This window comes from Megascapheus bottae, chromosome 6, assembly GCF_031878675.1.
Source record: "Megascapheus bottae isolate mThoBot1 chromosome 6, mThoBot2.hap1, whole genome shotgun sequence".
NCBI classification, from domain to species: Eukaryota; Metazoa; Chordata; class Mammalia; order Rodentia; family Geomyidae; genus Megascapheus; species Megascapheus bottae.
The window spans coordinates 25,484,093-25,628,271 of record NC_143514.1 but is presented as its reverse complement, the minus strand read 5'-3'; the positions used below and the strand labels follow the sequence as shown (position 1 = coordinate 25,628,271).

The following is a 144,179-nucleotide window of genomic DNA, read 5'->3' as shown; positions in this document are numbered from 1 at the left end:
AGGAAGTATTTATAGAAGGGATCCTATAGTTTTGTCATGAAGTTTTAGGTCCATTAAAACAAGTGGAACCCTCGTGGGGCTCTGTTCTCCCAGGTGCCTTGGGGCTCTGAAAAGTACTGGGACAGGGGCTGCCAGGTGTTAGCTAGCCCTGCTCCCTGGCCAACTGTCATTGTTCGTTTTAAGGAATTCCCTGGTACTCCAAGCAGGCTGCAAATTAGAATCATCTGGAGAGCTATTAAATTGTACTGTTAGTCTAAGACCTCCAATTAATTGTTCTGTGACAGGTATTTTAAAAAAAAATAGAAAGTTCCAGCTTTCTACAGATGGTAACCTGGACATCCACTCATTTAGCCTGTGGTACTAATAGGTCTTATGCAAATCAGTGTGAGCCTTGGCCTTCCTCCCATCTGGAAGCCCCACAGTCCACTGATGTGTCGAGGAACTGCTATCTGTATGTGCTTGCCCCAAGTCCATGGTAGAACCCTTTCCTAAGAAGTAGAAATACCTGGAAGGAGCCCTTGGCTCAGGCTCCAGTCAAAGCCTACAGTTATTCACAAGAATCTTTTTTATGTGTTTGTTTGTCTGTTTTGTGCCAGTACTTTAACTCAGGGCGTGGGCATTATCATTGAACTTTGTGCTCAAGCCTGGTGCTCTACCACTCGAGCCACAGCTCTACTTGTAGCTTTTTTTTTTTGGTAGTTAGAAGCCCTGCCTGGGCTGGCATGGAATCATAGTCCTCAGATCTCAGTTCCTGAGTAGCTAGGCTTGAGCCATCAGCATCTGGCCAATTTTAAAGGCTGGATTTCAAAGAAGAGATAGAATGTAAATCTGCACCTGACTTAGCTCACGTGCTGCAAATATATGGCTGCTTGTGAGCCATCCAACTCTTATTTTCCCAGCTAAAATTTTGTAACAGAATTGTTTTGATGTTAAGAATAATGGCAGCCATGGGCTATCTGTGGGTCAGGCATGTAATCTTAAGCTATCCAGGAGGCTGAGATCTGAGGACCATTGCCTTTGTGTGAGACAGGTCATACAGAATTCCCCACTACTCACATTCCCGTTTCCAGTTTGTTGGAGGATGCAAGACAGTGTAGAAGTGAGTCAAATGGCCTCAAGTGGTAAGACCAGCTGGCATAGGACACACCCACAGATAGACAGCCATCTGCACTGATCTGGATGAAAACTTGAGGCAGGGAATCAAGTCATCTCCAGGGCAATTCAACTCCTAGGACCTCTGAGGATGGTAACAGCCAGTGGAACAGGGATTATACAGAACCAAGCTCAGTGAAGTTAGAGTTTGCTAAGAACCAGTCTGGTGTGTGTGTGTGTGTGTGCCAATACTGGAGCTTAAACCTAGAGACTCGAGCTCTTGCTTAGCTTCTTTTGTTCAAGGCTGGTGCTCTATCACTTAAGTCAAATCTCCACTTCAGGTTTCATGCTGGTGAATTGGAGATAAAATTTTCAGATTTGTGAACCTGAGCTGGTTTTGAACCTTGATCCTCAGATCCTGGTCTCCTGAGTAGCTAAGATTATAGGCACAAGCCACTGGCACAAGGATATAACCAAAGATCTGAACCCAAACTGTTCCTTGAAACTCCAATCCCCAGCACCACATTGGAGCTCAATGAAGCCTTGGAAATACAAGTTGCACAAAAATATCCAGGCCTGACAAGTTGTACAGGACTTGGTTTCTAGTCAGATTTAATAGTGCTTTCATGGTCTACAGTCTGCCTTGAAGGGGAGAACTTGAAGCAAACCCCAAATTCCACAACAGTGCAAAGCCTTCTGTAAGACATCACTGACATGGGAAATAGTAGTTTATTGCACCTGTCTAAAATCTGTTAGCCATGTTTACAAATAATTCTAACAAAATGATCTGAGCTTCTTAAAAGACTATAGCTTTGTTGATTTTCTGGCACAAATATCCCATGGTGCTTCGGCTTATACTTTCCTACCATGTAAAGCATGTAACTCATTGTTGCCATAAAGCTTTTTTTGGGGGGGCAATGGGAGCACTTGTACTCATCTATAATAGAATAGAGAATTTGGAATATTTTTATACCATTCCAAGAAAGACATCTGTTCGAAAAAAATGTTTATACTTAGAAAAAATCTTTATTCCACCAAATTATGGCATAAATTTACATATTCTGGAGCGTGAGAGATAGATCTAATTTTAAACTGGAAACTATTCTCAATTCTTTAAAAGTTTGAGCTGCCAGCTGGATGCAGTGGCTCACACCTGTAATCCTAGCTATGCAGTGGGCTGAGATCTGAGGATCACAGTTCAGAGCCAGCCCACGCACTAAAGACCGAGACTCTTACCTCCAATTAACCACTTAAAAAACCCAGAAGCAACACTGTATCTCAAGGGGTAGGTGGTAGCCTTGAGCTGAAATGCTCAGGGACAGTGCTCAGGCCCAGAGTTCAAGCGCCACAACGTAAAAAAAAAAGTTTGAGCTGCCATGGAAATGGGTGTCAAAATTCTGGTAAGAAAGTTGGTTCTTCAGTGTTAGGGAAGCCCAGCAGGGCTGCTTTTGTTGCCTCATTATGCTTCATTTGTAGAAATCTTTCCCTTACTACGCAATATTCTGTAGCTGGAAAAATACTGCAGTAGAAAGAGAGAGTGGAGCCAAGTGGTGGCTCATAACTGTAACCCTAGTACTTAGTAGGCTGAGATTTAAGGATCTCAGGTGGAAGCCAGCTTGGGCAGGAAAGCGTGAGATTCTTTTATTTTTATTTTATATTGTCTGGGTAATATATAGAGGAGTTACAGTTCCATTGGGCAGGTAGTAGGTGCATTACTTCTCACACATTGATACCCCTTCTCACGTTTTGTCCCCATTTCCCTTCCCCCATCCCCTCCCAATCATTTCATTTCTTCTGTTCCCATTCCTATTTCAAATAAACAAATAAACATATATATAATATACCAGGTAACATAGTCAGATACAGTAACATGAGATTAACCACAGGGCAAAAAAAGAGAAGAGAAATAACATAGTACATTAAGAACAACAATCACACAAGATAGACCTCTTGTTTCCATATCCTAGAGATACTTTCATTTAGTCCAATCCTATATGACCTTATGTATCTAGGTTTTGAGCTATTGTAATCCTCTGCTAGGAGAGTCCTAGGTGTGTACTAATGATTACAAATAAGGGAAACCATTGAGCTTATGTTCCTTTGGGTCTGGCTTACTTCACTTAATACGATTTTTTTCTAAGTCTTTCCATTTCCTTACCAATAGGGCAATGTCATTCTTTCTGATGGCAGCATACAATTTCATTGTGTATAAATACCATATCTTCTTGATCCAATCATCTACTTAGGGGTATCTGGGTTGATTCCATATCTTTGCTATGGTAAATAGTGCTGCAATGAACATTGTTGTGCTAGTGACTTTAGTATGTCCTTGTTTCTAAACATTTGGGTAACTGCCAAGTATATGAAATTGCTGGGTCATAGGGGAGCTCTATGTTTAGCCTTTTGAGGAACTGCCATACTGCTTTCCAGAGTGGCTGAACGAGTTTACACTCCCATCAACAGTGTAGTAGTGATCCCTCCTGGCCACATCCCCGCCAGCATCTGCTATTATTAGATTTCTTGATAATGGCCATTTTAACTGGAGTGAGTTGGAGCCTCAAAGCTGTTTTGGTTTGCATTCCTTTTATGGCCAGAGATGTGGAGAATTTTTTCATGAGTCTGTAAACCATTCTTAATTCCTCTTGAGAGAAGTTCTCACAATGTGGGGAGCAGGGACTGGAGAGACCTGTGCATTCTTTCTCCTTTGAAAACTCAGTGTGGGGCCGGGAGTTTGGCCTAGTGGTTAAAGTGCTTGCCTAGCATGCATGAAGACCCAGGTTCGATTCCTCGGTACCCCACATACATAGCAAAAAGCCAGAAGTGGTGCTGAGGCTCAAGTGGTAGAGCTCTGGCCTTGAGAAAGTCCAAGGACAGTGCTCAGGCCCTGAGCTCAAGCCCAGGACTGGCAAAAAAAAAAAAAAAAAAAGAAAAAAAAAAAAGAAAACTCAGTGTATGCAGTAATGTCTTCCTAATTAGCTCTGAACGAAGGCTTATGGGGGTTTTTCATTCCTGGAGGAAACCTCCCATAGTGAGATCAAACACAGCATCACCTACATAAAAAATTTGTTAACCATTACAGTTGAAGTCTTCCTTCAACTCCTTCAGAGCTTCATGCACATCTCACTTGATGTACATAACACTTTGTGTATTAAAATCTAGTTATGCCTCAAGCTTAGATCCTTTACTGACTCTAAGTTGCATTAAGTTTGTTGTGGGTCTTCCTTAGTAAAAAATATAATTTTATTGTTATCATTAAGGCACTGTCCAGAAGGGTTACCATTTTGTGAGTCAGGTTATAAAAGTTCATTACTTTTTTGGACATGTCTCCTCTTCCTATAGCTTTCCCTCAGTCTCTCTCCCCCACTCCATGCACACAAGTTACATACTTTATTCTGAATACTCAACTACATTTGCTCTCCCTTCCTTCCTCACTTGATCTTACATATTTTTGCATTCCTGTGTCTGTGTATTGCATATAGGAGGCACTTATCAATATATAACATGTATACAAGAAAGTCTTTTCTATGAAAGTTGAAAATTGTTTTATCTTAGAATGTCACTAAAGGTCTGTCGAACACTCTTATTGCTCTGTCTGCCCATCCATCCATCCATCCATCCAGCCTCCATCCAGCCTCCATCCAGCCTCCATCTACCTCCCCATCATCAATTCAGCAACCATCCCTCCAACCGTCATCTAGCTAGTCAATTTTAACTTCTTCCTAGTTTTCATCCTTCCCCTTGATACTTATAGAGTGTACGTTATTTCTATTTTAATCTTTGCAGTTACTACGATGGGTAAGACTGACCCCGTCTCTAAACCCCAGCCACAGGTGGGGTAGAAGCCAAGCTATCTATCCTGGCATGAGAAATCTTGTGAGAAGGCACAGCCTCCTACTCTCTCTTCCATCTTTGTCTGCCATGCTTCACTATGTGCTTTGGCTCTTTCTTAGACTTATGACATGCTGATCCACCAGCAAAGATTTATTAAAGTTAATATATCCTACACTTGTACTATGATAGCCATATGAAAATATCAAATTGTCATATTGCTGAATGTGCTTTTCAAATCTAAAGCAATACATTTCTACTATGGAATGGGAGCTGCAAAATGCTGTAGAGAATCAAGTATTTAAAGGTTGCGTAATCTCATTCTACTGTTTAAACTCTCCACATGCTTCCTGTGCCTAAGAATAAATGCTGCACTGACATGTGACCGCAATCCAAAGTTTTCTGGCACAGTTTCATCCCTACCTTTCACTGTGCCACAGCCACTCAGTCTCACTCTGTCTCCGATATACAGTTCCTCCATTCCTTGGGTGGGTGGTTGGGTGGCCTCAGCCTAATACTTCATCACAAAGATTTCCCTAAGCATCTTGTAATAAGGCAGTCACCTACCATTCTCCTCCACCATGAATCTGACCTTTCCCTTCCTACACCCAATCACAATGTGTGATTATTTCATTTGTACTTATTTCACCTGTTGGACTATGAGCTCCACAGACAGACTGATTAATCATCCATCTACCTCAGAGACTAACGTGGTTTGGAGAGCACAGTGGACAATACAAATATCTTTCTGAATAAATGACTGTGAGGGCATCCCTCAGAAGGAGCACGACTGGGAGAGGGCAGTCTCTCACCTGGAAATCAGACCTTGGCAGAAAAACAGCGGAACAACAGTGACACCCAGTGGTCACTTATCATTACCCAAAGCATGAAATTCTCGCCAAAAAAAAATGTCAAGACAGAGAATTCTTTCAGGCTTTTAGTGGTAGATCCTGAATGAATAAGCATTTATCTTGCTTGTTTATTCTTTATCCTTAATTAAAAATATCCTTTCAATTCTTCCCTCCAACATCTCCCCTAATAAGAACAGGACATTTGGAAGCATGTGGCAGCTTGCTAGACACACTTTAGAGTTGCTATGGTAACTCGCCTCTTTTTTTAAATTTATTTGCTAAGCATTTGGAAATCTTACATGTTCAAATCAGCATGCTTTGCAAAGGCCTGCTTGCTTCTCCTTTTTCTAGCTTTGATTTGATTTACTGTATTTAATTTGCTTCACCTTCTGATCTGTTAAATGCCATGCTAGTAACACTCTCCTAGGTAACTAGTAGGAATCTGAGCTTCTGGGAGACAGAACACACTCTGGAAGAGTGGGCCATTCACATCTGGCACCCCCACAAGGTTTAGAAACCCATTAAGGGTTGAGCAGAGTTAGCTTTGATCTGAAAGATGTACCAGACAGTTCCAGATGTCAATGGTGGAAAAAACAAAACAACACAACAAAAACAAAAATACAAAAACCCCCACCATGCCCCATCTTTCCATTCCCTGTGTTTCCATGAGCCTCATGTCTGTTGTTGCTGGTCCTCAGTGCTAGAAAAGTGGGCCTGGTGGCCCTGGTACATGGTTCTCTTCTCTCATTAGTCACCACTGCATGACAAGCAAGCAAGACTAAAGGAAAACAGAGCACTCCCTGCTCTTGCACATCCCGACACACCGGCCATCACTGCTGCAAGCAGAGCACGCCATTATGCCCCACAGCCTGGGTCTCAGGACTGGGAAAAATTAAAATGATTTAGGGATGTTGCCAGAAGCAGGACAGCATGGCTTGGGCAGACAAATAGAAACAAATATTAGTATTAAGGGAAGGAAATGAAGCAAACAATGACTACAGAAATGCTGGAGTACTAATCCAGAAGGAAGAGGGAAATGTTTCTTCACAGTGTGAAAAAAATTTATTTCAGCACTTTCTTCAACATTATTAAACCATGTAAGAGGCCATCATGTCCTTCAGCTAAGAAGAATGGCTGTTTCTCCTACAAAGACCACAGCTCTGTGCCTCTTTTCTTAGTAGTACACACTTTCTACTCCAACTCCCCATTTCATTTTATTTTAATCTATTTATCATGTATGTACACATCTATCTATCTGTCTTTCTCTCTATCTGTCATTTATCTTTGTGCCAGTATTAGGGCTTGAACAAGTCTGGAGCTATCATTTGGCTTTTTCCACTCAAGGCCAATGCTCTAACACTACAGTCACACCTCCACTTCTGGCTTTTTGCTGGTTAATTGGAGATAAGAGTCTTACAGGTTTTTTTTCTGCCTAAACTGACATCTATTTTTTTTCATATATTTTTAGACTGGCTTCTATTTTTGATCTTCAAGGTCTCAGCCTCCTGAAAAGCTAGAATTATAGGCAGGCTTCATTAAACAATTTTTTTTTACCATTCCCAGGGCTTGAACTCAGGGCCTGATCACTGTCCCTGGGCTTTCTCAAGGCTAGAACTCTACAGCACCACTTCTGCCTTTTTAAAAATGTATATGGTACCAAGGAATTGAACCTGGGTCTTGGTGCATGCTAGACAAGCACTCTTACCACTAGGCCAAACTCCTGGTCCAAGGTTCCATTTTTTTTAAATATATTTTTTATTGTAATTAATAGAAAGGTTACACGATATTTGCCAGATAAATGGTGCCTTAATTCCCACACATTGATACCCTTTCACATGTCATGGTCCCCATTTCCCTTCCCCCCTCCCCCACCCCTCATCTTGTTTTCCCCTGTTCCCTATCCAATTTCAGATAACCAAATACAAATATATCCGATATATCAGGTAACAAAGTGAGATAGTGTAACAATATGAGATAACCAAGGGACAGTAGAAGTGCTGAGAGATAACATAGTACCTTAGGAACAACAATCATTAATTGTATGGCTTATGTTTACATCATATTTTAAATGACAAGTTTAACAAACAATTGTTCAAGGAGGGAATCTCTAATTACATTCTCTGGGACTTAGTCTTTAGAACTTAATCAAAATTAGGCTAACGGTTTGTATGTCATAGAAACATATCAGTTTATGAAATAAAACATTATTATTATAGAGTCATAGGTTTTTTGTCTATATAGTTATGTTTGTATTTCTATTACCATGTCCATTGCTTTGGATATGCAGTTATTGAATCCTCACTCTTGTATACTTTGGATTTAATAACCGCATATTAAGGATACCATGCGCCTTTTGTTCCTTAGGTCTTGACTTGTCTCACTCAGCATGATTCGCTCTAGATTCATCCACTTCCCTGCGAATGCCATTATTTTATCTTGTCTGTTGGCTATGTAGAATTCCATTGTGTATATATACCACATTTTCTGTATCCATTCATCTGCAGTAGGGCATATGAGTTGTTTCCATCGCCTGGCTATTGTGAATAGTGCAGAGATGAACATAGCTGAGCAGGTGTCTTTATAATATCCTGGGTCATGCTATTCAGGATAGATGCCCAGAAGTGGTATGATGGGATCATAGGGAAGGTCTATTTTCAGTTCTTTAAGGAATCTCCACACTGCTTTCCAGAGTGGCTGAACTAGTTTACAGTCCCACCAGCAGTGCAGTAGGGTTCCTTTTTCTCCACAACCCCGCCGTCATTGTCTGAGTTCAAAATCTTGGCCATTCTTGTTGGGGTAAGGTAGTATCTTAGGGTTGTTTTTATTTGCATTTCCTTTATGACCATAGATGATGAACATTTTCTCATATGCTTTTCTGCCATTTTAATCTCTTCTTCTGATAGGTCTCTGTTTAGTTCGGTTCCATTTTTTAAAAATATTTTTTATTGTAATTAATAAAAGGGTTACATGATATTTGCCAGATAGAGGGTGCACTAATTCACATACATTGATACCCTTTCACATGTCTTGGTCCCCATTACCCTCCCCTCCCCGTCTTGGTTTTTTCCCCCCTTCCCTATCCAATTTCAAATAACCAAATGATTGTTGTCCTTAATGTACTATGTTATCTCTCATCTCTTTTGCTGTCCCTTGGGTATCTCATATTGTTACAGTATCTCACTTTTTTGTTATTTTAAATAACAAACATACTGTTATCTATCTGAATGCATGGCCCTTATGAGAGGAAAAACCTCATGCACAGAATTCATCCAAAGAGAGGAAGTTCTCTCAGCTTATATCTACCTTGCCCTGGGGTATTATTGGAGCCATTTGATATGTAGCATACACATACACACATACATGCAAGTTATGTGCATTATTTTACTTTGTGATGCAATTATCTCTTTGTGCTAGCTCCATAGTGCAGTTGTATTATCGTGTTGATTTTGGACTTAGGCACACTACTTGCTCTATTCTGCTTTGGCTTGTCCTGAGATCTATGCCACTACCTTCACCATCCCAGGCTACTGGTGTCTCTGAACCTTGAGCTTTATTTCCTTGAAGGCATGTTGGATCCATGCAGCACTGTATGCAGTCTGTGTTTGTCCATGCTTTTGTTACACTCCACTGTTCTTTAATTCCACAGCTCTGACATGTGCTCACCAGAGTTATGTTACCAAAGGTAGAGCCACCTCTTCCTTACATCACCAACCCTCAGTGCCATTGGTCCCCAGCAGTGTCTATGGTACTGTTATATCTTTAGATGCGACATAGTTTCCCCTGTCTCTAATGCCTCCCCTCTCTCCCCTACCCTTCCTTCCTCATTCTCTTTCCCTCCACTTTTTTCTCTTTATTTAACTCTGGGTGTTGGGTTTAATGCTGGCTCCTTAACTTAGATCCTGAGGAAGGAGGATCAAGGTTCAAAGCCAGTCCAGCAGAAAAGTTCATGAGACTCTTATCACCAACTAACCAGCAAAAAGCTGTCAATGCAGTTGTGGCTCAAGTAATAGAGCACCAGCCTTGAGTTTAAAAAGCTAAGGGACAAACTCAGACCCTGAATTCTATCCTCTATACTGGTACACACACACACACACACACACACACACACACACACACACACACACACACACCTCTAACAGCTATAATAACAAACCTCTGAGTCTTGTACCTGCTTGCACTCTACCACTGAGCCTCACCTCAGTCTCACTAATATATCTCCTTAGCCCCAAGCTCTATTTTCACCAAGTTTCCTGTCTCGCCGCCCTCACATCCAGGGTTGTCTATTTTAACACTAGAGTTTCCTATATTAAGGTAGATGGAGGATACATCACTCATGACTGCACAATTTTGGGGGTTGGCATTGTGTTTATTATACCCAGTTTGCTTGAGAGCAAACTGAGAAAGGAGTGTGTCACTGGAACCAGCTTGTCCATATCGCTGCACAATGAAACCACATTTCTATTTGCTTCTAAGTGGAATTGTAATGCTCAGTGGCTCCTATATCTTCCCCCTCCACCCCTAATCTTTTGACATCCTTCACTTTCACCTACCATTTCTTTTTTTAAATATTTTTTATTGTAATTAATAAAAGGGTTACATGATATTTGCCAGATAGAAGGTGCATTAATACATATACATTGATACCCTTTCACATGTCTTGGTCCCCATTATCACCTACCATTTCTTTCATATTGATGGAGAAAGTACTTCTTTTGGGCATAACCCTGTGATAGGCACAGTGAGGAATATGAAAAAGCCATGGGGCCGATTCTTTTAAAAGGATGTTAATTGGATTTTTCCCATCTAAAACCCCCCATAGCATGTTATTTCCGAGCTCTGCTTCTCACAGTCAACTTCATTTGCCCATTTAATGCAATTTGCTTCCCATGATAAGATTCTATTAAGTGATTATTAAGACATTCTGAGTTACTTCAGCCAAGTATGACTATAATCATTACCTACCTCCTGGGGTGATGCGAGGGTAATTAGTTAAAGCTCACTATTCCCTCCCATCATCCAGGGCTACAAACAGATCACTTCCCCACGGTAACTGTGAACTCCAAACAGAGTCAACAGCAGGCCCATGCAGCCTGTGCACATCTACAAATGTCTCATGGATCCAAAGGCCATGTTCTCATCAAGATTGGTTAGAATGTGTAGCACGAGCAGGCTGGAAATTGCCTATCTTTGTATCAACTTATATCCCTAAGGGCTGATTTCTTTTAGCTTCTAAACTATATTATTCGATAGTCCTAATCTTAGTGTTAATAAAAGAAACACATTTAAAAAAAACTTCCACTAAAAATTGAAATAGGCTGAAGCAAATCAACCCAATACTGCTCTGAAACATCTCTTGTTTCCAGAAATGTTTATTGAATTCCTACAGTAGGTGAAGCACCAGACTAGGATCATAAGGTTCAAAGACAAATTGGGCGGGAAAAATCCAAGGGACTCTGTTTCCTAAATACCCAGAAAAAAAAAAAACTGGCCTGGAGGCACAGTTCAAGCGGTTGAGCACAGCTGAGGGAACAAGTACAAGGCTCTGGTTCAAATAATTTACTAAAGAAAGTACTTAATGAAAATACCAAAGGCCTTGGTCCCTGGGGTCTGTCTCTTCCTGGAAAGTCCAAGGAAAATTGGAAGCATTTAATTAGAAGACAGAGGTGAACTAGTTTCATCAGCACACAGTGAGAAAGGTCATGGATGACATCCTTGTAATAAGGGATCAGGAAGAACAGCTGAAAAAGAACAAAAGGCACAAGAATTCACGGAGCCTTGTAATGCTGGACATTTAGGAGGAGGCAAAAAGCCCCCCCCAAACAAACAAAAAACTCTGCTAGCTCCTGAGAGTTTCCCTGAATTGATTTTGACACAGTGAAATAATTTATTTTCATAATCACTCTAACACACTAAGAAATGTTTATCACATTACTGACAGACTACAGAATAGGTAATAAGAGAACCATGTCTATCCAAAAAATTTCTATAATTTTATTTTTATTGGTTGGTTGGTTGTAGGGCTTGAACTGAAGGCCTGGACACTGTCCCTGAGATTTTTTTTTTTTTGCTCTACTGCTTTGAGCCACAGTTCCACTTCTGATGTTTAGGTGGCTAATTGCAGATAAGAGTCTCATGGACTTTCCTGCGTGGGCTGGCCTTGAACCATGATCCTCAGATCTTAACTTCTTGAGTAGCTGTCATTACAGGTATGAGCCACCAGAGCCTGTCCATTTCCAGAAACATAGTTAGCTCTTCAGGTAATTCTCTGAGAGAATGCTGAAATAGGCAGACTCCAGGCCATTATAGAGAAGTGTTTTCAAGCAGTTGCAGTTGCCCTTCTGTGTATTTGGTGGGTTTGTAGGTGATGACTCTCCTTGTGACTGTGACGTAGTTAAGCAAAGGCTGGCCACTTGTGCAAATGACCCAGGAACTTCAAATGACAGCTTGTGGGTTAAAGCCAGCCCAGTGAGAGTTAAAAAGGACTTTTTTCCCCTTTAAAATGTAAATTGCAGGGGCTGGGAGTTTGGCTTAGCAGTAGAGTACTTGCCTAGCATGCACAAAGACCTGGGTTTGATTCCTCAGTACCACATACATAGAAAGAAAAAAAAGCTGGAAGTGGTGCTGTGGCTCAAGTGGTAGAGCTCTAGCCTTGAGAAAGTCAAGGACAGTGCTCAGGCCCTGAGCTCAAGCCCAGGACTGGCAAAAAAATGTAAATTGCAAAAATAAAAAAGGTGCTTGGTGACAACAGTTGCTCTATTTTGCCTTGACCCACAAAATGTCCTTTGCCAACCCCCACAGTATGAAACCAGTGTGCCCAGACTCTGAGGTTCTAGGATTTGAATTTTCCTAGGAGGCTTTAATAAATATGAGTCCACTAGGCAATAGTGGCTCATTACCTCTAATCTTAGCTTCTCAGAAGACTGAGATCTGAAGATCCACTGGAAGCCAAACCTGAGTAGAAAAGTCTGTGAGACACTTACGTGCCACTTACTCAGCCCAAAGTGGAAGTAGAGGTGTGGTAGAGGGCCATTCTTGAATGAAAAAGCAAAAGGAGGACACCCTGGTTTTGAGCTCAAGCTCTAGCACCAGCACACATACACAAACAGTCTATATCAAAACAGTTTCAAGAGTGGCCAGAGTAGCTGGTTCTTGGAGGAGGTCCTGCTGACAGGATGATTTGGAGACATGCCTCCAAGTATGGCGGTGGAAGCCGTGACTACCTTCTGATCACAGATACAAGGATCATCAGTTTATTTTTTACCCTAAAACAGAAATGCCTATAAGAAAACAAAGGGGTTCCCCTTTCTCTAATTTCTTTCTTACATTTTTCTTAAACCTAGGGGAAAATCTGAGCCTGGAAAAATGTCATCTCCATTTGTTCTGCCTTTGCTGAGGGACTAGCAACATTTTGAGAAAGTCTGGTCTCTAGGTAAGCCGAGAGCCAGAGAAGCACAGCTGGTTTTGTGCCTAGCAAGTGTGAAGGGGTGGCTTCGGCAAGGTGAGTGTGGATGCTGGGTGGTTGGAAGAAGGAGAAGCGAAGAAGGGAAAAGCTGTGGCTTAATGTATCCTAGTTCCTCTTAACCTAAGATAATAGTTGACAGCTTGGAGCTTGAGCCAAGAGAACAACAGTCTTTAGAGAATTTCATGATCTCCAAGGACAAGTGCATGTTTCAAGGTTTGATTTGGTCTTGTGACTTCTATATGCTTTTATTACAAGACAACTGAGAATTCAAGGGAAAATCTTCACCAGTAAAGGCATCTAAAGTACAAATATTTGAAAAGAAGAGAGGGAATAAAAACATGGTTTATTTTTGCTGTTCCTTGGTTATCTCATATTGTTACACTATCTCACTTTGTTACCTGATATATCGGATATATTTGTATTTGGTTATCTGAAATTGGATAGGGAATGGGGGAAAACAAGATAATGGGTGGGGGGGGGGAGGGAAATGGGGACCAAGACATGTGAAAGGGTATCAATGTATGGGAATTAATGCACCATCTATCTGGCAAATATCATGTAACCCTTCTATTAATTACAATAAAAATATATATAAAAAAGCAAAAAAAACATGGTTTATTATATTGGGAGATATAATAGAAGATTTATATAATTAGGTCTGAAAAGTTTGTAAAATATAGTTTACAGTAACAGTTCAGGCGCTGTGGCCCAAGGGGTAGGATGGTAGCCTTGAGCTGAAGAGCTCAGGGACAACGCCCAGACCCAGAGTTCAAGTCCCATGACCAACAACAACAACAAAAAATAGTTCACATTAAAGTCTCTAATCAGTGTACCACAATATGGCCCTGAACATGAGTACAACCCAATCATTCTCATGCTAGAATTTAGATAATAGATATTGAATGAGCGGGCAATAGAAACCAGCAGAGAAACTTTTATAAAAATGAGAATGTGAGAGTCTTCCCTAGAGTATTTTTTAAGTACACATCACGTGTGTTTGTACATTTCCTGGCACCACCATTGTCTAGTTATACGGAACAACAATGTGCCTTCTGTGATATTAAACATCACACATTGTATGTAGTGTGTGTATGTGTGTGTGTGTGTGTGTGTGTGTGTGTGCTCGCGCACATGTGTGCCCATGCTAATACTGGGGCTTGAACCCAGGGCTTGGCCAATGTCCATTAGCTTTTGCACGCAAAGCTAGTGTTTTGCCACTTGAGTCACAGTTCCATTTCCACCTTTTTTTTCTGGTTAATTGGAGATAAGAGTCTCTCATATTGATTTGCCTGGGGTGACTTCAAACCTTAATCCTCAGATCTCAGATTCCTGAGTGGCTAGTATTACAGGATGAACCATTGGAAACTGGCTTATTATAAGTATTTTTAATTGCTGATGGAATCATATATGCACACACTTACACACATATACATACTAGTTCAGCCCTGTATCTATGTATGTGTCCTACTCTGCAGTATATTCAATTACTGAGGAGCAGAGCTGTCCTCATAAAAAGGGACAAACTAATGTCCCTGCATGGATACTCCATATCTTTCACTTCAGGAGGTGTAAGAAGAAGATTGTGGTCTTGTCACATTATTCTCAACATCCATTTTTGTAATCTAAATCACTCCAGAAAAGTTTTCCCTCCTTTTGTATGCTTTCATGGTGATTATTTTCATAAGCATCTGTGAGAGAGGCTAGAACCTGTCAAAATACCATTAGAGATAAATTGTGCTCCGGAGCCTACAAAACAGCTTCATGGCTATTCACATCTCAGTCCTCACTCTTATTTTACACACACACACACACACACACACACACACACACACACACACACACACACGGTCTTGTGCTTCTCCCAGAGAATGGACTTGGACTATGTGTGTCACAAGTGACAGTCAGGGTGGACATACTTCCTCCCCCACAAAATCAAGTTGTGTCCCAGCTCACTCCCCTCCTGGCCTCCCAGGCCTATTCCATAATTAGAGCTCAGCTGTGAGTGAAAATTCCTGCCACTCAGCAGATGGCCTGCAGGCAGGCCCTTCTCACAACCTGGACGCCCACTCCTCAGCAGAGAGAGCCATATGCCAGAACACCACCTGGCCAGCAGAAGGGAGGCTTTGTTCTTTTCATGGGTTTGTTTGCAAAGGGGAACATAAATAATAGACATGCACTACTCCTACCCCAGGATCTGGGCAGAGCTTGCTGTCAGTTCTTGTGGCGGCCTAGCATGACCCTGATTGCTCCCCAAACAAGGTTGGGTATGAGGGCTGGTCTTGGCCACCAGAGTCAGAATGCCTTCCCAGTCCTTGAGGAAAAGACTGGCAAATGAAGGAGAACCCAGGTTTGTTCTTCCAGCAGCCACCTGAGCTGCTTCCTTGTAGCCATCCCACATGGTTCTCAAAGTCACCTAACTGGAAGCCCTGGGGGTCAGGCATCACCTGGCTCAGCCCCCTCAAAAGTTCTCAGTCTTTCCTGCTGGATAAGGGATCCATGCAATGGCCAACAAATAACTGACACTTGGGTTAGGTCCATTTTTTTCCCAGTCCTGGGCTTGGGCTCAGGGCCTGAGCCCTGTCCTTGGGCTTTCTCAAGGCTGGAGCTCACTGGCGCCACAGCACCACTTCCTTCTTGTATGTGGTACTGAGGAATCAAACCCGGGTCTTCGTGCATGCTAGGCAAACACTCTACCACTAGGCCAAACTTCTAGACCCAGGGTTAGGGACATTCTTTGAAGGTTTTGTGTATTTAGGGAACACATTTTTGCGTGGGTGTGTGTGTGTGCGCGCGTGCGCAGGGGCACAGGTGTGCACAAAAGACAATCTCACATACTCTATACAGTTGATACCATCTTAAATGAACCCTAAGGTAGTCTGTGGATGTGGACTTGGAGGGATGAGGCTGTCTCAAAGCAGGTTCACTGATTGTCACACGGGTGCTCCTCTCTTGGGGCCATTGCTCATAGAGAAGTTGGGGGAATCAGGACCAGAGGATGTATAGGAACTGCACATGTTTTGCTCTCAGAGTTGCTGTAAACAGAAAACCACCCTAAAAAATAAGACAGTTATGTTAACAAAATAAAGTAAACAATCTAGCCAACATCTGAACATGAACAATGTTTAATATTATTTATTGCTGGCCTCTACTTTGTGTGTGTGTTCTGATTTTAATATTAGAAAAAATAGCTTCATTTTGAAAAGGAAGAGGAAAACACATACCATTTGTCTTGAGAGTCTTTGGGCAAATGAGTATGTGGGTAGGAAGGAAACGTAAGCCAATATAGTGGAAATTGTCATTGGGGTAGTACTTGAAGTTTAGAAAGAAACTAGAATGGGTGAATACAGCTGCCATTGCTCTGGGTATTTTTTCATTCATCAGCTCGTGCAGTTGTTCTAGCCACAGGACTAGGAACTATGATTAACCCTTTTTTTGTAAATAGGAAGAAACCCACTAATGAAATAATTTACGTTTCTAAACAGTGTGCATGGTGCAAAGATAAATAAAAATGAAGACAAAAGACACTAGTGCTCGAGTCTGGATATTTATGTTTCCAAAAGGCCAGTGTGTTAAAGCGTCAGTCCCAGATTGAAGCTTTGGGGATGTGTGAAACTTCCAGAAGGGGCTTGGTAGAAGGTCCTCAGATGCTTAGGGGCAGGTCCCAAAGGGATTTGCTCTTTGCTTCCTCTTTGCTTCCTGCTCATGATGTGAGCAATTTTGATGTGTCATACATCCTCATCAAGATCTTCTGCTTTTCCTCAGGCCCAAGACATTAAGATCTCTAAAAACCCTTTGTCTAGAAGGTCATTCAGGTATTCCATTCTCTCTGACAGAATATACAACAATTTCTCCTAAGTAGTATCTAAAAGACAATTAGGTTGTCAGAGACTAGGGATGTAGTGAAGTCCACGTGAACACAATGCCAGACTTATAGGGTTTAGGAAGAATAAATGCGGTATGAAAGTTTGAGATGTTGTCCTTCTCTAAGCTGTGACTTAATGAATCATCATTCATTCATGTCCTTCTCTACTGGTTTTCTTCCTGGAGTAAAGAGGAATATTTCAAGCCTTATCTGCAGTTTCTAGTGATTATAACCAAGTTGAGGCCTAAGTACAGGCTGCTGTATGGTAGGTATTTTGTAAAGCTGTATGTTCTAGTATTCTGGTCGTTTGACCTACTCACATTGCTGACCAAGGTGTAATCTGAATTGCTTCCACTTGCCAATATGGAGATGCCACCTAGGATTTACACATAGATGGTGAGATTGCCAAATGCATTTGAAACATCCCTAGCCCTAACATTTAAGTTCATTTCCACTGTTGTGTAACATGAATGTGTATATATGTATGTATATATGTATGTATGTGTTGTGTGTGTGTGTGTGTGTATGCCAATCCTAGGTCTTGAACTCAGGGCCTGGGCACCATCCTTGAGCTTTCCTTTTCTGTTCAAGGCCATTACTCTGCCACTGGAGGCACACCTACAGTTGTTGCTTTTTGTAGTTGAAGATAAAAATCTCATGGACTTTCCTTCCCAGACTGGCTTTGAACTACAGCCTCTGGAATAGCTAGAATTAAAGGCATGAGCCACCAGTGTCTGGGTTGTAAAATGGATTTCATTTGAAAAAAGTTTCTTCTTCCAAAATCAGTAATCTGTAGGGAGTTGTCACCTCTATTAAGTCAGCTATTTGCTGAAAGCTTACAGACCATGCAGTTAGTACATGGTGAGGCAGTCAGGAGATTTTTGTAGGCAGTACAGGCAACTCTGATTCAGGAGACAGAGTATTAATCCTAACCCTGTCCCTCACAAGCTAAGTAATGAAGGGTTTCCATTCCCCCCCCACAAAGACATGACAGATTTAAACATTTATTGTTGCTTCTAGCCAGAACATGTCACGAGTGAACCACTGGGTCAAAAGAGAAGGCAGATCCTTCCTCTAAGTCAGGGATATATTAATGAGTGCGCAGTGGGCCTCAACCCCAGGGGTTTACAGAATCTGTGTTCAGCAGGATCTGTGGTGTCACTCAGGATAGATTCTGAAAAGGATTTAGTTGGGTGGAAGACAGGAGTCTTCTTATGTTGAAATCAGAGAAAGGAGTCTGGAGACAATTCTTGACTTCGGACATATTGAGGTCTGCCCAGCCGAGGCAGAGCACCATGTAGGGAGGTGGGTCTAGTTCAAAATCCATCTGTGGGCCACTTCCTGTGTGCCAGGCATGCACTGGTTGTAAGATGACAGAAGATATAGTGCCTGCTTTCAATGACTCTGCAATCTAGTAAAGTCAAGACTGAGCCAGGTCACTGGAGGGCTTGAGGTCCGCAGATACTGGGAAAAATAAGAGAAAAGGGGGGGATTTTTATAACTCAGAGGAACCTAGAACAATCGAAATATTACCAATCCAGAAGTGAACTGAGCATGAAGCACTCCAATGTTAGAGGGAAAAAAGACAAAGGAATAACCTTTTCTTTCATAAGGAAGCATAGCATATGGCCTTTCACAGATGATTTTAGCCTGATTTTTTCTAGAATCATTCTTATGTATCCTCAAATATGCCAGGAGGCCACTTCTGTCCCCTTGCTTATGGCTCACGTTTGTGCTCATTTCCCAACAGTCTCTACTCTCTCATCTCTTTTTTCTTTTTTTCTTTTTTTTTCTTTTTCTTTTTTGTAGGTTGTGGGGCTTGAACTCTGTGCCTGGGACTGTCCTTGAGCTCTTCAGCTCAAGGGTACCACCCTTCCCCTTGAGACACCATGCTACTTCTGGTTTTCTAGTGGTTAACTGGAAATAAGAGTCTCATGGACTTCAGTGCTGGGCTGGCTTTGAACCGTGATCCTCAGATCTTAGCCTACTGAGTAGCGAGGATTACAGATATGAGCCACTGTGCCAAGCTCATCTCTTCTTCTTGAAGTACTAATTTCATTTTATTCTTTCATTTTATTCTTTCATGGAGAGATTTTCTCTGTCTTATAAATCTGTTTCACGGAACTGACGAAAACATCCATCATACCCCTTTACTCCCAGCACCTGGCACACAGTCCCAGCCATGTAGACATACCTGTAAGCTCACTCTTCAGAATATGGAGTGGATTTGTTAGTGGATGTTTCTCATTTACAGAGCAGAGTTTTATCTGTTATAAAGTCTTTTAATAGATAGAAGGCAGCTAGAGCATGCTGCACAGTAGGATTCTTATGTACCATTCTGGTCTTGCAGGCAATGATTGTGATTGATTAATGATGCCTGTTGTGGGTATAGGAAGCAAGTGACAGTGTATATGTCATTCTTTCTTTTTAAACCAACATTATATATATATTTATTATTATCACACATTAGCTATACAAGGGGGGGTTTCATTTAGACATTCTCATGAATATATATGATGTATTACAATCAGTCTTAGCCCCTCTATCCCACACCCTTAACCCTTTCTCCTGATGTTTGTCAGTATTTTGTATTTATACTTCCCAAAGATGTGGTTTTTATTGCCTTTAATAAATCCTGCTTGCTTATATTTTTTGTGGCTATAATCTACTCTTTGTTGCAATGACCCATTTTCTTTCCAACTATTGATAGAAAAATGTCCTTTGCCCTTCTAGTTGAAGTCATAAACAAAGCTCTTAAAATTTAGCTATATTGTGAAGTACTTGTGGTTCCTGCCTGTAACTACTTAGGAGTCTGAGATCACTCAGACCTGTAACTCTAGCTACTCAGGAAGCTGAGATCTGGGGATCATGGACCAAAGCCAGCCTGGACAGAAAAATAAAGCAAATTAAATAAACCAGCAAATTTTTTTAAAGCTGAAAATAGATGTGTGGCTCAAGTGGGAGTGCACAGCCCTGAGCAAAATGAGAGTGTGAGGCTCTGAGTTCAAACCCCAGTACCAGCATAAAACAACAATAAGAAAAACCCATCAATATTAAATATCCTCCATAAAGATTAAGATATTGCTATTTAGAATTTTAGTTTCAATTTTAGTTTCAATGTTCCAAGCTTTAACTCCTGTTTACTGCCCAGCTAATCTTGCCAAATGCTATCTTCTACATTCGGTTTAATACTGTTGTTCTGGGTACTTAACAATGACACACAGTGTGACTGTCACCCAGCTATTTGGAAAGCCAAATGCTCTTGCAAAAGACCAAACACACCTCTTCTCTTCCTTATTTCACTGGGTGCCCACAGTGGGGGAAATTTATGCTTGAAGTCAGGCTAGCTCCTCCATCATTACAGACAAGTCTTTTTAATGTAAAACATGAGTCTTTGCTGTGTCCTGTGATCAAAAACAAGTGACAAAACACAGAAACCTCTGGAATTGAAATTGAAAGCAGGTTTTACTCTTTCTGGGTATTAAAAAATTATTTTTGACCTTCTCCATAGGCACTGAAAGTGATTATCTTTCCAATCAGGGAACAACCATTGAAAAAGGAATGTAATTCTTGTAAAGGCCAAGGGCACACAGGTTTCTCTAACCAGAAGCATGCTCAGCCCATCTGGCGTGTCCCTGGCAGCCTGGGGAGGCAGGGGAACTGAATGGAACCAAAAAGGGGTGCAGCCCAGGCTCTGCCAGTGCTTTTGGAAAATCTCCTGCTGGGGAGAAGTGCTAGTGGATGAAATGAAGCCAGACTCCTGGGAAGCAGGAGGAAGAGCAGGCCCGTCAGCTGGGTCATTTACCTTCTAGTGAGGACGAAAGGAGCAGGACCTCGAGGCACCAGGAATCAAGGGCCTTCCAGTCAACCCTGAGCGCTATGTGTCTCCAGCACAGAGACTGGAGCGTAAGCGGGAGGCTCCTCTGTGTGTTGGGTAGTTCAGTGGTCAGCTGAGGAGAGATTGTGCCTGAGACAAGAGCGAAGGAAGTGGGAGTGTGCATGGAAGCTGTGCTGTGTTCTTATGGTGGCTGCTCCATCTGTTGTCCATGCTCCAACCTCTCACCACCTCTGTGGGCGCTCACCCGTGCATCTGCATCTACCTTAGCCTTACTGCTGTTGTAATGGGCAAACACATTGAGTGGATTGAAAGGATACGCTTTTTATTCTCTGATATTTTTTGGGGGGGGGCTTGAAAAGGCTAAAACAACTTCGTGTGTTGGGGCTTTTCAGGGTCTAGGGTCCTTTAGCTTTTCCATTCTAGGATAGGTTCACTATTTGAGCTACAGTTCCACTTCTGGCTTTTTGGTGGTTTGTTGGAGATAAGAGTCTTGCTTATTTTAAATCTGGATACCTGTAATCCTGATTACCAAGGAAGATGAAACAGGAAGGTTATAGTTCAAAGCCAGCTAGGGAAGAAAAGGCCTTATCTCCAATGAACCAACAAAAAGCCATACGTGGTTCAAGTGGTAAAGTGCTAGCTGTGAGTAAAAAAGCACAGGGCCAGCACCCGGATTCAGCCATTATGTTCAACTTACCTTTTTGCTGCTTTGCCTGCCTCACCCTCCTGCCTTGATTTCTGCTCTGTGAAATTGCTTTTGATTTCCATGTGAAATTGCTTTCTTATTTCCATGCTAGCTTCCATTTTCTTCCTGCACTGAAGAGACTGACTTACTTTCTGTGAGTCAGAAATGTTTACAGTGTTGGGACCCCTGGTGTAAGCTTGATGGAAGAGTGGGTACTTTGCTGAACTTGATAAACTCTTGTAAAGTAGATGAGGAAATTATCTGGTGGTGATGGAGTCTGAACTCAAATCAGACTCAATTAAACTTCCTTGAAGATTAATTAATACTCTACCAGTTTCAACTATGTCTATAAAAGGGTGAGCACAATGGTTCTGCAGCAGAAGCAAGTGGCTGTCAGCCCATTGTGGAATTCTAGCTTCCTTGCCTTGAGCACAGCAGACATCTGCTCCCTTGTTCTCCTTTGACAGCTGAGGACAACCGTGCAGCCCAGCTCAAGCCCATCGAGCTGGAAATCTAGACGTGGAAATCTGCTAGAGAACCTGGAATGGTTTTCTTTATAATAGGTACAGGAGATTCTTCTTTTTCTACTTTACTCTCTTTCTGTTTTGGATGTAGACATAGGCAAAAGTGATTTAGGGGGCTACTCAAACCATATCACCATGAAGATAAGGCCAAGGCTGTAGAATAGCTGTCCCAGTCTTTTTTCTGCTGTTATGACAAGATGTCACAAGCTAGGTTATCTATAAAGAAGAAAAATTTCTTGGGTTTATGGTTGTAGAAGCTGGGAAATTAAAAATCACAGAGTCACATCTGCTAAAAGGTCTTCCTTCCATATTATAAATGGCAGGAAGTTTCATGAATGCCAAAGAGCATTCATGACAGAGAGAATTAGACAAGCTACACCTCAGTAATGAACCCACTCTTGCCAGAATGGAATGAGTCCATTTGTGAGAGCAGAGTCCTGTTGCTCTAATCACATCTTAAAGATCCCTATTCTTTTTTTCCATATATTTTTTATTGCAATTGTAATTGATAGAAGGGTAAAGATTCTATTCTTAACACTGTGGCAACAGTAATGGTATTTCACCATGGGCTTTGAAGGGTACATTAAAACTATACCAGACATTGGCCTGTACCCTAGCTGCTAAATGACTCTGAAGGATCTCATCTCTTTTTTAAATAAGAAGATTAAATGGCTGAGCACTCTGAATCTTGATTTGGTACAACATAAAGCATCCCACTGCTGGGTGCGGTGGCTCATGCTTGTAATCCTAGCTGAGATCTAAGGATTGTGGTTCAAAGACAGCCTGGGCACTAAAAAGTCTATGAGACTCTTATCTCCAATTAATCACCAGAAAACTGGAAGTGGTTCTGTGGCTCAAGGAGTAGGGCCGTAGCCTTGAGCTGAAGAGCTCAGGGATAGCACCAAGGCCCAGAGTTCAAGTTCCAATAACAACAACAACAATCCTACTAAATAATCACCTTTATCAAAAGGGACATATTATAAAGATTGAGATAGTGCAAGTCAAGTGCCTAGCATAAAGGTATCATCTTAGAAAAGTGCTAATGTATAAGTATCATCATTAATACCTGGGGAAAGTGAAAATCTACTATTACTTGCTCTTTGCCTTTTTGCTTAAAAAATTGTGCCAGTCCTGGGGCTTGAACTAGGGCTTCAGTGCTGTTCCTGAGCTTTTGTGGTCAAAGCTAGTGCTCTACCACTTGAACCATAACTCTACTTTAGGCTGTGTGTGTGTGTGTGTGTGTGTGTGTGTGTGTGTGTGTGCTTGTGGATAATAGACTCTGAAGTTTGTCTGCCTAGGCTGGCTTTGAACCAAGATCCTCATATTTCAGCCTACTAAATAACTAGGGATTACAGGTGCGAGCCACCAGTACCAGATTCCTTTCCATTTTTCATAGCACTGGATATTTTATGCCCATGTTGGGAAATGAGATGAAATCTCACAGGCTCAGATGTGTTTATTAAGTAGTTTATATCCCTATTTCAGGTTCTAGAACAAGAACCCTTTTAGCAATGGTCTGTGAGTTCTGAGCTTGGAGTATGGAATCCCCATACTAGATGATCTTGGTGAGTGTATGTATGTATGGATGGATGGATGGATGGGACAGATATATAAGTGAATTAGTCACAGAGACTGCAGTGTATTTTTATACATGAAGCCTGGTAGCCTCTTATTTTGTATGACACTAAAAATGAAAAGAGTCAGACTTAGTACTTCTAACCTTAAAATGCTGACCAATGATGATTTATAGTCTACTCAGGGAGGTTTCTATTCAGACTAAGAATCCAATTCAGTGTTCTCCCAGCCCAGCATGAGCAATTTGCCTATTGGTTTGACACAATGTCTAAATATGCTGCAAGGCTTTTATATAAAGTGCCTTTTTTTTCCAAGAAGGAGAGGACTTGCACAGAGGAGTTTTAAGAAAGTTGCTTACTGCAAAGAAAAGTGATAATGTTTTTATTACACTACCAGGACATAAAAATATTGTTTCCAATAACCAATTTCTGTTGAGGTTTCTACGATATAGATAATCTGATTTCTGAGTGATTGCAGTTATTCTCAAATTTGAAGGAGAGACTGATAAATTGGGGAATGGATGTTGATTATTTACACTATACTTCAAAGCTCCTGCTCAATTAGCTTAAGCAGTATCACTGCTTAAGGTCTGTAGGGCCTGTTGTCTGCCCTCTATGCATAACGATTGTGTTTGTGTGTGTGTGTGTGTGTGTGTGTGTGTGTGTGTGTGTGTGTGTGTGTGTTTTCAGTCTATTCTTACCACCATGAATTATTTATTTGTTTGGTTGGTTTTTTTCTCTTTCTTTTTTCTCCTGGTTGTTACTCTACCACTTGAGCCACCATTCTAGTTTGGGCTTTCATATCGTTTCATTGCATGCACGCGTGCGTGTGTGTGTGTGTATTAGTACTGGGGCTTGAATTCAGGGTCTGTGTCTTAGCTTTTCCTCTGAAAGTTGGTGTTCTACCACTTGAGCCACAGCTCCACTTCTGGCTTTTTGGTGATTAAGTAGAGATGAGTCCATGGATGGAAGTGGTGCTGCTCAAGTGGTAGAACACTAGCTTTGTGCACGAAGAGGCTCAAGGATAATGCCCAGGCTACAAGTTCAAGCCCTACAATTGATGCCCCGTCTTTCCCCCTTACCCCATTGCCAAAAAGTCTCATGAACTTTCTTTTTCAGAGTGGCTTCGAACTATAGTTCTCAGATCTCAGTCTCCTGAGAAGTTGGGAATAGACACAAGCCACTGGTGCCTGTCTGTTTCCGCTGTATTCCAGAGCTTTTCCTGTTATGCTATACCTTGGAATTTTCTTGGGAAAGTGAAGCCAGGTCCAGTCTGAAATATGCTAGTGTGAGGACCTGCCCAAAACACACGAGCCACAGAGGAGTTGGTGTCCCTCTTTTCAAAGGATGCTCTTGACTCTTCACAAAGCCTCAGGGTGGAAGTAGAAAAGGTAGCTGATGGAAAATGACAGGAAGCACTCATCTCCCCCCTTGACAGCCACATCCTGAAGAAAGCTAGAACAGCTGACCGAGGCTGATCTGAACCCTCTCCTGCTAGAGGCCCACACCTTGGTCGTCCCATGGTCTTTTCTCTTGTTGTCACCTCTGCTAGGAACACTAATATCCTTTCCATTGTAGGATCCATATATCAGATTCCATGTTGCATTTAATGACGTAATAAAAACATGACTCATAATTTTAGATTCCATTGTAGAAACCTTCAAGGGCACATAGGTACCCAGGATCATACAGCCAAGGACAGATGACATACTCTTCATTTCTCCACTGGTGTATATTCCTAGTTTATTATACGTGAGTTCTTTCTTGGCAGAAAAAAGTGCAGATATGCCATCAAATGTGACTTCTGGTGTACAGAATAGGTCTGGGAATGTGGCTTCGTGGTAGAGTGTTTGCCTAGCATGCATGAAACCCTGGGTTTGATTCCTCAGTACCATATACACAGAAAAAGGCCAAAAGTGGCACTGTGGGCCAAGTGGCTAGAGTGCTAGCCTTGAGCAAAAGCAGCTCAGGGACAGCACCTAGGTCCTGAGTTCAAGCCCCAGGATGGGCAAAAAAAAAATGTTGCACACAGTAACTAACCCTCCCTCCCCAAATCAAACCCAGAACAAGCAATCATCCACCAAATATTCTTCAATGGATTTTTGTTGATGAATCAGCATTATCCTCAAACATTTCTCTGGTTACTATGAAGTCTCCGTATGGTTTGGTTGTACTATAATTCCTTTCTGAATCATAGCAGGGCGTTTACAAACATTGCAGAAATACATGAATAGACCAGTGTAACAACAAATTCACTTGCCATGGACTGTGTGTGTGTGTGTGGGGGGGTGGGTGTTGGTTCGGGAGCTTAAACTCAGGCCTGGGCATTGTTCCTCAGCTTTTTAAAATTCAAAGCTAGTACTCTACCACTTGAGCCACAGCTGTACTTCAGGCTTTTTGGTGGTTAACTGGAGATTAGAATTTCACTGACTTTTCCTACCTGGACTGACTTTCAACTATGATCCTTAGATTTAAGGCTTCTGGGTAAATGAGTTTACAGGCACCAGCACTAGCATCTGACTTTGGCCTGGGAATTTAATGGTGACATCTACCCTTATCTTTTTTTCCTCTGGTTTTAGTAAGACAAAAAAAAATGAAGCTTAAGAGACAGGAATGATTTGCATGGTGAGAAATAGAATGGAGATTGTCGTTCGCTTGCTCACCTTCACAACCTCAAGACTGAACCTTAAGTACAAAAGGTCACAGGATGGTTCTCTGTGCATTGTGGCCCAGGCCGTTGGGTTATGTGTAAGGCCTAATCCACAGAACTAGAAATTAAATTGAGCAACTTTGCTGCTTTCTGTGTTTAATTTTCTTTTCTCTTCTTTGTAAATACTTTTACGGTTATTATAAAGGTTACAGAGGGGTTACAGTTATATAAGTCATGTCAAGAGCACTTTTCTTTTTGGGCAATGTCACTCCTTCCTTTGCTCTCTCAGTTTTTCCCTCTTGTCCCCACTCACAGGGTATATAGTTCTCAGTGTTTAATTCTGCCTAAGAATCCAAGATAAATATACCTATAGAGGGGGAAACTTAGTGGCTTATCAAATAAGACTGATTCAGAAGTATAAGGAACTTGTTTTTTTAGTCTTGGCCAGAGTCGAGGTGGTTTCCATTAGATTTTTCATCTCTTTCAGCTCTACTTTCCTGGCATAAAATAACATGATGGGACTAGATAATGTCTAAGGTTCTATTCTGCTTTGAAATCCCTGGAAGCTTCAAATCGCCCTTAAGCGGGCCTTGGGCCTGCTGCGATCTCGTTGGTAGAGTTCTTGCGCCACCTAATGTTCAAAACAGAGACCTTGTTCTTTCTAAAAAAAAAAATGCCTTCTGTTCACAGGTCCTTACCTCAAAGGTAGGGAGAGAACAAAGCTATCTCAAACCTTCCTTTGCAGGAGGAGGGCAAACTGCCAGACCTGGGAGGAACACATGTTTAATTCATGCACTAGAAAGCGATGCTGAGTGAACACAATGCCACTTCCCGTGGCAAAGGCCTTGGTGCAGTGGGCATGTGCTTACAAAGCAGGCTCCCGATGTCAAGAACACCCAGCAAGGTGCCCTGATAAATGTAACCCAGAGGAGATGTGTTTGGGTTGCTCCCCATGAACTAATCTGCTACATGCCTATCCTTAATGCTTTCAGCTGCTCCCCGTTAGCACTCATTAAGCATGCATTAAGTGCTTTCATCCTGGTCCTCTGCCCTGCTGTCAGACATCTGAAGAAGAAAAGGGGAGGGAAAGACCCTCTCTGGGGCATCCCTCAGCCTGTGGGAGGTCCCTCTAGCTTGTTTTTTTTTCTTCTCATCTATCCCCATCCAAATGAAAACCCACTGGTCACGCCTTCCTGTTCCTGAGTGAAGCAACTGAGCTGTAGGGCATTCTATGCTGAAGTCCTGGTGCTGGTGGTGGACTGATGTTACTGCCATCTCCCCAGCTGGGACTGCTGTCAGCATGGATGCAGAAGCTCCATTGCTTTAGCTTTTCAGATCTGGTGAGGGAAGCACTGCCAATATTATTGGCACCCATCGTACAGGTAAGAAAACTGAGGCTTTAAAATAGATTGGGTGACTTTCCAGACATCTCAATAGGGAGTGTTGACATAATAAACAGAGCTGCTCTGCCTACCTCATTCCATCCTGCAAGTTCTTGTGGGAATTTGCTTTACCTCAATGAGGAACCACTGGTTCATTAATTTTCACCATGAACATTATTGAAATCCATTAATTGTCCGGACTCTAAATGCCACTGTGGTTGTTCCTTTTTTTGTTTTCCTTTGCCAAGCATGACAACAGAGTTAGTGATAAGGGACCACCCACTGAGGCCCCCAAAGCCTGGACTCTTTATTTAATATGGCTATTATTAAATAAGAGAGGGAGTGCATGGAAGTCACAGCCACAGAAAAAGCCTCTCTTTCTCTGTGACTTGTAGAGCAAGACTCAGGTCCGGTCCCTCCTTGAAGTCTGTATACACAAAGAAAGAAAGAGAACATTTATATTTGTAGTTGAAGGATTGACTCAGGCCTTATTCCCCCAGGTCAAACAAGACACCAGGCACACATGAACAGGCCTGACCACATGCCTGACCACAGGTAAGTTATTCTGATCTAGGCCTGGCCAAGGACACCACCCTTGGTCCCCGGAGACCATAGACCATTTTTAAATTTTCTACTTCCTTGTTAAACCTTGTTAAAACCTATATAAGCCCATCCCTAAGTCCAGTCTTTTGCATAACCTCAAAACCCTGCTGGAAGGTCTCTGGCCCTTGCGGGCAATAAACAGTCCTTGTCCATTGATGATTGAGTTCAGACTAGTCCTCTTCCATTCTTCATGTTCCTCAGAGTTCTGTGTTTCAGTCTCTCTAACCTTGGATCTATTCAAGTAAAATGATCAGGAAAGGATAGCTTAGCTTAGTAAAGAAGTAGGTTATTCTTGCAGGTTTATTGCCTTGTTGGTTTCCAGTCTGCTATCTATCTATCTATCTATCTATCTATCTATCTATCTATCTATCTATCTATCTATTATATATATGCATCTCATTTGTATTTATCTATCTCAGTATCTATATTTCTATCTATCAATCTTGTCTGCTTTTGGTGCAAACATATTTCTTTAGGCAGTGATGGCAAACAGCTATCATTTTGAATGTTCCTCAAATAGTGAGCAGTGGCTTTTGGGAGCTTCATGTTAAAGTCTATGAGACCACATTGTAAGGTGTGTGGGAGAGTGATTGATTAACCATGTCTGTCACAGGCAGAGGAAAGTGCCGGGGCCAGCCGGCAGCAAACCAGGGTTCGCGGATTGGGATTCCTGAAATAGGGGCAAGGACTAGGAAAAAATAGAAGAGAGACAAACAGATGGAGTTCGGGAGGACTACAGCCCAAGTCAGCAGTCCAAGAAGACTGTGAGCTCCAGACTGCCGCCTAAGACTGTCCCGTTTATTTTAAGTTCCGACCTTAAATACTCTTCTTAAAACTAGGGAGTTGCCAGAGGCTACATTCATACAAAATAGTAAACAAATCACATATAGGATAATTGAGAAAGGATTAACATTGCTTAAAGTCATCATGATAAGAACTGATTGACATAGCTTAAAGTCATCATGATAAGATCAGATTGACATTGCTTAAAGTCATCATGATAAGAACTGATTGACATAGCTTAAAGTCATCCTGATAAGAGTTACTTCCTTGTGTATACCGTTGTGTAGGTCCAAGGTCAGGTCCAAGGTCATTGACCCCACAGTCGGTCCCCAACATCTCCCCCGTCTTTCTTTTAAAAGATGCGACTTGCTTGTCTTAGGTTGGGTGGATCGCTGACTCTGCCTTACCCGTCATGGGGAACTTCTTCAGATCAAGCTGAAGGCCCTGTCTTAGGTTGGTCAGAGAGCGTCCCCTCTTATCCCATCCTTGACTGCGATTCCTCTCGGGGGGGGAATTCATCCATCTGGGGCTTAGATCTGCGGAGTTGTTCGATTGGTGACTGTTGCAGATGTGACCATTGGACGGCTACTGGCCATAGGTGTTGATTTGTTCCCAACCATAGCTTCAGTTGTCACTTTACTTGGAGTAGAAACAACAGCAGTTAGCTTGATATTGGCTGTTGGTGGATCTGAAGTGCTGGCAATTCCTCATTCTTCAGAAGCTGCAGTCGTTTTCAACGTGATCAGTCTCTGCTGTTCTGGGACCTTACTAGTAGGTTCTTGAGGCTCTTTTCTCTGCTCCAAGTGCCTCCCTTTATGATCTCGGAGTTCTCTCTCCAATCTACTGATTCGACCTTCTTAATGGGACTTAAGAGCTGTCATACAATCATCAAGTACATTTTTTTTGATCTAACATTCCATTCTCCCCCCTCTTTAAAACAATGCAATAATTCAAACCTAAATGATTTTCTTGATTAAACCTTGAACATGTTCACTCACTCATTCACACACATTCATACTCAAAGATTTTAAAGTGCACAAAATTAATATTGGCCATTCATTTTCCGGAAGTTTGTGTCAAGAGAGCTTTGCCAATTTTACTCTTGCAGGTGAGAACCAGGTTCAAAACAAAACTTTAGAAAAAACATAAGGATCCATATTTAAAACTGGTACCAATTTCAAAGACAAAACTGGACAAGAAAAAATATGTAACACGAACAAGACAAAGAAACAGAGACTTTTACACTTAACACAAAAACATGAATTCAGGTCTTTTCCGCATTACTGGATGCATTACTGGAGGGTTGGGGGTGAAGGTCCAGTGGGTCGCTGCTTGGATGACCACTGTCACTCTCCACAATCCGAACATAGCGTTCGGGCAGCCAGCGGGCATCATTTTCTTCCTGTGAGAAAACACATACATGCCCTCTACCCCAGGTTAGAACAGGATCTGGTCCGTGCCAAGCGCCAGTTAGGGGATCCTTCCATTTTACTAAGGCAAAAGCACGCTGCTCTCTTTTTTCCCAGAATCGCTGAGCAGCAGATAAATTATTTGAATCCAGATTCAAAAAATTTAAAACAAATAAAGCATGATTAAGTATATTCACAGGAGTAGCAGGATACGACTCTCCTTTCTGTATTTTAGCAATTTGATGTTTTAATAATCCATTAGCTCTCTCCACGATGCCTTGACCTTGAGGATTGTAAGGAATGCCTGTAATATGAGTGATATTATAAGAATGGCAGAAGGATTGAAATGCTTGGCCTGCATAGCCAGGGCCATTATCTGTTTTTATTTGCGAGGGAATCCCCATCACAGCAAAACATCGAATGCAGTGAGAAATACAATGTTTAGTAGCTTCCCCAGCAAGGGGGGTGGCTAGGATAAAATTAGAATAAGTATCTACAGTAACATGAACATATTTTAATCGGCCAAATGATGGAACATGTGTGACATCCATCTGCCAAATGTGATTAGAAAGCAGTCCTCTTGGATTTATACCTAAATGAGGAGCTGGTGAGAAGGGCACACAGTTGGAGCAAGTTTTAACTATTTGACGTGCCGCTTCTCTAGATAATTTAAACTGTCGGCGCAAGGCTCGGCTGTTTTGATGATGGATGGCATGTGACTGCTTAGCAAGTTCAACTTGAGTTAAATAAACTCTGGTGGAAGAATCAGTAACTGTGTTACCCTCACTTAAAGGGCCAGGAAGATTAGTGTGAGCTCGAATGAAGCCAAAAAAACAGGGGTGGTTGCGAGAACAAAGCAAAGTTTGTACTTGGCGAAATTGGGTCTGGATATTGGAGTTAGTAGTTCCAATAAAGGGAACAGTTTCTATGACTTGAAGAGCACGAATTACATATTGGCTGTCTGAGTATAAGTTAAAGGGCTCGTCTTGTAACAGGACAAGTGCTTGTAAAACAGCCTCTAACTCTACCTCTTGGGCGGAGGAAAAACCCGTAACCCAAGATTGAGTTTTCCCATTAATGGTCAAAGCAGCCGTTCCATTAGAGGATCCGTCTGTAAATACTAAAGCGGCAGAAGATAAAGGCGAGGCCCGTACTATGGAAGGAAATAGGAACGTATGACACGCAGCAAATTGGAGGAGTTTGTTAGATGGGTAGTGATGCAAAATTTTTCCCGTATAATTGGCCCAAGCAATGGCCCAAGAATCACAATGGGCGAATAGCCAATCTTGTTGTTGTAGATTATATGGGACACAGATAAAATGAGGTTCCTGACCTAAATATTTACGGGAATCCACTCGGCACATATGTATCAGATTAGCTACCAATTCGTAGTAGGGGGTCAGCACTTTGCCGGGTGTTGATGGCAGATAAAGCCATAAAAGTGGGCCATCCTGCCACAATACAGCAGTTGGGGAGTGAGAAGTAGCTAAAATGTAAACTCCCCATGGTTTAGAGTAGTCACAATAGTTCACTTGTTGCTGGGAAATTGCCTTTTCTACGATTTGGATGGCCCTCTCGGCGTCGGGATTTAAATTGCGCAAGGATGTAGGGTTGGTATCTCCTTTTAAGAGATCAAAGAGGGGTTTTAACTCTCCAGTGGACAGCTTTAAATAAGGCCGAAGCCAATTTATATCTCCTAAAAATTGCTGAAAATCATGAAGAGTTCTTAAGTGTGAAGTTTTTAATTGTATTTTTTGGCTTTTAAAATAGTGTGGGCCTAATATATGGCCTAAATACGTAAAAGGGGGATGTTCCTGAACCTTTTCAGCTGCTATTATAAGGCCAAAGAGGCTCAGATCTTGCTTTAGTTGTCCAAAGGCTTGTCGTACGACGGTAGGGTCAGAACAAGCCAACAAGATGTCGTCCATATAATGAACAATATAAACAGAAGAGAATTTTTCACGGGTGGAAGAAATGGCTCTAGCTACAAAACTTTGACATAAAGTTGGGCTATTTGCCATGCCCTGTGGGAGCACAAGCCAATGATATCGCTTCATGGGTTCTTTAAAATTAACAGAGGGGACGCTGAAGGCAAAGCGCTTACAGTCTTGAGGCGCCAGGGGTATAGTATAGAAACAATCCTTCAAATCTATAATAATCTTATAAGTATCCTTTGGGATTGCCATGGGGGAAGGCAAGCCGGGCTGTAAGGCTCCCATCAGTTCCATAGTTGCATTTATCTTTCTCAGATCCTGTAACAGCCTCCATTTACCTGACTTTTTCTTTATAACAAAAATTGGAGAATTCCATGGAGAGTTAGAAGGGGCCACATGTCCCAAGTCTATCTGTTCCTGTACCAGCTGCTGAACTGCAATGATCTTTTCTAGAGAAAGAGGCCACTGCTCGACCCATACCGGTTCTTCCGAGAGCCAATTTATGGGATCAGCATGAGGGGCAGGACAAACAACAGCCCCCGTTAAAGAATACCCTAATCCTTGTCTCGTAGGGTGAGACTGGGGTTGGAGTGGCTCTAGCTCCCCCTGTGCTGCTCGGCCTAGTCCCCTAAAGGGGAGGAGGCCTTGATCAAGTAACTGCTTAGTGACCGCAGCACTAGGACTAAACATATACACTCCCATTTTTTCCATGATATCACGACCCCATAAATTAATTGGCAGATGATCCAAGACAAATGGCTGAAAATGACCGGAGTGCCCTTCCTCATCTCTCCAAACAAGGATTGCACTGCTCTGCTGTGGGTCAGTTGCTTGCCCAATCCCTTGTAGGGAAGTCATAGAGGTTGTCAGGGGCCATTGGGCTGGCCAATGCTTTTTAGATATTACAGACACATCTGCTCCTGTGTCTAATATTCCTTTAAAGGGTTTTTCTTGTATAAATATAGTCATCTCAGGCCTCTCTTGTTTTATGCTTTGTACCCAATAGATATCAGAGGATCCAAATCCTCTCTGTCCGCATGGGGCAGAAGAATTAGCAGTCTCCCCATGAGATGAAGGGACAAGTATTAGTTGTGCTAATTTTTGACCGGCTGGGATTGATACTACGTGTTTCGGGGCAGAGGCCATAACTTTGATTTCTCCAGTGAAATCCTGGTCAATTTTGCCAGGTGTAATCTGTATCCCTTTAAGGGCTGAGCTACTTCGCCCTAACAGCAATCCAGCCACTCCCGGGGGAAGGGGACCGAAGACCCCCGTGGGGAGAGCTTGTGTCCCCATCTCTGGGGTCAATACTGAGCAGGTGGAGGAACAGAGGTCCAATCCTGCGCTGCCTGGGGTGGCACGGAAGAGGCTGGAGACTGATTTTGGGGGGTTGTTAGAAGATTTACTTGTGGCCGAGAAGAGGGAGGGACTGCCCCATGGTTTTGCGGGGCCAGAGGCTGGCCCCTTCTCCAGTTTCCCGAAAGCGGGCGGCCATTGCGATCTGTTCTTGACCTGCAATCTTTAGCCCAGTGCTTCCCTTTACCACAGCGTGGACATGTGCCAGGTAATTTTTCTCTCTTTAACCTGGCCTGGCGTGGGCATTGCGTCATCCAATGTCCTATTTGTCCACAAGAGAAGCAACGCCCTGGGGGTCTAGCAGCCCGGGCCTCTGGCCTCTGGCCTCTATATTTTAGAAATTCAGTAGCAGTCTTTCCTGGAGGAGCGGCGGCTAAAGTAAGGCCTTGTACATGGGAGGGTCCAATATCAGCACATAGTGAAATAAAGTCCGTGATTCCTCCCTTATTCCTATGGGGTCTGATAGCCGCCTGACAGGCGGCGTTGGCATTTTCATAGGCTATGTGTCTAACTATAATATTCCTTGCGTTCTCATCTTGTACTAGGTGGTCTGCAGTCTCCATTAATCGAGACAAAAATTCTAGATAAGGTTCATTCGGTCCCTGTTTAACTTCTACTAAATTTTTTGTACGATTGGAATTACGTAACCTTTTCCAAGCCTCTTTCGCCGCAGCATTTATTTGTAAATAGGCTTCCTTTGCATAACCCAATTGATCTTCGGTGTTTTTATAGATTCCCTCTCCTAACAACTGATCAAAAGTGTAAGGCAGGTTCTTAAACCTATTTGTTTCAATTTTAGCCCGACACTGTGCAGTGAACTCTGTCTCCCATAATAAGTACTCTCCTGCACTAAGGCATGCTCTGGCAAGCCGCTTCCAGTCATTTGGGCATACAATACCAGCACACGCGGCCTCTAATATTACTTGAGTAAAAGGGGCAGTTGGCCCATATTGGGAGCAGGCACTCTTTAAATCCTGCAATAGTTTAACAGTAACAGGTTGATGGTATACTTGTTCATCCTGATCAACTAAACTAGGGAAGCATCGAGGCTCTGAAATATCTTCCCTCTCTCTAGCAGCCTGAGCCAGGTTTAATTGCGATGCACTGTGCCTGGTTGTAGTGCCTGTTAAAAGGGACTTGTTGCTAGGGCCTTTAGGCTTGAAAGGTTGGAAAAGGGATTGAGGCCGTAAGGCTGCAGCCGGAGGCGGTGGGTGTGAGGGATAGGATTTAGAATCAGAAACCATAGTGGCCTGAGGGTCATATCTCCTTCCTACTTCTGGAGGGGCTCTCTGCTCTATCCCCATTTTAGATAGTAGATGTAGCATTTCTTCTAACCTCTTTTCTATTGTAGCTATCCGGTCCTCCATCAGCTCATCATAACTTTCCTCCCTCATATTAAAATTTGAATTCTGATACTCAATATCTACTGGTTGTTGTTCCCTTTTCAAGATCTCACTTAGACTCTCTTGGGCTGCGGCATATGGCTCAGCCTCAGGTTTTTCAGAAGGGTCCTTTAATTCATAAAGTTCCCTTAATTCAAGTTCAGCATTCTCATGTTCAGGATCTATGCCTTCACTTACTAAATTCCATACATCGATAGCCTCTACTGGGGTCTTTTCGGGGCCATATACATTATAATAATCTTTAATTCTTTTTCCTATCCCCTGCCAGGCTTTTTGGAATTCCTCCTCTATAGACCTCGGGCATGCCTCCTCGAGAAACTGTAGGAAGCTCTGAAGTGCCCCTTTTTCCACCCACATTCCGTGGGCTTCAAGTAGGCCTGTTAAGATCGGTAAATATGACATATAGCTATTAACTTGACCCATAATTTTTTCTCCTGACTATACACTCTCCTAATAGTCCTACGACGTGTTACTCACCACAGGGGGGGTCCTTCACCTTGTCCCAGATTTTCAGGTCCCCGTTCGGGCGCCAGTTGCCGGGGCCAGCCGGCAGCAAACCAGGGTTCGCGGATTGGGATTCCTGAAATAGGGGCAAGGACTAGGAAAAAATAGAAGAGAGACAAACAGATGGAGTTCGGGAGGACTACAGCCCAAGTCAGCAGTCCAAGAAGACTGTGAGCTCCAGACTGCCGCCTAAGACTGTCCCGTTTATTTTAAGTTCCGACCTTAAATACTCTTCTTAAAACTAGGGAGTTGCCAGAGGCTACATTCATACAAAATAGTAAACAAATCACATATAGGATAATTGAGAAAGGATTAACATTGCTTAAAGTCATCATGATAAGAACTGATTGACATAGCTTAAAGTCATCATGATAAGATCAGATTGACATTGCTTAAAGTCATCATGATAAGAACTGATTGACATAGCTTAAAGTCATCCTGATAAGAGTTACTTCCTTGTGTATACCGTTGTGTAGGTCCAAGGTCAGGTCCAAGGTCATTGACCCCACAGTCGGTCCCCAACATCTCCCCCGTCTGTCTTTTAAAAGATGCGGTCTTGCTTGTCTTGAGTTGGGTGGATCGCTGACTCTGCCTTACCCGTCATGGGGAACTTCTTCAGATCAAGCTGAAGGCCCTGTCTTAGGTTGGTCAGAGAGCGTCCCCTCTTATCCCATCCTTGACTGCGATTCCTCTCGGGGGGGGGGGGAATTCATCCATCTGGGGCTTAGAACTGCGGAGTTGTTCGATTGGTGACTGTTGCAGATGTGACCATTGGACGGCTACTGGCCATAGGTGTTGATTTGTTCCCAACCATAGCTTCAGTTGTCACTTTACTTGGAGTAGAAACAACAGCAGTTGGCTTGATATTGGCTGTTGGTGGATCTGAAGTGCTGGCAATTCCTCATTCTTCAGAAGCTGCAGTCGTTTTCAACGTGATCAGTCTCTGCTGTTCTGGGACCTTACTAGTAGGTTCTTGAGGCTCTTTTCTCTGCTCCAAGTGCAAAGTGGGAAAGATGCAAAGTCACAGGGAGGCCTAGAAGCAGAGCAGAGCAGGAAGCACAATGTAGCCCTACTCTCTGTAAGTTCGGTTGCCTCCCACCCTATTCAGTGTGGTGCCAACTGGGTGCTCCAAACATGCTTTCTGACAATGATGATGTGCCACAAAGCTTGTAGAGCTGACAGGTGGGAACGGGAGGAGAGGTGGAATCTGCTGCTGGTGGGAGGAGGGAGGGAGGGGAGGACAGTGGGACAATGAGACCGGCCTTCACAGAATCACAGGAGGCATTAGAAAGAACAATGATGGCTCATGGCCTCTGAAATGGCAAAGGCACGTTCTCGGGCTGTGGGGGCTCCCTGCCCAGATGGACTCGCTGTACTGTGAAGGAACATGCTGTGCTCCCTGGCTGGCACGAGGGCCCAGCTCATCAGCCTCCCCTGGCTGCACACAGAGGGCCCTGATAGCTTCCCATGGGCACCTGAAGCTTCTCCCCAAGCAGATGCCTGCACTTCATGTTCACACAGCCTTGTGGTGGAAGCCATCCTTTTTCTCTCCATTTGGGAGATGGCATGTCCACCTTGAGCATATGCTTGAGTGTTCTCTTACCAGACCTTAAAGGAAGCCACCTGGGTGGGGAAGGCCAGAAGTCTGAGTCCCTACTGTTTGTAAGGAAATAAATCTACCCTTTGTAAAAGCATCCATATTGCCTAAATCCCAGCCAAATGGAGTGTGCTGTCATGAGTCTATGCGGTGGTAAGCCTCTAGAGGGAGGGGCTGGCTGCCTCGAGATGCTGATGGATCATCCCCAGCATATTCACCTCACATATACCTGCACTGAACAGCCTGCTATGCACACACCACATGCTTGTCCCCAGGGCAGACTGCTCAGGAGTAAGCAATAATAAAAAGACTAACAGGGGGCCTGGAGTGTTGCCCTAGTGGTAGAGTGCTCACCTAGCATGCATGAAGCCTTGGGTTTGATTCCTTGAAACCACATACACACACAAAAAAAAGCCAGAAGTGGTAGAGTGGTAGCCTTGAGAAAGCCCAAGTACAGTGCTCAGGCCCAGAGTTCAAGCCTCAGTACTGGGAAAAAAAAGAATAATAAGCAAAGAAACGTGTATATAATATGCCAGGTAACAAAGTCAGATATAGTAACAATATGAGATTAACCAAAGGGCAATGAAAGAGAAGAGAAATAACATAGCATATTAAGAACAACAATCACACAAGATAAAGCTCTTGTTTGCATATCCTGAAGATCCTTTCACTTAGCCTCAGTCTATATGACCTTATGTATCTAGGTTTTGCGCTATTGGAATCCTCTGCTAGGAGAGTCCTAGGTGTGTACTAATTGTTGCAAATGAGGGAAACTATTGAGCCTATGTTCCTTTGGGTCTGGCTTACTTCACTTAATATGATTTTTTCCAAGGCCTTCCATTTCCTTACAAAGGGGCAATGTCATCCCTTCTGATGGCAGCATAGAATTCCATTGTATATAAATATATTTTCTTGATCCAATCATCTACTGAGGGGCATCTGGGTTGGTTCCATATCTTCTGCTGCAATGAACATAGTTGTGCTAGTGGCTTTAGTATGTCCTTGTTTCTGGACCATTGGGTAAATACCAAGGAGTGGAATTGCTGGGGCATAGGGGAGTTCTATGTTTAGTCTTTTGAGGAATTGCCACACTGCTTTCTATTGCGGTTGAATGAGTTTGCACTCCCACCAACAGTGTAGTAGCGATCCCCCCTGACCACATCCCCACCAGCATCTGTTATTAGATTTCTCTGCTCTCCACAGGCTTTGAAAGTTGCACAACTGCACATAACTTCTGAAAGTACTATGAATTTGCAACTCTTGCATTTGGAAGAAACTCCACACCCTTTAGGATTATCTCTAAAGCAATCTCCACTGGTGGTAGAGGTACATTAATGTACAGATCAAATCTGTCCACACTGATCAAATTCATCTGCCAAATGGGTCCTCTTGGATATGAGTCTTCAGTTGGTCTGGCCTTCACCAGGCTAGTAAAAAGGCAACCAACTGTCCACAGATCTGCGATCTCAGTCTACCAGCTGCTATGTGTGAGGCTATAACATACAAATCACAAGCTGCTGCACCTCTGTGGAAGCCAGGAAAAGCCAGGAGCCAGGAGCTTTTACTGATTGAACATCATAAGTCAACCTAGGGGCTGCTATTAAAAAATAATTTCCGAGCTTAAAAGCAGTAAGTTATCCATTGCCATGGGTTAGTTGGGAGATATCTCTTATGTCCTTGAGAAAGGTACACGGCCAAACAAAGAATCCTAGAGGGAGAGAGGGAGGCAGAGATTAGGCAGCATGACAGGGTGGGCAGCTTTCCCTTGTTGTCACTCCAGGCTATAACTTTCCTAGCAAAGAGAACCAAAGAGCCATTTTAGATCCCCTGCAGCGCAGCACGGGGACTGCTTTGTGCTTCTGGGCTGCAAAGCTCACTGAGCACAATTTTATGCCTCAGCAAGTCTTGCCTCCTCCATCCCTGTACCAGTGGCTCTGGAACCCAAGGCTTTCCCCAGTGTGATCAGCAAATAGTTTTCAGCTCACCACTGGTTGATTCTCAGGCTATACAGGAGAGATACTGCCTATTTACACAGCTTCTCACACATGCATTGTGTGAGGCATTGAGACTAGTGTCAGCACACAAGGATTGCTGTCATCTGGAGACTAGTGTTCTCCTGAAGAAGGCAGAAAATAAGCATGTGCAATACAGTTTGGCTGGGCCAGAGGCCCAGCGGCTCTAGGTACATGGCCTGGGTGGTCTCCTGAGGAGACCTATTGAGCAGAGTCTAGGCTAGACAGCAGGAAGCCATGGGAGTGTCTGGGGAAAAGCATTTCAGAGGAAGCAGCAGAGGCCTAATGGAAGGCAGAGCCTGGTGAAGAGCACAAGGGATCCTAATAAATAACTACTGTTTCTAATGCTATGCACACCATTTTGTACACCTCTGAGCCTTCCACACGTGGCCTCATTTATTTATGTCATCAGTGGGGATGTAATTAGACCCAGCTACACTTCCATTTTATAGATGAAATAGATCCTGAAATAACACCATACAGATGGAAAATGGCAGAGCTGAGGTGGAGCCTGCATCTAGTCAGAGCCCCAACTCCAGATTTCTAACCTCTAGAGCTACTGCAGGAGAGTAAAGAAGCCAGCAGGTCCACGGGCTTTGTGCAGAGGGAAGAACGCTTCAGAGACTGAGTACTCCTGAGAAAGTGGATTTGCTCATCACAACACACTTATTTTACATTTCTTTCTCGTGTGGAATCATTGCTTCTTCTTTTGCTTTTTTCTCTTCCTCCTGCCTCTTGTCTTTCTCGTCCACCTTGCCCTCCTCTTCCTCCCCCCTCCTTCTTCTTCACTTTCTCCTCCCTCCTCATCCTTCTTTTTTCTTCCTTCTTCTTTGATATTAGGACTTGCAATTAGGGCCTTGAACTCTCACTTGGCTTTTTTGTTCACGACTTGTACTTTATCACTTGAGCCATACCTCCAATTTCAGCATTTTGCTGGCTAATTGGAGATAAGAGTATGGTTTTTATCTTGTTCAGACAGCAGTTTGGGGGTTGATTGTCTATTGTTCTTGCCAGCTCAAGAGAGGCACAGAAAGGGCATAGAGAAATATACTATTGATCATCTGTAGTACTCATTTTACCATGTATATGAATATAAAAATCCCTCGGATTTGTAACTCAAACGAATACAATAAAATACACTAAATGCAAACTAAACACACGCAGACTGTAAAAATCCAAAATATACACACATATATGGGATGCTACAGATATAATTAGTGGCTAGGACAAGGGTGCTGAAATAATCCCTTTGTATTCAATCATGGCTCTTCCATTTTCTAGCTGTGTGAATCTTGATGTCTTAAGTGATACCTCTGAACCTTTATTTTACCTTCCATAAAGCTGGGATAATAATAGTCCCCACTCCAAGGGTTTTGTGAATACCAATAAGTACACGTGAACAGAACAAATAACTCCTCCACACAAGAGAGATGCTTGGAACAATTCCTGATGCATTAAGCAACATTTAAGTGCTGACTTTATTATAAGGGAAGGGCTAGGTAAATGCTAGTGCTTGATATCTGTTTACTGAAAAAGAAAAGAAAGAAAATGATTCAAGATACACCCACGGATCATCTAGCTTAACTACTTCTAGACCATGAAACATGCAGTGAGTTAATTACTCAAGGACTGCTTTTTTTTTCTAGGAAAAGCAACATGAAATGCATGTTGCAATGGCTGAATTCATTCCTAGTGGTTCTTGGCTGGGTGCAGATTAAAGTGTAGCTCCTCAAGCTCTCCTGGCACAGGGGAGCAGGAGAACATTAAATGCATGCTGCATTGTCGTTAATTAATTTCTCAAGTGCTGCAGTAATCAGAATGCTCATTAATGTGTTTTAGCCTGCCTTTCATTTCAAGCCCAAGTAGTAAATGTAAATGCAATGCACTTAGAAAGCTTAAAAAATCATTTAGTGCTGTAGTGGGAGCTGGAAACCCTGGTATGTCTGTTTCTAAAGAAAAGAAAAAGGGGGGTGGAATCCCACAAGGACTTCTTTAATCACATGAAAGAGGACTCAACAGAAGCAGAGGCTCCCTATGGCTTTACAAAATATTATCATTTGGATTTGGCTCTTTCTCTCCTCTGGCACCATGTTTGGAGATGCCATTCTCCATCCATATTGTATTTCTCCGAGCAAGAAGGGTAATCCCGAAGGGCACATCCCAGGGCTGGAGCTCCTTTGACAGGGCCCTGTGGAAAGGGCTGCCCTGAAGTCATGGAGGCCTGCACAGGGAAAGCCTGAAGCCGGAAAGGCGCCCCCTAGTGGAAGCCTGGCTGCTCTCATTTTTCCAAGCCAGCCTCAGTGTTAGTGTCTCTTGCCTGGACTACCCCTGATCTTCAGGCACAAAGCTAACACCTTCTCTCCCTGTAGCCGGCATTGTTTCCTCGCAAAGGACCTCTGCTCATCCTCATAGGCTCCGTCTGCCTTTGCTATTCCTACTTCATGAATACACAAAGTACTTGCAAGTTACCTGCTATACAGGTAACAGGTGCTATAGCACCCCTGAGTGTTTGCTATTCTTAGAATTCTTGTTAGTAACCACTAGCTAGCAGTAGACTACGGCCCACTTCCGGGGTGGGGAGGGGGAGTGTCCTTTTCTCTTTTTCCCGAGTTTCCACACTGAGCTTCTTGACAACAGTCATTGTATTGTGTATCACACAGTCACAGTAAGATTGTGTTCCCAAAGCAATATAGTCCTATTTTTTTTTTGTACCCATCCTGGGGCTTGAACTCAGGGCCTTGGCTCTGTCCCTGAGCTTCTTTTGCTCAAAGCTAGCTCTCTATCTCTTGAGCTACACTTCCAGGTTTTTGATGGTTAATTGGAAATAAGGGCTTCACAGACCTTTCTGCCTGGACTGGCTTCAAACTGTGATCCCAAATCTCAGCTTCCTGGGTAGCTGGGATTACAGGCAGGAGCCAGGTTGGCCAAACCTCCCTAGTTTTTCATTCTTATCTTCAGTCCATACAGGCCATTAGTTCCTGTTCTCATTCTCCCTTGACCCCTTTTCATAGTGGAGGAGGGAGAGATCAGGCCTGAGTCTACACCCCTACCTCCAGAGTAGGATGTGCCTCTGTAGGGCATGGAGAGGAACACAGAAAGCAGAGATTCTGGACAGAAGAGCTATGTCACACTCCTCCTGTGAGGCCACTAAATGGCAAACATCCTACCCTTCTTACCTCACGTCTTCCAGAGGACTGCATATACAAGGCCCTACTGTGTGACCCAAGCCAGCTTTTTCTCTCAACTTCAGTTGAGCAAATGTCTACTGAGCACAAGCTGTGGACTGAGCCCTGAGGCAGGTGAAGTAAATAAGATATGTCTCTGATCCTACAGAGAAGACTAGAGAGTGAATCACACCAGTAAACATGAGTCCAATAAATGCGCCCATAGAAGTGGGCCTGGAAGCTAATCTGTACTTCCTGGAGGTGGGGCTAAGAACAGCTGGGTTCTCCAGTAGGAAAGTTCGGTGGGCATGCACAACATGGCAGGTGCCTCCGTGGTGAGACAGTGCTTGGCATGTGGTGGCTGCTCAAGCATGTGCTCCAGTAAACTGATGGGAAGCCTGGCTAAGTGGTACTGAAGCCCACACTCCAAGACAGCCTTGAGTGCGGTGCCCTTATTCTGTAAGACCTATTATAAAAGAGTCTGAGGTGAAGGGGGGCAGCAGGTATTAGAAAGGAAGCTTTTGGGGAAGTCTAGGAATTGGCCTCAGATCAACTCTGTACCAATGATGTTCCAAGGGGATGTTCCTCACCCACCTTTACAACATTATTTTTTTCTTTGTGTTGGTGCTAGGGCTTGAAATCAGGGGTAGGTGCTGTCTCTCAGCTTTTTGACTCAGGGACAGTGCTCTATGTTTTGAGCCATAGCTCCACTTCATGCTTTTTGGTGGTTAATTGGAACAGTCTGATGGACTTTTCTGCCCAGGCTTTGTGATCCTCAGATTTCAGACTCCTAAGTAGCCAGAATTATAGGTATGAGCCACCCTCACCCAAATCAAAATTGTTTCTAAGTAAATCTACTAATTCAATATTTAACCTTGAGTGGAAAATTTAAGCTCTACTATAGCTCCTAATTTGTAAATAGACTTAAATGTTATCAAGATACTTTTATAATGAGCTATTCCTTTCAATAAAAGTTTCTTGCTCCAGCACATGTCCTTAACCACCCCCCTTCCAAACTGCACTACCACCATCAAAAACACAAACTTGCACCAGAGTCCACAGTTATATATGTATATTTGAAGGGTAGTGGTCACAATACTCAAGTATTGAGAGTCTAGATCAAGTTGTCAACGGTAGTGAGCATCGTGTTACAGCATAGAAGAGAGTTTTAATTCTAGGCTTGGGCACAAATGAGGCCAAGGCTGAAATTCATGATGTTTATGGTAATATCTAGTTTCAAGCCTGAATCCCTGCCTCACTCTTTAAGAGTTTCACTACATTTCAGTGATATTTCTGAAGATGAATTGCAATAATGAGGAAGATGCTTCAAGATGCTCTCCTTAAAGTGAGCCCTTGATAATGGCGCCCACATTCATCATAGGTAGCAGCTACTTCTGCAGAGGAGTAAGGTCATTTTACAATCTCAGGGGTGGACAGACGTGATTTTCAGTGACAAATGAGGTTTTTGTGTTGATTGTTGGGACTTTATTTAATACTAGTGTTTGTTCTTTGGCAGCTCTTCAGTTCTTCGTTTATTTTGGTGCCCTAATTAGCCTATACAACTTTTAAGTTAATAACAAGTTTCATAAAATATAGTGCCATTCCTTGCAGGTAATAGGTTCCCAATAAACATATTACATAGGTTGGCTAGGTGCTGGAAGGGCTCTATACAAGAGTGTTAATGTTTTCATCACAATCACCACAACCACCACAATATTCAGTGAGTGATTGTTTACTTCATATACCTTTATTTTGCAGTTACTTTCCATTTCAGGAGAATGAACTTGTGAGGATTTCATGAGATGATGATAAGCTCAAAGGACTATACATAACACTACCAGACTGGTTCGCACACCTTGACCTACCATTTAACTTATCTCAAATTCTACACTGACTCAGCAGCCCATATGGCCTTTCCTGACTCTACGCCTTGAGAGTCCCGATGCAGCCTTGGTTCTTTAGGCTCCTTGTTGTATCAAGGTATAAATAATTTCTGCAAAAGTCAAGATGAAGTTGGGTGCTAGTGACTCAGACCTATAAATCCTAGCTACACTGGAGGCTGAGGTCTGAAGACAGAGTTTCAAAGCTAAGCTGGGTCAAAAGTTCATGACTCTTATTTCCAATTAGCCAGCCAAAAGCTGGAAGGAGAGGCTTTTTGCTACTGCTTAAGTAGAAGAGCTCCAGTCTTCAGGTAAAACGTCAAGCAAGCGTGAGTTCAAGCCCACGTATTGACATTAAAATAAAACAGATCAGGAGAAGCCCTGGAGTTGCAAATCTGTTCTTATGACCTGCAACAGATTGGGGCAAACAAGGGCTGGTTCCATCTACCTTTTGAAATAATGAGCCATTCAGTCCTGGGGAGAGAAATGACTCAGAAACCCCAGGGCTATTCCCATAGCCTAGACAGCTGCCAGCTGGACGACTCATTCCAAACAATCAATTAGTATGAGCACCACAAGTCAATTGAGCAAATCCAGGCACCTCTTTCCACAAGTACTGGACAGGCATGCATGTCTGCATAGAAAACAAAGTGGTTTTGCCTTCTGTGGCATAGTTCTACTCCAAAGAGTAAGCTATAGTTCTCCCCAAACTTGGCTTCCTTTAGCTTGCCAAATTAAAATGTTGTTGTTACGGAAATCATCTGCCAAGAGAAATGAATGCATACATAGGGAAGGTCAATCTTCTTGTCCTTTCAAAATGCATCTGTCAGCCAGCCTCACACACAGTAACAAATTCTATTATCAAGACAAGACTATTTCAATTAGCAATAGTATGAGACATAGCAGGCAATGAGGAATAAAGACGCTGAATCCAGTCCCATTATTCCCTTTCTCTTTCTTCTTAGACTAAGATGGTAATAAGCACAGAGTGGATTCAGCTTTGGGTGGTGGGTACTTCTCCTTTTAAGAGGATTGAGTCTCAATCCATGCCTTACTGTCTGACAAAGAAGATCATGAGATGCCAAAATGTTCCCATCCAAGGGACCTGCTAGTGGGAAAGAGGGAGGCAATGGGTTCTCCAAAGGCATATGAGCAAGTCCAAAGCTTAAAATGGCTATTTGCAAATAGAAGAAGGGGTGAAAATTGATGAACAAAGTATCAAAAGTATTAAATGTTAGAAAGTAGAAAGAAAACAACAGAATACTCTCCTCAAAATAATGACTTTGGAAAAAATGGATACAATAGGATGATGGGCAAAAGCAAAATATGGGTTCTGAAGAGTCTGACCCCTGTCAACATTGACTCATATATTTTAATGTATATACATATATGTACTGATATACAAATTATATACTTACACATGAAGAGAGAAATAGAGACAGAGAGAAGGCAAAAAATAATATTAGGAATAAAAAATACAAGAAGATCAAACACATGATAAAAGCTGGAAATCCTAATGCCCATGTTTGAAAATGTGCATGACAACAAATTCCTAGAAAATTATAACTTGTGAAAATTGACTTAAAAGTAAATCAGAAAGCTTGGATAATAGATAGCAAAGGGATCAAAAGAAATCCTGCGTTTAGTTTTATTTGTGAGTGGTACAGACATTTCAATTACAGCCTCATTTTTATAACCAGCATGTGAAGCAGGATTCATGGACATAATTGAAAAAGTTATTATAGTTTTGTCTCCTATTACCTCTTTAAATCTTTCCATGTCATTGAATGGAAACTAGTGCAAGTGCTTTGGTGTGTATGGGTGTGTGTGTGTGTGTGTGTGTGTGTATGCGCGCACGTGTGCGCATGCACGTGTGGTACTGGAGCTTGCACTTAAAGCCCTCCTCCCTCACTTGGTCTTTTCACTCAAAATAATTAAGCTTTACCAATTGAGCCACACTTTACTTGTGACTTTTAGATGGTTAGTTGAAGGTAAAAATTCCTTCAGGTTTGTCTGTGCAGGCTGGCTTTCAATGAAGATCCTCAGATTTCAGCCTCCTGAATAGCTAGCAGTGCAGATATGAGCCATTGCTACCTAGCAAGATTAGGTTTCTTAAGATCTGAAAAGTTAGATCAGGAATCTGACATAGCTGAAACTTGGCCTCCCCAATGAAAATGATGCTTGGCTGATGTTGGGAGAAAGAGCTTAGAGGAATGTGACCCCAGGAAGCTTGGGCCCAAATTCAAAAGAGGAGGCACTAGGAAGCATGTAGAAATGTCTTAGATGAAAGGGCAGATGTGCAAATCTGTTTCTGCTCATTTCATAGAAATCTTAAACTACCATAAGGGAATCATTTCTGATGGGCAAAGACAGAGTGCTCGCAGTTCACACGACCCATGAACAGCAGAAAACCTATGGGAAGCAAACTAAGGAGGCCACATTTCTTCTGCCCTTCCTGCTTTCCATCTCCCTCTAGCTGCAGAGCCGAAGAGGGAAGATCTGGTAAAGCAAAAGTGTGGTTTGCAGAATTCTGGCCTTAGCATCCTAGAATGGTGAATTTAAGGGTGGGATTGGAGCTGAAAGACCATCACTCGGTAACTGACATATTACCTTCTCCCGCACTGCTGCTTCTGATCCTCTCCTTGTTTAGAGATAGGGAAGGAAGGAAGGTCACAAAAAGTCCTTATTAACTATTGCTGGTGTAAAGTTTTGCTTTTCCTGGCCAGCTAGGTATTTGAAGCTGCTCATCTATCTTGCACAGGCTGCTTTCATGTGGACATTGCAGAACCTATTTTCTCACCCCCTCAGTGATGATCTCTTTTTATCTAGATAAACAAACTGTATTCTAGAAGTTGCCCATTCACCACTCCCTTAGTGCCAAGGAAAACAGGACTCATCTTCAGCATCTCCTGGAATGAAAACTGTTCACCTTTTCTGACTAACCCAACTCAATTTTCAGTGACCTCAGATGACCCAGTACTGCTCTTTTGCACAGATTTGACGGTATAGGAGCCAAGAAAACACTCATAAATTGTTTTGGGAGATTTGGGAATTGGCAGCTGACACAAGCCCAGCAGCACCTTTCTTTTACTTCATCACCCAAACATTTGGCTACTCCTTTTCTTGCTTGTCTGAATGAGAATCAAACAGGTCATGGAACCCATCTGGCTACAGATGACCCATCTGGAGTTTTCAAGGGGAACTACAGAATCCCTTCAGTTGGTCATTTCCTACCAAGAATATTTTCTAAGGAAATCCTTAACAGGAGTCCCCATTGGACTTTGCCCTTTCCAGTCATTTACATGATTGATTGGGTGAGGAGGAAGTTGATGTTAAGGAATGAATTCCTGAGTGTTCTCTTTGGAAAGTCTATCATGCTTTAGTCACTGACTTTGGATAATTATACCTGTTGGATCTTGGAATCTTCCATGGACATTTAAGTTAACATCATTTTCTGCTAATCTCAATCTTTTTTGGAAATTCATCATGAAATTAGTGTAACATTGATCCTAAAATCATATTAAGTAATACAAGAAGGGAAAAATCAAACATAAGCAGTTTATATCCTACACAACGAAATCTAAGACTTCTCATTCTTCAGCTTGACCTCGGAAGGTCCACTTCCCAGCGCATGTGGCTGTTGGCAGCATTCAGTTCTTTATGGACTGTGGACTGAAGACTGAGGGCTCCATATCATCCTCCTTATTACTCAGCTGTTTGCTGCCTTTGATTCCTTGCATGTTATGTCTCCAGCCCTACCCATAGCATGCAATCTAATTCTTTCTTTAGAGCCAGCAAGAGTCTCTTAACAAGACGGGCATCACTGTCATAAGTCACATAACCTGAAAGGGATCTCGTCTCTTCTTCACCATGCTATATAAATTAATAAAGTCACAGGTCTGGTCACACTCAGGGAAGCAAGGACTCGACCGAATGGCAAACTTGGAAGTAAATAGAGATTTAAGGATCGGAAGTCACACACGAGGAAACCAATGAACAGGCTGCAGTGAGTGGAAACCAAAGTCCTAGACTAGGATATCCTTAACTCTTCACCATACTTTATTGTGTTTTCCTCTCTGGGGATAGAGTTGGTTTATCAAATTAAAGAAATGAAAAACAATTAACTGCTTGCTTAAATTTGACACTTTCAATCCCGTCTCAGGGAGGAGGCGCAGAGAGGAGGGGAAGCCAGCCTTCAGTGGAATGTGCATTATCTGCTCAGTCATTAGAAGCCTTTGGACCTGATGTTCCTCCACATGGCAAAGGACGCCCTGACTCAGAACAAAGGCATTTGTGAGCCAAGTTCCTGGCTTTCTGCTGCTCCCTCCAGACTAGCTTCACTCCACCCAAACACTGCTTCACCTCTGCAGACTGCCTCCTCTAGCCCTTGGTCCTGCCGGGTAGAATACTTAAAAAGTTTTCTGTTAATGTTGCTTCTATTAAAGTGTAAGCTTTGTGGTGCCCTTGAGAGGTTTTTTGAAGGCAGTGAAAACTATTCAGAGTTCAACAATGCTTTTAAAAATTAACACTCAATTTATTAAAGCTAATTTTCCCAAAGCTTTTAAGGTCTGCAGCAAACCTTACTGTTTCTTGTCCCTGTATTGCACATAAGAGGTCAGTTTTTTAAAAAAATGATACCAAGGACTTTTTTTTTATTGATACCAAGGACTTTTAAATGATATGTGATGCTACTATTCAGCCTAACTAGTTGAACACCTTCACATGTTTTATATTACGTTTATCAAGCAATGTGTTCTATTTCTTTTAAAAGATGACTTCATTGTCTTGATTAAACTAATGTAACCACGTCTCAAATAACATCAATGAGTCAAACTCATAAGTAGGACTAAAATTAATTCCTTTTAAATGTTTCAATACCATAGATGAACTTACTAAAACTATACCGTGAGGGACCGGGAGTTTGGCCTAGTGGTTAAAGTGCTTGCCTAGCATGCATGAAGACCCGGGTTCGATTCCTCGGTACCACATATAGAAAAAAGCCAGAAGTGGTGCTGAGGCTCAAGTGGTAGAGCTCTAGCCTTGAGAAAGTCCAAGGACAGTGCTTAGGCCCTGAGCTCAAGACCCAGGACTGGCAAAAAATAAAACAACAAAAAAAACTATGATGTGAAACCCTAAATCAGTTATTCAGACTTTATAAAATTTATTAATTCTAATATTAGCTCAAATTGGCTTAAACATTCTTGGCACACGAGATATGTGCTTCTCACGCACTACTCCAAACACATTCATACATAAAATCTAAGTTTTGTTTGGAGGAATAGCCACTCACTGACAGTTTCTTAGTGCTGTCATAACAAATGACCACAAACTCGGTGGCAAAGAAAAACAGAAATATATTACCTTATAGTTGTGAGGGCAGAAGTCAGAAATCCATTGTCCCTAGGTGAGACAAGTTTCTCCAGGGAGAAACTTTTTGGCTTCTTACAACTTATATGGATGTCAGCGTTCCTTGGTTTCCTTAGCTTATGGCTGCATCACCAGTCTCTGCCTACATTCTCACTGTGTATCTTCTCTTCTGTAACTTACAAGGCCAGTCATTGGATTTAAGTTCCATTTGAGCAATCCAAGATGAATTTTTTTTGTGGTGTTGGGCCTGGTGCTTGAACTCAAAGCCAGGGCTATCTCTGAGCTTCTTTTGTTCAAGGCTAGCACTCTACCACTTGAACCACAGCTCCCCTGGTTTTTTTTCAGTTAATTTTTTAAGTGATATACAGAGGAGTCACAGTTGCAAAAATTGTGTATTGAGTACATTTCTTTTTTTTATTCTATTTTATTGTCCGGGTAATATATAGGGGAGTTACAGTTACATTTGTCAGGTAGTAGGTACATTACTTCTTGAACATTGATACCTCTTCTCATGTTTTTGTCCCCGTTCCCACCCCTCCACCCCCTCCTAACCATCTTGTTTTCCTGCCTCCCCTTCCCTATTTCAAATAAACAAATTAACATCAGGTAACAAAGTCAGATACATATATCACATGAGATTAACCATAAGAGGAAAAAAAGAGAAAAGAAATAACTACATATAGTACTTTAAGAATAAGAATCACAAAGATAAACCTCTTGTTTTCATATCCTAGAGTTCATTTTGTTTAGTCTCATCCTATGTGACCATATGTACATAGCTTTTGAGCTATTGTGATCCTCTGCTAGGAGAATCCTAGGTGTGTACTAGTTATTATAAATGAGGGAAACCAAGGAGTCTATGTTCCTTTGGGTCTAGCTTACTTCATTTAATATGATTTTTTCCAAGTCCTCCCATTTCCTTACAGATCGGGTGATGTCATTATTTCTGATGGCAGCATAGAATTCCATTTTGTATAAGTACCACACCTCTTTGATCCAATAATCAACTGAGGGACATCTGGGTTGGTTCCATATCTTTGCTATGGTAAATAGTGCTGCAATGAACATCGTTGTGCTAGTGGCTTTACTATGTCCTTGTTTCTGGACATTTGGGTAAATGCCAAGGAGTGGGATTGCTGGGTAGTAGGATAGCTCTATGTTTAGTCTTTTGAGGAATTGTCCACTGGTTTTTTTTGTAATTTATTGGAGAAAAAGGTCTAATAAACTTTTCCTAAGGGCTGGCTTCTAGCTGTGATCATCAGATCTCAGCCTCCTGATTAACTAGGAATATAGGCATGAGCCATCAGCATCAAGCCCAAGATCTTATTCCAAGATCTTATTACATCTGCAGACATTGCTTTTACACATAAGATAACGTGTGATTTCCAGAGATTTTGGATGTGGATCTGTCTTTCTAGGAAGCACTGTTCACCCACTAGCCCTACAGGAAACCCATCACTCCAGTGGGTCATTGCAATGCCCAGAAATAGGAGCTGGATGCAGAGGGCATTCCTGGCAGCAACAGTGCTAGGATGTGCTCTGTTTACAGCAGCACTATCAGTGCTCTGCAAGTGAAGTATCTTGAAGTCCGTGACCCCTTTCTGCTTTATTGAATTTCTCTTTCTCTTTTTCCCCTCTCCATCTAGAACTGCATACATTGGTAGGTTAGAGTTTCATTTACCTAACATATATAAATATTCTCTCTGGTTAAGTCTAAAGCTATTTAAATTTGTCATCTTTCTTCATTCTTTTCCTATGCTTCCAATCTTTCACAATCACAAAGTCTTTGGGGTTGTTAAAATGGCATAGGAATGAAATGTTATCTAATTATGGCACATATTTTATGGTCTTTGTCTGACCAGGCTTCTCCATCTTTTCACTACTAGTTTCAGTTAGGCAGGCTTTCTCTCAAACTATTGGAAAGATATCTCAAGAAATAATTTCTGATAATAAGTTGTTACTTAAGAGAGGTAGAATTGTAGAGTGGTTAAGAAACTTTTCTAAATATATTAGTTGCATGGCTTGGAGAAATAACTTAGCATTTCTGAGATGGTAGATTTCTGGCATCAAAGAGATGGCTGGTACATATAGAGGGGTTCCCACAGTGCCTAGCAAATAGCCAGCACACTAAAAGTGTTAGTAATGGAGGACTTGACTTTGTGTGTTCAGTAGTTGTTCAGAAATGTCTTTCACATTCCCTTAGAAAGTTAATGAACTTCAATTTGAAAGAAACAATGCAGTCTAGTATGTTTTAAAACACACCAAGACCATACATGTTCAGTGTTCTCACCATGAAGTTAGATGAGAACACAAGGAAATATTTAAAGGTGATGGTATGTTTAGTACTTTAATTGTGATTATATTATAGGCATACCCATATGTCCATCCTCAGTAAAATGCATACATTAAAATAGTGCAAAACAATTAGAAATGTTCCTTTTAAAATTCCCTGTTGGGGGGTGGGAGGGGAGGGTAATGGGTACCAAGACATGTGAAAGGGTATCAATGTCTGTGAATTTGGCAAATATCATGTAACCCTTTTATTAATTACAATAAAAAATTTAAAAAATTCCCTGTTGCACCCAGAAACACAACAAATCAGAGAAAGGCTGGATAAATGGGACTGCATTAAATTGCAGAGATTCTATATGACAAAGGACATAGGTAGCAAAAGACTTAAAGAAAATCTTCTCTGAAGAAGAAATAAGAATGGCCTATAGACACATGAAGAAATGCTCAACATCTCTGGCCATAAAAGAAATGCAAATCAAAACAACTCTAAGATTCTACCTCACTCCAAATAGAATGGCCATGATCAAGAAATCTAATAACAACAGATGCTGGAGGGGATGTGGCCAGGAGGGATCACTACTACACTGTTGGTTGGAGTGCAAACTCGTTCAACCACTATGGAAAGCAGTATGGCAGTTCCTCAAAAGACTAAACATACAGCTCCCTTATGACCCAGCAATTCCACTACTGGGCATTTACCCAACCATCCAGAAACAAGGACATACTAAATACACTAGCACAACGATGTTCATTGCAGCACTATTTACCATAGCAAAGATATGGAACCAACCCAGACGTCCCTCAGTTGATGAGTGGATCAACAAGATATGGTATTTATACACAATGGAATTCTATGCTGCTGTCAGAAAGAATGACATTGCCCCATTTGTAAGGAAATGGAAAGACTTAGAAAAAAATCATATTAAGTGAAGTAAGCTAGGCTCAAAGGAACATAGGCTCAATGGTTTCCCTCATTTATCATAATCAGTAGCAACCTTGGGCTCTCCTAGCAGATATTTACAATAGAACAAAACCTAGATACATAAGGCTATATAGTATGACACTAAATGAAAGGACCTTCAGGATATAGCAACAAAAGTCATATAATGAGTGATTGTTGTCCTTAATGTACTGTGTTATCTCTCATCTCTTTTGCTGTCCCTTGGCTATCTCATATTGTTACAGTATTTCACCTTGTTATCTGATATATTGACTATTTGAAATTGGATAGGGAAGGGGAAAAACAAGATGAGGGACAGGGGTGGTGGGAGAGAAATGGGGACAAAGACATGAGAAAGGGTATCAACATATGTGAAGTAATGCACCCTCTATCTGATGAATATAATGTAACCCTTCTATTAATTACAATAAAAATATATGAGAAAAATTCCCTGTTGCTATTGGAAAGGTGTTATTCAAGTGTCAGACATGTATAAACTGAATTGATGTAAATAAAAGTAACCATTTTGTTTTATTTAACTCTAAAATCTTGAAGTTTAGGTTTGGGTTTGGGTTTTTAAGATTCTTTTGAGGTCAAGTCTGAAGGATAGTTACTCAAAATGTCTACAAAACTCATTAAATGGAGACTAAAATGTATGACAGCAAGCAATGAAGATATCAAAATAAATGGCTTAACTATTTTAAAAATATTCCCTGTTGCATATACATGTATTCATTCTTATTTATATCCAAACATTTATAGAACCTCTGTTCTATGTCAGGCACTGTTAGGACAGATCAGTGAACAAAGGCAACAGTCCCTGCCTCGTGGAGCTAGTATTCTAGGGTGGGGAGTGTTATGGGATGTGACAAATACTATGAAAGATGGAAGGCACAGCCAAGAGTCAGGTAGTTTGCAATTTAAACCAGGTGAAAGGGAAGGTCTCAATGGAGTTCAGACTTGAAAATAGGGTGAGGGAATTAACTATATGCCAGCGGCAAGGGAAGACAGCAGCTCAGGTAAAAGAACCAACAGTGCGAAGATTCAGAGGGAAGAACCTCGGAAAAGTTTGATAAGCGAGAAACTGAAGTAACTAGTGTTGGGATTGGAGGCAAGAGGAGAAGGAGATGAGATAGAGGTGATAGGACCAGAACGTGACTGACAGCACTTAATTAAGATGGGTAGGGGAGCAACGTTCAGATCAGAAAATTGACATGATTGAACTTGAATTTTCTAAAGGTTCACTTGGTCTTCAATGTAAAGAATAAATCAGGGAAATCGGATAGGGAAGAGGGGAAAACAAGATGAGGGGTGGGGGTGAGGGAGGGAAATGGGAACCAAAACATAAGAAAGGATATCAATGTTTGTGAAGTAATGTACCTTCTATCTGGTGAATATAATGTAACCCTTCTATTAATTACAATAAAATTATATGAAAAAAAGAATAAATCAGGGAGAGAAAGGTAAAATCCGAGAAAATAGTTAAAGAATATGTAGGAATTCAGATAAGAGGTGAAACTAGCTCATAGCAGAAAGTAGCATGGAAGGTGAGGAAAAGTAGTTAGATTTTGCTTCTGGGCCAAAAATAGAGGGAAGGAAGATTTGTTGGTATATTGGATATAGGGCATGAGAAAAGATTCAGGCAGGAAGTTTTTTGATCTCAGCCGCCTGAAGAATATTGTGGGGCTATAAGATATGTGACTAAGAGCAGGTTTAGAGTGAGAGGGAATGTTTAGCAGACATTCAAGTGGGATCTTATCTATAAGCTGAAGGTTTAAGTGGGAGATGTCTGGGCTGTAGATATAAATTTGGGAGATGTGAGCATACAGAAGATATTTAGAGCCATATAATTGGCTGAGGTGTTCAGAACAGTGAGGGAACATTGAGAGGGGACATAGGCTCTGCAGCATTTAGAAGTCAGAAAAAAGAGTAAAGCCAGTATAGGAGACTTGGAAGGAATCAAGAGAATATTCTGTGCTGGAAGCCACGGGGCACTGCTCTGCCCTCTGTGAGGTCCCTCTTTTTGATGATTGATGGTGAACTCCTCAGCCATGCCCAGACATGTTCTTAATTCTCCCAGCAGCCATCAGGTCTTCCTTGCTAGGTAATGTCTTTAAGCTTTCTGTATACACTTCTATAAGTAAGGCAAATGGATTTTAATAATTAACAATAACAAAAGAAAAAAACAAGATCATGCCTCAGGATAGCAATAATGATTGTTTAAATATGTAACTTATTTATAATATCTGCATAAAATGTGAACATCATATACAAATTCCTTTGTAGTTGTTACTATTGAACAATAATAAATTTAATAGCAATAATAAATTTAGTATAATGCAAGCAAAGTCAATCCAAATATCTTTTGATAGTCATAAATCTGGTGAAGGACTTGTGTTATCCATCAGTGAGTACATAGCTCCTTTCTTGCCCCATATTTATCTATTAGAAAAGATTTACTCAAGTGCACCTACTATTTGGTGAATATAACTGTAACCCCTCTATACATTACAATAAATTAAATAAATAAATAAAAAGGATTTATTCACCAGTGTGAGTTCAGTTTATGTTCCTCAGTATTTATGATGATGATGATGATGATGATGATGATGATGATGATGATGCCAGTCCTGGGGCTTGAACTCAGAGCCTGGGCACTGTCCTTGAGTTTTCTCAAGTCTAGTGCTCTACCACTTGAGCCACAGCACCGCTTCTGTTTTTTTCTGTGTATGTGGTACTCAGGAATCGAACCCAGAGCTTCATGCATGCTAGGCAAGCATTCTACCACTAGGCCACATTCCTGGCTCTTCCTCAATATCTTTATTGGGGCTGAGCACATTATTTGGCTCCTGGTAAGTATAAAAGTTTGCCCAATATTTATACACAATGGAATTCTATGCTGCTGTCAGAAAGAATGATATTGCCCCATTTGTAAGGAAATGGAAAGACTTAGAAAAAATCATATTAAGTGAAGTAAGCCAGACTCAAAGGAACATAGGCTCAATGGTTTCCCTCATTTGTCATAATCAGTAGAAACTGTGGGCTCTCCTAGCAGAGATTTACAATAGAGCAAACCTAGAGACATAAGGCCATATAGTATGACGCTAAATGAAAGGACCTCCATATAATGAGTGATTGCTGTTCTTATCTCTTTGCTGTCCCTTGGTTATCTCACATTGTTACAATATTCCACCTTGTTATCTGATATATTGTATATATGCTTAACTGGTTATTTAAAATAGAAGAAGGAAGGGGGGAAATCAAGATGAGTGGGAGGAGGGGGAGGGAAATGGGGACCATGGCATGAGAAAGGATATCAATATTTGTGAAGTAATGTACCTCATATCTGGTGAGTATAATGTAACCCTTCTATTAATTACAATAAAAAATAAGAAAAAAAGTTTGCCCAATAAGCAATGGTGCATGCTATATCAGTGCATGCTGCATCAGTGGTTGACTTGAACTAAAAGGGTTTTCTTGGAGCAAAACTTGAAATCTAGACAAACATAACAATTATAAGAATTCTCCTTTATGTTGCAATTTTTGCATACTTTTTGATAAGATTATTTTCACTCCTTCCTCCCCCCCATGACTCCAAAAGTGAATGCTTCTACACAAAGATATGATCTTTTCCATCTTATTTGGACAGCAGGTATTTCCCTCCAAAAGAAAAAAGGCAGAGAGAGAAGAAATAGAGCTTTGCAATCAAAAGTAGTGCTGGGAAACTTTAAGTTCCATCTACTACAACTTTTTTGGGTTTTGGTGGGCTTTCTTGGTTTTGCTACTACCTCAGGAATTATAATTTTGCATATTACAAAACAACAACAAAAACTCTATGTGAAAAGGCAACAAACTAATGTCCCTGAGCACAACACATGTCTGATCAGGGGCTGAGACTTCTGGTCAAACAAGCATAAACTAGAGAGACTCTGCAAGCGATTCAGAAGATTATTTCCAGGAACAGCATCTTATTATATGCATAATCAACAGTCTACCTGGGGCTCCCTCTGAGGAGGAAGCTGGAGAGATAAAGATTCATTTTGTTAGCCCATTCTAGTTTCATATGACTCTTAGCTGTCTTTAGGATTTTTCTCTGCACTCGGATAGACAGCTATAAAATTGATTGGCTCAAAAGTCAAATAATATAAAACACAGTAGCCTACTTTATCATTTAATATGAGCTATTTATTATGAGCAGTGCTGTGTTGGGATATCGACCCTGAGATTAAAGCTGGAGAAATATAGATTGTGAGATTCTGTGGACACATAAAGCTCCCAAGCCATGGTAACAGATGATAATGAGCTTATACACAGAGACCATCTTTTATCTCAATGGAGCCCAGAAGCTATCATTTTTTTCTTTTAAAAAAATCCAATGAATTATACAAACAATACAGAGAACATTTGCTTAGCAGTTCTTCCATGAAGCTTCCTTGAATCCCAAGCTCACTGTTTGCTGCCCAGCTGTCTGGCTATTGAAAACCCACTCTCTCTCAACCCATTTGTGGTTGGATCATTCTTCCCATTGCTTAATTCAGCTCATGTAGCCACAGGAGGCTTCCTTGTCCTTGTATATTCCTCATACTTCACATGCCTTTTTTTTTTAACACCTTCGTGTCTTTTTCCACTCATAAACTGGGAAACTCTTTGTATAGAAACTCTATTCCTCTTTTAATAGCCCAAGCTTTACATCTGCTATAAAATAGAAAGAGTAACTTGGTTCTGGCTTCAAATCCTTGCATAACTTTACTGCTAATTAGTTGTGGAGCTATGAGTCACTCTCATCACCTTTCTGAGTCTCAGTATATTCCCTCTGAAGCAAAAGACGAGACTCTTAGCTTTAAGAGTTGTTTCAAGATTAAGTATGGAAAGAAATTGTATTGACAATTCCTAACCTGAAGTAGGTAAACCTTTCAGGCTTCCCTCCCATCCTTTGGTCACCATATTCCCCAATAGCTATTAAATATATAACTCACACTAGGTAATTAAACATACAGTAAATCTTTACAAGCAAGAGTTTCTGGATCTCACAGTCTTCAGTGTATTTTCCCTGGGCATTCTTGTTTTCACCCCTGGCTACATATAACAATCAACTTGTATGTGTCCCTAGCTGGACCCAAAATTTAGAGATTCCAATTTAATTGGGAACCAGTCATTACCTATAAACCAATTCAACTCTGCCCATACTGCAGTGACACCACTAGACAGCTAGACGGGCTGCATATGAGAAGCATATGACTTTTCTGAATGGTCACACCCTAAATCTTACCCACCAACCTCAGAGTGGCCATTGGTCTGGCAGCCCTATTCTTTCCTTTTGGGTCAACACATTGCTTCACTTAACTACAATTTCAGGCTTACTCCTCCTCAAACTCCAACTCATTCTGATTTTTTTCTCCTAATAACCTAAAATACATATTGAATCATAAAATAGAAGGAAGCAACTGAACCCCCCTCCACACACACATACTACATATTCTAACTCTCATCATGCATCTCCTATGTTACTTTTACTGGGGATGCACATGTCCTGGTGTGGGATCGAAGACCAGATCCCTTGCCCTATGTCCTTGAGCTCATTCTTTCCAGCCATTGTCACTGCTGTCCTGTATTATCAGTCCATCTCCACTGGGCTATTCCCACCAAAATCTAATATGTTGTAATGATTCCCATCTGAAAAACAACTCCCACCCTGTCCTCACATGTCCCTCCAGCTGCTGCTCCCAATTGTGGACAAACAAAATGACCTGTCAAAAGTAGTCTGTTTTCCCTCTCTCAAATCTTGCCTTCCATTCTCCCCCAAACTCCTTCCAGTCTGGCTCTCCTCTGTCCTGTCTCCATTGAAGAGCTTTATCCCTGTCCCCATGACTTCTAAGGCCAAATCAACAAATCTGAGGCCTCAACTAGCATTATTTTTTCCATATTTTTATTGTAGTTAGTAAAAGGGTTACATGATATTTGCCAGATAGAAGGTGCATTAATTCACATACATTGATACCCTTTCACATGTCTTGGTACCCATTTCCCTCCCCCCCCACACCCCCCACCCGTCTTGGTTTTCCCCCCTTCCCTATCAAATTTCAAATATCCAAATACAAATAAATTCAATATATCAGATAACAAAGTGAGATACTATACCAATATGAGATAACCAAGGGACAGCAAAGGAGATGAGAGACAACATAGTACATTAAGGACAACAATCATTCATTATGTGGCTTTTGTTTCACTATCCCATCAGAAACCTTTAGATGTGAGTTCTTATGCCTGTTGTAATCTCTGTCTACACTCCCGATTCAACAGATTTTTGTCTCATCTCATGGTTTCAAATGCCACATTATCATTAATGACTCTGACGCTGAAATCTATTGTCTGGATCTATTGCCTAAACTTGAGACTCATTGATCTGGCTGCTTTCTTGACATGCTGATCTAGTTCTTTGTGACATTCATATATATACATCTAAAACTAAATTCTTAATCTCCACCCATCCAACACACATACCTCAGCTGTTCTACTATCTTGGAAAGAAGCAATTTTTGACTGAATTGTTGTAATTTAGACTTAAGCACTTGATGTCATTCTTTTTTTAATGTGTTTAATGTAGCATATTTCAGAGTAAAATATGATTATTTTGGCTAAGCACAGAAGCCAGGACCTTATACATCCTTATGATGCACCCTATTACTGATCTACATTTCACTCCAATCAGTATCCACATAGTGTCCACTGTTTTTATTTCTCAGTGATTGCTTTTATTCAGCATTGATTGGCTGGAGAATACAATTTTAACAATTGTGTGATGATATTTTATTATATATTATATATTTTTTTCTATTGTGTTTTGCAAAAGGACAGGTATTTCAGAAATTATATATTAAATTACCTTCTGTGCATTTGTAATATAAACCAGACCATGAACAATGCTTCAAAAGTGCTTCTAATTCAGGTAAATTCAATCTTTGCAAGAGATGGGAGGATTTCCCCCTCTTTCCAATCAGTTACATTGGTCTTAATGACTAGCTACCTTTAGTCACCCATGGTTAGAGTGGCCTCATTTCCCTGTGGTCACCCATAATGATAGTGACCTCATCTATCTGTGGTTGCCTGTGGTGCCAGAATCAGGTCAGGTCCAGAGTGCCTAAGAACTCCGGAAGAAGTTAATGAGAGGTGTTACATGTGCCAAACTGGTATTAATGGCAATAGCATTTATTCATAATCCATGGCAGCACTGCTCCATGGCTCTACACACAGCAAGGCCAAGCAGCATAAGCTGACTATCCCTCAGAAGACCAGATTTGGTGAGCTCATGGCCAGTGATGGACAAACACATTTCCTGAAGGTTCTTTATGCTTGAGTACACTTACCTCCTCCCCACAACTTCCCTGCAGTCCATTTTCAGAATGTCTTCCTTGTGTGATTTCTGGTAAAAGTGCTTTCCATATTCATCCCATATGTAGGATTTCCACCATGAATTTACTAGTACATGATGAGATGCAAAAGTCACACATATTGTGTGTGTGCGTGCGTGTGTGTGTGTGTGTGAGAGAGAGAGAGAGAGAGAGAGAGAGAGAGAGAGAGACAGAGAGACAGAGAGACAGAGAGAAAGAGACAGAGAGAGGCAGAGACAAAGAGAGACAGAGACAGACAGAAAAAGAGTCAGAGTATGTCATCTTGGGACATTAACGCAGGGCTTGGGCACTGTCCTCGAACATTTTTACTCAAGGCTAGTGCTCTATCATTTGAGCCATACCTCCACCTCTGGCTTTTTAGTGGATAAGTGAAGATTAGAGTCTTATAGACTTTCCTATCCACACTGGCTTTATTATAGTCATGAGCCACTGGTTGCTGGCTTGCCCATATTAATGTGTGTTCCTCACACGCACCAAGCAACTACTCTACTACTGAACCACACCTTCCTCCCTCATCTTTTGCACTCAAATGCCCACTTACTTTCACCAGTTTTTTAAGTCATTTGATTTGGGTATTTTTGTGCACATTGTTTATAGCACAGAGCTTCTACCATGAGTTTCCTCATGTACAGTGAATTGTGTCAGGACTTCTTTCTTTCTACATGTCTGTATCTCAGAGCTGTGTCACCTCAATGTGGTCTCTAAGGTGCACTGAGCTTAAGGTATGTGTGTGTGTGTGTGTGTGTGTGTGTGTGTGTGTGTGTGTGTGTGTGTGTGTGTGTCCCTGTCCTGGGGCTTGAACTCAGGACCAGGGGGCTTTCTGTGAGCTTCTGAGCTCAAGGCTAACACTCTATCACTTGAGCCACAGCTCCATTTCTGACATTCTGATAGTTAACTGAAGTCTCAAGAATTTTCTTCCCAGGATAGCTTTTAACTTTGATCTGATCTCAGCCTCCTGAGTAACTAGGATTACAGTTGTTAGTTCCTAGTACCTGGTCATATTGTGACTTTATACTTATGGTTTCAAAACTGTTTGTCTATATATTTTCTAGGAATGATTTAAAGTGTAAACTACCTTTCCATGAGACAGTATTTCCACATTCCTTACAAACAGAGTTCCTAACCGGTGTGAATTCTCTGGTATATAGTGAGAAATGACAATTTGCTGAAACTGTCCCTTTATCTTCTACATTCATAGGGCTTGCTGCCTGTTAGTCTTTTTCTGTATAGTTAAGTGTGACAACTAGCTAAATGTTTTCCCATACTGGTCACATCAGTAGGGCTTGTTACCTGTGTGAGTCTTCTGGTGTACTGTGAAGTGAGACTGACTGTAGAAGGACTTCCCACAGTGTTGACACACACAGAATTTCTTGCCTGTGTGGATTTTCTGATGTACAGTGAGGGATAAGAAATGTATGAAAATCTTCCCAGTCTTTACACACTCAGGGTTTCTCCCCTGTGTGGATTCTTCTATGTGAGGTGAGATTTGACTTGCAATAGAAGGTTTTGCCACAATTCTCAACTGTGTAAAACTGCTGGTGCACAAAGGCATGATTCTGAGATGAAAGTTTTGCTGCATTGTTTACACATGTAGGGCTTCTCCTCTGTGTTGGACCATGATACAGGCTGGTTGGTTCTGACATTCCTTACAGTCATAGTGCTTCTCGAGGTGGGAAATTTTCTGATGGATGGTGAGTGAGAATATATGGATGAAAGTTTTTCTGAATTCTTAGCATTTGTTGGGTGTGTGCCCAGTATGAGTTCTCTGGTGCATAGTGAGGTGTCCTCCTTGCTTCAGCTTCTCACACCTGAAGAGCTTTTCACTGTATGAGTTCTGTGATATATGGCAAGGCTCGACTTCAAAAAATGTTTTCCCACATTTTTTATATTCATTCTTCTCCACATTGTGACTTTTCTGATGCGCATTTTGGCATGGTTTCTGGTCAAGTTTTTCCCATATACCTAATCCATGTCTATTTTCTGAGGACCAAATCTCCTGATTTCTGCCCAAAGAGTTTCCCTCATTCCTTCCATCTGTGGGCTTTGTTTTTGCAGGTGATTCTTGTTCTGAGGAGAATGATTTCTTATGCCAAGGTTCCTCACTACCATTGGTTGCATTTACATTTCTCTATTTCAGAGATTTTTCTCAAGTTTTCTGTGTTGAGACTTTTGACAGAGAGTGATCATCATAGTCTACTGTCTTCTCAGAGTCTTCTCTTGGGCAGTGAGTAAGTACTACCTTATACAAAGATTTCCCACATTCCCTGAACTTCCTAGAGGCCCATCCCTTCCAAAACTTGTGGGCCAGTAACATGGCCTTTTTGTTGAAGGAAAGGCTTGATTCAAAATATTTCAAGTGCCTGTGTGAACTGTGAATCTTGCTTCCTGGTCTCAGAGGCACAGGTTGTCAGAAGGATTTCTCGGTGATGTCAGGACCACGGCATCCTCGCCAGTGGGCACCTCCCCAGGATCACTACAGAGAATCCCATTGTGAACTCTCCGACCAGGAGGCATGTAGATGCTGTGAGATGAATTGTGATCCTTCTGAATAAATTCATAGTCATTTCTCCAATATTCAGTGTGAGCAGCTGACACAGATGCCAGATGGACAAAAGCTCCTGGAGTTGTGCAACTCGGTGTCTTTTTCTTTTCTTTTAGCTGCAGCAAAATTACTCCTTGGGGATCTCACAGAACAAGCTGGCAATTCCAGCATCTTCCTCCAGAAGTAGTCCAAACTACATCGGGCCGCCCGAGTATCTTAGCCCAGTGGTGGTACCAGCCAAGAAGCTGCCCAGACTGTGGACGAAGGTGAACGCCCAGCCCACGCAGGTGGGCATTTTTTAGGGCAAGCCAAACTTGCCCAAGCAGACCTGCCGCCATCTTTATGACACAAGTTACATGCGCGGGGGAGAACTTCCTGTCGCCACTTTATGACGCAAGTTCCGTGCGCGGGGAAGAAATTCCCCGTCGCCATCTCTATGACGCAGATTACGTGCGCAGGGAAAGTTCCTGTCGCCATGTTTATGACGCAACAAAGGCAGCACCGCCCTTTCCATCCTCGTGTGAGGCCCGTCCCGTCTGCCGTCCTTGCCGGGTGGAGCATGACTTCAAACGGCGAGCCAGGGGCCGCTGGTCCGTGTCTTCCCAGCTATGGGGCAGGCAGAGGTCTGGAGGATTACGGTTAGAGGCCGGCTGGGGCAAAGAGCTCCTTCGAAGTCGGGCTCTGGTGGCTCACACGTGTAATTCCAGCTGCTGCAGTGGAGGCTGAGATCCCAAGGACCTGGGTTGAAGGCAGTGCTGGCGGAGAAGTCTGTTAGACTCCATCTCCAAAATAACCAACCAAAACACACCCCACCGGGTCAAGTGCCTTCCAACCAAGGAATCCCAGCATCCGTAAGGCCCTAGACTTGGGTGTTGGTGGAGAGTACTGGAGGCCCTCCCCGCCTCGGTCGTTTGATCTGCCATCAGAGTGTGGGATTGTCTCTTAAGAGATGATGACGCAGAGATGTCATCTCTACATACCACATTCACCCCATCTGCAAATTCTACATGATGCATGCCTTTTGATATTATTATTAGATAATACTTATCAATTTAAACTGCTAAGTAGTATTCCATCAATATGCACAGTGCCCAAGGCTGCTCTAAAAACTTTACATGTAATTTATTTCATCACCAAAAGAACCTCACATAAATGGGTGTATAACCACCATTTTATAAAGAAATCAAAGTAGGGAGGAATCGGATCAGTTATGTACTTAGGATGTAAAAGAGCTAAGGTGTTCCTACAGTCCATGGGCATAACCATAAAGCTTTACGTCTATTCCGTGCCAAAATTGTGGGAACCTGTAAATGGTGAGCTATGAGGTCTAATAAACAGAATTGGAATGTCATTCCCTGACTCCTGGAAAGCTGGGAGAGGCTCAAGAAAGATCAGTTGCTGTTAGCATTACAGAGACCCAACATTCTGTGCTTAATGTGGGTTAATCAACATCTAACGTCTCTAAACTCTCAGAATGCTGAGTCTTCCCAATCGGTCATTTAGTCCTGATTTGGAAAGACCTCAGATTTCTATCCTAGGTGTAGCCTAATTCCATACACAGTGTTTTGGGAAGCCAAGGAAAGACGTAAATCTGCGCTAATTGTACCTTCTTTAGATAAGTTGTCACATGAGTTATCACATGATTGTTACTGTGATTTCAAGGTTACTGTGACCTCGTTCTTTCTGCACATGCACCCCTGTATCCTTCTCAATAAATACCTTGTAATATGTAGTAAGGACATTTGAATCTGGAGGAGAACTTCAGGTCCCTGGTGTCCCAAACTTTAATTCCACTGTCTGGTGTCCATTATTGTCTTTTCCCTCGTTGCTCCAGGTTGTGACATTGAATAGATTGCCTAAATATTTATAGTTGCTATAAATTATATATTATTTTAATCACTGCTATAGGCAAACCTTTTCTTAGTTTAGAATCATTTTAGCCTATATGCTAAGAAACAATAACTTTTCAAGCATCAACCTTCTTAATTCCTAAACATTACATTACTATGTTATTAAAATTGTCTAACTTCTAATATTATTTCATTATATATTATTAAATTAGTCAACATTAGCTCTTTGTAATTCGAAGATATAATTATTAGAAAACTTTTTTAAATAAAGAAGCTCTAAAAGAACTTAAGTAGTTAAATTTGACTAGTCACTATGTCAAATATTCATTTTCCTTGTGAATAAAACAGATGCTCCCTATATTACAGCTTCTTCATTAGATGCATTAATTAGGCTGGTTATTTTTTGTAAAAGAAGAAGCTGAACTGTTTCAGTTTTCGAAATCCCAAACTTAGATCTATTTCTGCTTTATTTATTTATTTATTGTTGTTGGGCTAATGTATAGAGGGGTTACAGTTGTATTTGTCATGTAGTAGGTGCATTATTTCTCACATTCATACCCTTTCTCATGTTTTTGTGCCCGTTTCTTTCCCCCCACCCCTCCCAATCATCTTGTTTTTCCCCCCTCCTCTCTCCTATTTCAAGTAAACAAATAAACATACAATATACAATATACCAGATGGCAAAGTCAGATACAGTAACAACATGAGATTAACCATAGGGCAAAAAAAAAAGAGAAGAGAAATAACATAATACATTAAAAACAACAATCACACAAGATAAACCTCTTGTTTCCATATCCTAGAGTTCATTTCATCTAGTTTCATCCTATATGATCTTATGTGTATAGGTTTTGAGCTATTGTAAGCCTCTACTAGGAGAGTCCTAGGTTTGTACTCATTATTACAAATGAGGGAAACCATAGAGCCTATGTTCCTTTGGGTCTGGCTTACTTCACTTAATATGACTATGGCTTGGACTGGGAGTTTGGCCTACTGGTAGGGTGCTTGCCTAGCACGCATGAGGACCCGGGTTTGATTGCTTGGTACCACATACATTGAAAAAAGTCAGAAATGGTGCTGTGGCTCAAGTGGTAGAGCTCTAGGCTTGAGAAATCCAAAGGACAGTAGTCAGGCCCTGAGCTGAAGCCCAGGACTGGCAAAAAAAACCCCAAAAAACAAATATAATTATGGCTTTATTTTTTTCCAGATTTAGTTCATTGAGTGTTTTACAATCACAGGAACCATAACATTTGACTTTTAAAGACTTTGAATGTCTGAATTTTATACCCATTTTGCTCATTTGTTATGCCAAGATCTTAGTTTACTCTATCTAGGGATCCAAAAGGATTATGCCATAATATATTTGCCATAGTTGTATATCAACCATGACCCCAGTATAAACTCAATTTTTATATCCTAGATGTGGGAAAAGAATAAGTGAACCATACTCTATGTTCTGTTTTTGTCTTTACTCTTCAGACAATCCTATATAAGGCAAAATTTATATGTTTACATGCATTAATATTTCCTTTTTAGAGAATCATCATTCCATTCTATAGAACTAGCTATATTATTTTTCTTCTTTCAGTCAAAAGAAAAAAGGAAGGAAAGATAAACAAAAACCCCCAACAGTAGTGGTATCTTCAAAAAGGAAAGTTCTGGAAGCCAGAAAGTCCCCTGCCCCTTCCTTTTTTTTTTTTTTTAAACTTTCTGTCTGTGTTGGCTTGTCTTTTGACAGTAAGTTCTGTTGCTTATCCTTCTTCACATGCTCTGCTCAGTATTTCCCAGAATACAAAGCCAGTATATATCCCTTAGATTCTGCCAGCATCTGACAATTGTGAGAAGTAAAGGGGCAGAAGAAAGCAGAGACCATGTTCTTCCTCTAGCAGCAAAGTTGAAATTCAAGATATTATAGTGACATTGTCCAAATTTATGTAACTTCTTCCAGAGGAAGAAGTTTCTGGAAGTTCCCAATCTGTGCAGCAATAATCCCATAAAATTTAACTGTAAACCTGAAGCTTAATTATGGACTTCCTTTCTTTTTTGTCCTCTTTAGCTCTTCTACTTGATTTCTAAGCATTTGTTCTCCTGCTTCAATGAGTGAGAAGTGATGTACCCTCTGTCTGGCAAATGTAACTGTGACCCGTCTATGCATTATAATAAAAAATTAAAAATACATTGTTTCAAATACCTATAATGGTTTATGTTTATGTTACTGAGTACTGATTGATATGCCCTAGTTCCTGTGGCAGGCATTCACCCAAACAAAAGGAAACAGACCAAAATAAAGAAGTTAGATTGTCACCATCAAATCCCCAAACCATAAATTGCAAAATGTTTTTAACCCAAGTAAGTAACCCATTTACCATTTTTTTTCTTCCTCCAGCTCTCAGAGAATTCTGTATTAAGAATGTACTACAGCCTGGAGCCGTGGTTCACATCTGTAATTGTAGCTATTACTCAGGAGGCTGAGATTTGAGAATCATAGTTCACAGCTAGTCCAGGCAGGAAAGTCCATGAGACTCTTGTTTTCCATTAATGGGCAGAAAGCCAGAGATGTGGTTGCATGGTAGAGCACTAGCCTTGGGCAAAAAAAGGCTAAGGGATAGTACACAGATTCTGAGTCCAGGCCCCAGTAGTAGTGTGTGCTCACACACAGCCAAGCCCAAAACACCACAGCAGTATCACCAATAACATTTACACAACATGCCACAATATGCTCATATATGTCCATGTCCATCCCTAATATTTTCAGCTCCTTTTCACTTTATTCTTCTTGATTTATTTGGTTACTCAACTGATTCATGATTTTGTCAGTTCTTTTGAGGAAGGGTTCTCAGCCCCTAAGAATTATGCTGAAGACATTAGTTAAATTAAATGTGAAATAATGTGCAATTTTCTGTTTTCCTTGATGAAGTAAACAATAGCTCACATATTACCATTTACTTCACTTCTAGCAAACTTGAGCAGATCATTAATCCTGTTAAGCTCCCTGCATGGGTTAGAAAGTCAATTTTCCTTTAGAGATCCTTCCTCTCTTGTATTCATGATAGATTTACATTTCATACCTACATAAAATAAATTTTAGATTATTTTCATTTCTTTAGGTGATTTTATATGCACTAATACTTGAGAATCACTGCAGCAAATAAAACAGGTCTATTTTTCTTTGACATTCCTATGCAAATAGTGCAATCTAAAGATTTCAAAAATTTAGGGCTCTCTCTAGGAGACCCCCCACACCTGGGATGTCTATGACATGAGGCCTAGAAGCAGAATTTTGGAGTTGTTAATTTCTTACTGATTACTTAAGCCTCTCATTTAGGAGAGTAGCAGTCATGCCTAGAGTCTCATCGACAGTTGAGAACAGAACAGAAACTGGAATACAGAAATTCTGAGTCGCAATCTTGTGCTTACTTTATGAGGTTGGTCACGTAGTAATGAACTGTACAACTCTCTCTGTTTCAGTCATGCTGGGGACAGACATATGCCTTAGCATAGACAGAAGTAAAGTTTTAACAAAACAAGTATATTACATAGTTTACCATAATGTGTAAAAAGTGCCTTGAAGACACTTTTTTTCCTCTTTTAATTAGTATAATTAATTATATAAAGTAATTTCCTTATAGTATTTCAATACATACATATAATCTATTTGGATTAAACTCACCAATTATTCCACTCCCCCACTTTGTAATACTATTTTCTAATAAATATGAAGATATAATGTAGGTGTGTGGCAGAAAACCCTGTTCTCTTTTTATAATTCACATGCCCTATGTGCTGGCTCTGATATCAGTAGCAGATATACTACAGATATATTTTATGGAATTTGAGGCTGAAATTGTTGCAAAGATTTTCTGTATAAAATCGCAGATGGAAAAATGCTGCTATCAATTGTATACTGCAACACTGACTGGCCCTGTGAACTGCCAGCAGGGCTCCCGGATTGTCACACAGAGCCACTATTATATAGTAAATAGTTTGACTCACACTTTAATTGATGAGCTGTAACTTCCACATGTGAGTACATGACCCTTGTGTTACTGTTTGCACTACAGGCCTTTGGCTCAGAAAATAACCATGTTAAAATACTCTGTCCTACAACTGCAATCAGTAGTCTACATCTGTTCTTTTTGGAGACAGTACATTTTATAAGATACTGGATAAAATGATGTAAAGATAAAATATAGCAGTAAAGCAAAAAAAAAAATCTACCCACACTCATAGCATCCCATCTAATAATTGTGTTTCACTGTGAAAACTGGTTGGAATTTGAGTATTTAAAAGTATGCAATGTGTTCAGGAGAGCATCCTTCCCACAAAACATAGCTTCCTTAAAATATTTTTTCCTCCCAGTGATCCTCACCCTGGATCTTATGCTTGAAAAGTGACATGCAAAATTGAAAGGAGCCTTGGGGGTTTCCAGCCTAACACCACATTTAGTGACCAACCAAAAGGGAAAAAATGTTAAGTTTCCCAGCAGTCAGACCTGGTTTTGAGTGTATTAGTTCTTAGTACATAGGGCGAGGTGCCATCATGCAGGGTTATACTGAGGTTATTTTTACTCCAGGTCCTCACTGATACTGAGTTGGTCACTGTCACCTTCACTGGGTCTATATGGACTTACCTTCATGATGCCTGTTCAACCAATGTAAATGAGCCCCTCAACCCAAAAGAAGAATGCTAGCATGCAGATAATTGTCCTTGCTTGTAGTTTTTCCCTTAACATACAGTTCCAGGAGTGGTATTACTATGTTCAATATTATCTTTTTATTGCTCTTGATATACTGGCTTCCAAAAAGTAGTAGTTATATCAACTGGTTTTGTTGCTGTTTTTGTTTCCTTTTCCTTTTGCTTTGCTTGCTCATGTATCTGTCTTTGAGAGAGTAAGGAGAGGGCACAGAAATGGCAGGACAAAGGGTGAACAAATGCAACAGTGGCACTCACTAGACCCGTATTGAAAATGAACTGTATGACTTTCAGGTGGGAATGGGAGGGAAAAACTGAGAGAGAGTAAGGGAATGGGTGATACTGATCAAAAAGAAATTAACTCTTTATCTGATTTGCTATGTAACTATAATCCTTCATACTTCATCTTTATAATAATAAAATGGCAAAAAAGAAAACATACTACCACTAAACATTTATAAAAAGAGAGACAAGCCACCATGTTACTACTTGTGATTAGAGAATTAATGAAGTAATAGGCATAAATATATTCTACTCCAGGAAAACTAATGTACAGAGAAGAACTAACACCAAAACAGTTTGTCGTGGCCTAGAAATATATCTTCAGGCATATGGAATCACACTCCCTAAACTATACCCCCGAAATCTGATGTTCTCGCTACCAACTTGGTTGGATCCTTGGTCCCAGGGTTATCTTAGCGTGGGCTAAGCATGAATTCAGGATATTGAAATGCATACCTTTTGATTTTTAATATTTGTAAAAATCATTAAGATTCTAGCTCTGAGAGAAATCAGAACTTGACTGGAGATCAAATTTTATTCAAAATTGCACAAATTTGGGCAGCATAGTTAATAACCATATCCATGCTTAGGGTTTCTAAAAACCGCAGTGGCCTAAGTCTACTACTCAGTAGAAAAGCTAAACTGATAAGAAATTTCAGTAATTTCTAAAATGTTATTTCTGTCCAAGAAGGCATGACTTCTGTTATCAATGCAGATGGACCAGATCTCCTTGAACAATTGCTGGAAATTTTTGTTTTTCATCAGTGCTGGAGCTTGAACTCAGGGTCTGGGTGCTGTCCCTGAGCTTGTACACTCAAGGCTAGCACTCTACTACTTGGAGCCACAGTTCTACTTTCAGTTTTTAGATGGTTAGTTGGAGATAGTAGTCTCAGGGCCTTTCCTTCCTGGACTGGCTTTGAACTGTTATCCTCAGATGTCAGCCTCCTGAGTAGCTAGGATTACAGACATAAGCCACAACTGCTGGCTTGATTGCTGTATATCTAAGGTGAACTCTTGTTTGGACAGGTAGAGCAGTCCTTGCTAAGTTAGCATCAAAGGCCAGTATGATAGGGGCCAGGTGAATTGTATCACTATATCTCTCTCCCTCTCTCCCTCTCTCCCTCCCTCCCTCCCTCCCTCTCTTTTCAACCATATATATTTTGTCTTTTCGTTTTTGGTACTAGGGAGAACTCCAGGATATTGCATTTGCTAGGCAAGTACTATGCCACATCACAGCCCAAGTAACACCATTTTAATGATTTGCCGATGAGTTTGGGATCTTAGAATTTACAGAGGAATATTCTTTCTTTGCATTGTTTTCCTTCTAATGCCTGGGTTTGCTGAGTGGTCTCAGTGAGCTCTGTGATCCCTTGGGCTTTATATTTCCAAATATAAAGAGTTCTCTACTCTTGCACATTGCTGAGATATGTGTGCACATAAAAACAAAAGCTATATATTTCTACCCTGCATTTCCACACTTTGGGTCCCCTCCAGGCACCATTCTGAATATGACACTCTGTGTAGGCCACTAAAAATGGTTCTTTCCTCAAAATAAAACCTTTAAAGATCCCTTAGCAGCTATTCAGGGACTGGAATTCAATTTCAATTCTCCACCCTTTGGCCAGCTGTAGATTCAAAGTGCTTACATAAATAACCAAAGAGTATGTACTCCACAGCAAATCTGATTTTTCTTTTGCAACTGAAATATGTTCCATGGTTACCACAAACTGTATTTTTACTTAGAAGATACACAAAGCAATAAAGCACCTCAATGAGAACAGATCTTTTTAAAATTTTATTTTATAGGTATATTTGATGTAAGTTTCAGGTAGACATTTACTAACAGGGTTTGTGAACTCTACAATTTCAAATAATAGTTTAGGCTATATCTAAAAGCATGACTTCTGAAATTCTTTATTACAAGTAGTTCTTGCACATGAATGTTATATTACAATAGCAAAAATTTGTAAACTTCATTTGCAGACTAATACTATAATGCTATATTATCTGCCTTGAAGTTATTTTAAATCAGAATATATACTAAATGCCTTACATAGAAAACGTTAGTCAGTAGCCTAGGTCCATGAAATCTTATTTTTCTTTTCTTACACATTTGCCTTTCAGATGGCCTATCAAGGTCTTTGAAGGAGGAAAATTCAAATAACCTAGTTCAAAATTCAGTCCACAAGACAAATATGAACTGAGAACCTTGGGCAAAATAGGAGATGTGAAATTTTTCCACATAAGAAAGCCAGCAAGCTACCAGTGGTATGGAGATACCTGAAATTAAGGACTCGTATCTGATCTTATATAGAAAGAATTTGGCCTGCTTATCAACACAGATTTTTATTTTGCTATTAAAATTTGTTTAAAACAACATTTCTCTCTCTTTAGGTTTATTTCATTTTTCTGTAAAGTACAACAGGTTATTTCTATAACTATTGTTCTAGACTGGAGGAATCTAATCACTGTTCTTGGAGACTTGAACTACAAAGTTCAAATCCATAAGACGAGCTTATATACATACATACCTGTGTACTTAAGAGGACCATGTCAAGTATTTTTTTTCCATAAATGAGGTTTTAAATCTTCACTATTTGGATTTTTAAGTAAACACTTTTTTAGAATGCTACCTTGCTGAAAAATCAGGTTCATTCTGAAATCCTTAGTAATTTGTTACTCTCGGATTTGTATTGAACATTTAGCTACTTGCCATGGTTTTCATGTGGAAAAAATACTTAATGTTTCTTCAGTAGATGAATACTACTGCTGAAATATTTATGAATCTTTTAGATGCATGGAGAAAAAGAAACTACATAGGTTTTCCTAGCAGCTACATAAGGTGGCTCAAGTAAAATTTATTATTTATTTTGGCCTAAGACCTTTGACATCTTTTGAAACGTGCACACACACACACACACACACACACACACACACACATACACACACACAAATGGCTACAGGATGGCAGCAGAGCCTGGTATGCCCAGCCGGCTGGCATTGCTCTGGGCAGTTCACAGGAAACTAAGCAGCAATCCATTCCCTGTACTGTCTCCCTCTCTCTGCATCTTCATTAAATGCACTATTTTCTCTTTACTGCCCAAGTTTTAAAACTTGTAAAACAACAACAACAACAAAACCATAAAACCTAGCAGTGATTCATTCAGATCTCAAATAACACTGTGTATGGGCATTTGTTAGAGACAAGTAATGATTTTTAACAGCTCTTTCCCCAGGGCATGCTTGGGTAGGCTAGGGGAGAGGTATCCATAGCTTAGGAGCAGTTTGTATTGCAAATGGTGGCTTGGCTAATACTATCTTCCATATACTGGCTGCCTGTGTCACTCCTGCTGAGGACGGTGGAGGGGATGCGAGAGGGGCGTCTCTCTGTGTTGTTCTCCTGAGTGAAGCAACAGATCATCTTCTTCATGGTGCTGTACATATCCTCATCCTTGTAGGAGTAAATGATGGGGTTCATGACTGAGTTGAGCAATGCCAGCAGCAGGAACCAGCGTTTCACATGCTGCACACCACACTGCGTGCAGTTCAGGCCATCCAGGAGCAGAACTACCAGGCCTGGGGTCCAGCACACCACGAATGCTCCTGGAGGAAGACAAGAAGAAACAATGGGTGCTTATTCACAGCTTTTTTCTCCCAGCCTTGAGTCAGTGGCATCAAGGAACCAAAGGATTTGGTTTGTGGACTGCTGCAAAGTAAGCCTTTATCCTTCTTCATCAGAGTGTCTGAGACTCAGCCTTGTGAGAAGCAAACAGTTGAGCATCTCCTTGACTTTCTGCCATGTTCCACTTACTGGCTTATCTATTTAACCATTAAGAGCTTGCCTTTTATCTCCTGCTTAGGAAACATGACACAATCTCTGGCAGTTTTCCAAACCACAGTAGAAGGGTGCTACAGTCATCATCCACTTTTGACAGATGAGAAAACGAAGGCCCATTTCCAAGATAATGTATTCAGAAACTTCTCTGACTCCAGGGCTTGCCCATTCCCAGCCTACACTCTGATTCTCTATATTAGACTTTCTAAATGCTTTCTTAAAATCTAGCATGATTAACTTATACCTCAAATCACCCTGTGCAAGTATTGATTTGAGACAGGTTGTGAGATAGGTTATCTGAGACAGATAACGATTGTGTCTAAATCACTAGTTCTAAAATTTCATCCTTGGGGCCGGGAGTTTGGTCTAGTGGTAGAGTGCTTGCCTAGCATGCACGAAGACCCGGGTTCGATTCCTTGGTACCACATACATAGCAAAAAGCCAGAAGTGGTGCTGTGACTCAAGTGGTAGATCCCTAGCCTTGAGAAAATCCAGGGATAGGCCCTGAGCCCAAGCCCAGGACTGGCAAAAAAAAATTCATCCTTCATAAGTCATATGGATGCTCAGTAAGCACTGTATTCTTTTAGACATATTCACAGGCCATCTGCTTAATCATCTGCTCTAGATACAGATTTTTTTGTCATAAATCTTTTATGGTGAAATCATTAGAAATCTGCTTCCTGGATTGCAATGGAGAATGAATATTGCTGGTAGTCACTGGTTTACACATACCTTAGAAGCCCTTCTGTTTGTTTGTAAAGTATGAAATATAAGTTCAATATTCTGGTATTATTATAATCTCAGAGCAAAATGTGTCCAAGGACAGTGCCCAGGGCCTGAGTTTAAGCCCCAAGACTGGCCAAAAAAAAAAAAGTTGAATCATCAAAAAATAGGAGAAAGAACTAAAGATGTTGGAAATAAATCCAGTTACCACAATAACAAAAATCAAACAAAAACTGATCTCTATATAAATATGTATATATATATGTACATTTAAAACAAGAATATCTAAACAATTTAATACCACCTAATATTATAGCCGTATGTGGTAAAAATGATGAGGAAAATCAAGAAGAGGTTTAACACAGAATTTATGACATGGTTATCTCTTTAGGAGACAGCCACTGGGGATCATAAGGTTGTAATATTGTTCAAAGAATATGTTTAAGCATATATACTCCGTGAACACTTTATTTCTCACCCTGGCGAACCTAGGATACCAACTTGGTCATCATTCAGGGCCAGTGCATTTTGCCTTTTTGCCAGGCTCCATAATGGCAGTCCAAAAGCATCATATGATTAAAATGAAGGCTTACTTCAGGACTTTAAAATTCCCTTTGTAGTCTCTCATATCCATCTGTAGATATTGCATATTTCACAACTAAGTCTTTCTTTAGATTGTTAATCAAACAATGAAATGCAAGTCATCTTCAACAGAACACCTCAAACACACTAGATTGCTAAACAAGGAACAGGCATCTCAATGTCTTGAGCTGATAACATACCTCAGCAGTTACCTTGGGAAACACAGCCACCAAGACTACTCTGCCAAATTCTTAATCCACACATATATTAGAATGGAAGCAAAGTCAGTGTACCAGTTCATTTGTTAAGATTTTTACCCTGTAGCAGCAGCTAGTTGGGAAGCTTGAAAGCGTAGAAAAAGAGAAAATACCAAGAATGATCCTGGGTCTTGGGAATTATAATCCTGGAAATTTCAGAGAGTAGTATGTGGGAGATATCAGAAATATACAAAGGGTAATCTGTACTAATTATTATATGGGGTGTGTGTGGGTGTGTGTAAAAGTCAATCAGTTTATCTTCTACCAGTCTAGAAGGAGAAATAAAAAGGAATGTTCTTTGCATATTTTGCCTCAGACTATTACTGCTGGGACCCAGCAGGGTTCAAAGAGTCGTGGCAAGGCCAAATCACTGAGAAAAAAAATAGAGCAGTAACAAATTGGAATGGGTTCAGAGGACGTATCTGGGAAATAATACAAGAAACTGCATGTTTCTCCTGAAGAACAGGCCAAGGGAAGAAAGGATATACTATTATATGTATTTCCATACATTTATAATATACTTCAATCCATCTAACCCTGTCAGTCTCCCTTACCTATTCTCTGCTTATCGAAACAATTTCTAAGGGTTTTATTGTTCTATTCTTATAGTTCTAAGCAATCTATTTTGACTATTTTCATCCTTCTGATTAGTCCAACCCCCATTGTCCTCAGAATCTATTTCTCTTTCTCCATTATCCATTCCTCTACTGACCAACATCTTTCACTAGGATATTTCTTTCTCTTGGATCATCCTAAGGTTCACAAAGGGAAAAGATTTTTGCTAAAGGAAAGATAGATTAAGTATTTTCTGAACACCATGCCAAGTATAAAATTGCTAAGTTCTAGAAAACTATGAGTTTCAACTCACCATCAAATTTAAATAAATTTGACTTACTTCCCAGATATACATTCATAAGATGGTATGACTAAAACCTGATCAAGACATATTCTCTGTTGGTGACTCTCCAAGTTAGCTTGCCAACTGAATTGCCAAGGGACCTGTTTAATAATGCAGATTCTACTCTGGCATCAGACCTAAGATCAGCATCTCTGGAATTGTAGAGTACTAAAAGAGTCCCTAGGTGATCATAACGCACAGCCAGTAAATAGATAAACCATATTGTATGCTGACCAAGAGTGTAGTTTAATCAAGTTGACCCTAACAGTAACACTGACGCTCCACATGGACTTAGCAAAAAAAACAAAAAACAACAACAACAAAACTAACCATGGAAAAGAGAGAAGAGGCAAAACTCGTTAAACCAAGAAAACAAGCATCCCTAAGGATCAATATCTTCAACTTGCATTTGGAAAAATGTTTGGGCACACATACATAAATCAATGAACAAGCCCTAGCTGTGAAAGCAGTGTATAGGCAAAGCACATACAGTCCTCCCCAGGGCTCCATCAGCTCTTTGTTTCTCCCTGACAAAAGTACCTTCCATCTTCTAATCTAAGGCCTATTTTTCTTTCTAAGCTTGCTCATGTTCTCCCTCTTCCACTAAACCTCTTCCTTCTTTCTCATACTGGGATTATTCCCTTGTCTCAACTCCTCTGGCACTTCCCACTTGAAACATTCAAGTAGCATTGCACATATTACTTGTTTAATTTCATACTGTCTTTTCCTGAGAACCTTGGGCCAGGAGGTGTTCTCATGTTTTTGTGTGCACTTTCCATTTAAATCCCACACCTCTACAAGATTGCTTCTCTTATTATTGCCCTGGTCAGTCAATCAACTTGATGTTTAGAATGGCTTGATCATAGGCTCTAGGTCAAAAAGCCAACAAAACAGAAAAATAATTTGAACCTAGGCTCAACTCCCCCCACACCATGCAAACTCTTTTGTCTTTTGTAATACTGGATTTCTTCTTTCTTTCCCTCCTTCTTTTCTTCCTCCTCCACCTTCCTTGTTGGTGCTGGGGTTTAAACTGAGGGCCTCATGCTTGAAAATCAGGTACTTTACCAGTTGAATTTAGCCCAAGCCCAAGTAGTCGATGTTATTTTTTTTACAACATCAGGTTCTGCTAATATTAATATGTTAATATTCATAGAACTAAGTACGAAGCCCCATCAAGTATGGATCCCCATTCTCAGTAGCAAAGGAGGTGAGTCAGGTGAACATAACCAAAGGCAAACACTGGGCCAGGTCCTATATAAGTGGAAGCCTGCTAATGTAGACAATGGATAGCACTGCCCTTCAGGGTCTAGCAGTGATAAAAGTTGGTTTTGATGACTCACAACTGTCAAAGTAAAGCTTGGTTAGAGTGATCCTGAGCAGAGCTGGACACTGAAGGATCAGCAGAGCTAAGAAACAGCATGATGCATTTGGGGAATTCCAAAACATTAAATGGCTTGAACCCAGGTAGGTGATTGAGGAAGTAAGATGAAGTCTAAAAGGTGAACATGAGCCAAATCCGGAAGAACTCTCTGCTTAGTACTTAGAAGCTTAAATGTATTGTACAGATTAGACACAGTATGCCCCTTGCAAGGAATTCATACAGAGAATTAAGCCTGAATGCCTGGAACATCTACAATATGTAATAAGTTAACTTCTCTCACAAGTATCAAGAATGGTATGAAGGGTGTGCCATCCTTGAGAGAGTTAAGAAAGTATTTCTATCGTCCATGGGTTCATGAAAGAGTGTCAATGAGAAATGTTAGGTCAAAAATTTTTCAGACTTAGTTGCAACTCCGTGGGCTATAAAATCAATTTAATAGATCACAACCAGCAGTTTTATAATATAAACATGAAAACCAAAGATAGCACCAAGTATACTTATGGTATATCTCATGAACGTTGTGATTCAGAATGTACACTATTTTTATTGTGGGTCACTAGTTTTAAAAATTTGAAATCTACTTCTATTCATTGGTGGTGTTCAAATCCTTTTTAAATCTATACACCCATGGTTATTGCAGCACTATTCACAATAGCCAGCTTATGGATCCAAACCACATGCCTACCCAGGGAAAAATGGATAAAGAAAATGCAGTCACATCATGTCATGTGTGAGAAAATAGATGGAGATCATCATGTTAACTGATACAATTTAGACTAAAAAAGACAAATATCACATGTGTTCTCTCACATGCAGAATCTAGATTGCTTTAAAAAGACACAAAAGTAGATGGGGGAGGATTTTGGAAGAGAAAGAGGTCAATGGGAGGTGATGATTGAAGAAGGAAGGAGAGTATGGTAAATAAAAATGATCAAAGTACATTACATACAGGTATGAAAACATCATAGCCAAGCCATTAAACTAGATTGTACAACTATAAACATGCAAACACGTTTATATATATGTATACACAAACACATATATACATAGTTACTTTAACATCTTTGATACTGAAGTACATTTTACAATCCAGTGCATGTCTTAATATAATTGATATCATTTCTTCTTAACAATACTTAAAATAATGTTGCATTCTAAAGTCAATATTCTCTTACACTAGATGTAATAAAATAATTATACCATTTAAACCTGGGTGATTAGAACTCTTGTTATTCCTAACAAAAAGGAAATGAGTTTCCTTAATCCCTAAAATGGACTTAAATAGACAATGGCCCATAAGTAATAATAATAGTAGTAATAAAGTAGGGGAGTAACAATGTTACTCATTTTAGTAACAATAATAATGGTAACTTTTTTTTTTTTTACTAACTTTAAGTAGTTATACAAAGTGGTTTCCGTTCCTGTTCAACATACCAGTTTCTGAGTAAAGTGCATCTTGATATGTGTTATCCTTTTCATGGTTCTCCCCCATCTCTCCCCAACCTCACCAGTAATTTTTTTTTAATTTGGTGCTATTGCAGTGCTTGAACTCAGGGACTCGGTGCTGCCTCTGAGCTTTCTGTGCTGAAGGCTAACTTTCTACCTCTAAACCAGTAGCTTTTTGGTAGTTAACTGGAGATGAATCTCACAGTCTTTCCTGCCAAAGCTAGTTTTGAATCACAATCTTCAGATCTCAGCCTCGTAAGAAGCATGTGCCACCAGTACCTAGCTATAAGTAAATTCTTTTTTGTGTGTTTTTTTAAAAATTGTAATGTATAGAGGGGTTACACTCATATTTGCCAGGTAGAAGGTGCATTACTTCTTACACATTGATACTCCTTCTCATGTTTTTGCCCCCATTTACCTCCCCCCACCCCCTCCCAATCTCCTTGTTTTCCCCCTTCCCTTTCCTATTTCAAATAAACGAATAAATGTATTAATGCTGACTTTAGTTTGAAGATGTTTGGACTGTGGAGAAACAGTTGTAATGAAAAGGAAGAGCAAGCTGACAGTGAAAAGAAGACATGCTGCTTTGAGATGGATGGCATCTCAAAGTGCAAACATCTGAACAACTGGAACTTCTTCAAATACTGGCTCACTTCTTTTGGGGGGTATGGCCACGCAGAGTGGAAGTGATGAATATCTCTGGCTGCTTAAGCCACAGTTAATCAATGGCCACAGTTTTTTTGGTGCAGAGTCTCTCTCACCAGCGTCTCTGGGAGAAGGTCTCCTCCGAGACCTTGAGGACTGCTCTGTACCTGCGATGTGGGGATGATCATAGTGAAGGTGCAAGGCTGCAGTGGCTTTGTGACAAGCTTGCTCTATCAAAGTGCCTGCCCACGGAGAACCAAGGCCTGTGGTAAGTCTTCCGTTAACACCAAATATTGTACCAGAACCCACGTCTCCACCTCAGAGGTTGCCATCTTCCTGACTGCCATTTGTTTTAAAAGGGGAATACTTTTCCCAAACAAACTGCCCCATTAAATGTCAAAAGTAAGACTTTTTTGACTAAGAACTGGTTGTGTTGATAACAGGGGTGAGGGAGGAAGGGAGGAGTTGTTGATAAAGTATTGGGTAGCACAAATTTCATTCTCATCTTTGTCCTCCATAGCCCTCCTCATCAACACATATATAAGCATCCTCTTGGTCACTCCACTGACTTTAAGAAGTAGGTGGACAACTGCTGTATCATGGTAGTTCTTTGAAAACTTAGAATTTGTGGTGTGATTCAAAAGCCCACATTTGAGAGCAAAGCTGTATCCATATGTTGAAGATTGACAGGAGGCAAGTAAAACTCCAAGTCTGTTCCCACCTCCCTCACCTAGGGTGTCTGCTATCCTGCAGACTGTTGCCAAAGACAATCTGACAGAGGCGTGGTGTGGGCATCTCTACTTTTAACCAGCTCCCTGGAAATGCTCCTGAGTGAAATTTGAGAACCAATGGCCAAGGCAGGGAGATGTATCTGAGGCCTGCCTAAAATGCAGGTGAAATTGACCAGGCAATGGTTTAGATGGGGCTGAGGCCTGTAGCAAGGAGAGAGGAACTGAAAACTTGGATCTAGCATGTGAGAGGGAGGAAAATTAGAGATGACTTCAGTAGCATATGGCTGTGACTAGCAAACAGGAGACACAGAACCTGATTTACAGGCAATGAACAGCAATTCAGTTTTAAACAGTGGGTTCGTAAGAGTATTCGTGGCTTTTCCATGTCTAGAAAAGAGCCAGAAGTGAGCTCAGGACTCTAAGAAATGTTGACTTAGGAGTCATTAGTAGTAGATGGCAATCGAAGCCATATATACCTCTGGAAACAAATATTTACTAAGCAATCACCCACCTTGTGCTAATCACTAGAAATGAATGCATTCATGATGATGAAGTTGGATAAGAAGTCCATTTCCTCCTGCTGCTAAGAGTCAGGCCAGTTCTATTGATTACATCTAGGTATTTTTTTCTTTTAATGGTGTTTTATCTTCTTTCAGTACCTATTTAAGAGATGCACTAATAGTCTAATTAGGGTATAAATGAGGTTCCCTCTAGGAATCAAGTAAACTAGTTGTGCCATATACTCATAAATCAATAACATGCCCAGTGCCGGTGGTTCATGCCTGTACTCCTAGCTACTCTGGAGACTGAAATCTGAGGATTGTGTTTCAAAGCCAGGCTGGGTAGAGAAGCTCATGAGACTCTTATCTCCCATTAACTATTTTTAAAAAGCCAAAAGTAGAGTTTTGGCTCAAACAGTAAACCACAAGCCTTGAGCAAAAAAAACAACTAAGGGACAGCATCCAGGCCCTGAGTTCATTTCAAGCCTCGGTACTCTCTCCCTTGCTCTTCTCCTTCCTCTCTATCTCACACACGCTCATACACATACACATACACAATCAATAACATGAGTTCAGTGTTTACAGTAGAGTCATATTCTATAATATTCAATTATAGTCTTATAATGATGTTTTAATGATAATTTAAACTTATTAAAAATATCTAAAATAAATTGAATGTTCTGGAAGAAACAATGGCAAAGAAAATATTGGTGACCAGAGAAACAAAAAGTCTTTCAAAGTCTCTACATCAATATTATGCTTAGATAATTTATAATTCCCCCTTCCCTATGCTAATTTGGAAGCTTGTAGAACCTCTCACCTGATATCCAGTCTAATGCCTTATCATATGGCAGTAAATCAGAAGGGACGACAGCACTTCAATTGGGTAAAGTGCCCTCACTGGAATGTGCATTCCTGGGGTTTGAGTGACAAACAGAAGGTACAAAAGATTGGAGCCCCAGGCTACATGAAACATGATCTTTGGGACTCATACTTTTATATTTCATCTAGTAGCCAGTAACCATATTTTCATCTGTTTAAAAATTCACACATGCAATTACAAAATAAAAACTCTTGACATGTAAGTGCCACACAAAACATTCATAATGACAAAAACAGCCACACAAAATAGTCTCATTTTGGCACATGGACTACTAATTTTATCTAACAGGAAGATATATTTTAAATCTGTTCAATCTGTTATTCTTTCTTTTTAGTCTAGGAAAAGACAGCAATGCTAACCTAGCAAGCCACTGAGCTGTCTGATTTACTAAAATAGAAAATTATAGCTTTACATAAAAATCAAGTTGTGGTCCTCATTCTATGGATACTCTCTTCTTATGTGAAAAAGTGAAAAGTTAAAGGCAAATTGCTACTTTGGGTTAGATGCACTACATGTATAAGTCATATGTTAATAGAATATTCATATGAAATACTCTTAATGTTGAAGAACTTGTTGACTGATTCAAAACTTTGCATATGGGATGCATACAAGTCAATGCCCATTCGTCCACAACAATTTAGAAGTCAAATACTCAGAGAATAGATTGGCACAAAAATTGGAAGGAATAAGAACATATGCTTTTAGTTGATTTGACTTTATTTTTATTGCAGAATATAAGGAAGTACTAAAAAAAATTCCAAACAGGTGCTAAACAGTTAAAATTTCCACAAATGAGTCACTTAACACGACTGTTACCACAGTTAGATCTTTGGATTTTAACAACCTGTTTTTAGACACTTGTTTTAAATTTGTGGCCAGCTTTGGAAAATTGAAAAGTTTGATGCCAAAGGGTTTACAGAATAAAATTTCAAGCAGAACCATACTAGCTAGAACCACAGCCTAGACTTAATTGTAGTGTTTAAATCTGAGCAACAGCTGGAAACCATAAACTTTTATAAATAAGAAAACACCATCTCCACCTCCAGATTCCACTTTAAGCATACTATGTGTTGTATCTCAGAACCTCACCAAGTATTCTTTCCAGGGCTCTCTGGCATCTCTGGACAAGTATGAGGTCAGCTGTGTGCACTGGCAAGTAGTAGTAGTTTGATATAATCTTAAAGACCAATGGCTGTTAAGTAGCCTAGAGGAGGATCTGAAATTCTTCCCACTGGAGTCCTTTGTTTGAATTAAGAAGGTTTCTGTTCTATCTTACCTAGAAATACTAACATCTTGAGCTGTAAGCATGTCATAATTTTTATTACAGATACTGGGGAACTGGGGAAGGGTAGAAACAATGCTTCCCTTACTGAGAGGTGAACCCGGAAGAACTATAGTGTGGTAAAGAACAGGATCACTGCAATCTGACATAGAGCAGTGACAGATGCTACTTCCCATCCCATACTCTACTTGCTTCTGAGCCCAGAGGTGACCTAATGCCTCCCCAGCACAGTGGTCCCAGCAGCCTCTAGCCATCGAATAGAATTTTCCCTTCAGAGAAAAAAACCCCATTCTGTTCTCCGTAACATTGTCAAACCAAGACTTCTGGTTCTGAGGTAGGTTGTAAGTTCCAAGGCCAAGTTACTTGATCAAGGCCAAGTCAGTTTACCTTCCTGAATCTCCATTTTCTTTTCTGTGTTAATTTTATTTTTTGGTTGCAATAAAGATGATGTACAGAGGGGTTACAGTTACACAAGTCAGGTAAAGAGGGTATTTCTTATTGGTCAGAGTCACCCTTGTCTCCAGTCCCCACCCACAAATTGTATAGTTCATTTTCAACATAGTGTTTAGCGAATACCTCTGCTGCATCTGTTCACCCTTTGTTCCTTCATTTCTGTGACTCCCTAACATTCCCAAAGATAGATGAATGAACCAACAGGGCAAAAGGAAAAGAAAACAAAACCAACAACAAAGAAAAAAAAACTCTTGTTTTTCTAAGAAATAGAATAAACATGATATGACCCAACAGGAATCTTATGAGCATTTAATAAGATAGTGGAGAGTTCCTAGCACAAAAGACACTCAGGAAACATTGATTCTGACTACTCAGATCATGGTGGTTCATTATTGGGCTTCTTAGGCAATTAATTTGGCAGAGTACTTTGGCTGATACTGTATGTTCATGTGTGTACACACATTATACACATGATGTCTTAGAGCATCTTCTGCTACTATAGCAGAATACCACCTACTGCTAAATTACAAACAATCAAAGTTCACTTGGAGGCTGAGAATGGAACATGGTTCTAGGATCTGGTAGAGGCCTTTGTGCTTTGTCATAACACTGCAGAAGGGCAAGTCAACACATATGAGTGCGGGAGGGAGCAAGGTGGGGCTGAACTTACAAGTTAGTGTTTGTCATTTCTTATAAAATGTGTGTCAGAAAAAAATCAACTATGAAAGCTCTAGGTCAATAGAGGGTTGGGTTGGGATGGGAAAAGTGAAAACAGTAAGTGGGTTATTCTGATAGACAGATAGATATGATATATATCCACATTTAAAATACTATGTTGAAATCCCTTGGTACAATCAATACACACTTAAAAAAATAAGAGTGACAGGAAAAAAAGCAAGCTCTATAGTCAGGGGCTGGATACCAATGAAAAGGAGAGCTAATCTAATCTCAGAGGATGAAGGTCTGTATCAAACCATATTCCAGACAACAGGCGCTAGAGAAACCTTCTAAATAGAATCATCGTTTCCTTCGTGTGTTGTCCCTGATAAGCTCTGCTGACCAGCCCCCACTTACTTTGCACTCTCTAAGGTTGTGGATTTAGAATATAAGCAACTCCATTTGCTAAGCATTGCTGTTAAATAAAGCCAACGGAGCTCTATGGGATGAATTAAGAATAAAAGGCTTCGAGATAGCTATTTGTGTTACCACTCTGAGTATAAGTGCCAGAAGATGGTCCAGGACATCAGGAAAATACAAATCATCTCTCTATGGGCTTAACTTTAGGACTGCATTGTGTCTCATGAAACAAATGACCCCACCACCACTATTATTACTTAAAATTAAGTCAGATTGGAAACTGAGTTCCATATCCTCTGCTTCCTCTGCCCCTCCCCCCAATAGATGATTACATATTCATGGAGTGAGACCACTACAGGAGACATGAGTGGCACCATGAATGTGGAAGGGGACACAAAGGAGCCTATGCTCAGGCACATATGCAAAGCGCTCCATTTCATTCCAACTCAGATCTTTAACTCTTAATCTGCCAATCCAAAAGTTTGATGACCACGACTGCTTTTGTCCCACTGAGAAAATGGTTTCTCAGGAAACCTGCTGGGCAGAGAAACACCTTCAACTCTGATACATTTTGGAGGCTTATAAGATAGTGAAAGGTAATTTGGTAATCATCAATGGCCTGTACCTATAGGATTCTGTGAAAAAAAATTACTCTCAAACTCCTGCTCAAGAAAAACCACCTTATTGGTAAGGCACAATCTGCTTTATGACCACACTGTGCAACTAGGAAAAGAAAAAGTTCACATTCCTTGGAATCCTTTTCAGAGTTTTTCACAGCAAATGTTCAACATTTGATAGAAAGAATATGAGAGAATTTGCATCTTTTAAATTTTACTTTTTAATGTTATCTTTAAGTAGTTGTACAAAAGGGTTTCAATATGACATCTCAAACTATGAGTACAATGTATTCTTTTATTGTTTGAATTATTTTTAAGTAGTTGTGCAAAGGTGACGTGGTTGATTCATACAATGCGTCTTGATCAATGCCACTCCTTTCAACATTCTCGTCCATCCTTTCCAATCTACCCTTTCCTTCATTTTTCTTAATTCTGTAGGATATTCATTGAGTTTGTGACTGTATTTTCTCTCCCTTCTTCTCTTCATTCCTCTATGCCTCCCCAAAGTGCAATGTATCTTCATCAATTTGTAGCAAGTATACAGTAATCACTAAAGTAGAGGTGAGAATACATGCAAGAATACAGAGGATGTTGAATATGAGATTTAGAGTTAAAAAGATAGCATTGGTAAATACTTCTACGAAAGATAGACTGAGAATTCCAGGCACTTGTGTGGAAAGCCTGTTCTTACACATCATTTTTACTGAAATTTCTCATTTCCGTTGCTTCATTTGGCCTGGGATATACTTAAGTAAATATTAAATTCAAGGGGTGCTTGTGCTGGGGGACACTCTACTTGAAACCATGGAGGTTTCTATGGAAGATATAATATAGATAGCGTCTATCTATACTGCCCAGAGGCAGCCCCTTATCCCAACACAGATATAAATGCTAAAATGTTTTTATTTCTTTCCCTAATCATAAAGACACTGATTAATCTCTGTAATAATACTGGGAATAATATTGTAATAATATTGGAAGTCAAACTGCCCCATTTGTAAGGAAATGGAAAGACTTAGGAAAAAATCATATTAAGTGAAGTAAGCCAGACTCAAAGGAACACAGGCTCAATGGTTTCCCTCGTTTGTCATAATCAGTAGAAACCTTGGGCTCTCCTAGCAGAGATTTACAATAGAGTAAAACCTAGATACATAAGGCCATATAGGATGATGCTAAATGAAAGGACCTCCAGGATATAGAAACAAAAAGCCAACATGAGAAAGGGTATCAATGTTTGTGAAGTAATACACCTTCTATCTGGTGAATATAATGTAACCATTCTATTAATTACAATAAAAAATATATGGAAAGAAAAAAAGAAACAAAAGCCATATAATGAGTGATTGTTGTCCTTAAAGAACTATGTTATTTCTCAGCTCTTTTGCTGTCCCTTGGTTATCTCATATTGTTACAGTATTTTACCTTGTTATCTGATATATTGTATATATGCTTATTTGAAATAGAATAGGAAAGGGGAGAAAACAAGATGCGGGGCAGGGGTAGAGGGAGGGAAATGGAGACCAAGACATGAAAAAGGGTATTAATATTTGGGAAGTAATGTACTTTCTATCTGGTGAATACAATGTAACCCTTCTATTAATTACAATGAAAAATATATGAAAAAAATAATATTGGAAGTCAAGATGGCAAAAGAGACTATACAGTTTTCCAAGAGGTAGTAAATGACATATATCAAATCAATGAAGTAGACAAATGAGGCCAGAACAGAAATTGTAGGCTGGGGAAAATGAAGAAATATAAAGATAGACATGATGGAGTCATGAAAGAAATATAGGAAGAGAACTTTCCGGTAGAAAGAATATTTTCACACTGATGCTCATCCTATGGACAAACACATACTATACAGATACAACTACTTTCAAAGAACAGATATCACATATGATACTGTTGTGATGACAAACACTTTCAGGGCACATATCCTAACCTGAGATAGCAGGGCTCTTCCCTTCAAAACGTGGAAGAGCCCAAGGCTATTCTTACAGTCCCTGTTTTTCCATACTGGGGTAATTCAAACTTTTTTTTTTTTTAAAGATGGAGTCTTGCTGTATTGCCTAAGCCAGCCTCAAACTCCTAATTTCAAGTGACCTTCTTTTCCAGAATCCTGAGTGCTGGGACTACAGCCACTCTGAGTACATTAAATACATTTAAACTACATTACATCATAGCTTGAAAAAGATGGCTGAAAAAGTTCCTTTTACTAGTACTTGATTTACTAGCGTTAGATTATTTCACTAGTAACTGAAGCTGATTAGCAATTCAAAATGAGCAAACAATACTTTGCAAACTTCTACAAATTGAAATACTGGGGAAAGTAAATAGAAATACTGAGAAAGATAAAGTGTGAAGGATCTCTAATACTTTGACAAAAGGACTCTAGGAGCCTATTTCACACTGTGGAGCTAATGGCATTTTGATAGTCAAATAGGAGAAAGCTCATCTTCTGTCTGTTAGGATCCCTCTTCCTCCATGGGAAAAAACATTAAAACTTCTCTCAATATACTCCTTTTTATATTTCTCAAATTGTGTTTTATTGTGTATAGTGACTAATTTGGTATTTTTACCTATGGCACAGACATGCTGGAGGATTTAACAGTTAAGATAAATGTAGGTAATATCCTCTAAGCCTTGTCTCCTCATCTGTGGAACAGACAACAAATCCCGCTCCAGGGCTGGTGAGGTCTGAGAGAGAGGACAAATAGGAGGTCTTTCTGTGTGGGTCTTGATCAGGATTGAGCTCTTATGACTCTTCCAGGAAAGGACTATTATAGTCAGGTATTTGGAAACACAGTTGTCAGAGGGTGATACTGTGTAATGCTTTAACAGCTTGGTCTCAAGGTGTTGGGTTCAAATCACAAGTTTCCCACTGCCTCTGGGTAACTTTAATTAATGTTTACTTCACCAACCTTGTCCGTTGTATTGGACTCAGAAGAGTACAAACTGTTGTTGTGGTTACAGGGGATAACTGACTTCTCGCACAAGATCATCCGTTCTTGGGTTGATCCTGCTCTCTAGAGTTAAAAATGAGCAGAATCAAACTTGAGAAAGGCTGGAAAAATACTAAGAAACTAATGCTACTTGAGTTGCAGAAACATACAGGTTTTTTTTTTCTGCAGAGTTGCAAAGGGGCAGTGACTTTGAAATCATGAATTTATTCAAATGGAACTTAAGTGTACAAATGATATGAGTGAAAAAGCCCTAAGTAGCAGAAGGAGCATGTTGAAAACTCTCTAGCTAACACATTTCTATTATAGAACTCTCACTGCTATGTGTGTGTGTGTGTGTGTGTGTGTGTGTGTGTGTGTGTGTTTGTGTATATCTTCTTTGTTAATGAGATCTAGATTCTTACTGCTGATTTACTTTTATATCCTGGGTTTTAGTACAATGACTGACTTAGAGCAGGCATTTCGTCTATATTTATTTGTGATTGAATGATCAAATCAGTGAATAAATGAATGGCTTAAGGATACATGCCCAAATGCAGAAGACCTTTGAATACCAAAAAGAGTTGAGCAGCAGGAATCAGTAATGAGGTGGGTGCTAAGGCAAACCACAAGGTAAATGAACAGGAGTGACACTATAGCTGAACCAACATTAAAATTACCAGCCTTTTCCATTTGCTACCATAGCAGATGCATGTGATGTCTGAACTTGACAGTGAATATTCATGAACTTTCTATGTGAGCAAAAAATAAATTTCTATAATGATGTATTACAAAAAGCCTGCAAGTACCATACCTATTATCTGAAATCTCAATTTTACAGCCATCTCAATTTTATGCATCTGTTTTGACTGAACCAATATTTTATTATAAAGCATGTTGTTTGCTTGGCAATTCTAATTACAAAGAACAAAGACATCTAACAGGCCTTTACAGGATTGTTTTGCTGTATGTAAACGATATATAGTCAGGCAATTACAGTATTTCATGTTTGTCCCTGGCTCAAATAAGATAAAGTCTTGTTCCACTGAAAAGGAGGGCTGCTGAGAAGAGGTTGGGGGAAGGAAATGGGGACCAAAAAAGAAGGGGTATCAATGTGTAAGAAGTAATGCACCTACTATCTGGCGAATATAACTATAACCCCACTATACATTACAATAAAAAATACCCATTTAGGGGTGACATAAAAAAAGAAAAGAAAGGGAGGGCTGCCATATCAATGGCTGGGACTAGGTAAAGAAACGGCAGAAGCTAGTCACAAGTGGCCCATTTCTGTAATCTGAGCTCTTCAGGAGGCTAAGATCTAAGGATCATGGAAGGAAATGATGAAAATCTGAGTAATCAGCAAAAAGCCAGAAATGGAGCTGTGACTCAAGTGGTAGAGAGAGCCGGCCTTAAGCAAAAACATCAAAGAGACAGCACCTAGACCCTAAATCCAAGTTTCAATACCACTAACAGCTCATGTACACTGCCCCCCTAACACACACACACACACACACACACACACACACACACACACACACACATGAAAGAAAAAGAAACCAGAGTAGTGAAGTTAAGAGAGGTCATGCAGATTGTCAAAAGCTACCCCTTCCTTTACACATCACATCTAATCCATAGACCAGGCCAAGCAATTGGATATCAAGCTTGACTTCCCTCTCCTCCATTCATGCATATGAATAATCATCAACTATTTTTTGTCAATTCTGTCTCCTTACTCTCTCTTCAGTACACTCATTTCTTTCCAAGCATCCTACCCCTCTGCTGGTGGTTACTTCAGAACAAATATCTGATCTAGTCTGGATTCCCTGGGTAGCATTTCAAATAGTCTTCTTGCCTCCTGTTTTATTCCTTTAAATTAATTCCCCAAACTGTGGTCAATATCCAGTCAGATCTCACAATAATATCTACCAGCTTAAAGTCTCTCCAATAAGGCTGAGTCCATAACCTGACAAGCAGGTAGGTAGGTATTCATTTTGTCAGTTCACTGGCTAGATTTGTTGCTTTTCTTACATCTTTTAACAACTTGTCTTATGTATTTGCAATGCACTAAACTGAACATTCTATCTTCCCTTTCTAAATCTTTGTCCCTGAAGCTCCCTCTGCTTTCAGTATACTTTACCAATCCACAACCCCAGAGCTTGTAATACTTGGTTTAATACAATAATGGCTTACTGTGCAAGGTTGAAGTTAACTATAAACATGGTTTTTATCATTCAGTGACAACTGCCTACAAGTATCTTTTGAGGAAGGTCTGATTAAGTTCTTTTACTGATAAGGAAGGGAAGGTTATTCAGGTATCACTTGTTCTGTAAAATCTCTTTAAAGTGCTCTCAGCGTCCTGATAATAGTCTATTTTCTTTGTTTACTGTATCACAGATTAAGTCTGTAATGAAAAAGTCTGTAATGGAATGTAATGCCTAATTTTTGGTGGTCTCCCAGAATACGCTCAGTTGTTTGTGACATGAATAAATAACGACACTGCTCAGTGCTAAAAGAGCATACTCTGCAGCCAACATATTTGCATTCAAATCTCAGCTCTACCAATTGCTGACTTTGTGGCCTTGAACAAATCATTTTCAGCTTAGAGTGGGGATAATGATAATCCATACTTCAGAGAAGAACAAATGAGTAAACATTTGTAGAGTGTTTAGAGGAGTCTGTGGCACTTAAGAAGTATTATATAAGCATTTGCTATGCTATTATAAGCACTTAATGATAATGAAGAAACAACAAATAAAATGGAATGAATATCATTCATTCAGTTTTACAGAAGAATAACAGAAATAAAGTGAAAATCCTTAAATATATGCTGGTGCTAGAATTAAATATATTCAGCCAAAGACTTGTTACAAATTGTCAAATGCCTAGATGCAAGATTCCTCACAAAATATCATTATCAGCAGACTCTGAAAACAATAAAAACCAGAGGATGAATGAGTAGGTGCTTTATGCACTGTAAAGAGGCAATGATCCAAAAGTATTATTCAGATGGAACGTATCGCTTACTTTGTATAAGAAAATAAGTTCCTATACAAAAGGATAAACTGACAAGAAAGTTAGAAGGGAATGTTTCCTTAGTCATGAGAAAGTTTAGAGCCAAAGAACTTTCATTTTATGGTGAAACATTTTTTTTTCTTTCCAGTCCTGGAACTTGAACTCAACCTGGGCAATGTCCCTGAGCCTCTTTGTGCTCAGGGCTAGCACTCTACCATTTGAGCCACAGCACCACTTCGGTCTTTTTTCTGAGTAGTTTACTGATGACAAGAGTCTCAGACTTTTGTGCCTAAGCTGGCTTTGAACTGTGATCTTCAGATTCCTGTGTAGCTAGGATTATAGGTATGTGAACCCTGGTACCCAGCTTGTGAAGCTTTTCCAAACAGTTCATGGACAGTGAAAAACTCTGCATCTTTACACTTCAGTTGTTTGTTCCTAAGAATGAAGCAGATGTTTCACTGAAATAATAATTTGGTTAAAAAAATGATATAACAGAAGACACTGATGATACCATAAGTTTATGGAGTAATTAAGTAGTACATCCCTTATCCAAGACACAGTATTCTAAGCAAAGATTATTGGAATGAGTACCTCCATTTCCTGAAGACATTGCCTGGTTTTTAGCAAGAGTTAAAGAAATATTAAAGAATTTTGTTTAGAGTTGATCCTCTGCTATGCAACCTGACATAATGTCTGTGACACATTTAAATGCTCACAGAAATTTACTTACATAGAAACAATAATTCAATTTTTCTATAAAGGGTATCCAGTCCTCCAGGTCTGAACAGTTATCTTGCTTTTGGACAGAAAAACAATAAAGTACCTATTTTTACATTTTATAGTTGGGGTAATGTATGTGTAGAGGGGTTATAGTTACATTTGTTAGGTAGTGGGTGTATTACTTCTCACACATTGATACCCCTTCTCATGTTGAAGTACCTATTGAGGTTATTATTTTTCTTTCTAATATTCTATCTTGTATTTTTGTGATATATATATATAAGATCCTACCTAAAATATTAACATAGTCATGACATTATTTATCTGAGACATTTTCACAGACCTTTTAGAATCCTTTACAACACATAATGTTTGTTTTGCTCAGTAATTTAATCGAACAATTGAATCAACTTAAAAGTCCATTAAAGCTAAAAAATCTGGAGTGTTTTTAAATTTCACTGAAGTAGGTTTTACCCTTTTAGAGGAAAAGAAAAACAGTGTCTCATCCGATTCTAGGAAATTTTTGCTTCCATGTCCACCATTTCCAGTCATTTAATGTCTACTTCATGTTTTGAGACTAAAATAAACAACTAACTCAAAGACTTTTCATTCCTTACTGTGGAAATCATGGCTTTCTGCATACCCCTCTCTATTACCCAGTCTCTCATGTACATCCTCAATCCACATGGTTCACAGGTTAGGCAAACCTGACTCCTTCCTTGCCCAAACTAGTTTCTTCAAGGTACCTGACCTAGACTGAATAATCTACCTGCCATCCGCAGATTCTAGCTTTTGATCGGACTGGAATAGTCTAAGGGGAAATGTCACATTCTTAGACTTTTCCTAGAAATACATAAATAAATGGAATAAATACAGTGACCTTGGTAAATGCATGCAGGATCTATAGGCTTCCACATTTTACACAATATAAATGGAAGTGCAGGAAAGGAAGTTTGGAAAGGAAGAAGAGCACATGTTCTACAGTAATGATTTTAATTATGTAAAGAACTTGAAGACATTGTTTTCTTTATACTTACTGTAGGTTTATGAGAGAACTCTGAAGAAATTTTGTTGTTTTATGTTTTTGTACCTGCTGGAGGCTTGAAATCAAGGCCTGGGTGCTATCCCTGACTTTTTTTCTCCAAGGCTAACACTCCACCACTCAAGCTACAGTTCCACTTCTGGATTTTTGATAGTTAATTGGAGATAAGAGTCTCATGGATTTTCCTGCCTAGGCTGGCTTAGAACCCAGATTCTCAGATCTCAGACTGATTCTAGCGTAGATAGGATAACAGGCCTGAGCCACCAGCACCCAGCTAAAGAGGTGTTTTAAAAGACGTGCCTTTCAGGTCAAAACTTTCTTAACAAGAAACACAAAAAATCAGAGAAAGGCTAGATAAGTGGGACTGCATTAAACTGCAGAGCTTCTGTATGGTAAAGGACATAGCTAGCAAATTAATTAGGAAGCCTACAGAATGGGAGAAGATCTTTACCAACCAAACAACAGACAAAGGCCTCATATCTAAAATATATCAACAGCTCAAAAAATTGAATCACTCCAAAACTAATCTCCAAAGTAACAACCATCCCATTAAAAGATGGGCCAAAGACTTAAAGAGAGTCTTCTCTGAAGAAGAAACAAAAATGGCCTATAGACACATGAAGAAATGCTTGACATCTCTGGTCATAAAAGAAATGCAAATCAAAACAACTCTAAGATTCCACCTCACCCCAGTTAGAACTGTCAGGATCAAGAAAACTAATAACAGATGCTGGAGGGGATGTGGCCAGGAGGAATCACTACTACACTGCTGGTGGGAGTGCAAACTTGTTCAACCACTATGGAAAGCAGTATGGCAGTTCCTCAAAAGACTAAACATAGAGCTCCCCTATGACCCAGCAATTCCACTACTTGGCATTTACCCAACCATCCAGAAACAAGGACATACTAAATCCACTAGCACAATGAGGTTCATTGCAGCACTATTTACCATAGCAAAGATATGGAACCAACCTAGATGTCCCTCAGTTGATGAATGGATCAACAAGATGTATTTATACACAATGGAATTCTATGCTGCTGTCAGAAAGAAGGACATCACCCCATTTGTTAGGAAATGGAAAGACCTTGAAAAAATCATATTAAGTGAAGTAAGCCAGACTCAATGGAACATAGGGCCAAGAGTCTCCCTCATTTGTCAAAGTCAGTAGAAACCTTGGGCTCTCCTAGAAGAGATTTACAATAGAACAAAATCTAGAGACATAAGGCCAAATAGTATGATACTTAATGTAAGGACCTCCAGGATAAGGAAACAAAAGTCATATAATGAGTGACTGTTGTCCTTAATGTACTATGTTATCTCTCATCTCTTTTGCTATCCCTTGGTTATCTCATATTGTTACAATATTTCACCTTGTCTGATATATTTTATATGTGCTTAATTGGTTATTTGAAATTGGATAGGGAAGGGGGAAAATCAAAATGAGCGGGGGGAGGGGGGAGGGAAATGGGGACCATGTCATGAGAAAGGGTATTAATGTTTGTGAAGTAATGTACCTTCTATCTGGTGAATATAATGTAACCCTTCTATTAATTACAATAAAAAATTATCCAAAAAATAAATAAAATGGAAAAAAGAAGTGCCTTTAAGTACATTTGTTTTCACATTGATAAAATGAATAGTATTACTGCAAACTGTTAACAATTTGACTTATGTATAACATTCTTTAAAAAGTATCCTCTTAAAAATTATCTGTTAAATTACCTACGAACAAGCATATTTTTTCTTTATGTCAATAAATGGAGGTAGAATTGGGAGTTCCTTTTGGAGGAACAGTCCTGTGTTTGAATTTCAAGTTCACTATCACATTTGGCATGGATTTCAAAGTCTTCCAGGGTGCTGTTTTGTTCACAAGGAGGTTTTTCTTGTTTGAGCCCTCTTGCATAAGATTCTTGGAGGAGAGCAAAGAAAGAAAAAGATTCCCTACATGTCAAGACAAGAGGAATTAGTGTACAAAACTACCCAGTAAGCAATGCTTCAGTCTCCTTAAACGTTCAATTAAGGCAATGTCATCATTCCTTAAAACTGGAGATTTAAACTGATAGCAATGAAGGTTAAAAAAATTCCTGACTTGGTTTTCACACTGCTTAAGCCTAGGTGGATGGCAAGGCAGAGAGTCACAAGTCCAGTGCTGTGGAGACCCTAGGCTGCAGGAAATCTTAATTTCCTTTCTAGCCTCACACTTGAATCTCCTTGCTTGCTTTCACCTCACCTCCCCTGCTGTGTTCAGCCCTTGCTGTAATTTCTAACTAGGGGGAAGAGACCATCTTTAGACATGAGATATGTAAGCAGAAGTTTCTATGATGAGCTTTCAATAAACTTTATTTTCTACAGTTACCTCTCATCTTCAGAAGTATTGAAACACATTTAATTATAAACTAGATTCTAAGAAGAGAAGAAGCAGGAAGGAGCCATAGGTCAAGAGTGTGTTGATCCACTTCAATGCTGAAGGTGCAGTGTCTTAACCCTGTATAAACTGCACTATGTAATCTTTTATATGGAGAGTGTTACAGACACATTGATGGACCTGAGTAGTTAAACTTGCTCTGTACTAACAATGTCACCCTTCCCAAAAGACAGGAGCAGTTCACAGGTTCAATCACCTAGAGCATGGCATTCTACAAAGAAAATAAGTTGCCCTGTTTCTTTTTTAATTTTTGGCCAATCAGTACCAAGGCAGTGCAGCTCTGAGGCTATTTCTGGATTCCACTGTCGTAGCTCCTTCATTGGGCCTTTTGCACTAAATACTGTCAGCTCTGCCTAGAGGAAGTTTTACCAAGATATCAGTAGACTCAGTTCTTACTGCTTTCGGGGTTCAGATATTTACAGAGAAATCCCCACCTGCTCTTGCCACTCTGAGCCATTTCTCTGTTTTATTGTTTAGTTTAGTTTAGTTTTGTCTTGTTTTAAATTGGGCTCATCACAGTACTTGATGTAATATCCTAATTTATTTGTTTATGGTTCAGCTACACTAGAACACAAGCTCACAGAGGCAGGGACTTTGTCTTGTTTCTCATGCTATCCAGGGTCTAAATGAAGACTGCTCCATAGCAGTCCTCAATAAATGTTATTCAGACGAATGGATAGGAATGGGAGCCAAATATCTTTTTTTTCCTAGCTTCTCCTGACCTTCCTGTCAGCTTTAATTTACTACACTATACTTCTTGCCCTTTCCCTCTTTCCTTTTTCCCTTTTTTTATTAGAAAAGGTGATAGGTAGATAGCCCTTGGCCTTTCAAATATCTTATACTGAGGCAGAAATATTTCACTACGGGACATATGAATTATAAAGCACCTGGTATTGATAGAAAGCATGAGAAGAAAGAGAAAAAAAGATTTATAGCACTTCTGTGGAGTACAGGTGGATATAATCTACTGTAGGATAGTTCAGAAATATCTAACAAAAATTCAAAATGGGCTTGAACTCAAGACCTTATACTCTTACTTGGCTGTTTGGCTTATTGCTGGCATTCTACCACTTAAGTGATGCCTCCAGTCCAGGATGTTGCTGGTTAACTAGAGATGGAATGGGGTAGTTTGCTGCCTACGTTGGCCTCAAACTGTGATACTCCAGTTCTTAGTCTTCTCAGTAGTTAGGATTACAGGCATAAACAACTGATGTTTGGCTTACAACAGGCATTTTCTAAACCTAGTAATTTGTAAATAATGCAGTCCATAGCCCAAGAATTCTTGAAGATATGTACGAGGATGTACTATGACTCTGGTCTCTAATACTATAACCTTAGTCCCTCTGTCTTAATAGATTTAAAGCTTAGAGCCATTTTTTATTAAATAAAAATAAAAACATAACAGTGGAAAAAGTGTATAGTTCTTTCTGTGAAAATTGTCTTGGTTGACATTGACATCAATTAATCATTTAATTATGTACTAGTTATACTCTTTAGGCACTCAAACTGGAAATTAAAGCAAGTTTGGAAAAACCTTTTTCATAATATTCAAGATTTGGGGCAAAAAAAAGGATTGCAGAATTTAACCTAGATCAGCAGTCACTTAATAGATTTGAATTCTCGCCAAGATTTGGAAGAAAGAAAAAGTTTATCAGTGTGTATTTAACTGGAAAAATTTTGTAAAGAATTATAGATCTTAGAGCAAACATTTATGGGAGAATATAAAGATGTGATAGAATAAAGTCTATTCATAATGGTGTATTTCTCTAAAAAATGACAGAAAATGTAGGCTTTGATAAAACAGACATGCTTTATTAGAGGAAAAACTGAGACTTTACACAAAAACAAGAGCGATGGATTCACCAGGCAGGAAAAGACACTTGGTTCACTGAGGTGTTTCTGAATTTGTTCATTATGCTCATATTACCTACAGACATGGAGGCGGGACATCACGTTCTCCCAGTTCCTCATGGCCACCTCATGAATTATCCCTCCTACTACGGCTTCGGATAAAAGGCCTCATTTCTAAACAGCTAATTTCAGTTAGCTTCACATATGTCTCTCAAATTCCCAGTCATACTTCTGGTACAATGATAATGAAACTCAAGGTAAGAAGTTTATTGGTAATAAAACCATTTCAAGAAGACTTTTCCTCCATGTTAAAAAAAAAAAAAGACAGGAAAGCTGGTTCAGCTGTATGAGTCCAGTTGTAGAACAAGTTACACCATCCCAGTCAAGGTTAGAAATGTTCTACTTTGCATTCACTCAATTATTCCAGTCTTCTCGGAAGACTGTCTCAATACCCAAAGCTGCAGGACCTCGTCGGACTTTTAATCTTCATGATATTTCAGTGATGCCTAGTTCAGCCATGCTGGTGACATGCCACTCTGAGCTAGCAAACCTTGCCATCAGTTAATTCTAGAGTTCCCTTAACTCTCATTTATATCTGCACGTATCTCTTTGCTTGTCTTTATGCCTCTTTCCCATGAAGCATTCTCTACAATATTTTCAGGAAAAATTTCATTCTGTGCTTCCTCATGAGGGCTGTAACCCTGGAAGCACAGTTTGCAGGTCACAGGAAGAGGTCAGCCAGGAGTCCCCGGCCATTAATAGCTTCGGTAATACTGTTTTCTCCTTCAGACCATGCCATTAAATTGTTTTCATTACCCACAAAAGAGTCATTTGTGTCAGAGCAAATGAGACTGGATACAAATGCAGACTGGCTAATTTCAAACTAACAGAATGGTTTATCCCTAATAACTAAGAGACTAAGACAATGATGAGAAAATATTTAACCTTTGTAAAAAATGTTTTACAGGGAGAAAAGAGACTTAAAAAATAGATCCTACTAGGGCAAAAGGAGGCAGTTCAATGCATTATTGTGAAATTTTGAGAAATCAAGAATAAGAAAGTATGTTCTGAGGTTTGTAAAGAATTTATATCTTCTGTTTCCCAGGGATAGCAGAGATTTCACTATTGTAGCCCAGCTGCAGCCCAGGCAGGGACTGTCCCTTAGATCAGGAGGAATCTGAAGACCCTAACATCTCAGTTGGCCCTTGTGAACAGATCTGAATGTCTTGTACCCAAGTCCCTAAGTCAGGATGTCCAATGTAACCTGCCTGGTACTGCTGAGAGTGGGTCTCTCCAAACTTCATTCAGTCTTTCAGTCTCACTCACTGTCTCTCCCAAAAGATATCTGATTCCTATTTTGCCCACAACAGTAGTTGGGTCCCTTCACCTGCTAGGCTTCCTGGACTCTGACTTCCCACTACTGATCCTCAAGTGCTCCTAACAGGAATTAATATCCATTCAGCAGATGCCCCAGTCCTTCCTTCTGGATGTATTCTAGAGTCCATGTATGTGTATGCCTCTTCATCCAGGAGATGATCCATCTGCAGTACACTCACTTGACAATGCCTCTAACAGCAAGCCTTTGGGAGCCTGCCCAGAGACAGCAGCCCCTCCCCTCCACTGAATCATCCAGCATCCTGAGCCACAGCCTCCCAGCAAGCCCAGCCTCTCACCTGCTGCAGAACTCACACAATAGCAGCCAGATTAGGCATGAAGTATCTATCTGGATATGGCCAGTCTCCGTTTTTACTACTTATCATACATGCATGCCCTTCAGCACCTTATGATGGTTTCTCATGACCCATTCCCGATTTGGTGTTAGAGGAATCCAAATAAGAAATCCATGAGAATCCATTTATCCCCTCAGCACTTCAGACATCCATGTCCCCATCCTGACAAAACGGCAGAACCCCAGACATACTAAAGGGTTTTATGTCTCATGGAGAATTTATGCTGTGATTATTGCATCTAGCCTCTCAACTTCCTTTTCTGAAGGATTATCTCAGCTTACTATCCCTATGTGATACATACAGAACACTTATTAGTGTGGTCCAATAAAGTAACCAACTTTAGGAGCACAAGGCCTCGCTCACTGTAGTTTCAAGCCCTAGCCTGCCCTTCTACCTCTTATCCAAGGTTGCCTCTGGCTCATGAGCCCTGGCTTGCCTCTGTGTTCTATCAACCACCAGGACTTCGTCAGTCTGTAAATCATCCAAATGGAGTTTCTTTCCTGAGGCCTGAGCTCCTTGAAGCTACTAGTAAGAGTGTGGGTCCCAGGTCCCCAGTGTCTGGCCATTCACAGATTCTTCAGAGTCACATGAAAAAAAAATCCTCAGTTTAGAAATCAGCTTTCTTCTTTGTAGGCTCCTACTGCTTATAGCCCCTTCCAAGCTACAGTCACTAGATTCTACCCAATCTGAGCCCACCAGCCCTTTTCAACTGGGGAAGAAGGCCCAGGCCTCTCTCTCCTACCTACCAGTGAATGAACTCTCCCATGTCTGACATTCATTGACCAGAATCCAGAAAAGCCTTTAATGTGAGAACTACTAGATGCTTCTGCTGGGCCTTCCATCTGGTCACTTTCACTTCTCTATGGAATACTTCTAGAATCTAGCAGTTTGTTCTTGGCATCATTCTTGTGAACAACATTCAGAAAATGGTCTACCTTTCTCCTCTTTCTTCTCTTTGTACTCACATCTGTGTCATGGGCTCCCTCACTGTGTGGCTACCAGCCTCTGATACCAGCGTCCTGTTGTCTTTTCTCCACTCACTTCTAGGAAATATACTACCCCTCTTGAGGATCATCTAATCACAGTGTTGTTTTGGTTTTTTGTGTGTATGTTTTATTTTGCTTTGCCTAGACCCTCTGAATCCAGCCCTGTGTGTGTGTGTGTGTGTGTGTGTGTGTGTGTGTGTGTGTGTGTGTGTGTGTGTGTGTGTTGGCCTGTACTTACCTTTTTGAATAGACTTTTCATTTCTTTAAGTAAGCCTCTGAATTTCCTATCCGTCTACCTAAAATCCACATGGGCCATATCTTCTTTGGTGTGATTTATCTCTCCCATGACAACCATAAGAAGGTACAAAGTGCCTTCAGGGCCATGTCTTAGTGTTGGCATACTGCCTCAAACCTGATAGGTGATTCATAAATGAATCGAGGAGAGCATGCAGAAAGCAGAAATCTTTCCTTGTTGAGAAAACACAAAGAATAACATAGGCTCCCCAGTGGGCAGTATTCCTCTGACGTGAAGAAAGCAAGCAGATAATTCTTGCTGTGCATCACCGTCACTGAGGCAGGATTAGGTCTCTTTTTTTTAAAAGCAAGAGGTTGGAACCAACTAGAAAGATGCAGAAACTAGGAAGTTAACAGTTAGGGCCACAGCACCAGCAATGATTTACAGAGGGCACTTGACCAAATTTCTCCATGGATTCATTCTAAGAGGTAAAGTGATCTTTTCTGGCATAGTTGGCAGAGCTCCTGCTGATAATCTGGTGGGAAAGGAGGGCAGGTGCCTGGCCAGCAGTGACAGCTGTCTAAGTAGAAGGGAAAAATTACTTTTCTGTGGTATCCCAGAACCAATCCTTCCTGATTCTACCCAATACCCCAGGTACTATATTGACTCCTATATCTATGAGAGGCTGATTTCAGCAAACACCTTTCACTCCTGAGTCCCACCTGGCAAGTTTACCTTATCTATACAATGAATATAGCAGTCCCAGTAGAAATCTTCAAAAGATACAACGTTAACATGAATTTGTCAATTCTGCCAAGGGCTAGCACACGGCAGATGTGCAACTAGTCTAGTGAGGCAATGATTAATAGACAATAACCACATTCTTTGTGGCAGAAATCAAAGCCTTGAGGGAAGGCCTTACTGAGTTCTGAAATTCTGAACCATGTAAGATCGGTATAGGTAGGAAGGCTGGATATGGGTGAGTAATAGGATTTATCCAAAAACTTTCTTCTTAAGGAGGCCAAATATGAGAAACATTCCTGTCTCTTGCACTCAGAAAATATCAGTGATTGTTTTCCCCATGAAAAGAAGGTCTCAAAGTTCTAAAGAGAAGAGAAGCCAGACAAAACTTCTAAAGAAGGGTGTGTGAAAAAGGAATTAAAGAAACAAGATGGACTAAGAGGAAGGTAAAAAAAACAGAAGGAAGGAAGTAATTGACCTAGAAACAAAGACAATGATTAGGAAAGATGACTTTTGAGCCTACTGCAAAGAGCGGCATCCTGAACAGAGAGAAAAGGACCAAGACCAGATGTGAAAGAAGCAGAAGAAAGAAGACAAACTCCTAATGATGCTGTGCTACAGGAGAAAGCAGAAGGTGAGTGGTGGTCTGAGAAGAGGGTGATGGCATGAAGCAATAGATATTTTTTAAAAATACGAAGCTGTTGTCTTTCAACATCAAATATTCAGAATTTCTCAGTCCTGTTGTTCTACCCAAGCTGTGTGGGAGAGGGGCATGCTTGACAGTATTGTTGAGGAATAATTGAGAGACAATTGCACTTTTGCACTCACTCTCAGCTTGGCTTGGAAGCAAGCACCCCTTCCATAAAGCTCTTTTGTGATGTCACAGAGCTGATGGGAAAAATCATCTCCGAGAGAAGGTGCTGTTTGAAGATTTAAAAATGTGTGAACACTTTTGTATTAAGTATTGATGCCTGGATGGCTTCACTCTGAAAAAAATTTAGCTATTCTTCATCTAGCATGATTTATTTAATTTATTCTTCATTTATCATGATTTATTTCTTTCCTCCCTTCCATTCTTTCCAGCTTCCTTCCCTTTCCCTTTCCCTCCCTTCCTTCCTTTCTTCCTTCCTTTTTCCCTTCCTTCCCTTCTTTATTCCTAATGAAACATGGACATTTTCACTGATGAAGCCAAGTTCTTTTCAGACTTAGGACAAATAACACTGTCCTAGCAAAGGTGCTCAGAGCACTTGATATAATGCGGCACTCTGGAAGGCTTGGTTAGCAAGCTGAAGACCATTTCTTATAAAGATTATATGGTACATCTCCACACAAGATGCTGGTCCTCAGCTACTGGAATCTTATTAAGTAAATGTTTAGTGGTGAGGGTCTCCTTTATGTTTGCTTATAAATATTACATAAGAATGATTAATGAAAAGATCATCTATCAGAGACAGGGATCATGAATCAAGTTTTGCAGGGGAGAAGGTAGTTTACAGGGACTAGCAATAAAAGTATATAGCTTTTCAGTTTTTACAATGATGATGTGTTTCTTGGCTTACGTCTCCAGTGACAGAGAAGGTCACTATGCCATTTGCCAATTGCAGGGAGTCTATCCATGCCATCCCCAGTCAACTTCCTCTTAGCTACTTGTCTATGTTAAATAGATAGCAGCAGGCTGCAAGTCCCTTCTTTATGGTAACACCACTGGGGATTAGAATGAAAGAGCAATCTGTTTAAATGCAGGCCAAAACAAACTAAGGCCTGTGAATAGTAGCTAATACTTAACACTTTTTATGTACCAAGTGCTATTCTAGTTGACTTATGAGCACTATCGCTTTCAACACCCAAAACCCCACCATGACAAAAGTACTAATTTCCCCATATTACACATGGGAAGATCATAGGACAGAGGGATTAGGTAAACTGTTCAGGCCATATAACTTGAAAGCAATAAAGCCACACTTTAAGTCTAATTCCTTCCCAGATCCCAAAGTCCTTACTTTAAGCATCTGCTTTAATAAGCAGTCTGAAGAATATGGGGCTGTCACTCTCCAGAAGTTGTCATAACTATGATGACTTGCAGAAAGATCTTCAAAACTATCCCAGAGTGAGCTACATGTTGAAACATCATGCTACTTTATAAATATAAACTAGATAGAAAATCAAGGGAATATAAGTCATGAACCTCATGACTCAAGCCTACATGCTTCTAGTCCCATCACTTACCTGCAAGAGGCTAGCATTACTGTACTGGGAAAAGTGGGATACTACAGCTAAGCTGCTTGGATTCATAGCTCACTTTCCACTACTACTCTTGGACAAGACATCATACCTGCCTGGGCCACAGTTTCCTCATCTGGTAATACTAATAGAACCTTTCTCATAGGATTGAGTATTAAATGAAATAGAATATGTAAATCACTTACAACCATGTAGAACACACAATGACACTAGCTATGAATGTCTTTACTGTATGGATGTACGGGTAAGATATTTAAGCCCACTGAAGTTTCTTTGGAAATCACCTGCACCAATTTGTAATGAGAATTAAATAAAATGAAATCCTAAACGCTTGGAACATACTGACCTCATCATAGGAGGCTCTGAAATAGGGTTCCTTCTTTTATCCTTTCCAAGATGGAATTCTTCCTTACCTTTCTGAGGTCTTGACTCAGACAAACGGGACCCACACCCATTCCCCTGCTACTGTGTGTGGACCTCACAGGCATGGCTCATTCCAGCAACAGTGACAAAAGCCAAGCTGGGACTGAGGAAACCTTTCTTTGGGTTCTAGTTTTTGAGGATCTACTAGACAGCTATGGCCATACCACATTAACCATACCCCATCTTATGTGAAAAGCCACTAGACTTCCCCAAATCTCAACAAGTATGATCCAGTATGAGAGATGCAAGGATTGATGAAAAAATCATCAGGTAACGGGAGAAGCGGGGGCAGAGAAAACACTTCCAACCTTCAAAAGTGTGAGTACTCTAATTCTATATAAAGGCATGTAAACGGTTGAGTGTATCCACTGTGGTATATAAAAGTTAGAGACGGAAATGTATTAAAACACTGAACAAGACACAGTATTGCAAGAATGTCATGTATGATGATCATTACAGCTTTATAGGGCTGTTGATGGGAGTTCATTTTCACCCATTTCTGCCTCGTGAGATCTCTTGAGTATTATTTTTTCAATTGCCACCACTTTGCCTCCTTCCCCTCTCCTCTGAGAAGAAGGAAAAGGGGATTGAGCATCAATCTAAGTAAAGATGGAAGTAAGTAGGAAGAAAACCATCCAGCTACTTCTATCAGCTACCTTATAACTAAAATGATCCATATTTAAAAGTGTTTAGTTTTTGTTGTCCATGAAAGAAACCTTCACTTTCATAAGATGTCTGTTCACATATTCTAGACAACAACGCATAGTAAGAAAAAGATTTTAAATCATAAACAAGTACACACCTACACAGATAAAAAGATACAAAAGAGTACTAGATCCTACTGAATGCAATGTGTTCTGACATTTATTATTACTTGATAGTTTAACAGTGTGTCCATTAAAATCTCATTTCAGTACCCTCCCCTTATTCACTTTTACCTTCCACAATTACCTATGGCAATCTGGAAATATTACGTGAAAAAAATCTAGAGAAGAAATGTGTTTTATAGTCTGACCATTCTGATTAGCAAGATAAGATTGACATTGTTCAATTCAGTTTCACTTAGGACACGGAAAACAATGCGTGTTAAACATATCCACACTAACTAAGCTGGGGCACGGAGGCTCACGCTTGTAATCCTAGCGACTCAGGAGGCTGAGATCTGAGGATCAAGGTTCAAAGCCAGCTAGGGCACAAAAGGACCTGAGACTCTATTTCCAATTAATCTCTAGAAAATGGGAAGTGGGGCTTGGCTCAAGGGTAAAGCGGTAGCCTTGAGCTGATGAGCTCAGGGACAGCGCCCAGGCCCAGGGGTAGAGAAGTAACCTTGAGCTTAAGAGCTCAGAGACAGCGCCCAGGCCGAATTTAAGCCCCATGACCCACAAAAAAAAAAATATCCACACTATACAAGCTACCTTTCCATTAGTCACTTAGCAGTCATCTTGTTGAGTACATCAATTTTCATGGTGTCACAATGTTTGTGTTCAAGTAACATTTCCATTGCACTTAACAATGGTTCCAAAAGTACTTGTTTTAAGTAAGAGGTGAACGTTTCCCACTCGACAATGAAGGCTGAGGCTGCTGAACTTGAAGGCCAGTTATTGCTGTTAATCTCTTACTCTGCCTAGTTTATCGATTAAACTATATAATTAGTATATATGTACAGGAGAAACTATAGGAAATTTAAGATTTGGTACTATCTATGGTTTGATATGTTGCCCATAGGTAACTTTTTAGGATCCAGTGTGATGAACATCACCCTAGGAAACAGGAAGATTCACAGCCTTCAAAAGAAGGTTTCAGATGTGTGGTTCACAAATCCCTTCCCCTTTCTTTCCTTTTGTTTTTCAAAACATTGTAAAAGAGAAAGTCTTGCCTATTTTCTGATCCCTGTATACACAGTTCACATGGTGTGTTGTCTGATAATAAATAAGCTGACCAGCTAGGCTTCCTGACCAGGAGAATTCTGAAATTCTGTTTTAGTCAAGGCCAAGGTGCCCTTTGAAAAGAATTGTCAATGTCTTTTCAATGAGCACCAATAAGCAGCTTCTTATGAAGAGCCCCATTACAAACCATTGGCCCAGAAGTGAGCAAGCTTGCTGCCTCCAGGCTGCTGAGATGAGAACAGGATGCCTTCCTGCGCTTTTAATCATGCAGATTTGGAACTCACACCATCCATTAATGCCAGCATCATAGAGAAGACTCTATGCTCAAGTCCGCTCTGTGTACAACTAAAAATCCTTATGTTGGAAAGGAACATAAAGGTAGTTTGGTCTACCTCTCTCCTTTCAAAGAGGACAGCTGACCTAACCTTTAAGGTTCATTGTGCTATCTGCTACTGTGACACAAGAAGCCTCTGTTCCCTGGGGGCCCTTTCCTGTGTACAACACAAGCTGTAGACGTTTCCACTATCACATGTTTGATTACATTCTTTCTCCTACTTCAAGTATCTCTTCCTCCTGTCTGTGCAGTTCACACTTTTCCTTCCAGATTACATCTCTGGTCTTCTAAGAAGCATCATCAAATTCAATAACTCCCTCACGGCCTCTTCTCCTTCTCTAAAGTTAGTACTTGATTACATTACATTATCAGTGCAGTCACTTGCCTTTCATAGTTAATTAATAGCAGAAAATTAAGAGCAGATAATTAATGTATTCGTAAACTGACTTTCTAATAATATCTAAAGGAAGAACATAAGTAAGGAGTTACATGATTTAATGTTACATGAGTTTTCCTTACAAGATACATATTAAAGATGTCAGAAAAGTTTGTTATCATATTTATATCCTTTAATTATTAAAGAAATCACTCTTAAGCTATTTCTCTCCACATTTTTGAGACACAGTAACTAAAATGATAGCAGATTTTTCTGATGTGTATCATTTAGAAGATGACTATTTTAGGCAACTAAATTCTTACACCTATTAGATAAAAAACAATGGGGGTCTTTCTCCATAGGAAGATTCTATGTAGATACTCTTATGAAAAGAAGGTCTCTGCTTGGGGCTGGGAGTTTGGCCTAGTGGTTAAGGTGCTTGCCTAGCATGCACAAACACCCGGGTTTGATTCCTTGGTACTACATACATACAAAAAGAAAAGCCGGAAGTGGTGCTGAGGCTCAAGTGGTAGAGCTCTAGCCTTGAGAAAGTCCAAGGACAGTGCTCGGGCCCTGAGCTCAAGCCCAGGACTGGCAAAAAAAAAAAAAAGAAGGTCTCTGCTGTGCAACACAGTTCATTGAAAGAGTTCTGTATTGGCTACTGCCTTAAAAGATTCTCATTTATTCATTCATTCACTCATCCACACTCTATCTCCCTTTTTCTTCTTTTTCTGACCCTTTCCCTCTCCCTCTCCCTTTCCACCTTCTCTCTCTGTAACTCTGTAACTCTCTCTCTCTCTCCCTCTGAATCTCTCTCTCTCTCCCTCTCCCTCTCTCTCCCTCTTCCCCCCCCCCCACTCCTCTCTCTCTCCCTCTCTTCTCATTCTCACCTTTCTTATTGTGGAAATGGAATCATTGAACTTTATAGCTTGGGGAAATGAGGGAATTTAATCAACAAAAGGTAAAATGAATGAAAGATTCGGGACAACTCTCCATATCCAAAGAAATGAGGAGTTAGAGAGCGGTAACTTCACACCACCTACCTCTTCAGTTTCATTTCTTCTTCCCCAAGCTTCCTGTTTCCCACCAGATTCCTCTGTCTCACCACCAAGGAACTTCCCCAGATCTTCCACACCAAACAGTCTTCCTGCCATTAACCAATTCCCCAGTGCTATTTTGTCTTAATCCCACTTCTCTTATCCTACTTGGCAATTCCATGCTTTATTCTGGTTTTACTCTTACATCATATCACACCTATCCAAACCACACACCTCCATTTTTATAAGCACTTCCACAACTGTTAGTAAAACTATATATAACACCAAAGCTGGTAACCAAGACTGTCACATAGAGTCCTATTTTCTCCTTCTAGAAGTACAGAAGCCTTTCTACCTTCCTTCTGTAGACAATGTCTAGTGTACTATAAAAGCAAGTGTTTCTTTAAGCATATGGCCAAATAATTATGTTTACAAATTAAATATAAGTCATAGTGCAGCTATAGCTCATTGATTTGTAAATGTCAAACATTACTCTTTATACAAACTATTAATTAATATTCTATTTAGATCTGAAGTAGAAATATTGATGAAGGTAAACTTGCCTTTCTTGTTCTCACCAAAGTGCTTAAAGGAAAATTAAGGTGACTGAAAAGGAAGAATGGATGAAGAGGACACCAGTAAAAAAAATAATCCAGAACTAACTGCAGAGTATAGTGTTCAACATACGTGTTCTAAGAGACAAGCCTACAGTTAGTCTTCACCCTATCACCAACAGAGAAATGACTTTGTGCCTACAGCTTATATCTGCTCAGTTTCTTCATCTGGTCAGTAGGGATAACAGAAGCACCTACTTCAGAGAATTACCAAGCACATTTTCCCCCAAACACTTAGGGCACACAGTAAAGACAACATAAACTTACATTAAATAAATGCTTACTTTGAAATTGTCTTAATAATTAAATGTGAGTCTACTGAATGCCCAATCTTTTTTTCTTCTTTTGTCAGTCCTGGGGCTCAAACACAGGGTCTGGGCACTTCCCTTGAGCTTTCTCAAGGCTAGAGCTCTACCACTTAAGCCACAGCACCACTTCTGGCTTTTTCTGTGTATGTGGTACTGAGGAATTGAACCTAGAGCTTCATGCATGCTAGGCAAGCATTCTACCACTAGGCCACACTCCCAGGCCTGTCCAACCTTTTAAGTAGTATCAGGACCTACAGACATAGTGATGGTATCCACCCATACCACATGCACTACATCCTCCAACATCAACTAGTGACCCTCTCCCCGCTACCCCCACCCCCCAATTCATTCGCAAGTCCCTTCACTTAGGGACTTGACAGAAATACATTCCTGGAACCTGTCCCCGCAATGGCCATCACTGCAGCAGCTACCACAGTCCATGAGACATGTTCTTTAAGACCTATAAAAACCATTGAAGTTCCTGTTTGCCCACACATTGCAAATTTTACCTGTAACCCAAGACTAGACTCGGGGCAGGTGGGTGGATGGGGACCAGTAGGCCACCTATCATAGTGAAAACAAAACAGGGGAAATTAGCCTGTCCAAAACAAAATTCCTGTTCCCCTCTCCCTACTTCTCCTCTCAGTGTTGTCCATTGCAGGTCTTTCCTCTTTCTTCTCTCTGCCTCATTTTCATCAGCAAATCCTATCAATTCTACCTGCAGAAATATAACCAAGATGGAATCTGTCACCTCTACCTGCTTTCTGGGCTGAATAATATCTTTAAAAATGTTTGTTTATCCCAGGGCAGCGTTTTCTTAGAAGAACAGCCAGAGATAGCACTAAAATAGAAGTCAGATCATATCACACCCTTGTTCAAAACCATTCAGAAAAGCCAGAGTCTTTAGGACTACGAGGCCTGACATAATCGGGGTGTGTTGCCCCTTTCCCTGGAGCTCTCTGGCCTTGCCTCTCCTGCTCTGCTCCCTCCCTCTACTCCATCCCCACCAGCCTCAGCTACACAGGGCTCTTGTGCTATTTTCAATCTTCTACCTGGATCCCTCTCCCAGGTTCCACAGGGTTCATTCCTGCCCTACTTTCATGCTCTGCTCTAAAGCCATCTTCGAGTTGTCCCCCACGTGCACGTTTATCTCACCAACTACACTATGCTTAGGACTTGGTATACTTTATCTTTCTGCATAGGAATGATTCACATAACTTGCTTATTTTGTTTACCTCCACTAGCATACTTATTTTTTTGTTTTCTACGAAGAGGAAGAGCACCATGTGGGTGACTTATGACTTATGTCTGATCTTCACGGCTATATTCAGGTGGCTCAGGAGGTTACCTGCACACCGTGGATACTTAACAGAACTTTTGCTGAAGGGATGACAGTAATGGCTCACTTGGATCCTCTTACCTAAGACAGTCATCACAGTCTTCATTAGTTTCATAGGCGCCCTCCGGCGGCTGAGAGACCCACTTGTGTGGGGGGACAAGACATTGGTCTTCCTCTTGACGTACATGTAGATCCGCAGGTACACTACCACCATGATAAAGAAGGCCATGAGGTTGGATACAGTCCAGAAAATGAGGTAACTCCTGCTGTAAATGGGGGCCAGGGAAGAGCAGGCGGAGATGTTGCAGACACAATTCCAGCCCAGTGTGGGGACTGCCCCCATGAAAATGGCAATGGCCCACACAAACAGAATGAGCAATGTCACTCTCTTTTTGGTCAGGTTGCTGTGGACACGCATCCTCATGATTGACATGTGTCTCTCCACAGCAATAACCAGCAAATTGGTCAGGGAGGCAGTCAGGCTTGTGTCCAGAAGCCCCTGGCGGAGAAACCAGCGGTTGACAGTCAAAGTTTTTGAAACTGGGCCTGTGTTAAACATCAGGAAGACGTAGGCAATTCCAGCAAAGAAATCGGCAGCGGCTAAGTTAGCCAACAGGTAGTAGAAGGGGAAGTGAAATTTTCTGTTTTTGATCACGGCTGCGATGACCAGAGAATTGGAAAAAAAAATAAACAGGCAGAAAAAGGTCCCAACACACAAAACAATCACAAGCTTTGTTCCTGTCCACTCATCCGCAGTGTCAGTGTTGCTCCTATTATAGAAAAAGTCCATGTGTTTGTCATAGTGACACTCATTCATTGTGGAGAAGAGCTCAACACCCTAGAAAGAAAGGTAGAGAAGAAATAAGGATCAGTCTTAGGGAAATCAGTCACTCAGCACTTAGCATTGTTGGGCCCCTTCTTCTGGCTAACCCTTACTAATCTCTCAGTATGGATGCCCTTACTCCAACATTACCCCAGACTTCCTATCATAACAATGAGCTTATATGTTAAAAATTATTTGTTTCCCAGAAAAAGCAAAAGTTTTATTAAGGGAGGGTCTGAGTCTCTTTGTTCGTCATTATCAATAACCTCAGGATCCAGTTGTCTGCCTGGCTCATGACAGATCATTGTTGAATGGCTAACAGATTGATAAATGGATGATCATGAGGCATCAGTATATCAAATATCCTGAGTCCTACAATATCAGCCCTGTACTGGTAACAATTACAACACAGCACAAATCATTAATGAATGCATTCTTCTGGTAGTTTTCAGTTAACTTATGCTTCTCTGGAATTTTCATTAATAAAGAGTAGGTTGATAATACCAAGAATGCCAGGTACATTTTGGCTAAGTTAAATGGACATTCACTTTTAATTTTCCTGTTACCAAATGGCTTCTCTAAGAGATCTATTTTCCACCACTTTAGATTCTGCTTCCGATCCTTTCTTTTATCTTCAAGCTGGAATTACATTCACTTATTGAGTATGTGGTATAAGAAGGGAAGACTTTATGTATATATTACATATATATGACACCTTAATTACAACTACTAATGTGTTTTCCTGACTATTATCTTGGAGCTGCATGTTCTAACTTATTAATGAGTCATGAAATCAGTTTAATAGGAGTGATGCCAGTATTTATTAAAAAATGAAATCGTAGATCAGAAAAAAAAAAGAAATGAAAAAGGAAGACTTTAGCAGGATACAATGGCTCATGGCTGTAATCCTAGCTACTCAGGAGGCTGAGATCTGAAGATCTTGGTTCAAAGCCAGCCCAGGCACTAAAGTCTGTGAGACTCATCTCCGATTAACCAGTAGAAAATGGGAAGTGGCACGGTAGCTCCAGCTAAAGGACTCAAGGACAACGCCCAGGCCAAATTCAAGCCCTACTGATGACATTTTTAAGAGGGGGGGGGAGGAAGAGAGAAGACAAGACTTGGTCTTCTTACTTATCATTCCTTATAATCTCCTAATTCAAACTGCATCCATACCAACATATTGACTAGATTTTCTAGTTCAGTCATTTCAAGTCAGTTTCTTTCCTTGGGTACTCTGCAATTAGCAAGTGGTAACAAAGTGAGATTGCTATCTGTCAAGGTTTGGAGCCTAAGTCTCACTCCAAACACTCATGAGCTAAAGGCTTCATCCCCAATGCAGCACTGGAAAGTGACTGATCACAAAGGGTTCTGATGTCATCAGTAGAGTTATCCATTTTGAATGATGGTAGGAACTCTGGTCTGGTTAGAGGAGGTGGGTCATCAGGGACATGCCCTTCAAAGCTATGTTTTCTTCCAGGCTCCTTCCTTTCTCTCTGTGCTTCCTGGCTTCCATGATATGAGCAGTTTTGTTCTATTTGATGTTCCCCATCATGAAGTTCTGCCTCACAACAGACCAAGTGAACATGGGCAACTATGAGTCAAAGTAAATATTTTCCCTTTTATGTTAAGTTTGAAAAGCATCGTATCAAATGATGGAAAGTGGCTAACACAGTGTCCAATCCAACATGGATGTCAGAACAACTTCGGAAGTCCTTGGGATACATGTGTGAAATTAGATACAATCTGGGATATTATGTAGGCAAGATCTCTTGGAATCTAAGGCTAAGAATTTCAGGCCGATTTTAAACTGGCAGGAATTCCAAGGATGCTCATCTGTTCATGTTTGATAGGGAAAACCATGTGTTGGTTAATTGGAAATAAGAATCTTGTGGACTTTCTTTCCCCAGGCTGGCTTTAAACTATGATCCTCAGATCTTAGCCTTCTGGTTAGAGCTGTGAGTCTCTGGTATTTGGCAATAGTGATTTTTATTTTTAATCCTACTGACAGCATATAAGACTTACTTCGAAAACATTAAACTAGTAAAATTCAATTTAAATATCTTAGGAGAAATTTCAGCTTTCAATCAGGTAAAAAATGCATAAAAGTTTAAGACACAATCCAAGAGACACATATTTGTGATCTGAATGTTTGTTCCTCCCAGATTTACGTTGGAAGTTAATCTCATTGCGGTACCAGTAGTTGGTAGGATGTATGGGAGATGATAAGGTCATATAGCTGTGCCCTCATCACTGGATTAGCATTCATATAAAAGCGTACTTACCACAAAAAGTTTTGGGACCATATAAGGATCTAGCAGTAAAGCTTTTTTTTTTTTTTTTTTTTCCAGTCCTGGGGTTTGAACGTAGAGCCTGGGCCTAAGTACTCTCCTTGAGCTTCTTTTGTTCTTGGCTAACTAGGGCGTTTTTTTTCTTTTAATTTTATTTTATTTTGAGGGTGATGTACAGAGGGGATGCAGTTACATTCATCAGGTAGTGGGTATATTACTTCTTGAACATTGTTACCCCTTCCCATGTAGCTGGAGTCTTATAAGGGATTTATTGGAGATAATTTTCTCAAAGACTTTCCTGGCCAGGCTAGCTTTGATTCTCAATCCTCAGACCTCAGCCTCCTATGTAGTTAGGATTACCAGTGTTGAGTCAGAGTCACCAGTGCCCAGCTTAAAGCGTCATTTTTTTAATGGAAAACTTCAAAGAAAACTTTTATTTGAGGAAGTGAACAAGATGCAAACTGGTTCATTGGGAATCACATTCTGCTTGACAAGGAAAGTGTGAGGGATCCTTGTCTTGGTGAGGCAAAGTTCCTTGGTCACTCAAAGCAACAAATTCTGATTGCTAAAGCACCAGTTCTGAAACAGAGACCAGGCTCTCACCAGACACTAAATCTACTGGTACCTTGATTTCTGACTTTCTAATCTCTAGAACTGTGAGCAAGTAACATTCTGTTATTTATGAATTATCTGGTCTAAGATACAGCCACAGCAGCAGAAACAAAGACATTATATGACTATTTTTAATGATACTGTCCCTTTTTTTTTACTAACTAAAAATAACCTATGAATTAGATATGGTGGCATGTGCCTGTAATCCCAGCTACTCAGGAAGCTAAGATCAGAAGGATAATGGTTCAAATCCAGCCCAGAAAAAAAGGTTCATAAGACCATCTCAATAGACTAGAGCTGGATGAGATGACACATGGTAGTTATCCTAGCTACAGCGGGAAATGTAAAATCAGAGCATCATGGTACAGGTATCCAAATGGACACTAAGAATTTATCTCAAAAATAAACAATGAAGAAAAGGCTGGAGACATGGCTTAGTAGTAGAGCTACTAAGAAATGCACGGCCCTCAAAGACTTAAGGAGAATCTTCTCTAAAGAAGAAATAAGAATGGCCTATAGACACATGAAGAAATGCTCAACATCTCTGGCCATAAAAGAAATGCAAATCAAAACAACTCTAAGATTCCACCTCACTCCAATTAGAATGGCCAGGATCAAGAAATCTAATAATAACAGATGCTGGAGGGGATGTGGCTAGGAGGAATCACTACTACACTGTTAGTGGGAGTGCAAACTCATTCAACCACTATGGAAAGCAGTATGGCAGTTCCTCAAAAGACTAAACATAGAGCTCCCTTATGACCCAGCAATTCCACTACTAGGCATTTACCCAATCATCCAGAAACAAGGACAGACTAAATCCACTAGCACAACGATGTTCATTGCAGCACTATTTACCATAGCAAAGATATGGAATCAACCCAGATGCCCCTCAGTTGATGAGTGGATCAACAAGATGTGGTATTTATACACAATGGAATCCTACGCTGCAGTCAGAAAGAATGACATTGCCCCATTTGTGAGGAAATGGAAAGGCTTAGAAAAAATCATATTAAGTGAGGTAAGCCAGACTCAAAAGAACATAGGCTCAATGGTTTCCCTCATTTGTCATAATCAATAGAAACCTTGGGCTCTCCTAGCAGAGATTTACAATAGAACAAAACCTAGATACGTAAGGCCATATAGTATGACACTAAATGAAAGGACCTCCAGTTTTAGAAACAAAAGCCATATAATGAGCGATTGTTGTCCTTTATGTACTATATTATCTCTCATCTCTTTTGCTGTCCCTTGGCTATCTCATATTATCACAGTATTTTACCTTGTTATCTGATATATTGTATATATGTGTATTTGGTTATTTGAAGTAGGATAGGGAAGAGGGGAATAAAGATGGGGGGTGGTCAGCACAACAATGTTCATTGCAGCACTATTCACCATAGCAAAGATATGGAACCAACCTAATGTCCCTCAGTTGATGAGTGGATCAACAAGATGTGATATTTGTACACAATGGAATTCTATGCTGCTGTCAGAAAGAACGACATCGCCCCGTTTGTTAGGAAATGGAAAGACTTAGAAAAAATCCTATTAAGTGAAGTAAGCCAGACTCAAAGGAACTTAGGCTCAATGGTTTCCCTCATTTGTCATAATCAGTAGAAACCTTGGGCTCTCCTAGCAGAGATTTGCAATAGAGCAAAACCTTGATACAAAAGGCCATATAGTATGACGCTAAATGAAAGGATATCTAGGATATAGAAACATAAGCCATATAATGAATGATTGTTGTCCTTAAGGTACTATGTTATCTCTCATCTCTTTTGCTGTCCCTTGGTTATCTCATATTGTTACAGTATCTCACTTTGTTATCTGATATATCGGATATATTTGTATTTGGTTATTTGAAATTGGATCGGGAAGGGTGGAAAACAAGATGAAGGGTGGGGGTGGGGGAGAGGGAAATGGGGACCAAGACAGGTGAAAGGGTATCAATGTATGTGAATTAATGTACCTTCTATCTGGCAAATATCATGTAATCCTTCTATTAATTACAATAAAAAATATATGAAAAAAAGATGGGGGGTGGAGGTGAGGGGAGGGAAATGGGGACCAAGACATAAGAAAGGGTATCAATGTTTGTAAAGTAATGCACCTTCTATCTGGTGAATATAATGTAACCCTTCTATTAATTACAATGAAAAATATATGGAAGAAAAAAAAAGAAGTGCACAGCCCTGAATTCAAGCACCAGGACCACCAAAGAAAGCCGTGACAAACCGCAATTTTATCTTGTTGCATGTTCTACATAGATAAGAGATTTTCTAACTTTAAATACTATGTTATCCTCAACTGATTATTAGAAATGTTAAGATGAATATATCAGGAGAATATCAGAATTCACATGTTAAAATGTCATAATTTTTAGGAAAAAAATTTAAGTTGGATTTTTAGTTTTGGTTCTTATACTTTGTGATTGTACAGTGTATTAAAACCTCTAGGAAGTTGTTTTGTCCTAAGATTATTGCTATATCACAGGACAATTATGATTAGCCATAACTGCTACTAAATAGCTCTCTTTTCTCTGATACGGGATTCTATTTTAAGGGAAAACGGGCAATGAAATAAACAAATTGCAAATTAATTGGTTAAAATACACATGCACACACACACACACACACACACTTGCACAAAAGTATTACTCAGCAAATAAAACTCACATGTACAGTGAACCTGTGATAGTGAAAAGCACATCCTCACTTTAATTACAAATAACTGTATACATGCACAACAACATATGTATCAAAGTATATGTGTGCTATTTTTAAGGTATAGGAAAAGGTAAGAAAAACAATCCAAAAATGTATATAATTAATTAAAATGGTACAACTGTGTAGTACAATGGGCCCAACACCCAATGGAACAGAATAGAAGATCCAGAAAAAAAACCCACCGACAAAGTCATCTACTGTTTGATAAGACAGCCAAAAACTTGGGATGGAAAAAAAGAATCTTTTTATAATTTGGTATTGGGAAAACTGTGTATCGACATGCAGAAGACTAAAGCTGGATCCGTATCCAATTAAAAATGGACCAAAGACCTGAAACCATGAAACCACTACAGGAAAATATAGGAGAAACATTAGAACTTCTTGGCACAGGTAGAAACTTTCTGAATAAAATTATGGACTCATTAAACCAAAGACAGAATTGACAAAAAGATATTTCTGCATGGCAAAGGACATAGGTAATAAGTTAGTAAGTTAATAAGGCAACTTACAGAATGGGTGAAGATTTTTGCCAGCTGCATATCAGACTATAGCCTAAAATTCAGAATATACAAAGATCTCAAGAAACTAAATCCTCAAATAATCGATTACCAAATTAATAAATAGGCCAATTAGCTAAACAGATTTCTCAGAAAAAGAAGCAAAAATGGCTAACAGATACATGAAGAAATGTTCAACATCTATGGCCATAAAGGAAATTAAATTTCAAAGTAACAGCAAGATTCCATCTTACCCCAGAATGGCCATCATCAAGAATACAATCAACAACAGATATGGAGGGAAAGGAACCCTAATAGAGTATTAGTGAAAATGTAAAGTGGTATATCCACCTTGGAAAGCAGTTTGGAGATTCCTCAGAACACTAAACATAGAGCTACTCTGTGAGCCAATAGTACCACTATAGAGCATTTATCCAAAAGATTACAAATCAGGATTCAGTAAAGCCACTTACACAGTCATGTTCACTGCTACACTAGTCAAGGTATGGAAAGTGCTTAGCTGCCTCTCGGTAGATGAATGGATTAAGAAAATGTAGTAATTAACAATAGAATTTTACTCATCCATTAGTAAGAATGTTATTACATCATTTGCAAAGAAACTGAGGGACCTAGAAAAAATTATGTTAAGTAGGTAAGTGAAGTTGGACCGAGAGAAATGAAAGATGTATGTTTTCTCTCTTGTGGAAATTAGATCTAATTTATAAATAGATATGCCAACATATACAGGGTCATATGCATATGAATACAAACATACTGACTGAACTATGGTATATGTGGGAGAGAATTCAATGTTGTAGTTCCTTATAGTCCAACACAATGAATATCAAGAAGCTAGTACTTGAGGGTGGTGAAGGATAGTGGAACGTAGAAAGAAAAGATGGAGAATGCAATCATAATATTCAATATGCATCTTATCAAACTAGAGCGTTTGGGAGGGATGGGAGGAGAAAGGTGAAAGGGATAACATTGATCAAGATAAACTTGGTACTTATAAACAGACATGTTGAATTGTAACCTATTTGTATAACTACTTAAAGATAATAGAAATGTAATTTAAAAATCATTCTTTCCAATAAAATAATGTCATCCGCAGAGAAATAGATGGAACTAGAACAAATCATGTTGAGCAAGGTAAGCCAAGCTCAGAGAGACAAACCATGCATGTTCTCTCTGATCTGTGGGAACTAGATCTAAAATGCACTGGGACATGATTCAAGACACACTCAGGAGAAAAACACAAAGGTTCCTGCTCAAGTGCCTCTTCATATTTACATATTTACATAAAATAATATACATATAAACTCCAAGATATGGAAACAAGAAATTCCTCCCCACCCATTTTTTTCAGTTTTTACTTTTTGTCTTCTTTACCGTATGTATGGCATATTCAGGTGTGCATCTTCAGAAGGGCTGGAGGAGGGGACACAGAGCTTAAAGATAAAAAGAAAAAGTGCAGCAATAGAGCCCACTGGACATTGATAAAATTGAACTATATAACTCATGAGTGGAGATGGGAGAGAGGGACTGGGAGAAAATAAGCAAACAGAAGATACTGTACATTAGGAAATGTACTCATTACCTGACTAGTAACTGTAATCCCTCTGTATATCACCTCTATAATAATAAAGTAAATTAGTTGAAAAATCATTCTTAGATAAAGGAACCCTACTGCACTGCTGGTGGGATTGTAAGCTAGTTCAGCCACTCTGGAAAGCAGTGTGGAGGTTTCTTAAAGAACTGAAAATAGACCTTCCCTACGATCCCGCCATACCACTTCTGGACATCTATCCTGAACATTGTAACCCAAGATATGATAAGGACACCTGCTCAGCTATGTTTATCTCTGCACTATTCACAGTAGCCAGGCGATGGAAACAATCCAGATGCCCTATTGCAGATGAACTGATACAGAAAATGTGGTATATATATATTCAATGGAATTCCACATAGCCAACAGACAAGATAAAATAATGGCATTTGCAGGGAAGTGGATGAATCTAGAGTGAATCATGTTGAGTGAGACAAGTCAAGACCAAAGGAACAAAAGGTGCATGGTATTCTTAGTATGTGGCTATTTGATCCAAACAGTACAAGCGCAAGGACTCAATATTTGCATACCCAATGCTATGGACATGGTATTGGAAATATAAACACAACTACATAGACATAAAAATCTATGACTCTATAGACATAATGTTTTATTACATAGATTAATATGTATCTATGACATACAAACCCTCAGCCTAATTTTAATTATGTTCTAAAATCTAAGTGCCAGTGATTGTATATAGAGATTCCCTTCTTGAATACTTGTTTGTTAAATACATCATTTGAAATATGATGTAAAAATCAATGTCAATTAATTCTTTAAAAAAAGAAAAATAATATTAGCAATAAGAAAATTGAGCAAATTTATACCATAATTTTGTAGGAAAAAAAGGAATCTGCTCAGTTCCATATTTCATCCATGAAAAACCTGCAATACAGGCAGTTTCAAGGAATAAGGAAAAAGAAATGTAAAAAAAAAAGAAAAGAAAAATCATTCTTTCTAGTTTTCTGTTTTCGTTTCCATGTTTTATATAATTAGTAAATGCTCATACAATTTAATGTACACAATCTTTCTTCTATAACTTCTGTGCCTACATCCTTTCTTTTTTCTACATCCTTTCTTCTATAGCTCTGAAAACCTGAACTTAATGTTGAAAAGAAAAGCCTCAAAAATTTGCAATATTCCATTCATCCTTATCAATAGAATGCATGCTAAAGTTTTAGTGACAACAAAGATATATTTTTACTTTAAATCTCACCTAAGTGCAAAACTTTCCCTGCCACAACTGACTGTATCTGATATAATTGCCATCAATTCTATCACCATCACCGCAGAGCTCCAAAGCTGAATAACTGGAAATTTTACATGAATACTGATTTTCTTTTCTTCTGTACCATGTGATTCTAACCTTATTGGAATTAATCATATTTTCCTAGCTGGAAAACACCAAAAACTTTAGCAAGTTTATAACAAATGACCAATTTATCATCTCTTGACCTCTCCCAAACATAATTCAAACATAATTCAAAGAAATTATTGTTTAATCCTAGTGTTGAAGCCCTCTCCTCTAAGATGCCTTCCCTAACTTAAAGTAACTTCTGCATTCTTGTTATCTGAGAGTCATGGCAACTTCAACACAGCTGCCCAAAGGGCTTATTCTATGGCCAGGATTTTCTTTGGTGTGTTTGCACTTACTGTCCATCTCCCACCACTACACCATTCGCTACCCCACCCTTCCTAGCACAGGAGGGACCATATCAAATATACTCATCGTGATGATGTCAGCACTTGTGGAAGAAATGAATGAACTTCTATTCTACACTTTGTCCCATTTCCTCTCCAAATGAAGAACTTCTTGTAAGCATCTTTATGGATTTCTATATCAACCACTAAATATGACAGAGAGTTCGATCACTTTTTAAAATTTATTTATTTAGTGGTACTGAAATTTGAACTCAAAACCTAGCATTACTTGAGCCATGTCCCCAATCCTTTAGGCTTTCATTCATTTTTTAAAATACCATCTCCAGCTTTTACCAGGACTGACCTCAGACCTTCTACCTATACCTCTTAAGTAGCTGTGATGAAAGGCATACTTCACCATAGTCACCTTCCTCAGTTATTAACTATATTTTCATGAAAAATTTACTATCTCCACCCTAGTGTTACTACTATTTTTGTCAGTCATGAGGTTTGAACTCTGGACCTGGGTGATGTCCCTGAGTTTCTCAGCTTAAGGCTAGCACTCTACCACGTTGAGCCACAGCACCATGTCTCATTTTCTGGTGGTTAATTGTAGATAAGAGTCTCATAGATTTTTGAACCTGGACTGGTTTTGAACTGTGATCCTTAAATCTCAGCCTCCCGAGTAGCTAGGAGTATAGACATGAGCCACAAATACCCGACTGTTGCTACTTTTAATACTATTATTTGAGTGTACTTACCTTGTGCCAGATGTTAAGCCAAACATTTTACATGAATCATCTTATTGAACCTTCTCAACAATAAGGTAGTTACTATTACTTCAAGGAAACTGAGGTACCCATCAAAGTTTCTACTTTTAAGAAGTAGAAAATTTTCCTCAGACAATCCTGGCTCATAAGCCACAAGCTTATTATCCACAACTGTATGCTTTCTCTCCATAGGCAAATGAGATACCAGATAGAATCAGACTTATATTAATTATAGCATTAGTAAAATTAAAATGATCTGATCAAAGCAAAGACTGATCAAAGCAAAGACACCTGTAATCCTAGCTACTCAGGAGGCTGAGATGTGAGGACCCTGGATCAAAGCCAACCCAGGCAAGAAAAGTCTGTGAGACTCTCATCTCCAGTTAACCACTAGAAAACTAGAAGTGGTGCTGTAACTCAAAATAGTAGAGCACTAGACTTGAACAAAAAAGTCTAGGGACAGTACCCAGGCACTGAGTACACTGGGAGCGGAAGGAAAGAGACTAGTAAAACCATTTTTCAATAGAAAAACTTGACAAAGTCTATTTCAACCAGATAATCAAATCCAACATCAATAGTTCCAAGCCCTGTAGCCAGTGTGTAATCTTCATACCATGTGCTAGGGGCAGCAACTATAATAGCAACTATTAAATAAAAATAGATGGATATTCTAAATAGTCTTTGGTGTCTTTGTCTTTCTAAAATAGACCCAGAAGGGGAGAAATGGCTTTCCTTAAAATAATGTGTTCAACTTTCATAAGAAGGACACAAGATGGTCAGTTTCAGCTCCACATTAACATGGCTAAGCTTTATTTCGGCTAGATGTCAAGCTGTTTGTTTGTTTATTTCTAATAGAAAAGAGTTAGAGTTTGATAGGTCTGACCCAGAAACAAAAGATGCTAAACTTTGGAGCAATTACCACAACTTCAAACTTCAGTAATTTAAGACTTCATAAAATGAGGGTTTTGAAAGTCTATATGTGGAATTCAAATGAAAACTTCATGAGCAAAGCTTTCATTTAGGCTCTCCCAAACTTACTTCTCTGGAAAAAAAAAACTGTCCAGTCAGCCCAGAATGTGGAAACAATTATGAAAATTAAGACATTTGAAAACCACTCAAGCTGTTTTTATTTCTAGCTACATCTTCCAAGACAAGTGGCTGCCTGGCTCTTCAGATGGCTTTTGATAATGCTCTCTTCTCTTCCTCTCACCCAGGAGGAGTCATGGCACATCAAAGAGAAGGTCAGTTGATGCTGTGTATATTTTCTTTCCCTGCAGTCCACAAATGTACAACCCCTACTGCACTTAAGCCATCTCCCCTGACTTATTCTGTTCTTCATAGTATTTCTCATAAATATCATTGAGTTGATAGAAGGTATACTGAGGAAGGTAGATTTTGTGTTGCTATAAAAATCCCTTAGAGCCTGGAAAAAGGCTAAGTTCTAGGTAAATACCTGTTAGATTTAGAATTGAGTGATGTATCTGGTGCACACATACCCTCACATCCCTACCCTTCACCCAAACTGACCATTACTACTTTTCTCTTCTGGATATGCACTCTCTAATTTAGGTCATACAACTCTTTCATTTCCCTGGATACACTTGGCTCCAACTTCTATTGGCTGAGAAGTGTAAGGATGGTTTTTGTTGCCCTTGAACAGTGGCTAAACCAGACAAAGAAGTTAAGTCTGGGTGGTCTGAAGGACAGTCCCACAGAGAAGTAGCTTTCCTGTGAGTGTGCACATCAGAACACTTCAGAAACAGAGGGAGACCCAATAGCTAGAACTGTACAAATCCTAGCAACAACATAAGTAAGGTACTGTAAGGTTATTATCTAAAGTATAAAATAAATATCCATGAGTCTACACTAAGATAAATCACGTTTGACATAGGAGATAGATTTCCTGGACAGAATTCCTAGTAGCTTGTGCAAATACTCCACTCTAAGGAGAGGAGTGCAAGTATCCATTCCTTAAATGGACCTAGTGATTATTCTTAGTGACTTCCTCCCAAAAAGGAAAGGGAGACCTGGGCCCTGTTGGCTCACACCTTTAATCCTAGCTACTCAGGAGGCTGAGATATAAGGACCCTGGTTCAAAGCCAACCCAAGCAAGAAAAGTCTCATCTCCAGTTAACCACTAGAAAACTGGAAGTGGTGCTGTAACTCAAAATGGTAGAGCACTAGACTTGAGCAAAAAAGTCTAGGGACAGTACCCAGACACTGAGTACAAGCCCCATGACTGATAGAAAGAGAGGGAAGGGGAAAAGAAGGAAAGAGACTAGTAAAACCATTTTTCAATAGAAAAACTTGACAAAGTCTATTTCAACCAGATAATCAAATCCAACATCAATAGTTCCAAGCCCTGTAGCCAGTGTGTAATCTTCATACCACGTGCTAGGGACAGCAACTAGAATAGCAATTTACTCAGTAATCCTCTTTCCAAAACCAAAAGCCCCAGGCTAATCATGAGAAAGACACTAACACTTCCCCAGTCAGGGAGAAAAAAACAACAAGGAGAATGTGGAAATTATCACAACTAAAGAGACAGAATGGCTGCATATAAAGTATATTCTGGATGGGACAAAATGACAGTGGCTTGAAACAAACTAATGTGTCTACAGTATGGGCTTGAGTTAATAATAATACACTCATATATATATATATGTATAAATAAATCAGCTCATCTATCATCTATTCAGTGTTTCTTTAAATATAATGTTTCTGCAAATAAGCATTTTTTTTATTTTAAGAAGGAAGAGGGCAAATACTCCCAATTCTATTATTCTGCAATAATTTCAAAATAAACAACACTCCTGGGTTTCCTAATCAGTTAATTTACTCTTTGCTATGGTAAAATAAACAGAGGAGTAGCAATTTGATGTAGATTAAATAGAAATGATATTGCCCATCAGAGAATATTAGAAGCCTGTTGTCATCTTGGATAAAACCAATATGTTTACTTTTGGGGTGCTTGCTAAGAGTAGGGTAATTACGAATCCACTTCCCTATCATGTTAGACTTACATCATTTCCTTGGGAAAGCTAAACCTTTGTAGTTACTCTATTTCTTTAACCTTAGCAGAATAAACAGGTTTTCATGTCAAAGCACAAATCTGCATCCTTTAGGTAGGGAGAACAGCCTGTGGCATGTTAGCGGGTTCACTCACTGTTTTCTCTCCCCATAGAGTAGGTGGGTTTATACTATGTGGTGTATACACACAGCTTCTAAGCTAGGACTTGTTTAACAAACAGCTATAATCAAAGGTATTGTTCCCCAGATGTTCTTGATGACTGAAGACTGTCTTAAGCTCCTTGATTAAACAGGAAGGCAGACATGGAAACATACAGAACTAAATAAAAGAGGCAACACATGCACTTCATGTGACCAGCAAATGTCCTAAGTTTATCTAAATGTAATATAAATCTTTATTTGTGTTTAATCTATTACAAAAACTTACTATTTAACTCCTTGGGCATGAAAGATGAGATACTTCTGTCCTTTGATCCTCATAAAGATATTTGTGAATATACTTAAAGTGAAAATATGAGAAATCCACATGTTTTAATGCTAGAGTAAATGGTACTTAAGAGAATTATGTAACCACATGTTAGTAGGTTACATGTTTGAAAGAGTGAAGAAGATCAACATTTAAATGGAAAAAAGCAGAGCTGGAAGAGATATTCTTCATTCATAAAGAATCTCGTCACCTGTAAAAATTATTTTGAAAAATTTTGAAGTACAACAAATGCCTTCCCATGGAGAAGCAAATCTTTCTTTGTTCAGCAAAATTTGTAACAGACAAATCTGGGTCCAAATGGTTTGTCCTAATCCAGCAGTGGTGCTTGATTCCCTTGTTTACAGCATCTCGTGACATGTCCTTGCCACCAGTCTTAAGAAGGACACACAGGAGTTGCTTACTCTGCATAGCTTTCTCCTACTGATGACCCACAGTATCCAGTCACCAGGCCACCCGTGATTCACAATGACACCACCTGGCTTCTAAACTCTTCCTTGCCTCACTAAATCCTCAAACTCTCCACAAAAAGAAAAATAATATTTTACAAGCATGTAGCTGTTGTAGGAAATGGTTCTTCCAGTAGGCCTTGGAGATCTCAGAGTAGAGCACTTCTGTTACCAAATGGAGGAGTCAGAGGGGCCTCCAGCAAGAATACTAACTACACTTTGACCCAGGAAGCTGGAGTCACCCTTGAGGGAGGAGTCTCAACCTCTTCATCCTGTCGGCCTTCCTCTCCCACGAGGTTCACATCCTGACATAAAGGTAATATCATCATGCAAATAAATAGAAAAGGCAAGTGAATGCTGTGCCTGATCATACTCAAGTTGCCCCTCCAGCTCCTCTTCTAACCTTTCCATTTGCTCTGCATCCTATGGGGCTTGCCTCTGGGGACTCTACGAAAAGCTTCTGTGCTGACCAGCTCCTGCCAGTGAAAGGACAGCAAGGTATGGGATGAGTGAATAGCCTGAGGCTGAGAGAGCCATTTTCTCCACTTCCTCTCTTCAAAGTTGAGATAGGGTGGGGGAAAGAAGATGCTAGATTGCTTAGTGTCAGGCAGGTCTTTACAAGCAGCAAGCTCCCCTCGTCCCTCCCCTGAGGAATGTTAACTGCTCCCTACTGCTTCCATTTCGGGGGTACTACATTATCTCTTATTTGTTTTCAAGATCTTTGAGAGTAATCTACTACACTGAACAGTCTCTAGTTATAACAACTCTGAAAGAAGTGAGAGGAATAAATCATAATCCCAAAGTATCATAGTATCATAGTTCTCTCACATATTAAAAATCCACATGGCAAATAATCTACTAAATGAGTGAACCATTGGTTATATGGATTACATAGACGAAAGATGGCTGTGTTAGAATCCAACCAGATTGCTGCATACTAAAGAGTGCCTCACCAATATCCTTCAGCTTAGTCCAGGATTAACTAGAACTCCGTATATATTCCTGGAAGTTCATGACTTGGATTTTTGTGTTAGCTTTAAAAATAAGCCAGATTTGCAGATTTACAGAGGAAAAGAGCAATACATTTTTTTTTCACAATGCCTGTGAGGAAGGCTAAGGATAGAATAATGACAGCCTGAGCCAACTGGGCCTGTAGTCAAGACACAAGACCAAAGCAACACCTATGATACATGTGTACATTTTGGTGTGTGTGCCGCTGACCCACCCTCCAAAGTGGCATTTCCAGTGAGTGGTCAAGCATGGAAGCTTCTGGATAAGAGCTACTCTCAGACCTCTAATCCCAGCACTCAGGAGAAAGAAACAAAAGAATCAAGTGTTCAAGGCCAGCCTTGACAAGACTGTATCTCAATAAATAAATAAATAAATAACCTTTAAAATAGTTTTTAATTTTAAAGTTAAAATTAAAATTTAATTGCCCCATTTGTAAGGAAATGGAAAGACTTAGAAAAAACATATTAAGTGAAGTAAGCCAGACTCAAAGGAACACAGGCTCGATGGTTTCCCTCATTTGTCATAATCAGTAGAAACCTTGGGCTCTCCTAGCAGAGATTTACAATAGAGCAAAACCTAGATACATAAAGCCATATAGTATGCTGCTAAATGAAAGGACCTCCAGGACATAGAAACAAAAGCCATATGAGTGATTGTTGTCCTTATTGTGCTACGTTATCTCTCATCTCATTTGCTGTCCCTTGGTTATCTCACATTCTTGCAATATTTTACCTTGTTATCTGATATATTGTGTATATGCTTATTTGGTTATTTGAAATTGGATAGGGAAGGGGGAAAACAAGATGAGGGGCAGGGATGGGGGGAGGGAAATGGGGACCAAGACATGAGAAAGGGTATCAATGTTTGTGAAGCAGTGCACCTTCTATCTGGTGAATATAATGTAACCCCTCTATTAGTTACAATAACATTATATGAAAAAATAAAATTTAATTCAATTAGAATTAAATTTTCTCCCCTAAGGCCTGTCACCTTGACGGACAGAACAGTCTTGCAATCCTGAAATACACAAGCTAGAAACAGTTCCTGAATACACAAACGAAGCTTGATAGCTGGGAGCAGTGAGAAAAAGAGTTCGGGAACATGCTCCTTCTTCCATCAACAGCCTCCTCTTACTGTGGCATTCCTGAGAACTCTGCTCTTCAACCTTCTCCTTCTAATCAGTATTCAGATATGCTTGGAGAAGATCAGAGGCAATCTCAACGTTAGGCCCCCTGTTATATAGAACTTTCAGGCATGAATATGTTGATTCACCCAAAGTAGCTTTTTCTTCACTAGACTGAAACTCTTACATGCACTAGGTGAACAATCTCTAGAAACTGCCCTGTAAAAGCCCTTTTTGCTGGCTTGTGAGATTCTTACAGTGAAAACCCTTGTGTTTATACCTAATGCTCAGAGTAGTGGCATTCAGTATATGCACAGCACATGTTCAGATGACTTCATAGTTGGTTGAATGGAGGGAGGTTCCAGGATATAGAAATCTGATCACATAGTGCTGAGTGTAGGCCATTCTTTCAAAAAGTTGAGAAATATTTGGCAACTCTCCTATGAGATACTTTATTAAATATTTATGGTCTTAACCTTACTGCTGTGTTGGAAGCGGAGCTAGTATCCATCTCCCTGTCTTGAAATAGGTTTAAAAAAAATCAAATTTCCCAAATGCTGTGTCCTGCGTTCCCCCTCCCCCTTCTTTTGGCCTTCTCTGTGGAAATTTATAAGGGCTATTTTCTTTCTTAAAACTCCCATGTTCAGCTTTTGTAGCTTGACTCTACTGAGTCTTTTTCCCATTGCTTTCATATTCTTCTCTTCTGTTCTTCCATCCACCTTGAATGTAGACAATCCTAGAGTTAGTTCTCAGTCCTCTTCTTTCTTTCTCTTTTTTTCTTTCTCCTTCCTTCCTTCCTTCGTTCCTTCCTTTCTTTTTTCTTTTTTTTTTTTTGTATTATTTGGGCCAGTACTGGGAATTGAACTTATGACCTAGCACTGTCCCTTAGATTTTACTACACTGACACTTTACCACTTGAACCACTGCTCCACTTTCAACTGTATGGTGATTAACTGGAGATAAGAGTTTCATGAACTTTCCTGCCACAATCCTTAGAGCTCAGTCTCCTGAGTAACTAGAATTATAGGCAGGGGCCACTGGGGCCCACCTTTCAACCTTCTCCTTTTCCCTTTAAACTCCCTTCTACAATTACTTCTGTTAAATTGTTTCTTCCATATGGATGATTCCAAACAATTTCCTCAAGCCCTGCCATCTTTCACACCATCTCTGTCCCTCATGGTGAGCTTTAACTACCACCAAAACCCAAGGTGCCTTGGAGGAAAACAGGAAGATGGTCTCCATACATAACACATACTCTAACTAGAACTCTCAGACTCCTTTATAGCTGAATGGATGAAGATGATGGACCACAATAAAGAAAAAAGTGTGGCTATATGTACATAGCTATTGGGCTATTGTGATCCTCTGCTAGAATTATCCTAGGTATGTACTAATTATTACAAATTAGGGAAATTATGGAGCTTATGTTTCTTTGGGTATAACTTACTTTATTAATGTGATTTTTTTCCACGTCTTTTCATTTCCTTACAAATGGGGCTATGTCATTCTTTCTGATGAAAGCACAGAATTCCATTGTGTATATATGCCACGTTTTCTTGACTCATTCATCTACTGAGGGCCATCTGGGGTGATTCAACATTTTAGCTATGGTAAATAGTGCTGTAATGAACATAGTTGTGCTGGTAGTGTTAGTGTGGCCTTATTTGTGTCATTTGGAAATGAACTCCATGATATGGGAATAAAAGAGTCTTTTGTCATTTTTATTGTATTTTTCTTTCTTCTTTTAAGTACACTATTTGTACTTAATGATTTTGTCTTTCTTTCTCTTGTTCCTCTGGTCACTATTTCTAATTCAGGACCCTTTGTCTTGTATATAAGTTTATCTCGTATAGGAAAGGGCACAGGAATCACAGTCAGTGGGACAAAGGGGAAACCAATGCAGTAGTGATACTCGCTAGACACTTTGTTGGAAATAAACTTTAAAACTTGGGGCAAGGGGAGTCGGGGAAAGGGAAAAGGGAAAACTGAGGGAAGGGGTAATTCATTAACTTACTTATGTAGCTATAACCCTTCTGTATATCACCTTTACAATAAAATAAAAAAGTTAAAAACACACAAAAAAATAAAAATAAAAAACAAAGCATCAACCATAGGAACCATAACTCCCTCCTCATCCCTAGTTTTTTGTGAATAATTCAAAGATGGTAAGATGGTTGGGAATAGGGCTAACTGTCAAACTCACACTGGCAAGGATTTTGGTTTTCCCTTTCTCCTGTGCGAGGTTTTGTTGTTCTTTGTTTGTTTGTTGGTCCATCGTGGGGCTTCAACTTGGGGCCTGGATTCTATCCCTGAGCTCTTTTGCTTAAAGCTAGCCCCCTACCACTTTGAGACACAGTGCCACTTCCAGTTTTCTGGTGGTTAATTGAAGATTAACCAGAAGTCTCACAGACTTTTTTGCCCAATCATCAGATCTCAGCCCCCTGAGTAGCTAGCATTATAAGCCTGAGCCAGCAGCACCCAGTTTCTCCCATGTTTTGTTGAGGCTCAGGGTAAAACTACTGCAGCCACTGTGCCTCATGTCTTTACCTCCTGATTTCTACAGTATTGGATCCCTTGGGATCTGCTTCTGACCAGAAACTCTGATAATAATAGCCTTGTGGCTTCTAACTCAGTTTACAACCTGGGTGTTTATTTTTGTGTGTGTTTTCCCTGAGAATGGGTCTCAGCCTCTTTGTACTTCAATTTCTCATTTCTTATTACTAGCCTTACCACCCAAGTGGTCTCTGATGAACAGGCTGCATCAAAGGGCCAGCAGGATCCCTGACTTAAGAAGCCTGCTTGTACATGCTATGACACTGATCTCACAGCCATTCTTGTAACTCATGAGCCATCATTGCAAATTGTCATGTGAATTCTCTTGCAATTATTTCTTCAAAAAAATTCCTTTAGTTTTATGTTCTACAGTGTGAACAGCTAAATTGTGTTTTCCTCTTTCTGCAGAATAACCTACTTGTAGTGCACATCTGGATGACCATCTGGCTGCTCCACTGTCCAGCCTTCTTGTATCTGGGGTAACCACTTAGCACCACTAAATGCTCGCTGTGAGCTTTCAAAGTGAGCACAAATGTACTAGTCCAGGTCTGCTCTAAGACACTGAGCATGTACTTCTCATGCCCTTTTACCTTCTGGCAAGTTGGAACACACACAGGCCTGTGATCCAGCCAAAGCCCTAGAGCAGCTCAAATCAAAGTAGTCATTGGCAAGTTTCCATCAGTGAGGAAATAAACAGAAATTGAGAATGAATACTTAAACATGTTTATAGCAATTTGTTCTGAGACAAATGCATCATCAGTAGATTTGTCTCTGAACAGAATATAAACTACAAGTATTGATCTTTGGAAGAAAGAAAAAGTAATTTCTGCTGGGAGCCAGTGTCTCACATCAGTAATACCAGCTATTCAGGAGGCTGAGATCTGAGGTTTGTGGTTCAAAGCCAACTCAGGTAGGAAAATCTATCAGGCTCTTATCTCCAATAAATTACTCAGAAAATGCTGGAGTGCTATGGCTTAAGTGGTAGAATGCTAGCCTTGAGCAAAAAGAAGCTCAGAAATAGCACCCAGACCCTAAGTTTAATCTTTCCTCTGCTCCCTTCCATACTCCTTTCTTCCTTCTTTTCCTCTATCCTTCTCTTCTTCCATCCTTTTTGTTCTTTCTTCTCTTCTTTTTTTTGGAGCTGGGTGCTGAGACTATGGCCTTCTTCATGCTAGGTAATTACCAGCAAAACATAATTTCTTTATTGGAAATAAATGCAATCAGGTTTTCCAGTCCCAGTATCAAAGTCCGTGAGACTCTTATCTCCAATTAACCAACAGAAAACCAGAAGTGGTGCTATGGCTCAAAGTGGTAGAGCACTAGCCTTGAGCTGAAGAGCTCAAGGACAGTGATCAGGCCCAAAGTTCAAGCCCTATGACTGACAGAGAAGAGGAAGACAAAGAAGAAGAAGAGGAGGAGGAGGAGGAGAAGGAGAAGGAGAGGAAGAAGAAGAGGAAGAGGAAGAAGAAAGAGAAGGAGAAGGAGAAGGAGGAGAAGGAAAAGGAGAAGGAGAAGGAGGAGAAGGAGAAGGAGAAGGAGAAGAAGGAGGAGGAGGAGGAGGAGAAGAAGAAGAAGAAGAAGAAGAAGAAGAAGAGGAGGAGGAGGAGGAGGAGGAAGAGGAACAGGAAGAAGAAGAATCAGAATCAGCTTTAGGTAGAGCTTTTGAGAAGCAATAGTCCAGTGTATGACAAAGAAACAAGAACAAAGGAATTATCTTAACCTGAATCACTGCAGAACATAAGAGCAAAATAAACTTATTTTAACCAAGTCATTATATTTTGCCTAAGAACCCTGTAGCTCTAAGTGAAGGATTGGTAATAACCAGAGCATGAGCAAGTGGTGGCTGTTCCTTCCAGCTTTCAGCAGGTCTCATGCGAGAATGGCATGTAAATCTGCAAGGAACGCTGGAAGCCAGTGGACAGCATCTAGATATTGAACGTAGGGAGGATCAGAAAATTTAACTGTCTCTATACCATGAAATAAAAAAAAAATAGCATTCATCACACACAGCCTTTCCCAATGGCCTCTGACTTATAACAGGCCTACAGTAGGCAGGCTTGCAGTAAACAGCTGACTAATGGTGCATCCTCCTACCCACATCCATGTTCTAATTAGACTTCAAAGAAGGCATCAAAGCAACAAAGAAAGAAATGGATCAAACCCCAAAGCTGGGAACTGGATCCAGGTTGGAATTTGGCTGTGGTGACTGGCACGCAGAACTGACTACAAGCAAACACATCAGAAAGAAACCTATTGCCAGGGAAGCCACATTTGGCTGGGAAAGGCTCATGTTCTTCCTTTGTCAAGGAGAACACATTTATTTCCAATCTTCACTTCAGACATGGCCACAGAGGATCAAGAACAAGGAAGGACTTCCCAGCAGACAAAGACACAGTCTGGGCCTCTGGGAGACCAACCCTCAAGAGCAGAAGCAATATTCAGCCGAAAACATACTCCCCTACCATGGAGCGAGGTCTTTACACTCTGCCTAATTAAGAGACTCAACCCTGCTAGCGGTCTCCAAGTCTTCTAAGTGGGAATTGATCTTGTAGATTTTTCATTTCTGTTCCCCTGTAGTGATGGTGAGCCAGAATAAAGACAGAAAAAATACATACACAACAACAACAAAAAACATTTTGGCATGGATATATAAAACAGGTTAGACAAGAAGAAGCAGACATGTGAATTTCTGGGTAGACTGTATCCTTTGAGGAAAGCATTGCTGATTGAGATGCACAGAAAGGACAGAACGACAAAGGATTAGCAGCAGGATCCCATCAGATGTCTGTCCATCCCTTCTACCAGTGGCTCAAACATGCAACCCACTGTTTTTGAATGGAACCTTTTCCTTCTTCAAAAGTGGCAATAATCACTACATACTGGCAGGACACTTCTAACACAGGAAATTAGGTACTCATCCATTGGTAGTGCTACTTTCTTTTTTTAAATTTAATTTTCAGCAATACTACTTTCTGGTAGTACTTTCTTTCTTAGTACTTTCTTAGTACTTTCTTTCTTAGTTTTACTATCCTTCAGGAGTTATACAAAATGGTTTCAATTCAATATATCAGTTTGTGAATGCAATGCATCTTAATGTCACACCTTTTACCATCTTCCCCCATCTCTCCCAACCCCAACCCATCCTCTCATTTTACCAAGTACTTTCTAGCAGTACTTATGAGTGGAACAACTGATAACCCTTCCCAAGAATATGAGGTCAGTCAAAATTTCCAGAAAGATGATGAATATACCAGTGGCTCCCTAGATGTCTCTGAGTTTATGCTCTAACATCTCGATTTAATAGGGATTGATAACAGGGCCGTCCTGTAACTACACTGAAATAAAGGTGTTCTCTGCCTCAATAAAGGTTCAGTGCCAATATGGAGGGCTTCAAACCTGCCACATTGCCTCCAAACTGCTTGAAAAACACAGCGAAAAAAAAAAAGGAGTAACGGGCAAGAGGAGAAGAGTAGAGCAGTACATCTACAGTAGAACACAGGACTCAGATTTGATGTTCAGACACTAGCAGATAAGCCTCTAGGCTGAGTGGCTACCTGGCACACAGTAAACATCAAACTCAAGGGGGAAAAATGTTTCCTCTGAGATCAGGCCTATCCTTGCCATGCTTACTCAGTGACAAACAAGATAAAGAAAAGGCACAACAAATTGGAAAGCAAGAAATTAACTTATCTTGTATGTAGAAAATACTTCAGACTCAAAAAAACACTCCTGGAATAAATTAATTCAGTAAAATTATAATCCATACATGGAACATTCAAGTCACTTGAGCCAGGCACCAAAGGCTTATGTCTGTAATACTAGCTAGTCAGCAGGCTGAGCTGTGAACATGACAGTTTAAATCTAGCTCCATGAGACTCCTTATTTCCAATTAACCATCAAAAACCCAAAAGTGGAGCTGTAACCCAAGTAATAAAGCACTAGCCTTGAATATAAAAGCTCAGGGACAGGGCCCAAGCCTTGAGTTAAGCCTCAGTACCCACATGCACAAATGTGCACACACATGCACATGCACACACACACACACACACAATATACATACAAGCATGAATAAAATGCTGAAGAATAAACAGCCAGGAGATGTAAAAACCCAACACTGATTGAAGAAGACACAAATATAAATGGAAAAACATCCCCTATTCATGGACAAGTGAACACAGTATTGCTAAAATATTCCATACTACTCAAAGTGCAATCTCTAGCAAAATTTCAGTAACCTTTTTTTTTATAAAAAATTGAAGGGGAAAAAATTTTCCAATCCATATAGAACCACATATGACCCTAATTGCCAAGACAATCTTAAGGGAAAAAAAAACCCAGCTGAAGGCTGAAGGCCTCACATTTTTTGATTTTAAAACTTATTACAATGCTACAATAATAAAAATTGATGACACTGGAATAATGACAGAGAAGAGGAAGAATAGAGAGCCCAGAAATAACTCCATGGCTTTAACACCATGGGATGTTGACAAGGGTACTAGGACACATGGTAGAGAAAATACCCTTGAAGACAAATGAGGAAGGGCAACAGAACAGTCACAGGAAAACAAGTAAGGTACTGGGAACTAGGCATCTGTTTGAAGTCTTATTAGCAAGTTAATTTGCCTCTTTGTGGCTTAATCTCCGTATCTACAAAATGGGGAGAAGAAGAGTACTTTTGTCTTATGGCTACTTAAATAAGGTACTAGGAATAGCCTAAGCTGTGACACACAGTGTTAACTTGATCCCTGTAATTAGCAATAGGGTCTTGGGAAAACAATTCACCTTTTTGAATCTCAATTACTTTCGTGGTAAAAGGGAGAGAAAATCTAATTTAGATTATTAGGCAGAAGGAGAAGCCACAGCAACTGGAAAGCCCCGTCCACTTCTGAGTCTAGAGAATTCATAAAGTCCAGGGAGTCCCAGGTGAAGCCTATTCCCAGGAAGTGAAGTGAGGAGTCCAGCAGAGTTTACTGAGATGGGGCCCTCAGTCCAGCAGGATAACTGGAATAACAACCCCAAAGCTCAGGGTTTCTCTCCTACCCAGTTCAGAGTTACTAGCTGGTGTTTTTCCAACACCACTGAGCATATGTAGTTCCTGATAAATATTTATAGTCAGGAAAAAAGGGGGTTAACCAGCTCAGCTGAAAACCTGATGTTTATTATCCCAATTTGTGATGATTTCTAAGTTTTTTGACTTCATGATGGTGGGAAAATGAACCATAATGAGTAGCAAATGTATTTCCACCTTGAATTTCAATCTTTGTCTAAGCTAACAATACGTGGTATCCCAATTAGTGCTTGGTAATGGTATTAAGCCACAACTCACAAATGGTCTTATATTCAAAAAGGGAAGCAGCCCCCATCCTATAGCATGCTTTGTTGCTAATCTATGCTGCTTTGTAAGTGAATCATGGTAACTGAAAGTCTAGCCTAGCACATTTTCTAGTAACTATCAATCGATCAGGATGTAAGTCATATGTAAGCTGTGCATTACCACAGTTCCTGCAGACCACTCTATTGGTATCATGGAATAGCCCAACGTACCACCAAACAGCTTCAGAGTGAGTTCACATCTTTCTCCAACATATCCTGCGGTGAGATGGTCACATGATCAATAGGAAATTGAGAAGACTAAAACCGGAAGACACTGACAGCTATCCTCTTCCTGGTTCAACTTTCTTTTCTTTCTTTTTCATACTAATGGTTGGGGCCCTCTTTTTGATATCGAATTATCTGCTCCCATGAGAAATGAAATAGAATTATTCACTATAATGACATGAAAGCCTATTACAAACTTTTACTGTTTCTTGAAGAGCTATAAATGTGGTAAATACCAGAAAAACTTATAAATGGCTCTTTCCCTCTAAAATATTTAACAAAAGATGATCGGGGAAAAGTCCATGTCAAATCCATGTCAAAAATCAAACTGCAAGTACATTCTAGAAAATCACAACGAAAAAAAAAAAAAAAAAGAAAATCACAACGATTTGTCAAATTGCTTGTTTCAGAAAATGACAAGAGAATTAACCTATTTACATCTATCTAGTACTATAAATGTTGTTATTCACATCTTTGCCTAAAAGTTTTTCCTTTTCCACTCAACAAAATAGAGTCTACCAGTTGGACAAGGTTATAGATGTCAATTCTTTAGCAATAAGAAATAAGGTGGAACTCTAAGACTAATAGTGACCTGGTAATCCTAGAGTCCTACTTATCTAATGGCCTACTAGTCCATACAAATTCAATCTTTTTGGCATTATTCTCTTTTCCCTCTGTTGAACAATCCAGGAACTTTGCTTTATGGAGCTTTATATACATGTAATTGATGGAAAAGTTGTACTGATTAGTAGAGTCTACCTATTCAGAGACTCTTTTCTTCAATATTTGTACTAGTAGCACAAAGACAGACATGTTTGAAGACATTTAGAAGGATATAAAAATGCTCTCACAGATCTAATAATCAAGAATTGTGGGGTCCCATGTAGGACTAATCCTATCTTCTCCCCAAAGATACATATTCATATCTAGAGACACTGAAATGGTTACAAGTGGTATTCTACTGGCATCTACCAGTTAGGGGCCAAAAGCACTGTTACACGTGCCAAAATGCCCACCACTACCCTCCACACAGAGAACTATCAAAATGGCAGCATCACCAAGGAGGAAGAATTCTGACCTAGCAGGTGAAAGGGAACATAAGTCAAGTGTGGTATGAGCTTCTTCATTGGAGACAAAAGTAAAGTGTTATCAGACTAAGAACATTTAAACACCAGACTAAGAACATTTAAACAGGTCAATAAGTATTCCGGATTGACCAGAATGTAGTGGAAAGTGGTTACTTTCATAGCTCACTGGTGAGAATACAAATGGATATAACTTTTGAGGAATACCACTTGGCAATGTATAGCAAAAGATTTTAAAATATACACTCTATTGTTAATATTACTTTCTGTCCATTTCCATCTACTTCTTTCTTCCCTTCCTTCTTTTTTCCTCTCTCCCCAGAACAGCCCCAGCTCAAGGCTTAGAATGCAGTGTGATTGAGGGTAGTGTGGGCAGGTACACAAAGTTAAAGGCTATGATGGTGAGCCACACAGAGCAGTGAGAGTATGATAATGAAGCTGCACAGGGCTGTAGCTCACAGGCCTAGGACAAAGAGCCACTGGGAAAGGAGGCAGACAGATGCGGAGGAGACTGGGTGACTAGTTACATTGAATAAACCAGTTAAAACAGAAAAAGATAAAAGATAATAAGATTCTAATTTCCAGGAAAAAATGTATAAATATAGAAAAGGGAAAAAGAGAAAGATGCCTGAGTACTGAATTACAGAGGTATTAGTATGAAATACATGACTTTTAATTCATGATAGAACTAGTAGAGAAAAATGTTTAAATGTATATGTATTTATTTACTCGGCTTCTTATTCATTTCCTGGCTTTGTCTTCAGAGTGATGCAGAAACAATGTCAAAACCATAGAATTGACATACCCACCATACCATATCTGGGCTCCTCATATCAGCCTAGAGACATTAGACCTACAGATCTGAACTTCATTTTTTTCCTTTTTTTCTCATATTGTTTTTGCCAGTCCTAGGGCTTAGACTCAAGGTCTGAGCACTGTCCTTGGGCACTCCTCAAGGCTAGTGCTCTACCACTTGAGCCACAGCACCACATCAAGCTTTTTCTGTGCACATGGTACCAAGGAATCAAACCCAGGGCTTCATGCATGCTAGGCAAGAACTCTATCACTAGGCCACACTCCCAGACCCTTCATACATTTTTTAAATTTTGCTTGTCTTGAGGCTTAACTCAGGACTTGGGCATTATCCCTGAGCTTTTTTTTTTTTTTCCTCAATACTAAAACTCCATCACTTGAGCAAGAGCTCTACTTCGGGTTTTACTTAATTGGAAAGTCTCAGACTTTCTTGACCGGGCTGACTTCAAACTAGGATCCTCAGATTTCAGCCTCCTGGTGGCAAGGATTACAGACATGAGACCCTGGCACCCATCTAACTTTGTAGCATTTGATCTATATCCTTCCTATTTCTCCTTCCCGTTCCTTGAGGTATACAAGTGTGACTGGCTAGTTTCCAAGATGGCAGATTTTTAGTACTCTTACCATACACAAACACAAAATGGTTACTACATGAAATAAGAGAGATACGTTAATTTGCTAAACTTCAGAAATCACTTTACTATGTGTACATATAATGACGTCAAGATATAGCAAAACACCTTGCTGTACTCCCTTATACATATGCATTTTTAAGAAGAAAAATGCCACGCTCTGCTAAAAGGGAAGAGGAACTAGGTTAGAGAAAGTACAAGATGCGCCTAGAACATCCTGTGGTGCCAGAAAATAAAGAAACACTCAACAAATGACAGACATGTGTCAAAAGGTTACAGGAGCAAGTGTCACAAAGTCACCACTGGCCAAAATGAGGACAAGATGAACATCAAAACACATAAGATTTCAACATATTGAATACAAAGGAATCCATGAATCTTTCCTAATGAAGAGAATAAAAAGCTGGATGCTGGTGGCTCATGGCTATCCTCCTAGCTACTCAGAGGGCTGAGATATGAGGATCCCAGTTCAAAGCCAGTCAGGGCAGGAAAGTCTGTGAGACTCTTATCTCCAATTAACCACCAGAAAACCGGAAGTGGATCTGTGGCTCAGAGTTACAGAACACTGGCCTTGAGCAAAAAGAGCTCAGGGACAACTCCTAGGTCCTGAGTGCAATCCCCACTATAAACCAAAAAATAAAAAATAAAATAAAATGAACGATATGGAATAAAAAAGAAAGAAAAATGAGAAAGCACGTTCTTCCTTAGAATAGAAAACCAACTAACACATGTAAAAGAGTAATGACAACTTTCACAGAGATAGATGGCTCACTGGCAGATGGAGAGAATAAACCATCAACACACCCTTAGAATACTTATCCATAAACACCAATATGTCTCCAAGGAAAACAAATAGAGGATTTAAAGTGAGAAGATCTGATAGAGAAGTATGCAACATGAAGATCGAAGTTCAGTTGCAGGACTTAAGGGAAAGAACAAGACTTTGTCTTCAAGCTTTATTTATAAAGCAAGACAATGCTGTTGTTGAGACTTCATATTTCTTGGAAAATCTTTGGATAGCTAATAAGCTTATGGAGGGATTAATAAGCACCCTAGTAACCCTGTCACTTGTTAATCTGGATAACATCACCTATCTGCAACAGCCAGGGCCAGTAACTCCTCCAGCCTTCAGTTCCCCTGGGCATTAGGCTGAACATTCTACTGGTTGATGAGTAATTAGAGAAGAGAGGCTGATTAAGCATGTTAGAAAAAGGGTGGTGCATGTTGGACATGAAGTCTGGCCCAGCCTGAGAATGTGAATGATTCACATTTGAGGAAGGGAGACAAGGTTCATGAGAGTGAGGTGATGTCACAGGGGTTATGTTGATAGCTGGGACAGGAGGTTGGGGTCAGCAGGGGAAGAGGGAAGAAGAAAAGGACTAAGTGAAATAATCGAATGCCTTGGGAGAATGTGGAGTCCAGATGTTGTTTTGCAGGCTAAACCTTGGAGACCCAAGGTCACAAGAAGGCACAGAGGAGTGTGTATCCTCACCTGTTAGAAGGGGTGCTGGCTCTGTGGATGTTTGTCTGCTGAGAAACAGATGCCAAAGACAGTACAGGTAATTCTAAGGTGCAGTAAAGCTGCTCTGGAACTTTGCTCTGTGCCTTCTATCGCATAGCATTAGTAATCTCAGTTCTGAAATTAATCTTCCTTACATATTCCTAATAGAGAAGTTTCCCAACCTCCTGGTTACAATTTTTTCCTTGAAGTCTAATATAGTCACAAAGGTAAGGAAAGAAGAGGGAGGGAGGGGGTAGGAGAGAGGGAGAGGAGGACTGCAGTTATGCTTTGTTGGTATACAAGCTACCACACTGACATCCTGCCACATGTGCAACCGGTGCTCAGTGAATCCATCCAACTGACCAGAATCAGGATGCCCTGTTCAAAAACTTCCAGTGGTTAGTGGTCCTTCACAGGCACAGTGTCCCTCCACATAGATGACTCACAGGGTCCAGTAACCCACTCAGAGCAGGTGTGGTGGCACAGACCTAGAATCACAGCACTCGGGAGGCTGAGGCAAGAGAATTGTGCAATTCAAAACAAGTATGAGCTACACAGTGAGTTCAAAGCCAGCCCAGATTATACAATGAAATCTTGTCTCAAAATACATACAAACAAATAAATAAAAAGAAGGGGCCAGGAGTTTGGCCTAGTGGTAGAGTGCTTGCCTAGCATGCACGGAGGCCCGGGTTCAATTTCTCGGTACCACATACATAGAAAAAAAAAGCCGGAAGTGATGCTGAGGCTCAAGTGGTAGAGCTCTAGCCTTGAGAAAGTCCAAGGACGGTGCTCAGGCCCTGAGCCCAAGCCCAGGACCAGCAAAAAAAACAATAAATAATAATAATAATAATAAGTATATAAAATACCAAAATAACCCTCAACTTAATTTTAATTATGTTCTAAAATCTATGTGCTAGTGACTGCATATAGAGATTCCCTTCTTGAATACTTGTTTGTTATGATGATTTGAAATATGATGTAAAAATCAGTGTTAATAAAATCTTTTTAAAAATACCAAAAAAAAAGCAAAAAGCAGAAAGGAAAGAGAAAGAACAAACCCATACAAGTATTATCTCTATCACATAAATGACAAAACTAATTCAAGGACAAGTAATATATTTGTGATTAAAAGAGCTTGCAAGGGTGAGGCTGTGATTAGAATCCATATCCTTGTGCCTTTAAATGCCAAGCCTTTGTTTGTAAAATCACAAATTCACAGTGCTGACAGCCAGCCCATCCATAGAGTCCTAGAAACTCTCCCACCTACATAAGAAGTCCAAGACAAAGGACAAGGGATTTTTAACCCAGAGTGGAGGAGGATCAGTACTTGATGGAGCAATGGTAGAGAGGAACAAAAAATGCTGGGCACCAAAAGAGAACATCACGTTTAGGTGTATTTAGCATCTCCATGTCACCTGTGGCTTGGGCATCTACCCATTGCTGCAACAATACACATCTGCACCCTGGTTTACATATATATCTAGGAGGAAAAAAGGACAACCAAGTACTTCCTTGTATCAGAGACCCTGCTTTTTCTTTTAATCTTAGGTGATGGATTTAACCTTCATTTACACAGATGAGGAAATGAAGGCTTACAGAAATGCAGCAATGATCCCAAGCTCACAATGCCAGCTTCTGGTCTGACTGCTAAGCCTGCCTCTTCTCTTTACCCTACATTAATAATGCCCTGGGCTCAGTTTCGGCCATTTGGAAGCTTGCAATCAGACTTAACCACTCTGTTGGGCATAATCACAGGCCAGATAGCATTTGAAGTAATGTACACTTCAAGGAGAGTGGCTAATGGGTAATTTGAGTTATAGGAATTCTCACTTGAGTCATAGTGATTTCCCTTGTCCCAGCCCAAAGAAAGAGGTTGGCCTAAGCTATGGTGAATTCTGATGCCCTTTCAGGGAGTTAAAAAGAGGATAAGCAACCAGTCTAAGGCATGTGTGTTCAACTGACTAAGAATGTGGCCTTGGATGCTGTCTGGCTACAGCACTGTGTGCGCATTTGTCTCTCTCTGCATGGATGCTAATGTACTGTAGCATTTCAAATAAGTTCTGATGAACAGAAAAAGTAGTCACATATTTTATTTTTTTAGCCATAATGTCTTGAGCTTTTTTTTTTGCCAGTCCTGGGGCTTGAATTCGGGGTTTAAGCACTGTCCTTGACCTTTCTCAAGGTTAGCAATCTACCACTTGAGCCACAGCAACACCTAGAGCTTTTCTATGTATGTGATACCGAGGAATCAAACTTGGGTCTTCATGCATGCTAGGCAAGCACTTTAGCACGAAGCCAAACCCTAGGTCCTTGCTCTTGGGCTTTCTCAAGGCTAGAGCTCTACCACTTGAGCCACAGCACCATTTTTGGCTTTTTTTCCAATGTATGTGGTACCGAGGAATAGAACCCAGGTCTTCATCCATGCTAGACAAGCACTCTACCACTGGGACAAACTCTCAGCCCCTAATGTTTTGAGTTTTTACTCATAAAAAACATATAAGAACCTTTTCTATAAGTCATTCCATAACATAGTACTAGGGTTTGAACTGAGGGTCTTGTGCCGGTTAGGCAAGGACTCTACCACTTGAGCCACACTCCAGCTCTTTGTGCTTCACTTATTTTTCTGTTAAAGTCTGACTTTTGCACAACCAGACCTCAGGACTTGATCTTCCTACCTATGTTGCCTGTGAAGCTGGGGGTACGGGTACAATACCTTAGCTGGATTGTTGGAGATAAGCTAACATTTTGCCCAGGCTGGCCTTCAACTATAAGCTTTCAAACCTCCACTTCCAGGCTGGGATGTGAAATCACCAGCCAAGCAAGGCCTTGAGTTCAAACCCTAATACAGAACGAAGATCATCAAATCTCCACCTGCTGAGCAGCAGTGATTCACAAGTGTGTAGTGGATACATATATTGTATCCATGTATAAAAGAGGAGTAATTGGTAACTATCACAAAATTTCCAAAAGTTTTACATTTTAAGGCAAAAGGGAAATTTCAAACATTGCCCCAGTGACCCGTTTCACTAGGTATATATCAGTGACAATCAACCTAAGTGCCCATTTAGGTGGTTGGGTCTCTATATGATACGAAGTCCACACAGTGTCTCTCAAGAGACATCAATGACAGTTTATCTCTACTACTCCAGAACTCACTGGCAGGATTGGCTTGCTGGACTTTTTCAAAGTAGCCAGAAGCAATTCCAGTAAGTTTGTGTGTTTTGATAGGCATAATGTTAACAGAGCCAAGGTTGTTTCTAACTGTAACACTTCTGGATAAAACAGAAAGGGGCCGGGGGAGGAGAGAGCTGTAATACTTCTGGATAAAACAGAAAGAGGGGAGAGGAGAGAGAGAGAGAGAGAGACAGACAGACAGACAGACAGACAGACAGACAGAGACACAGACAGAGAGAGAGACACAGAGACAGAGACATACACAGAGAGAGAGAGAGAGAGAGAGAGAGAGAGAGAGAGAGAGAGAGAGAGAGAGAGAGAGAGAGAGAGAGAGAGAGAGAGAGAGATTCTCCTCCATTGGGCTCAAACCACCATATAAAGTTGGATCCAATATCTCATAAAAGTAGGGTTAATCTTATATTGTTACTGAATCTGACTTTATTACCTGGTATGTTGTATGTATGTAGGTTTATTTGAAATAGGAAAGGGAAGAGGAAAACAAGATGACTGGGAGGGGGTAAGGGGAAGGAAATGGGGACAAAAACATGAGAAAGGGTATCAATGTGTGAGAAATAATGCACTACTACCAGGTGAATGTAATTATAATCCCTCTATACATTACCCTGATAATAAACAACAAAAAAGCAAGGTTAGTAACAAACTACTAATAGTTATTAGGGAAAAATCAAAATTCTCCTTAGCTGCTATTTCATGCATTCAAAATAATTACCTGTGAGGGAAGAGATATGTCTGTGCTTGAAGTTCATTTTGTATTATATACAAGGGAAAGTTCTGAGAAGTTGAATGGCCTTTTATTTTCTAAAGTGACTGGTAAATGAGGAGAGAGAGAAAAGTTACAGTGACAATAACCAATTATAGGAAGCCAAGGTGCTACTGGCTCATGGCCACTCAGGAGGCTGAAGATCTGAGAATGGCACTTTGAAGTCAGCCTTGGCAAAAAAAAAAAAAGTTTGTGAGACTCTTATCTCCAATTAACCAGCAAAAGCCAGAACTGGAGCCATGATTCAAATGGTTGAGTTCCCAACCTTGAACAAAAACTTAAATAAAAACCAACAACAAAACCAAATAAGCCTCAGTACCAACACAAAAACAAACTTATGGGGTAAAACAATTTGTGAATGTTAAATTTCAACAACTGACCTACCAAAGGTTTGCGCGGGCAGGTTTGTAAGGATCACCTTAATAAGAACTACGTTGTTTCCAGTATTCACAGCCGCCCCTCAAAATGACATGCTTGGGAAATTTCTAAGCAACTTTTCTGCAAACTTTCTGAGGGAAAGCAACAAAGTAACAGTGCTGGAAAACAAAGCAGGTTTTGTCCTCCCGGGGAGGGGTGGGCAGGTCGCCGCGGACTCTTCACTTACACATCCTGATCGACTCTGATAAGCATTGCAAAATCCTGGGGAATTACTTTCCCGGAGCTTTAAACGTGCGTGCCGGGCCGTGGCTCGGGTTCCCGGCAGCTCCACTCCGGGGATGGGGTGCGGTGGGGTGGGCGCAGCACCTGTACGGAGCGCAGTCCCGGGCGCCCCCGGCCCCGCAGAACCCCAACCCCAGTGGACCCATCTCCACGAACCCCGGGGAAGGACGAGATGCCCCGCGCCCTCGCCTGCAAAGTTCTGCCTCGGCTGCGGTCTGGGATCGGCCGGGGATTCCCGGTGCCCCCGAGTCACCCCGGACGCGTCCCCCCTCCTCGTCGGCCGAGGCTCGGGGCGCCCCCTATCCCGTCCCGCACTTCACTCACCGCACACGCTCGCCCGGGCGCCGGGGCCCCTGCGGCTGCCGCATGCCCTCGCGGGACCGAGCGCGACGCGAGGGGGATAACCCGGCACCTGGCTCCCCCGCCGGGCGCCCAGGAACAGCGCAGGACGCGGCCCGGCGCCTCCTCTCCCCAGAGGCCCGCTGCGACGCGCCCGGAACCCGGGGAAAACTTCAGCGGCGCGCGGGGAGGGGAGGACGGGGGCCGCGGCCCCGCCCGGTCCCGCCCCGCCCCGCACTCCCGCAGGTTCCCACGAGACAGCGCCCCCCGCTGGCCAGGCCCCGGCGCAGCTCTGCGCACGTGTGTGCTGGGCTTCAGGCCCCACGCAGTCCTCCTGGCACCTCTCTCCTGGGCTAGCTGGGGTGGGGAAGAGGCCGGGCTCGCTGCCAGCCCGAGACAGTCTGCAACTGGAACCTCGAAGCTACCCGAGGGTGCTGGCAGCTCCCAGAGGTCAAAAATGCTCGTGTGAATCTGGCCTGGGGCCTATCCTAGGCACCTTTTCATTCCAACGGGGAAGGAAATGTCGTTACCTTTCTTGTCAGAGATTTCTTGGCCTCCTTGGGTAAATAGTCCTGGACACGACTTTTTTTTTTTTCAAAGTCAATACATAAAGCCTCCGTGGACCTATCGTTAGTAAAGAAAAGTAAA

At 40.4% G+C, this 144,179-nt stretch overlaps 1 protein-coding gene across 1 annotated transcript; it reads right to left on the bottom strand.

The window, feature by feature from the left end:
- Positions 1 to 72,146: 72,146 nt before the first annotated feature.
- Lpar3 (lysophosphatidic acid receptor 3) lies at positions 72,147 to 143,652 on the bottom strand. Its single transcript, XM_090333707.1, has 3 exons — positions 143,517 to 143,652; positions 109,408 to 110,164; positions 72,147 to 73,373 (listed from the first exon to the last, which is right to left on the bottom strand). Exons 2-3 carry the CDS (start codon positions 110,141 to 110,143, stop codon positions 73,045 to 73,047), a joined length of 1,065 nt encoding a protein of 354 aa, XP_090189833.1. The 5' UTR covers positions 110,144 to 110,164; positions 143,517 to 143,652; the 3' UTR covers positions 72,147 to 73,044.
- Positions 143,653 to 144,179: the final 527 nt, after the last annotated feature.

Coding starts and splice junctions, on each gene's coding strand:
- Lpar3 (XM_090333707.1), bottom strand. CDS start 110,143: ATGAATGAGTGTCACTATGACAAACACATGGACTTTTTCTATAATAGG. Junction 73,374..109,407: donor GACTGTGATGACTGTCTTAG/GTAAGAGGATCC, acceptor GTCTTCCTCCAG/GAGCATTCGTGGTGTGCTGG.